General features: G+C 40.1%; 6 protein-coding genes across 7 annotated transcripts; 4 read left to right on the forward strand and 2 right to left on the reverse strand.

Moving 5' to 3' along the window:
- The first annotated feature begins 1,312 nt into the window (after positions 1-1,312).
- On the forward strand, positions 1,313-65,959 carry ppp2r5b (protein phosphatase 2, regulatory subunit B', beta). The gene is made up of 13 exons (XM_021316630.2): positions 1,313-2,734; positions 38,699-38,895; positions 42,720-42,821; positions 43,819-43,911; positions 44,750-44,880; positions 46,136-46,195; positions 51,831-51,939; positions 60,278-60,331; positions 60,692-60,742; positions 60,873-60,992; positions 61,241-61,368; positions 62,290-62,391; positions 64,451-65,959. Exons 1-13 carry the CDS (start codon positions 2,542-2,544, stop codon positions 64,677-64,679), a joined length of 1,569 nt encoding a protein of 522 aa, XP_021172305.2. The 5' UTR covers positions 1,313-2,541; the 3' UTR covers positions 64,680-65,959.
- Positions 65,960-81,252: 15,293 nt separating this feature from the next.
- LOC118565875 (glycoprotein hormone beta-5-like) lies at positions 81,253-83,014 on the forward strand. The gene is made up of 2 exons (XM_036146925.1): positions 81,253-81,546; positions 82,739-83,014. Exons 1-2 carry the CDS (start codon positions 81,346-81,348, stop codon positions 82,925-82,927), a joined length of 390 nt encoding a protein of 129 aa, XP_036002818.1. The 5' UTR covers positions 81,253-81,345; the 3' UTR covers positions 82,928-83,014.
- A 7,017-nt stretch (positions 83,015-90,031) lies between these two features.
- Positions 90,032-99,354, forward strand: gpha2 (glycoprotein hormone subunit alpha 2). The gene is made up of 4 exons (XM_012862465.3): positions 90,032-90,571; positions 93,220-93,331; positions 96,365-96,549; positions 98,785-99,354. Exons 2-4 carry the CDS (start codon positions 93,220-93,222, stop codon positions 98,887-98,889), a joined length of 402 nt encoding a protein of 133 aa, XP_012717919.2. The 5' UTR covers positions 90,032-90,571; the 3' UTR covers positions 98,890-99,354.
- Positions 99,355-100,744: 1,390 nt separating this feature from the next.
- LOC105926202 (membrane-anchored junction protein) lies at positions 100,745-115,035 on the reverse strand. Of its 2 annotated transcripts, none has more exons than XM_036146927.1 (10): positions 114,915-115,035; positions 114,702-114,821; positions 112,705-112,750; positions 112,534-112,609; positions 110,868-110,966; positions 110,756-110,772; positions 110,419-110,558; positions 104,951-105,017; positions 101,703-101,776; positions 100,745-101,047 (listed from the first exon to the last, which is right to left on the reverse strand). In XM_036146927.1, the coding sequence occupies exons 2-10, from the start codon at positions 114,800-114,802 to the stop codon at positions 101,008-101,010; spliced, it is 660 nt and encodes a 219-aa protein (XP_036002820.1). In that variant the 5' UTR covers positions 114,803-114,821; positions 114,915-115,035; the 3' UTR covers positions 100,745-101,007. The 2 variants fall into 2 exon arrangements, with proteins under 2 accessions (XP_036002820.1, XP_021172319.2); XM_021316644.2 differs by having other exon boundaries at positions 114,702-114,825; positions 114,939-115,010.
- A 174-nt stretch (positions 115,036-115,209) lies between these two features.
- Positions 115,210-120,904, forward strand: zgc:101765 (aldo/keto reductase). The gene is made up of 6 exons (XM_021316652.2): positions 115,210-115,380; positions 116,179-116,456; positions 116,558-116,703; positions 117,926-118,065; positions 119,975-120,133; positions 120,235-120,904. Exons 1-6 carry the CDS (start codon positions 115,300-115,302, stop codon positions 120,412-120,414), a joined length of 984 nt encoding a protein of 327 aa, XP_021172327.2. The 5' UTR covers positions 115,210-115,299; the 3' UTR covers positions 120,415-120,904.
- Positions 120,905-124,943: 4,039 nt separating this feature from the next.
- On the reverse strand, positions 124,944-130,222 carry badb (BCL2 associated agonist of cell death b). The gene is made up of 4 exons (XM_036146604.1): positions 130,052-130,222; positions 128,145-128,294; positions 126,108-126,328; positions 124,944-125,454 (listed from the first exon to the last, which is right to left on the reverse strand). Exons 1-4 carry the CDS (start codon positions 130,053-130,055, stop codon positions 125,317-125,319), a joined length of 513 nt encoding a protein of 170 aa, XP_036002497.1. The 5' UTR covers positions 130,056-130,222; the 3' UTR covers positions 124,944-125,316.
- Between the last annotated feature and the right edge of the window lie 13,957 nt (positions 130,223-144,179).

Here is a 144,179-nt window from a genome sequence, read left to right on the forward strand (position 1 = left end):
TTTTGCTTGATACAGGCCTTTAAAATTCATGTTGATGGATGCACTTCATTCAGTCTCTGAGCTTGATCTGTTTTGCAAATTACATGCAGAAATGTTAACCTCTAGATTTACATATTTGATAGAGAGACACCCCAAAAGACCTAAACCTCTCCAATACTTCCTCTATCAACATGCTCCCTCGGGATTAGAGGTTGCTGCCAAGTCCTAGGCTTGATCCAATCATCTCGGCTTCCTTGGATAAATTAAATTTTTACCAATTGACATTAAGTACTTTGTTGAATTTGACTTGGACTGACATGAAGTACTTATGGAACCCGACTGTATGAATGTATTGTGGTTTACATAAATAATACTGATTTAAACCAAAGAGGAGCTTTTAAGCATCAAAAGTGCCCTGATCTTGGTTTGTGGCCAGTCAACTACGGAGGTGGAAAAAAATCAAATCATCTCATTTTTAGACTTCAGTAAAAAAATAATGGGAGCTGATCCTGAAAGCTGTGGAGACTTTCTGTTAGGAGGACGAGTCCAAGGTCCCTCCTGTGAGATTTGTGCAAAAAAGATGAAACTCATGTTGTCGTTTCCGGGAGGTTTTACTTTGAGCTTAATGCCAACCGCTAAATTTTTAAACTTAAAAGCCAGAAAATCTTTTTTTTTTTTTTTAAATGATTTCTATGATTAAATTGTAGGTATTCCTAAGTGAGTTTGTCTTCTGAATAAAATAAAAATGTTCACACCAAACAACCATGGTCCTATAGTAGTGTGTTTGTTCCCTCTGATAACTGTAAACTGACAGGAAAAGCACAATGAAGTATAGATCTGGAAGTGTTTTAAAATTATACTGAATAAAAAAAGATGTTGATTTTTCTTATTTTGTTAATTAATATTGTCTAATAATGATTTCTGGTCACTTTGATGACAACGGTTCTCAGTCAATGCACAGACCACACTTATAAACTTGCTGTCCACCCTGCTTCTTATGATAAGATAGAACACATTCAATGAGTTGCAACAATTATTTATGAATTTAATATATTTAATGTTTGTCCTTTCATTGCATTCCAACGTTGTCATGCATACATACCCATCTGGGCTCTGATCTCCTATAAATGATGACAGCAGAATAACATTTCTTGTCTTGTGAATGGACAGATGTGCCAAGAAATAAACATTTTGTAGTCAGAACAATATATTTTTAATTAAAAATACTTTTAAAAGATTACTAAGTGTTTTTTCCTTTACAAATAAACCCAAAAAGAACAACTACAGATGAACTTGGAGTTTTCATCAGCTGTAGCCAATCTCAGCTAAATTAACTGTGTATGAATTAAATTAATTAGTCATTTAGAATGTATTCTAATTTACTGTGGTGGGCTTGCAGGTCTACATAGTGAGTTTTATAGATTCTTATACAGGAAAGTGAGGGACAAATGTTTGCTGATGAACTGTGATGTAATTTGAAAGGGCACACCGGATGGTTTCCGGTCCTCTGGTGCGCTTTTGACGCAAATCTCCGAGGCGCTGTAATAACCGGATAACGGGAACCGAGGAGGAGGACGGCAGCAAAACGGATCAGTCCGACAGTCTTTTTTTCCTCCATACAGACTTCATGCTGTTGTATAACGCCGGCCTCGGGTTTGTCCTGTAAGCGGAGCGGCTCCTTCTCTCCCCTCTTTGTCTGGTCTCTCCTCCTCGGGAGGTGGAAAACGGAGCGCGGCTCGGGCGGAGGAACCTGCACATGTCGGCTCCGTTTGTCTCTCCGCCCTGATAACGGCCGGAGGACGGCAGCGGGAGGAGGAGGAGGAGGGGGGGAGAACAATCGCCGAGCTGCGAGGAGAGCCGAGCAGAAATCCGCGTATCACCCGAGCGACGCGTTTTGGAGACAAATCGGGAGAGGGATGCGATGAGAAACGAGGGAGGAGGACAACAGTGATGCGGCAGCCAAGGTGGGCCCAGATCGGTGATTTTATGATATCATCACTCACCGCCAGGACCGGACACTGATCATATCCACCAGGATACAAAACGCGCAGACTGATTTTGGGGGAACATTTCTTTCTTTCTCTGGGATAACCAGGACGGGGCTCCGTTGACGCGCTGTTTTATTCACAAGGCTGTGTGATCCTGAATGAACGTCCACCTTTAGAGGCCGATGCCTGAGTCTGTTGTGTGACGCCAGAACAGCAGCAGAGGTGTGTGTGTGTGTGTCTGAGCGTCGCTGGGAATGATCCACGAGCCATTCTGTGCGTAAAACCAACCAGGCGATTCAAGGGATGCTGCCATCCGCCCGGATATCATAGAGGCGCAAACCAGGACTGGACCTCCAGAAATATCCCACTTCCCCCTCCTCTCCTCCTCCCCGCTCCTCTTCATCTGCCTCTGCTCCTCTTACGCCCCCCCCCCACCTCTTCAGCGCCTATTCATCCTAATCAACTGATTATCCATCTGTGATTCACAAAGCCACCCACTTCCATCCGTCCATCCACCTATAGTCGTCCGTCCACGTCTCCTCCAACGCCACTTTTTGACGCGTCCGCAGCCGTCATGGAGACCACCAAGCTGCCCCCCTCCAGCCCCTCCTCGCCGACCACCAGCTTCTCGGTGCCGTCCGCGGAGAAGGTGGACGGCTTTCCGCGCAGGTCCATGCGCAGAGCGCGGCAGAGGAGGTCCCACAGCTCGTCCCAGTTCCGCTACCAGAGCTCCCAGGTGGAGCTCACCCCGCTGCCCCTGCTCAAAGGTGAGAGAGAGAGACGCACACATGCAGCAGACACCCGGTCAATGTCAAAGCACAAAGACTCACAGTCCCGTCTGCGCCGTGTTTTTTCCCCCCGCTGTCCACGCACCTCTCACACAGGTGAAACCCACCTGAAGGGGCCAACACTATCCACCCACTGATAGTCTTCATCTTCTGTTGATAGATCCACGTTTAATCCTTCTTTAAATAAATACATAAATAAATCAGAGCAGGGCCGGATTTAGGAGAATGTGGGGCCCCCACCCCCCGGCAAGAGTTTCAAGTTTCTTTTTCTTCAAGCAAATTATATTACTGGTACATCTCTTTAAAAATATCACCAATCAATTCAGAAGGTGAAGCTCCCATGTTCTGTACATGCATCACACACTGGGGGATGTGTTTAAAGGGTATTTTTTTTCACTTACAGCTAATGAAAAAGCTAATAAATTAGTAAATAATAGTAAATAAAAACTAATGTCAGCCTGCTGGAAACTATCTCCGTGTCCTGTAGATTATACCTTGGTTGGAGCTGTTTTTGCAGGAGTTACCTCAACAACGCAGCGTGGAGTTAATCGGCTGCATTTCACGTCTGCTGACTCCCCACAATCTCTTAAATTGGCTTTCCCTTCTAATCTTCTCAAATGCTTTGCTCCTTTTACCGCCACACCTTTTTCTTCCACTTAACTTTCCATTAGCTGGATACTGAAGAAGCCTCGAACAACCGGCTTCTTCAGCAGGGAGCCTCTTGTGGCTAACATTTGCTGCGAAGGATGCCATTCATCCGGTCAGCACTCTCCGCATGGCCCTAACATAACATTTCTGGATCAAAAATCATTAGATTAGATTAGATTAGATTAGATTAGATTAGATTCAACTTTATTGTCATTACACAGGTACAGGTACAAGGCAACAAAATGCAGTTTAGGTCAAACCAGAAGTGCAATAGCAGCAAGTGCAGGATAAACGATGGTTCCATAAGTACAGGACATTTACTAATATAAATCATATTTATATAATCAAATTTTCCATGTTAGTGAATGTTCGTCTTTGATTAACTATAAGACATAATTAAATTAGCATTTTAAATATGCCACTGTGTGTGTAATGGGTCTATATAATGTATGAGATTCACGTTTCAAATTGAATTACTCCTTCTGTTTGGGAAGAGAACGTCTCTGTTTAAAAAATAAACAACTAATTCGCCCTTCCTCCGTTTCCTACCTTTGCAGTTTAGCTTGTTTTCCTATCCAGACGGTGTCATATGCGAATAGACGTTCAGCAATGAACATGCGTCAATCCATACAACTGATTTTTTTTTTACTATTATTTTTACTATTATTATTTACTCATAGTCTACTGCAAGGAAATGTGGTTATCTGACTCCAGTACATAATATCTACTTGTAGAGAGGACGCTTAGAGGGACTTTTGTACGATCAGAGATTGTAATCCGCCACCTTTGATAGGAATTTAATAACCACCAAACAGGGATAACAACTAAAACAAATCAGAACAGGGCACAATTCAAAGTTTTCACCCGACAATATACATCTGAATTAAATGACATTTAAGATTTCAGCATTTTTTTTCTTTTTTTTACGTCCATAATTCATGCAAATATTTAACTTGAATGAAAATTATATGCATACACATGGATTCCACAGCAGTTTGTCTGCTTTTATGTATGACGGAAGAAAGAAGGGGCGAAGCAACGTATGAAGCAGGCGCACGAAAATTGCCTTTTTTCTAATCATTAACTGTAATTTGTGACACGTGCACTGCAAAAACGGATCTAAAAACAAGTAAAATGTTCTTAAAGTTAGTCTATTCGTCCTTGATTTAAGCCAGTAAATAAGATTATCTGCAAATGGAATGAGTATCTTTGCCCCTAAAATAAGATAATTAGACATCCTGCACTTGAAATAAGATGATGGAGATGAATTGTTCCTATTTTAAGTGGAAAAATCTTATTCCATTGGCAAATCATCTTATTTACCTGCTCAAATCAAGGACAAATACACTAATTTCAAGAAGATTTTACTTATTTTTAGTTCTGCTTTTGCAGTGTGTTGGTAGGCCGGATGTGAAATCACAGCTTTTCACACGTGAAAACGTTTTTCTGCAAACAGAGCTTTGTTTTTTTTTCTTTCAGCCCTAAAAACGTTCCTTACAGACACAGTGCAATGTGCGAAAAAGTCTTTATTCGTGCAAAAAAAATAAAATTCAGATAGCAAGGTGTGGAGCACGTGCTTGAAGGTGGCCGTGGTGACGTCTCAGGTGCTCGAGGGGGTCAAGGGTCAAGAGTTATGCTAGGGCTAAGCAGGTAGGGTTGGGTCATACAGAGAAATGACAAAATCAAGTGTCTTTCTTTAGCATTAGCATGAAGGATGTCCGCTGATGCTGAACCTGTGGAGGTGTATGTCTGTACAGAGCCATGAAGCGTCGTCTGGGCCACCGCTAACCTTCATTAAATCACAACACCATCAGTTTATCCTCCTTGACTGATTGATTTGGGAAATGGGAGAAGCAGGTCCTCCATCAGAACAACCTCGCCCCCCCCTCCCTCCCTCGGCGGTGGACTGGGCACGCTTCCTGGCTGCCTGGTTGACATGAGCTACGTCAACATGAGTCACCCTGGTGCTGAAACTGTGTGAGGACCTCGACATGCGGGGCAGCAGGAAGTGCACCGTGAAGGCAGGTGGAGCCGCCCGCAGACTGCAAAAAGGGAACTCAAAGTAAGTAAAATGTTCTTGAAATATGTGTATTTTTCCTTGTTTGAGCAGGCAAATAAGACTATTTGCCAATGGAATGAGATTTTTTGCACTTAAAATAAGAACAATTCATCTCCATCATCTTATTTCAAGTGCAGGATGTCTAATTATCTTATTCTAGGGGTGAGAATACTCATTCCATTGGCAAATGGTCTTATTTAGCTGCTCAAATCAAAAAAAAAATATACAACTATCAAGAAGATTTTACTTACTCTTAGTTCCTTTTTTGCAGTGCAGATCTGTTGTCGCCACAGTTCTGGTCCCGCAGCTCCTGCAGGTACACAAGGGGCCGCTTTTAATCGACAAAAAAAAAAAAAGGTTGCAAAGGATGTAGTGGGCTTGCAGCGTCAACAACAGCGCATGTTGCATTTCACGTCGTCTCTCTGCGGTTTGATGCGTCGTTTGGAGAGCGGCTCATGTGCATGAAAAAAACAAACAAAACACTGCACCGTTGCTTTAGCAGAAAATATCTGCTTGGCAGAATCAGTGTTTATGCGTCGAGGTACATGTCAGAGCAATCGATAATTTTGTACCTTTTTCTTCTCGGTCACCGAGCCAACCGCGCTCCGTCCTTTCTCTGCACACCTGCCGTCCTGGCCCTCGTGTGGGCCCCCGTCTATTTTTCGCATACACGCAGGCAGATTGTGCGTGTTTTTATTTGCCTATGACCCTTCTCTATAAAGCCGCTGCTCCTTTTTGTGTACTCGGCAATTTCTTCCCATTAACTCTCAATGGAGAGAAAACGTTTCTGCTTTCAGCAAAGGCCCCGTGTGTCTGTGCTCCCTTATGTGTTTTTACACTTCATTTCCCCCGGCTCGGGCTTCCTGTCAGGGAGGGGGTAAAGTGCAGAGCGGCGCTGGGATGGTTTTTATTGCACCTTTTAGTTCGGCTCTGACTCTGCATACGTACATATGCTGCAGCCATCACACAGCAGGCGGGAGTCCTGGTTATTACATGGCTGCTGCACCGCTGCACCGCTGCTTCTGGACCCCCAGGAGAAGCTTTACAGTAAGATCCTGCAGCAGCAGCAGCAGCAGGAGGAGCGTCTGGGCCGGGGAAGTCTCTGATGGCCGGTATGTGGGCCAAGTGTGATCATACCTGTCCATGCGCTCCCTTCCTGCACCGCCCGTTCCTTCTGCTGGTCTCAGCCTCCTGCTGACAGCAGAAACAGGCGACATTCTAAAACGCTTAACGTGAAAACGCTTAACGGGGCTTAAGGTAGGAAAACAACGAGGAATCATCACCAAATTTCTCATGGCCATATCTTGTCATGAAGACTTAAGCCTGTCAAAAAAAAAAAATAAACCGAAATCCAACGATTATAGAAGATATCTCACATTGACGTTTTCTTCTTCATTGGCGCCTATGGCGAGAAAAAGGCTTAACGTGGTTTAATGTACCTAATCAATGATCAATGATCACCAAATTTCTCTCATATATTGCTCCTCATAAGCACATGAAACTGTCAAAAAATCGAAACCAAAGTCCAATTATTATGGACGTTATCTGACATTGCTGCTTCATTGAGGCCTATATTAAAAGAAAAAAGCTTTGAGCTTGTATACATAATTTTGACCCCTTCTGGAATGGAGAAAATCCTCAAAATAATGAAAGTTGTGCACCCAAGTTGTTTTGCTGTGCAATAAAAAAGAAAAACAATTCAGACTTATTATTAAAAGCCTGTCATTTTTATATCTCATTCTTGATGACTGTATGTTAACATCTGAGTGGATTTGTGTAGTAAATGTGTTCTTATTCAACTCTGCCTGAAAATAAAACTGTCCTCTCTGAAAGTAACGAAGGCAGACATTGGACCATAAAGCAGATCTGTTTCTAATTTATTTTTACATGATAAACAGTAAATCCAATCAGGTATAAAATCCCAGTCAACTATGCTTGTAATTTGATTAAAAAAAAATAAAATACAGCCAATAAAGTCTCTTAAAACAAATTCAACGTCAAAAAGAAGAAAATCAAAGCAAGTTGAATTCCTCCAAACACCGTATTCCCTGGAACAATTTGGAAACGGTCGGTGAAAAAGTGTAGGAAGCTGGAACGTAAAGGTCGTTTTTTTTTTCTTTTTTTTCTTTTTTTCATCTTCGCCTTTAAAATGTCATGCTAACTCTAACGCTTGGCTCAGTGGCACTGCAGAAGTCACATGACATAACATCACATGGGCCATTAACATGGTCAAGATCCGAATGGGCGTCAGAGCAAGTACGTTTTGTTTACACGTTTTAAAAATTACATTTCCTTCTTCCAAATGACACGTTGTAATTTCAGTCAGCCTGTTTTAGGCAGGTAGTTTGACGTTTAACGTTGGAAACGAACATCAGAGCAGCAGAGATGGCTACTAAAGGCATGTTTTAGGTAGGAGTAAAAATACTTAATTCGGCTAGCTTTTAAGAGTTATGTGGAGGTAATATTCTAAGTTAATATTTAAAAAACAGAGCAGGCACATACATCAAATATCGCAGCAGTTTAACAGTGGAGCAAATCATATTTAAATACAACAGATTCAAAAAGGCTTTAAAAGTATTCGAGAGAACATGAAAATACAGTATTCTTGGTTTTGAAAATTTTAGAAAATTTCAAAATATTTAATGTTTTAAATGGACACGCCCCACCACCTCTGGGAGAATTTATTAAGCTAAAAATCCAGCACCAGTGGAAAGGTAACGAGAGCGTCTACTGGAGGTGACTGTGTAATAACTCACAGACGCCCAACATTTAGTCGAAAGGTATAAATAATTCAAGGGTAGAGAAATTTGTAACAACATCCCAGCCGAGACTTTACTACATTCAGTTAATTCAAAACCAATTTTAAAAGATGGCTAAGAGGGAAGCAGATCTGTGATCACTAATGTCAGATTATCCTTATCATGTGCAGCGTTGCTAACGTTCAACTGTCTTTTATTCTATTGTTTTGTTATTGATTGATTGATTCATTAATTGATTGATTCATTAATTGATTGGTTGCTTGATTGATTCATTAATTGATTCACCAATTGATTGATTCGTTAATAGGTTGATTGATTCGTTAATTGATTGATTGATTCGTTAATTGATTGATTGGTTCATTAATTGATTGATTCATTAATTGGTTGATTGATTGGTTGATTGGTTGATTCATTAATTGATTGATTGGTTCCTTAATTGATTGATTCATTAATTGGTTGATTCGTTAATTGGTTGATTGATTCGTTAATTGATTGATTCATTCATTAATTGATTGATGTCTTCTGTCTAGTGTCTGATTGTTTGGTGTTTTCTTGCTTTTTTTCTTGTTGACTTGTCAGGGACTACAGATGTAAAGCAGGTTAATTCTGGCATATTTACATTTAAATGTTCATGAATATGCACTGTCCGTTTTAAATAAAGAAGAGGAAAAAAAAGATGCTCACTGTGAGAGAAGTTCAAGTCAATCCAGGTGGTGCTGAGGCATCGGCCGCTGTTTTTAAGCAGTAAAGCGTTTTTGTTTTTTTATTTCAGATGGTTCTTTTTCTGTTTTAGGGCATGTAAACTCAGACAGAGGGCGGAAAGAAAGCAAACGGGTAAAATTAGCAGGGAAGAAGTGGAAGGAGAGCAGGATGAGAAACAGAGAGGGCTGAGTACAGCTTGGTCGTGAAACGTTGCAAAATCTACTTTCCAAATCTGGGTGAAGGACCAAGACACACTGCAGATTAAAATACTTTTTTTTAATTACCTTCACGCTCACTGCTAAAGCTAACAGACTAAACTGTAACTGTATCCCAAATGACCAAACATGCCTTTAAAATGAGCCGCTCTGATGAAGTGGCTAAACTTTAAAGGGGGAGTTTAATGGGAACGTGTCAAATCCTGAAAGCGCTCGGCGTTCATCAGCTCCAGCTCCGGAGCGCACGCTAATGTTTCAGCGAGAAAAACGGCACTTTGAGCTGCAAGACTGGGTTCAGCTTACGTGTTCTTTGCAGAAACGTGATGCAGGCATCGATTACGCCTTCAGTTCCAGCCGTCCCGATCTGTCTGTGAGGCCGGAACGCTGCTGGTTTAGATTTGTGCTTTACTGCGTATATCTGGATAAACTGTGAGTGATTCGCTCTGGTTTCTCTCGCAAAGTGCCGTCAGATGACATTCGTTGTGATCTGGGACTAGGTAAAAAAAAATAAAAAATAAATAAAACTAATAATTGAAACTCTCAGGCATCTAATAAGTTCTGCAAGGCCAACATCGTTGTTGCTTGTTATCAACCCTCTACAGAGAAGATAGACGATCACACTGCGAAAAGGGAACTAAAAGTAAGTCAAATTTTCTTGAAATGAATGTATTTTTCCATGATTTAAGCAGGTAAATAAGACTATTTGCCAGTGGAATAAGATTTTTACACTTAAAATGGGAACATTTCATCTCTATCATCTTATTTCAAGGGCAGGATGTCTAATTATCTTATTGTAGGGGTAAAAATACTCACTCCATAGGCAGATAATCTTATTTACCTGCTTAAATCAAGGGAAAATACATTAATTTCAAGAAAAATTTTACTTACTTTTAGATGCCTTTTTGCAGTGCAGGACGGAGCAGCCATTGACTGTAAGGTGATGATTATTGAAAATAACCAGTGGACGGTGTAAGGTGCGCCGGCTGCTTGGTTACAGGTTTTATTTGGATCTCCTCCTCGGGTTAGATTGCTTTGCGATGCCAAACGTTTTGAGGACAAGAGTGAGTTAGCATTGTGTAAGCCCTGTGGTACGAGTGCTGAGGTGACCTGGGTGTGCTGTGCCTCTTGCACCAAGTCCGCTGGGACGTGCTCCAGTGCCCCCCCCCCCCCCCCCCCCTCATGGGTATGGATAATAGACAGATAATGTGATCTTGAAGAGAGATACTGTCTCTGTGTGAGTCTCCGCTAAACACAGATCCGATCTGGAAGGCCAAACCGGCCGATAAAACGAGCCGCAGGGTTGATCGAAGAGGCCAACTAATCAATAGGTGATGGCTGAGGGATACCAGGTCCATATAATCTGCTTTACGCTGGATTCATGTTTAGCTTACAGCATCTCTACATGAGCATACAGTGCAGACACACATAGACAAAATGTATCTTTCAGTGCATGATGAATATGGGGCATCCATCCATCCATTGTTGTTTTTCATTGCCTCCAGCCTGAGCTCAAGAACTGAAAGGAATTCTGGGAATTTGAGTCTAGAAAACTTTTAATTTGGAAATAGTCAGAGAACATGTTGCTTGAAATGCAGAACTGATGATGAGTCTTTTTGTCCTTTTCTATCCCTAAAGACTAAAAAAAAAAAAAGATGGGCTTCCTACCATTTATCCACAGAACTAAGCCCCAGCGTCGCTATAAGCTTCAAATTATCCAATGAATTCATCTAAAATGGAAACCCTTGCTCCACTTTTTAGAGATTTCACTTCATCTGCCTCAAAGTTTGCGGAAAAACTGGAGGTTTCAAAACAAATACAGAAGGGCCCCAAAATGAGATGGATCTCAAAGTCACGTTGCAGGCGCAGGGCTCGCTGATGGTTTATTACGTAAAAACAAGATGAGTTCTCACATAGAAAAAAAAAAACAATCAGCCTTCACACATGGATATAATCATGTTGTAAATTAGAAAGGCACGGCGAGAGCTCAGTCCTCCACCGTGGGCTGACGATCGTTTTCTCAGCGTCAAAGAAAGCGACACTCTCCATGATATGAAAGGGGTTTCTTCTGTTTTAGCGTAATCCTGCACAGAGCGAAGTAAAGAGGAACGAAAAGCTTCCTCAGATCTAGATGAACATCCAGTAAAGCAAAGGTGCTCTGGGTTAGATATCCAGAAAAGTAGCCAATTGGATCTAAACACCTATAGGCCGTCCATTCTACATAGAGGTCCTAAAATATAAGCCTGTCAGAAATAGAGTCAAGGAACAGGCGATATATTGTAAAATCAAGCTGTTGGTTGCAGATTTTATGAGCCACTCAGTCATACTGCAGCTCGCTGTCATACTGCAGCGTCGTACTCCACCGTGCTCTCGCCCGTTTAGCTTCCTGGTCACGGGGTTCTGGGTTCTGTCTCTGGCACGCTGAACCAGACCTCAGGTCAGATTTGTGCCCATTATGCATTCAGGAGGCGTGCTCACAAACTCCTGAGACCGTTTGTACAAATGTGAACCCCTGAAGGGCTTTAGGAGATTTCCAATCCGTCATCCTAAATGAGATTCCTGCACTTTCTAAGGTTTTAAGATGTTTCTTTCATAGACAGACAGATCTGTAGGTCCAACGGCAGCACAGCAGGTCCTGGACTTTGACTGGACCTTTGCAAGACCTTGATCGTTGTCCTGCTGATGGCGCCGTTTGGGTCAAACCTCAGCTGTCACAAAGATGGCCGCCATCCTAAAATGGATGGTTTCTAGTTCCTCCGCAGTTCTTTTGTAGATTTTTCACCCCCTTTGTTCATCTTGGATTAATTTGTGAAGGCTGCAGTAGATATAAAACCGTTGAGTATCAGACAGGTCTCCTCTTTTCCTGTCTTTAAATCTCTTTTAAAAATGCACTTTAATTTCCTGGCTTTTAATACACCGGGATCTTGTCGTGTAGGGGTGGGTATTGCCAAAGAAGTCACGATCCGATTCTATCATGATGCATCACGATACTTGAATTATCGCAATGCATTGGGATATTTTCACTGAACACTGTTAGAAAGAAATACAGTCATTACCAGTGGCTGACTGGCTGAGCATGATCTGGATAGTGTCTCCAATTGATACATAACTGAAAGAAACTAAATTCATACATAGTTGCATTTATTGAAATGACTTTTGGAGGTATTGCCATGAAAACAAATATTACTGTTATTGGAGTGGACACACTGACAAAAAGTGCTTAGGATTTATAGAACTTAAAATAACAAAATAAGGATAATCAGTGTCGTTTACATGGCCTCACTGGTCCTTTAAACCAATGAAGTTGTATTCCACTTGTGTTTGGTTGATGTTCGCCAACCATTCATGCAATTGTATTTATTAATTTTTTAAAATTAACAATCGATACTTGGCGTCAAGAATCGATGCATTAGATTGCGAAAATTAGAATCGCGATGCATTGCATGACGATTATTTTGCCCACCCCTATTGTCGTATATGGCATTTTAAAAAACTCTAGCTGTGAACATGGTTTTTAGCTTTTGATGTTGTGTGTGTATGTTTTTTTTTAACCTTTTCTTGTTTTAATGTACAGCACTTTGGTCACCGATGCAGTTTTTTTTTTTACAATGCGCTTCAGAAAAAAAAGCTGATTAATTGATAGCAGATCAGCAGCAGGTAATGATTTTATTAACTGGGGTATAAGAGGAAAATATCTTGAATATATTCTGATTTGGGGCGCTTGGTAGCACTGTTGCTTTGAAGCAAGAAGGTCCTGGTTTTAAATCCCAGCCTGGGCTCTTTCTGCATGGAGTTTGCATGTTCTCCCTGTGCATGTGTGGTTTCTCTCCGGGTACTCCGGGTTCCTAACACAGTCCAAAAACATGACTGTAGACTATTTGGCATCTCTAAATTGCTTTGTGATGGACTGGCGACCTGTCCAGGGCGTACGCCGCCTCGTCCCCAATGGCCGCTGAAGACAGGAGCAGGGATAGCAAACCGGCATTGCTGCCATGAGCAAATATGTCGGCACAGTGAGGGTTAAATGAATGTGTCGCAGCAGGTGGACTGCTATTAGTTTGGAGGTCGGGAATATCTTTGACCTTTTTGGATTTCATTATGTATTATTTCAGTAATCATATTCTAAGATGCCCACACTGACTAACACTGTGGCAGCCAAAGAGTTGTTAAAGGCTTTATTGGCTGTTTGCTCTGTTTGCTTTATTGTAAAACGTAATCGTGGGACACTTTTTGGTTGCTCCCAGAGCAACCCGAGACTTCGTCCCACCAGCAGCCGCCTCGTCACAAACCGAGAGATAAAACACACTCAGCATTCACTGATTATCTCTATTACTTATGCTGGGTATAACTTAGGCTCCATCGTAGAGGCGATCTGTTGCTGCCCTTTGGTTGTGGATCCGACTTCTCAGCTCTTAAATCCCGCCTAAAAACCTGGCTTTTCAATCAATTAGAGAGTGAATTACTAATTACATTATATGGTATTTTTACTAGTTGTTTTATTACCTTCTACAGCCTCTGTTGCTGTTTTATATCCAGTAATTTGGTCAACGGCTGTTTTCAAATGTCCATTGCAGATAAAATTTAATGTTTGAAATTTGCACGCACCCCTGTTAAAACAATGGGACCACGATGAAAAAGTTTTGCCTCAAATCTGTGCAGCTCAACTGAAAAATTAGCTGAAAACTTCAAAGAAATATGAAACACTATAAAACACCCAGCTATACACCCGGCGCTGTGCTGGTGTAGAGCCCTAGAAATATGTTAAGAACGTAAAAATGTCATATTGATAAGTATAAATATTATTTGACTAACATTTATTTTATTTTGTGTTTAGTTAGAACAATTCATTTGGTTTATGACAAAAAATGTGATCAAACTACTTTATTTTTTTGTTGTTGTTATTTTATAGATTTATGTCATGATAATACCCCTTTAAGAAAAAACACAATGCATGTTGGGAGAAAAAAAAGTAAAAAAAACAAAAACATATCTGCTGTATGCTCGAACCGTGGATTTTGTTTAATAAAGTTGCACAAAGGCGAAAACCTCTGGTTTATTTTTAGTTCGTTTTAAGGGTGCAACACTCATATTTAACCTTTACATACAAACCCATGTTAGATAGGAGTTGGTACACACCTCCAATCATGTAAAGTGTCTCCTATCAACCACAAATAAAGCTCAGATGTTCGAGGACATATTTGTAGTGGCGTCTCATAGCGCGAGCATCAGAAGATGCTTGATTGTCAGAAAATATCAACCAGGAGAAGGGTACAAATGTATTTCTAAGGTATTGACTATATTATGGAGCGCAGGGAAGACAGCCGTCATCTAGTGGGAAAAACATGGTGCAACCGAGACGTCGCAAAGAGCCGGACGTCTCTCCAAAACCGATGGAAGAGATGAGAAAAAAAAAAAAAAACAGATGAGAGAAGCTGCCAAGAGGCCTAGAGCGACATCACAGGAGCTGCAGCAGTTTCTGGTGTGGTGAGGCCTTTGTTCTACCCGTATCCTTTGTACGTCTGGGCCACGGGGTAGGATGGAGAGACAGAATGAGGACGAGGCTGAATCCTTTCAGAAACGCATTTGACGTCTCCCAATCTGTCTATTAAAGCCGAGGTTGAATTAATTAGCCCAAAATAAAAAGAAGTAGTTGTTCCTCTCCACGGTCGCCACATGCTTACTCAGGAGGAGGGATTGCTGCAACGCCAATGAAAGTCTTTAAAAGCCCTCTATATTAAAGGTGCTGTATCAATAAACCTGCCTTGCCTGGGATTAGATTGTAATGTGTAGCTGAATTTGATTGATTATGTATCTTTGCATACAAATCAGGTCTGTTTAACTCGTAAAGGAATTGGTGTTGCACATATAAACTCAACTGAACAAAACTGAAATCTTAGAGGTACACATCACATCGCTGTTGATGCACTTTTTAAATTGGCTGCGGCACTCATAGTTAGTTTCAGGGCGTGCATATTAAAAAAAAAAAAAAAAAAATCTGTCTGCTTTTTTAATTGAGTTAAATGATTCATCTTGGTCTCATTTCACCACGTCACAAGAACCTGTGATTTTACCAGCGGTGTTTGGACTTTATTTCCACCTGTAAACATATTCCTCACTGCAGATGAGAGCAAAGATGCATGACGACGTGAAAAAATGGCCCAGTGTACGAGGAAATTCCCATTGCTCACAGGCTCCATTAAAAAAAAAGCCCACCAGTAATCTGCCTCTCCCCCCTTTTTTCTATCAGGAAGTAGACCATCTGAACATGCATCTGTTTTTAGAAGTCACAAGACGATCATATGAAAGCCATTTCTGTGTCACCGGAGGCAAAGGTTTCAACAATCCCAGCGAAAGAGCACAATCACTGTAGCAGATGAGGGAAAAAAAATATAAATTTATCGTCCGGCTTCACCGCAGCTGTTGCTTACACCCGGGCGCCGTGTTGGATTTCCGCTCATCAAAAATTTATGCCGGCTCGCTTATTATTGTCCGATAACCAGTGTGAAAGCTGCAGATTATCAGCAGCAGGCTTAGCTGCTGTTTGGAAGAAAGAAAGTAAAAAAAAAAAAAAAGGTTTATCACACTCAGCAAATCGAAGTTTGCGCCATTCCCGTCTATCGACCACCCAAGTTATTTTTCATGCAAACTACCCCGGTGTGTAAAGTTTTATAACGTACACTCTACTGTTCAGAAGAAATGCCCAAATAGCCGTGCATTACGTTCACTCTGTCCTTGACATTTCCATCATCCAGGCAGCCTGCGGCCCGCTGAGTGGCTTCAAATAAATCTCCTTCAGGCCCTAAAGCATGTTGTGTTACCTTAGAGGGCGTTAAACCTCCTGCACCTGCACACAACCCATTCTGTGGCTAAGCATCCCTAAAAGCCCCGAAACAGCCTGCAGATATCAGAGAGCCGCTACAGACGCAGTAAATGGATCGGACTTTTGTCGAACAGAGGAACAGATGGGGAGTGAAAAGCTGAGCGGCGTGGCAGGAAGAATTAATTATTGTTGCGTGCTTTGAGTTAATGTGTTACATAAATGCAAAAAATGTTTGCGCTCAGGTCCCGTTTTATTGAAGAAGTAAGGAAAGTTTTGCAAAGCAATTTGGAGCTGGTAAGGATGGTTTAAATGTGGTTCAGCAGGTCAAAGTGTGCTTTTTGCAAGCGCTCTGCTTCTGGTGGGAAACGCGTTTCAAATGCTCCCACCGCTTTCTGCGTCGCACAAAAATACACCGCTGCTTGTGTTTCATAACAAGCTCAGAACTGGGCCACTTTCACAGCTAACAATGAGGGGATTAGAAGGAAAGCACGCCGCCAGATATCCACGTCGGAGCTGCAGGAGGAGAAAGGAATGCTGTAATCTAGTTCTGTACGGACTCAGAGAGACGTGGAAGAAAGGTGATTAAACGTGAGGTAAACCAAACTGGGAGAAAACAAACATGTCGGGGTCTCAGCTTTGACCACGCTGTCTTGGTTTAGAAACCGTGTAAACGATTTAGAAAAGAAGGCATCACGGTTCAGTGCATGTATTTAGATGAAAGGATGTGCACATGTGCTTGAAAACAGGAAACGAGTGTTTGGAAATGCTGTCTAAAGCACCTCACACCAAATCAATGCAAGACTGGTTGGAAATGACCACGCTCGGGAGCTTGAAGAACCCCACCCCCGCTTGTTTCTAGCTGGTGATTTACTCCAGCAGTGGGGAATTGTTTATTTTACAAAACAAAACAGTCATTTTCACATCTGGTCTCGCCTAAAATGTGTCTGACTTTGGATTATTGTTCTGTGTAAGTTGTATTTTTAAACGGTGTGCGAGATGCTGGACAGACGAGTGTGTATCTACGTCCCAACACGCTGGTCTCTAATTGGTCGCTTAGAGACCCAGCTGTCTGTGCTTGTGGCCAATCGACGCGTTTTTCATCCAATGAGCTTAGATCCGCAGCACTTTGAAGCGTCTCGTTACTGAAAAGTGTTTTAATTTTCATATTGATTTCTTTCTTTAAAAAAAGTGCTTTTTAAATAAACTTGCCTTGCCTTGCTTTGCAGGGGTCCATGTCATTCAAACATACGGACGCAAATGTAAGAGTCAGACAACAACGACAAGATACGAGAGAAAAAAAACATCCGGTTATTTATTTCCCAAGTAATAAAGTCACGAGGCTTTTGATCGAGACAAAAATAGACTTAAGGATCCAGCAGCAGGCGAGCTAAGGAAGCTGTTCAGAGGTCGACTTGCTCGTGTGCTTCGCAGGTATCACTAAAGCGTGTTTGGGTTTCAGGCCACACGTTCTCCTTCAGGATTTTTCTGCTTAACAGCAGGATCCATAGTTTAATAAATGACAGCAGGTCATCCAGGTCCCAAAGCAGCAACAAGCAGAGCCAGACCATCACACCACCACCACCATGTTTGACTGCCAGGAAGATGGCCTTTTCTGTACGCTGTGCTTTAAAAAAATGTTTTTTTTTTGCTGCTCAGAGAGGAAACTACTAGTCAGTGCATAACATAACGCCATATCATTTTTTATTAGAGCAGCCCCCTGCATTTATAGGTTGTTTTGTGATCAGTGTACAGGCGGCACGGCTTTAAAGGCGATGTTTACTGTAAAGCGGTTACCTCCCCACACAGACTGGATGTGGCCGATTGAATGACTCCTAGTGTGTGTGTTAGGGCCAGTCAGATGGGTCTGGTTTAGTGTTACAGTAGGCGTGGAGTAGCTTTTTGCTCTCAGATCAATTAAGAGAAAGGGTTGGGGGGGGAGGGGGAGAAAGTGGCCCAGCGGAGTGGATGAGGAAAGAGGAAACGGCTTAACATCGAGCTGATAGGCGACGGAGGAAGATGGAGGACAAGACAGCGGGAGGAAATAAACAAACGCGCAGGAAATTACGTGGCAGAGGATGTAATAAAAAAGAGCAACAATGCAATAACCTTAATCAGTGCTGCGTCACTAAAGGAAAGGGTTGATTCTTAAAGGGATACAACGATGCTCAGAATCACAAAAACAGAGAGAATCAGAGATCAGACCTGCAGAAAAACGAAAGCTGCTAAAGCTGCTAAACGCGCCGGGATATACCGAAACGCTACGAAGAAAAATCTAATTTTGCTTTTTTTTTTATTAAGAAACACGTCAGCTTCAGAAGAAATGCAGCTGTGCCTCGACCAAATACGGGGAAATGTCATTTATTTCCTCTCCGTTTTATCACACTTTCCTATCTGTGAGCGACAGCGGCGGCAGCAAGGTAGAAAGCTGCTAATCAGATGCCGCAGACGTCTCCAGCTGGGAGCCTCAGCCCATATTTGTTTACTAACTGTCGGCCATTTCTGTTTACATCTTGTGAACAAATATTATTTTCAGAGGAGATTTTTATTATCTTCATAACCTGAAAGACAAGGCGTGTGAGGGTTTTTATAGAGGACGTTCAGAGCACCATTTTTCTACATTTCAACAACGAATCAATTAAGCAATTGCTTTCGATGCAATCGGTTGACTTCCTTTGTGCTAACAAAGAGAAGATTGTGCTACGTTTGAAAACCGAGCATCACAGAGGCGTCGTTGCTTGAGTTTTGCTTCTTTATTCAGCACAAAATTTTACATAAATGCAAAATTTTGGGGCTGGGGTATCTGCAGCTCTTCAGGCTTCCTGAGTTTGTCTTTGGACTTTAGCCACTTCCTGACCCACATCATGTGTTTCATGTGTATCACACTCTTATCCTTGTTTTTATTTATATATATATATATATATATATATATATATATATATATATATATATATATATATATATATATATATATATATATATATATATATATATATATTTATATATATATATAAAGAGAGAGAGAGAGAGAGAGAGAGAGAGATGCAAAAAGAGACATTGAAGCAAATGGTGTAGCTGTAACAATGACCCTCAAGATTATTGTAACCTCCTTTGGGTTATATGTGGGGAAAACATCCTTCAGGTTTAGGGGCTTTTTTTATGTGTGAATGATTCAAAGGTCATGGTCAAGTAGCTTAATAAACGAATATAACACTAGAAATAAGATGGAAAATCAGCTAGAGTCCAAAGAGAGAGGAAAATTGTTAATAAGCCTGAAGATATTGATCAAGAACACTTTGAAAGTCTCCATACAGAGCTGTAAAAAAAGCACTTGCTGCCTGGCAGCTATTTTTTTTCGTTTTATATTTGTGGGTATTACGTCACAGTTAAATGTTTCAGTTTGTCAAATAAGTATCCAGTCAATACAAGAGTTAGTTTTCAAAGAAAGATTAAATTCACAAAGAGAAGAAAGCTGCTCTGGATCGCTGAAGTGTTTTGGGAAATATGAGCAATTTGTTCTTCTTTTATGTCCTTTTTGGTCAACAATGGTTTTTGGCGTCAGTCTCTCCCATGGAGGCCATTTTTCTCCCATGGAGGCTGGATCAATAACACTAACCTTAGGTTAGGTAAGTGAGGTCGGCTGTGCTGTGGACGTGATCCCGTCTGACCTCCTAGATGTGTTGTTGATGCGCTCTTGGAGTCATTTTGGTAGAAAGGGAACTCTTAGGAAGGTCGACCACCTCCATGTTTTCTCCATTGGAGGATAATGACTCTAGCTGTCCTTCATTGGAATCCCAAAGCCTTAGAAATGGCTTTGTGAGCCTTTCTGGACAGAGAGATGTTAGTGACTTTGTTTCTCTACCGTTCTTGAATTTCTTTAGATCTATCAGCCTACTTCATGTTGTCGTACTGGTTCTATTGAGGTGATTTCTTGACACTACAGATCAGACAGTAAATCGGTGCTGGGTGTGGATTAGGAAAATTACCTTGGCCAACCAAAGAAATAACAGTTAATTCATCGATTTTATCCCCTAATAAATTAAATCCACATGTGAATTTTTTTTTTATTTACTTAGATGATCTTTGTCTGATATAAAAAAAATGTTGGTGACAAAACAGCAAAAATAGAAGAACTCTGTCGTTTGTAAACTCTTAGCATCTTTTTATAGCTTTGAAGGTTAATATCTCTACAAAACATGGTTATTTGGGCTGTCATGCAGGCTTGTTTTTAACAGACACAGCTACAGCTTCATAGCTGATTGCAGGAGCTGCCCGCTAGAAGTGTTCATGCTTTTGAGGACAATCTGCTGTGGCGGAAATATCTCACCGCTGAATGCAGCAGTACGAGCGGGGCCAGTGTGCTTATTTATAGAACTAAAAATGCCTTATTTTCTAGAATAGCATGTTTTAAAGCCCAGTTTTCTCTTCTGTTGTTTGTATTGGAACGGTGGAGTGCAGCCTGCTACTGATTAATTGTTTTTAATGAACACAATTACCACTTGAAAGCAATTATGCAAATATAAGATGCATGGTGATGATAATAGCAGACTTATGAAACAATCAGACCGAAGGAAAAAGCAGTAAAACAAGCAAAAATGTATCCAACTATTTTAATAACTTTGCTTTTAAGGATCAAACTTTTCATATTAAAGGCTAGCATTGTTTAAACACATTAAAATCGATTTAGATATATTAAAAAATATATAAATTATAGCAAAGGACAAATTATGGCAAAGCTGCGGCAAGATGTTTGTGTACATATTTAATATTTTAGAAATCAGGTGAGGTTTTTTCTTGTTAGTTTGGAAGATCAGCAGCAAATATCTTTTTGGTTTGCATATGAGCTTGACTTAGGGTGTTTAATTCAAACTGGACACAATGTTTTTAATTTTGAACTTCCACAAAAAACTGCCTTTTACTGGTAGGGATTTTTTTTTTAAAGAAAAGCAGAATATTACATAAGAGCAACATGAAATAAATGTTATGTAAATATGAAAGACGGTTGTCCTGACAGCTGTCCCACAGTTACGGAGAGTCTCCACAATGAGGATAAGCCACAACATATCATTGCCAATAAAGCTTACTGTTCACAGAGGGATGTATCCAGGTGCACTGATGAAAAATTTAGTGGAAGGTAAAAGTGTGGTAGAAAAATGTGAGCAAGCAATAGGGATAAACAGCCTTGGGAAGATTATGCAGCAAAGCCCACTTAAGAGTTGAGGAGAGTTCTGGCTGTGATTCCCAAGCTTTAAGAGTCAACACACAAAGACCAATGCAGGGCTACAGCTCTCACATTTCTTGTTTTAAGCCAGTGCCAAACTAGATGTAACGTCAGAAGCGTCTGGGCTGAGGAGAAAAAAAGACCGAACTGTTGCTTAGTGACACCTTGTAGGCCAGGGGTCACTAATTAAAAATCAGTGGGGTCCGAATAACAAAAATCAACAACCAGTAAAGGTCCGGACACATTTTTAATTACAATCCGTTACTTCAAACAGTATTTAACACTGAAATAAAATGTTTATGCATCCACCTTTTACATTGACTTTTTAAACAAAAAAATAACATAAAAATAGAACGTTTTTCTATTTTAAAATCCAAAGTGCTTTTTGCTTTTGCTTTTTTTTTTTTCTAAAAAGTAGCCAGCAGCAGCAACCCTGACTGACACAGCTCATTGGCTAATTTGCATCACGTGCATCCTCGTGCCTGACGCTCCGGAGGGCTTTGCCATATTAACAAGAGAAGCGGCGCAAGTGAAGTTAGCACAGGGGTTGAAGCAAAAATAATGTTTGACTGAAAACATTTTCTCGCCAGCCCATATATTCCTGGGGCCGTGGACATCATGCCGCATTAGTTGGCTCACTTGCTTAGTGTGCAAAGTCAACTAAATCTGATACTTTTAAAATATCCATTGAAAATTCCTGTATCTCTGCCACCTTTCAGCTTTAGAGCCTTTGCGTCATCCTGGACAGCCTCTCCATCACTTTCCACATCCACATCATCATCTGGGTTACTTTCATCTCTGCAGCATCAAGTTCTTCCTTCACACTGTTGACAAACTGGTCCACAGTCCACTTTACAATCCCAGCTCCCTGTCCTCCAGAAACCCTCCATAAACCACAGCTGATTCAGAGGACAGCAGCTTCATCATTACATCATCTACTTCACACCTGTACATTAACTCCACTCGCTCCCTGTCACATTCAATATAAACCAATTTTATGATCATACAAGGGAAACACAGCCTTGGAAATGCAGACGCATCACCAACACTATGATGACGTCATACATTTTAATTTGACACAGATTGCACATGACAATAATTCAGTCTCTGTTTTGGCCGTTATTGTTCACCAATTAATCATTACAGTTTATAAAAAGGCATGATTTACCTTTTTTGAAGCTTAATAAAATGGTTATATTTTAGCCCAGTGACTGGAGACCTGTCCAGGATGAACCCTGTGTCCGAGCTCCACTTTAACTTCATAAAAAACTCTCTGAGAATTTCCTTTCTCTGGCCTCACCCAGGTAGAACCCGTTCTCCAGTCCATGTTGTAGCTGCAGTTTATTTGTTATCTTTTTGATGTAATTTTCTTAACAATCTGTAAGCATCAAAATCCTTGTCATTTTATTTATTGTCCTGGAGCGCAGCTACTCATCAGGTGATCACTGCTGCATACTGACAGCAGATACAGCTCTGCCTTCTTTGTTTCAGAACAGCGCAGGGTTGTTGTTGTTTTTTTTTTTTTTTTTTTTTTACTTTTTCCGAATCGGAACCAGTCAAATGGGGGACATCGTTTCACTTTCCGACTCTTGTTCTTCAAGGGTCACGCTAGCGCGTTACTCTTCTTTGTGTTTTAAATAAAACATAACAGCGAATCACGAGGAGATCCCTGGTTGGTCGCCGCGTTTATCAGCGAGGGAATACACGCTGACAGACGACTTGGCCACAGGTGGAAATAATTCATTAATTAACTGCCGGAGCAGATTGACGCTTACCGAGGGAAGTTGTTGTCAGCTGCTGAACTTTCTGACCTGCTGGTTTGCATAAATCCAAAGAAAACCTTTGACCACCGCTACTTTCATTCATACCATCTGTGGCCAGTTTAAAATGCTCTCCCAAAAGTTAAAATGATGAACACCGATAAACCTCAGACTGGCCATGTCCGCTTTGGAAAGACCCGCCCTGCTCTCATTCTGATTGGCTAATGTCCCGGCTCGGCCAGGTTTGATTGGTTGAGAGCAGTTTGTGTTTAAAACCTTGAATAAAAAGTCTAGACGGGACTATTTGCGCTCAGTTTCCAAATGACGGAAATCCGTCGCAGCGACGGAGAACTTTAACCCCTGAGTTAGATACTGTCGTCGGACAACATGCAGTAATATATAAATGTTTTAAATCAGGTTGGGTCCGGATTAGGTAGCAGCTGGGTCCGGATCCGGACCGCGGTCCGCTAATCCGTGACCTCTGTTGTAGGCTATTGTTGCAAATTTACCTCACAACCTCTTTCGGTATCCTTGCAGCCTTCCATTCAATTCAATTCAATTTTATTTATATAGCGCCAATTCCTGAAACATGTCATCTCAAAGCACTTTCCAAAGTCAAATTCAATCAGATTATACAGATTGGACAAACATTCCCTATATAAGGAAACCAGTTGATTGCATCAAGTCTTGACAAGCAGCATTCACTCCTGGAGAAGCGTAGAGCCACAGGGAGAGTCATCTGCATTGTACATGGCTTTGCTGCAATCCCTCATACTGAGCAAGCATAAAGCGACAGTGGAAAGAAAAACTCCCCATTAACGGGAAGGAAAACCTCCATCAGAACCAGAACCAGGCTCAGTATGAACGGTCATCTGCCTCGCCCGACTGGGAGCTAGAGAAGGAACCAGGAACCGGCATCCCACTAATGCCGGTTCCTGGTCGGACTGGTAGCACTTTATTAGCAGTCTAGTGGTCGTAAATATGCCCAAGAAAGGCTGGTTTTGCATACTAAATAACTATCTTGAGAAAAACAATGCTATTTATACAGGCTAGCCTCACTGAAAGATCACAATCTCATTTTCAAGAGGACCCTGCTCACACAAACTACAACACAAACATACAGCTGCTACAATTACACCAAAGAGAAGACGAGCAGCAAAAGCACTAGAAGCACAGACAGATGTCTGTTGGACTACCAAGCATCTTTAAAAGCTGTTTAAAATCTCCAAAAAGTGATTACATGGCAAACTTTCAGGATGAGGGGGCAGCATATGAGAAGTTGAGGATAAAGAGGTCCCTGGAGTGCAGGTTGTGACTACACAGCGTACCGAAATTAGCAAAATGCTTAATTATACTTCATACTTCAATGCTGCTTGACACCAAGAACATAATTTATATACGTTGTAATTATTGCAAATATATTCAGACAGTTAGAGGTTAAAACACACTCACGCAAAACAGTCCCAAGCAAGTTGTGAGGAACATATGCTTATTATGGGCAATAATTATTTTATTTATCAATTGCAGGCAAATCATTTCCATCTGCTGCAATAATTACCATAATAATCCAAATTGACCAGAAATAATAAAAAACTTGAAATGTATTTCTTTGTGGGCTATGAATCTTAAAAACTCATTAGTTTATTATTTTTACTTACATAAGCTACAATTTAAATTAGGCCTGCACAATTTATAGCTAAGTTTGTGACACCACAATATTATTAATATAGCAAATAGCTGCTTGGATTGCACCAAAGTTGTGTTAATTATATATCATAGTTTACTAATTATAAATCATATTGTACTAATGACATTTACCAGCAATATGTCACGTTTTCTGATCTTGTGCAGCCCTAATTCTAATCCGTTTCATCCACCTTTGGCTTTAGTCTGTTGTTATTTAAGGTAAATGATGAATCTTTACTTGGTTCTGTTGCCTGCATTTGAACTCAGTCTAAAACTCTTAACAGTAAAATTATTTGTCTGAAATATTTTTTTTGTTCATCTGTGGTCTTCAAGTAAACAGAGGAATACTGTCAGGATTAAATGTTTAAAATGTAAACTAAAATGTAAATTCCATCTGCTGCAATAATTACCATAATAATCCAAATTGACCGGAAATAATAAAAAACTTGAAATGTATTTCTTTGTGTGCAATGAATCTTAAAAACTCATTAGTTTATTATTTTTACTTACATAAGCTACAATTTAAATTAGGCCTGCACAATTTATAGCTAAGTTTGTGACACCACAATATTATTAATATCGCAAATAGCTGCTTGGATTGCACCAATTCTTTGTTAATTATATATCATAGTTTACTAATTATAAATTATATTGTACTAATGACATTCACTAGCAATATGTCACGTTTTCTGATCTTGTGCAGCCCTAATTCTAATCCGTTTCCATATAACCTTGCAGGGGTTAGATTGGAAATGCTACATGATGACATTACCGATATGTTAATTCAGACATGAGTGTTGATACAGTTTTAAAAACTTTATTTGACCAGAAAAAGATGAATAAACAGGAACCATTTAATGTTTTGGGTGAATTTAGTTCAAGATGAGCACAACTGAATTCAGACCCGTGTGAACAGAACTTGGAACCAGATGCTCATGACGTTTGTCATGAGCTGTCTGGTATGGCAAGCCATTTTAACATAAATTCGGTTTTACCGCCCTTATGTTCGAGATATCTCAAATTGTTTTATGACTAGACGTTTTAGCAATTTAAGATATCTCTAATTGTATTTTGACTAGTCAAAATACCTATTCGAGATATCTCTAATTACATTCTGACTAGTCGAAATGACATCAGATTTTCCATTGAGTTGTATGGAGACGTCAATTCAAGATATCTCGAATGAATTACTGACTATCTGAAATACCCATTTCAGATATCTACAATTAAATTACGACTAGTCAAAATTACAATTCAAGATATCTTAAATTGAGTTTTGACAAGTCATAATTCTAATTAAAGATACCTCAAATGCCACCATAATTCAAGATATCTTAAATGTATTTTTGGATAGGCGAAATGCAGTTTTGACTAGTAAAAAATAAATTTAAGATATCTTGAATTGTAATTTTGACTAGTCAAAATTCCTTTTAAGATATCTTGAATTGTAATTTTGACTAGTCAAAATTCATTTTAAGATATCTCTAAATGAATTAGAGATATCTTGAATTATTCAGCTTTTCCATTTAAGATATCTTAAATTGACATTCTGACTAGTCAAAATGACGTTACTGATATCTTGAATTACGAAACGGCTTGCCATATGTCATCACACAGGAACCGGAGGCGTGTGCTTTTGTTTTCAGAGAAGCTAAAGGAGGGTGCTGTAATGCTTTGTGCCGTCTCGCATGTGAAAATCAAGAGCTAGCTGGCTTTACCATAATTCCCAAGAGGCAGATGCTTTACCACAGTATAAAAACTGCATCTGGTTATTAACAGAACTGGTCCGGGCTGAGGAATATTCCTTATTTCCAGCTTGGACATGAGTCGACAGTAGCGCTTTCAGCTAGCCGTTTTTCGGTGCATTGTGTGCGTCGGCAGCAAGTAAATCCGAAATTCTTTGCAAATTTCTTAAGCATTCTTCAAGTATACTATTTTCGCCCTCTCTGCATATCCCATACTTAAAAAGCTCTTTCTATATTGTGGCATTTTCTTACAATTTTGTCGAAAACAGCCAGCGCCATTGAATGTTCAGGCAGCTTTGGGCAGCTTACAGCCAATAAGGGGCTTACACGCAATGTCTTATTTCAGATATCTTAAATTGTAATTCTGACTAGTCATAATTACGTTCGAGATATCTTAAATTACATCTACGGATGTGTGACGCTTTCAATGACGAATCCGGTGACGTAATTTGAGATATCTTGAAAGGAATTTTGACTAGTCAAAATGTAATTGAAGATATCTTGAATTATTATTCTTCCTAGTCAGAATGTAAATAAAGATATCTTAAATTACCATTCCGGATAGTCAAAATGTAGTTTTGTCTAGTCAAAATGCATTTTAAGATATCTGGAATGTAATTACGGATAGTCAGACGAAACCGAATTTATGTTAAAACGGCTTGCCATATGTCTGGACGTTTGTCTACTCAACTACTGCTTCTTAAATATGATAGTAATTTACTGAAATCTGCTTTTGACGGAAGGAGGAGCAAAATTGTGAGGAATGAAAACATCAGATCCTCCTCTGTGAATAGAGAAAACGTCAAACAGTCTCCTCACAAATCTCACTACTGGCAGCTTGTCCATGCAGCCCTATTTGCATAGTAGATGTTAACCCAACTGGACTCGTGATTCGTGTGTGAAGCCCTCTGAGTGTTTCCTGCTGTAACACAGAAAGATGATTTCTTTTGCATGTAAAGTATTCTTCAGTCTTTATGTTTGTAAGCGTCCAATGAGCATCCCAGGATGGCGGTGTGGACATCGCTCCTGTTATCAGGGAGGGATTAGATTATTTAAAGATGGGCTTGAAGTGCGTCACGTAAACCCCTTAAGGTGATATTTATACTGGCCTGACTTTTACACTGCATGGCGTCTCACTGCTAATAGCTGCTTTTCCCCTTCTCCTATTTATAACCACCTCTTCTTTATCTGCCTCATTCCCCCTTTCCTTTACCTCCCCGTCCTCTTTGCGTCACTCTATCTGTGCATTGACAGAGGTGCAGAGGCGGTGTAGCCGAAACCGAAGATGTCCTCCTTTCTCTCTGTCTCTCTCTCTCTCTCTCTGTGTCACACACTCAGCCCCAAACAGAATAACTGTTATTTAAAGACGAGAGCTGCTCATTTAAGAAGAAAAAAAGCCTCAGAGAGATGGAGAACAGGAAGGGAAAGATGGAGGGAGAGAACCAAGGGAGGGACCCAGGGATGGGAAGATGAGAGAGGAGGAGGAAGGGGATGATGTCATCCTTTAACCCTGTACCACTCCCCTCTTCTTCATCCCCAGATTCTTCCTCTCTCTCTCTCTATCTCTCTCTCTCTCTTTCTCTCTCTCTCTCGCTCTCTCTTCAGCAGGACTATATTTAGATTTATGCAGCTGTGAGTGTGTTGCTGGTGCTTGTTCTTATGTATCACTGCTCCTTTTGCTAAACCCTCATATTCCTCTCCTAGCCTTCCTCACTATTTTTTTTTCTGTCACATCCTGTGGGCTCATCGTAGCTACGTTACCTTTTTTGTTTCTGTTTTTAGTCTGTAGATGTTAAATATTTGCCAACAGCCCTTTTTTAAAAAGAAAAGTTTAAATAATGTCCGTGTCATCCAAAAAAGCATCAATTGAAATACGATCTAACACAAACACAGGGACGCTTCCTGGGACGATCGTACAAATAATACAATGTATGAAAAGCATGTGACTCATTGCCAGAGGAACATTTATTATAGTGGTTTATTAAAGGAACAGTTTAGATTATTTTGAAGTGGCTGTCTTTTAAGAGCATGGCTAGATTTTAGCATTACTGTTAAATTAAAAAAAGCAAACAATCTCTTTTTTGTGTCTTCACAACAACAGTTAATTGCACACAAATTGTGAACAGCTACAGATACACACTGTATTTGTTTTCATTGTGGCATAATTAGTCACCCTTTGACTAATTTCTTGCTTGTCCCAATTTTAGGTGATCCTAATGCCTAGAAACATTTAAAACTATTTTTATTCAGATTTCACCTGTAGAATAAGGTTTAAAAAAATCTTAAACTATGTTTTTTGTTTAATGTAAAATTTTTCAGTTCATATTTTTAAGTCTAGATTTTCAATGCAGAATTTCCACTTTAGGGCAAGTTGTGGTATAATTTTCCAATTTGGAACAGAAGCAAAAATACCTAAATAAATAAATAAATAAATAAATAATCCAGCCACTGAGTATAAAGTGACACACCATCTTTTAGTATCTTCACTTTGACACTTTTAGTTTCCCAGCTAATCAAATCCCCCTAGCTTTGAGTTACTGCTTGACTGTTAGCTAACAAACAACCAACGCCTTTGAGTCTTATGTTCACCTACCTGCATGTCACACAAATTACAGTGACAGCAGGGTTTATTTGGTAGCCAAAAATTTTTAACTCGTATGATTTGCGCAAAAGTGTTGCACAATCTGCTTATAAGCAGTCAGTTATTAATAGTTCACAGCAGGTTAGCTAATAGCATGTTAGCTAGCCGTTCAGCTAATGGCTAACAGCTACAGCAGCTAAGACCAAAAGATGTCTTCTGCTATATTAAAAACTCCAATCTCCAAATTTTCATAGCCACTTTTTTACGAATACTTCTGCTGTCTTTGCGTTTTCAACATTAAACTGTATATAACAGCCTCTACTGACAGAAAACTTGGTTAGCAACCATTAGCAATGTATCTTAGCATACATAAATTATATTATTTAAAAACATAATTTTTGTTTTTCTGCTAATAGTTAACAAAAACACATTTATGATAATATTACACCAGACCAACAAAAACATTTTAATTCAGAAGTGTGTGCTTAATAAAATGATTGTCTAATACCTGCTTCATGGTTGCTATTTTCAAAACATAATTTTAATCTAACAAACGAGCCTCACTGGAACACAAGTCCTATTTTATTGAACATAACTGTATTGCAAAATGAAAAGTGTCAGGTGTTTCTTGACACAGAAACTATTAGGTTAAGTTTAAAATAAAATAAAAAAACAGCATTGTTAATTTGGCCAGCTGTTTCTCAGAAGAAGGTCATTACTATTCAATGTACTACCCCACCCTGGTCCTCAGGGGTGTTTTTTTTTCTTCTTAAGACAAATAAAGAAAGACATTGGGTCTCCTGTGTAAGCTGGAATGTCTTTGTCATTATCTTCCACAATGTTGAGCTGCTGTTTTTTTTTAAAGTAATTGTCACACAGTCTGAAATGTTATGACACATTGCCTTGACAAGAATAAAGCTCTTGCGCTGTGGTTTCAATTTAGAGCTAGTAACATGGTCACGGTCATCTTTCATATGAGTTTTATCCTCATCATTCATTCCTTTTTTATTTGGAGTTTTTCATCTACCGTTGGCTTTAGTCTGTTGTTATTTAAGGTAAATTGTGAATCTTTACTTGGTTCTGTTGCGTGCATTTGAACTCAGTCTAAAACTCTTAACAGTAAAACTATTTGTCTGAAATATTTGTTTTGTTCATCTGTGGTCTTCAAGTAAGAAAACACAGCAAACAGAGGAATACTGTCAGGATTGAATGTTTAAAATGTAAATGCAATTATTATTTACTAGAAAATAATGATCACTTTACATCCATCCATGCCTTTATTCTAATAATAACAGATAATACCAGGTTATCAGTTTCTGTCCTACAGATGCTTTTTTGACTGCCACACACTTCAGGGTCTTTTTTGTTGTATTTTTTGATGGGTCTATTTTCCAAAAAACAACAACATACTCATACTTTATAAGGCATTTCTCAACATATAAAATGCCTAAACTGCTGTCAACTAACACAGAGGTCCTGGAGGTTGATGTGGATGTGGAAATGTGAGAGTAAATTATTATGGGCCTGAGTAAATGAGATTTAAATGCCCAGAAAATACATTTCACCTAAAAAAAAAAACCCTAGATATTTACATACAAAACTTACTTTTGCTGTAAAGAAGTAAATAAACACAATAATTTGTAACTACAAAATCTTGGTTACATTTGTAGCAATTTTGGTGTCCATACAACAAGCAAATGAAAAGGTATAAATGTTTAGATTAAAAAAAAAAAAAAAATCCAGACAGACCTCTATTGTTTTTGAGCCAGTTTTGACTCAGTTTTTTAAAATTTGGAATTTATTCTTGAAATTTAAAATGTGGGATGCTATGATATATTTGGTAGACTCTGTTGTCAAGGAGTCGCAGATGAAGATCTGGACATATGATCAGTGTGTGTCGGTCTCGGTTAGTCCACTTACAAGCGTGTTATTGGTGCTAAAGAGCTCAAGCCCCTTTGAAAGGGGGGCTCACGGGCTTAATGGGTTAAAAATCTTCAGGTGGTTTTAACTGTGACAAAACTGCCCTGCACGTTGGTCAATTTAGCACTGTCCGAGAGCGGCATCTTGATGAAGCCAAGTCTCCAGTGCAACAGCTAATTTGAAAGTCTGATTACAAACGTAGGGTTGCCAGTAATTTGGGAAGGCACTGTAAATTTAAAATCGATTACATGCCCAGTTGCTGATTCTGTTTCTCAAGATATTGTAGCTTTATTATGTGGTATTGATGATGAAAAAAAAAACTCTTTAATGTAAGAAAGCAGTGAGCTGCTTTCCATCTTTAAGTTATTTCACTGATTTGTTGCCAACCTTTGTGAAAACTGCTGCTTAGTCATTTTATACCACAGGTTTTCCAAACTTGCTTTACCCTTATTCCAAATTCTTGAAATGTTTTACTGGGTTCCAATTTTAAACTGAGCAGGCATGTTTTTAAATGCATGGATTTGTCTTAGCTTCACCATTTATATATTATAAATGTGTATTGAGTTAAGGATGAGGTTATTGTAAATTATTTGAGAAGCTAAATCTATCTTAATTCATATTTGATAATATGCCAAAACGATTTCCGATAAAAGACTTGTGCATTACAAAACATATTTATTTTATTGTGAATTCCTTTATATCTGAATGTTTTTTTTTTTATTATTTATCCTTTATTTAACCAGGTTATACCCATTGAGATTAAAAATCTCTTTTACAAGGGAGACCTGGAACAAAAACAAACAAACAAACAAACAAAGAAACATAAGAAGAAAAGGTACAAAAGAATCAAAAATTTTCAAGATTACATTGTTTTATGTCCTGATTGGCTGAGATAAATGGAGTCATTTGTTTTCTGAATTGCACTTAATTATTGTACACATCCTCTCGCACTCCATTAGCCTTCAGTTTAACACTTGAGATCAGGTGTCGGTGATTTACCGTTGCTGATGTAGTGACTTTTTAATCTGCAGAGGCATTCTGCGTCAATCTAAATGAAACAAACACAACATAAAACTGCAGCCTTTAAATTGACTTTAAAGTGCCAAGTTTTGTAGTTATTGCGGTAACTAAATGCCAGTTTGTGTATTCAGAAAACACAAGGCTTGCTTGTTTGTGCTTCCTGAGGGAAACGTCAAACCTACAGTGGTTAAAATAACAAGGAATGGATCACAATCAGCAGCAAAAGCCGAGCTTTAAGCTGCCGTATAAATGCTATTTTTCTTTCCCCCCAATATGTGTAGCTGCTTTGTCTTTCGAGTATCATCTCTTCACACCTCTCTCTTTTTGGCTCTTCTTGTCCTTCACCTTTTCCCCACATTTGTTCTCACGTGACCTACAAGTCTCTTTATCCACCTTCATCTTCTTTCACTTCCTCCTCACCTCTCAACACACATTCACAGTTTTCCCTCGCCTTTTTTTACTTGACTTTTTTGTCTCTTTTCTTTCGGTCCCAGCACGGCACATCTTCATACAATTACTCTCCACTAAGAGTGGATTAGATTTCACCTTCCCAGTCTGCAGAGGGAGACGAGAAAAGAGGAAGGAAGAAGAACGATTAAAATAGGAGAGGAGAAAGGCCTGGAGCATGGAGCATGGAGGAGAGTAAACGAGAGAAAAAAAATTAAAGCTCTCAAACCAGCCTAAAGGCATGCAAATGGAGATGTAGGATATACTAACCCTGTGAGTTTGTTTTTTTCTCACAGGCAGTTGGGAAACAGTGCAAACTTTGCTGTCATGCTTGTGTTCAGTCATACAAAACTGGCTGCAGTTCAACAACAAATAGGCTGCTTGGTGAATCTCAGCGACTCATTGAGTGCCAAACAAAAACAAAAAACAAAAACCAATGTGTTGATAACAGGGAAGAAGGTCCCAGGGAAGGTTTATGCATATAAAAGGTTAATCAGAAGCAGCACAGTCATAAGAAATGCAAGAGACCTTATATTCAGACTCTAGCTAGCTGTGCTTTGACAGAAATTATACAGTAATGAGAGAAATTAAAGATTCTATCACTTTGCACTGCAATTATGGGACAAACAAGTACATCCCATTAATGTCTCCTATATGACTTCTATAAAGTGTTTTTTTAAGTCTTCCAAAGTCAAAGCATAAACATGATTAAATATTGGCTTTGGTACTACGAGTACCCATTTGCTATGAAATTTTACTTGTTTTCGGGGGGGATTTTGTGTTTAGGTATACCATCATAAAAGTTAAAAGCTCAAAAAAGTTGATTTTGTTTGATATGGTCCGTTTTTATCAAATTCTAACGTCATTTTGAAGGAGTCTCGGCCCTCTTCTCTTTACAGTTCACTCAGCTATGCAGACATTTGTTTATTCAAAACTCTGTAAAGCTCCCATCACATTTTTAATCAGAGGTCTGGTCTTTGACTAGGCCATTGTGATTCTTTTTCGTTTTCAGCCATCCTGTTGTAGATTTGCTGTTGTTTTTGGGATCATTGTCTTCAAGATCTACTTGGCTTCAACAGTCAGACAGAATGTCTCTTGTTTTTGCCTATGCAATAGTTCATGTTTGGCTCAGTGAGTGTAAAGTGGCCTAGTTAAATCTACTGTAATTTACAAGCTGTATTCATGCACAAATGCCCTAATTCTGCACATACAAATGGTTTTTAAAAATACTCACCTGTACACTGTGACTTCTCCTACATTGTCTACATTTAAATCGTTTACTTTTAAATCACTGCTGCACCTTATACAGTAATTTAATTTTACTGCAATTTACAAACTGTATGCAACGAAATTTCGTTCTGTACGCACTCTGTGCATACAATATGACAAATAAAGTTGTCTAAGTCTAAGTCTAGGTCCTGTGTCTGCAAAACAAGCCCAGATCATCACCCCTACTTCATCGTGCCAATAAAAGTCTTAAATGTTTTTCCCCTCTGGAGAGCTTTCCTATCATGTTGTGGGTGACGGAGGACCCAAATTCTAAGTGTGGTTGTGGCAAAAATTAAGTGCTTTTAATAAGGAAAATGAAAAAAAAAATAATACAAAACCCAGGAAACAGGGTTTGAAACACAGGCACTAAACCAGGGAGTTAATTGGAGACACAGTGAGATCATGAGTCAGAACAACATAAAGATATGTAGCAGTATAACAGGAAGTTTCTGCAAAAAAAAACACCCAAAAAAAACAATGTAGGCCAGCAGGAGGGAAAAATACAGAAAACAATAACCCATAGTGACCAATTAATGGCCACAGATCATACAATTTTCCTCATTGTTACGCTCTAATTGTTTGGAAATTGCCTAATAATCCTTCCCAAATGGATGGACAGTAGCAATTGCGTCTTTAAGGTCATTGTTGTCCGTATGCTCCAGACAAGCAACAACTGCTGCTTTTATAGAGGTTTTATAGTGGTATAATCAATTAACTAAACACAATGCTACTCATTTCTGAATTCTCACAGAAACCGCTCGGGTGGATTTAGTTTTTCCAACAATAAATGCCACCTTCAGTTCTCTGAAACAAGACTTTTAACCTTCTCACACAAGAGGGCAGCTTTTGTCTTTCCCTGTTTGACTGCATAGCAAAGGGAACAGATGGTTTAGGTGAGGCCTGAAGAGATCAGAGGGGTCTAGGAGTGGAAGGGCACCAGGCCACGGTCCCCTTTACACCTGCAGGTTAAGAAGGGTTAAATTTAATCTTCTCCTACTGTGCTTGTGTCTGCCCTTATAGACCTTGGATCTTCCTTCTTCCAATGCATAGTTGATCTACACTGCTACTGGTGAGCTGTATAGTCTTAAAAAAGGAGAAGAAAATAATCTGTTTAGGATGTTCCCTGTTTAAAATAGTGTCTTTCATGGATTTCACTGTTGTGCTCATATGACCTCAGATGGGCTGAAATATCATAAATGAGTAGTCCTCCCTGGTTTCTGGAAAGGGCCTTTCCTTGTTTGTTTTGTGTTTACTTCAGCTATCATATTTTCTACCACTTTGCTTTTTTTTGTTGCTCTGTACTTCAATAAAATCATGCATGTAGCTAAACTATTTGTATCTCATTGTCAACACGTCATTATTTAGCTTTTCTTGTATGCCCCATATCTGAATTAAAAAAAACCGTGGCAAAACAAATTAAATATCATGTCTAACCGGAGACGGACAAGAATTCCTCATAATTCCTTGTTGAATTATGTAAATGCTGCTGCCCCCTGCGGTTATTATTACACTGTTAATAATAAAACGGCTTTTGAAGGAACGACTCTCAAAAGAGAAACTATACCTTAACACTTTTAATCTAAACAAGCTAGAGAAAGCATTATAGATCGAGGCTAAAGCTGTTGACAGGTATAAAAAATAAGGAAGCATGAGCCCCGAATCCTGATTCCATCAACTTTTTGTAGAAACTAAGAACCGCCCTGCATAGAGGTGCACCAACCCCTCCCACACACATTGTCATCACTCTGGTATTATCTGCTAGATTGTGTAATAGCATGGTGTCCTAGGCTGTTTAAAGACATGTCTGTTTCATGTGGAAATAACAGGCGCTGACACAACTTTTGCTGCATTTATAATCCATTTAGTTTTCCCCCAATGTAGCCGACTTTCTGCTAGACTCTAGCGGGCAGTATGGGGATGGCTATGGCAAGCATACGACACCACACTGATGTAGCAGTAGAAAACACAGTTGTTTCCAACATCTTTAATGCCTCCTTATGGCTTTTAAGAGTGACAGCAATTTCTTTACAAGAATTGTTCAGATTCTGTTGATCATGGTGAATTTTATGGGCCGAATGGTGAAAGCATTTGCTCATCCACCATGATTTTGGGTATGGGACTGTCCATGTAGTTTGAAAATTTCTTAGCTGTGTGGTGTAGAAAATTTGACGCCCCTCTATGGGCTTCTGCGCTGAGGGGGGAAATTATGTAATTTCGTCGTGCGGACCTCGCAGATGCGTTAAGCATAAACCATACGGGCCAGAGATAACTGACCGTTCTCTTTATCAATCCCTTTGTCCATATCTATGCGTGTCACATCTGTGAGTACATTGTGTCTGTGTAATCTGTCTGGTATTTTCCCCAGTTTTCAACAGCTGTAACAATATGTAGCTTCATGTAATATTTAGCAATAGTTAACAAGGTGTAACTCTTTTGGTTTCTACTGATTTTGTCTTCAGTTGTGCAAGATTAAAGACTAAAATCTGAAAAACCTAAAAATTGAGGTCTGATCAATTTGATGAAACTTTGATTTAAACAGTCGTCACGTATCCGGTACTGCTATTTGCATGTTAGCAGGCTGACGATACCATTTGTTGGTCTTGCAGACACACTTAATCATTTTCTGATGGAAATGTCCATAATAAAGAATGTTTTTGCTATATTGGGACAATCTGGTTATTTAAGGGGTCTTTAAAAGTCAATCCTTAAATTTGAATAAAGACGGTATTTGAACATCTTGCAATTTTGGGTTGAAAGTTTTAATTAACATTTCTGTGAATGATGAGACTACTAATATGTTTTTATATTAGCATAATGGAATATGCTAATCTGCCAACATTTTTGTCTCTTGAACTTAGTGTCCTGACTAAAACCGCATAAACTCTGAGTTGACTTTTTTACAATTCAGTCTCAATCGCCACCATTTTTCTCCATCTTAGTTTTTCCATAGCTTATGTGTGTAAAAGTAAGGCCATTGAATTTCCTAATTTTCAAACAGTTTTGTTAATTATTTAATATTTGATTAAAATTTTATCCATCTGGCCCATTTCACACCTGATCTGCCTGGAAAGATTCTAAAGATTTAAAATGGGCCAACTTTAATTGCATTCTCACAACACCAAAATGTGTTGATTTTCTCCTGCATACTCCGGATGTCTTGGCTATTCACAGACTTGTTCACAATTTTCTCAAAGAGTACATCTTACATAACATCATATGTAATTATGATATCCTTATGCTAGCTGAGGAGCTAGCATAGTGGTTAACTTTCTCTTTGGAAAAAGTGTAGAGAATGAATCATGTTTGCATCCACCATCCACTTGGGTTGGTTGATTAAGAAAAAGTCACAAAAATCAACTGAAAAGCCATTAGAATTGGAGTTTAGTTAAGATATTTGAAGGCTTTTCACAAGCCTCAACCTCAAAATTCAACATGGCCGACTTGCTTAAAGTAAACGGTGAGAACAAACTATTAATTAGCACCAAATAAACTTCAGGTCAGGAGAGAAGGTTTCTGAGTGTAGTTACTTGGAGACCTGACAAACCTTCACCCCATGGAGAGATGTAGAAGCAAATTACTTTTGATGACATGTTTGTAATTAAAAAAAGGAGATTCCAGTTGTTTAACAACCCAGGACCAAGAGCATCGCCAAAAAAGAGAGCGGGTTTGTTGTGGGTGAGGAGAAATCCATCCTCCCCAACTGTTTACTTCTACCGAGCAAAAGTGCTCTCTATGTCCTTTTTCTGTGAGGCCAAACATTTGTCATTTTCCTGTTAATAAAGTATTCTTCTCAAGAAAACTATTAAGATTAACTATTGAGAGATTTGTGACGAGGTTCCATATATGGTAGTTCCTTTTTGCTTTAGTGAGCATGGCTTTAATTGGTCTTTTTGTTTTAGTAAAATGCGTTTTAAAATTACTTCTCTGTTTCGAACACAAATAGAAATTCTGATTGTGATTTACTTAATTTAAAAAAAAATATTTTCTAGCTTATAAATATACCACTAGACTCACTGTAAAACTTTGGAGAGAGCAGGTCTTGTATTCTTACGGCCTCTTGGTCTCTGCTCTGATTCTCCATTCGAAGGACAAGAACGTCAGTTCTCTCAACGCCCGCCTCTACAGGTTTAGTTGCACTCCTTATCCGCCCTCCGGTTTTCTGTAAACTTTTTTATTCAACTGCTTTTTAGCAAACTAACATCCATCATTACTTCCTTGACCTTGGCTCACACCCTTTTTCCAATAGAGGCGTTTGAACTGAAGTATCTCCAGAATGACTCCTGCTGTGGCTTATCTGAGTTTAGTAGTTTCCACGAGTCAGTTGGCAGAGTTAGAAAGCAAGGCTTCATTAGTACCTTTAAGCATCTCCATATTGGTTTTCTTTGACTCTCCTCTACTGCTCATTTGTGTCAAGCTTAAATGCTGCAGGAATCGTAAATGCAGATCTCCACTGTTCTTTACTGTTGAATTATTATTTGTGTTGCTAATAAAGAGAAAATCAGTCCTGTTTGCTATTGTCATGTCCTGTAATTCTGTCTGTAAATCTGTGTGCAGTTATTCGACTGTGTGTGTGTTGCTTAACAAGCTGAGCTGTTAACTTTCACACTCCCAGGCTCCTGGAATCAACTCAGATTTCATTGTGTGTGATATGTAATCCCTGGGTGTCCGCTATTTTCCTAAACGTCTGTGCGAAATTCAGAGTTACCGAGCGCTTCATTGTGTTGGCAGCCAGCGAGGTTGATTCAGTGCAGCAAACCAGGTGTTTTGACTGTTTGTGACAGATCTTAGGACTCAGATCCAGCACAGAAATCTGGGGAAAGGTGTGTGTTTGTGCACGGATGTGAGGCCTTGCCTGTGTAGGCACATTCAAATGTGCAATATTCTTGCTCTCCTTCCTTCATTACCTTAGAGAGAAGAAGAAAGTTGTGCAATACATGTACTGGGGCTTTCTCCCCCCCACTTCCACTTTGTCAAACAGTTTATTTTCAAACACACACAAAGCTCCTTTTGGGAATGGATTTAGCCGACTTCCGTCACCGTTTCTGTCTTTTTAAACGTTTCTCTCCCTGTCTTCCCTCCCACCTGTCGTCCTTGCAGATGCCCCGGTGGCAGAGCTACACGACCTGTTCTGTAAGAAGCTGCAGCAGTGCTGCGTGCTGTTTGATTTCCTGGACTGTGTGGCCGACCTGAAAGGGAAGGAGATCAAACGCGCGGCTCTTAACGAGCTGGTGGAGAGCGTGGCCACTAGTAGAGGAGTCCTCATCGAGCCTCTCTACCCAGAGGCCATAAAGATGGTAAGACGGAAGGCCTGCTAAGGTCTGCTGAGGGCTGCACAATGGCACAGTTGGTAATAATGTTCCCTTGCAGCAAGAACGTCCTGGGTTCAAATCCCAGTCCGGAGTTTGAATGTTCATTAGGTACATGCTTGGGTTCTCTTTGGGTATTCCAGCTCCCTCCCACAGTCAGAAAACAGCATAACATGAATTGGCTTCTTGAAATTGCTCTTCAGGATGTTATTTTCCAATTTGGTATAAACAATTGCTGGATTTTGTTTTGTTATTTGAAATTTGTTTTCTTACATGTTAAGGCTTCCTTTACCCTTTTGAGCCTAGATAAAATGATCTAAACCTTATAATTGGGAAAACACATATCTCGGCCACCTCTCACTTTGGAAAATTATATCTCACAACAAGACATTGTTTGATTTAGAGGGTTTACAGTCCATAGTCGCAGAAATAAACCCTAAAACTCAACCAGAAGCGCCAACCATTCCTCCAGTTTCTTTCTAAGCCAAGGGACCCAAAGGGGAAAACTCCTTATAGCCATTTGTATCCAGAAGCTCTTCCCTTTGCCTGTTGTTAATGTCAGCAAACAGGATTAATTAATCAAAAAGGATAAATCAAAAACAACCAGACTTTTGTTCAAGTATCAAAATCATGATTGCTGATGAAGCCCTGATCCATCTACAGTTAAAACCAGATGTTTACATAGATGGTGAGAATTCAATTCAATTCAATTCAATTTTATTTATATAGCGCCAAATCATGAAACATGTCATCTCAAGGCACTTTACAAAGTCAAGTTCAATTACATTATACAGATTGGGTCAGATTATACAGATTGGTCAAAAATTTCCTATATAAGGGAAAAAGAAAAGAAAGATAAAAATGTTTCTCACCATCTGACATTAAATCATACAAAATCTTTGCTATTTTAGGTCAGTTGAGATTAAATAAATCATTTCTACTAGCTTAAGTCCAAAACTGATTATTTATTTATTTTTAGAGAATTTGGTATTAGTTTCTTCAAAGTAAAAAGTTTTTCGTACACCAAGGTTGAAAGGCCTGGCTCATCCTTTGGTATAATTTCCAAGATGTCCCGTTCATCTGTTCAGACTAGTGTAGGAATTGTCCAGCCATTATAGTGTTCAGGAAGGAGATTGGTTCTGTGAGCCAGAGATGAACGTGTTTTGGTGTGAAATAAACCTCAGAAGAAAAGCAAAGGACCTTGGGAAGACGCAGCAGCAGAAGCAGAACGTTATTATCCACAGTAAAACAAGTTCTATGTCAACATGAGCTGAAAGGCCACTCCGTAAGGAAGAAGCCATTACTTCAAAAGTGGCATAAAAAGCCAGCATGCGCCCAGTAATAAAGATGTCAATCTTTGGAGGCATGTCCTGTGGTGGAATGAAGCTAAAATTAAAGGGTAAAGCGAACACTGACAGATTTTTAGGGAGGGCCTAAAACACAGTTTGACAAGCTGTACGCTCAAATATAGGCTGTGATGTAAAAAGAAGAAGCGTCTCGCTGTGAGCGTGCCTGACAAAGCCACAGACAGTCGATCAACAACACACCAGGTATCAGGAGTTTATTTGGGTCAGGGAATTTTATATCGACCATTTATAAAAGTGTGGATCAAAACCCTGATATGCAAACTGGGATCACGTCCCCCCCCCCCTTTTAAACGCTTAATTACACTTATTTCCTTTTATATGAAACCCCCCAATAGTGTGATGTTTACCACTTATGTACCTTAAATGTCTACATGTCAGACTTTAAAGAAGCCCCTTCTACAATGGTTTCTAATATAAAAACAAAAATTACAATGAAGATGATTTTTGGAGTTATTTATTCTTTTGAATTTTGTTCTTTAGTTGCTATAATTTATAAGATTTGTTTTGTAGGCTAAAAAAAAAACATAATTTTTGTTTTGTTTCAGATGTTTGCTTTTGTAAGTCAGTTAGGAAGATCTGTGGGTAAGTAGAGGTACAGGTAGAGGACCAGCATGCACTGGGGTGAGCATATAGTTTTTGTTCATTACCAGAGCAGGAATAGCAGCAGAAGAAAACACACACAAAAAAACAAAAAAACAATAGTAAACTAATCTTTGTCTATTGCCTGCCAGACAGGATCAATAAACCTTAAAACCCAATTTTCAAGCTCTAGGACACCCTAACCTCTCTCACCCGTTTACAAAATACGCCACAGTGCAGCGTTGATCATCAGAAGGACTCGATTCCTTTAATGAATGCCAACAATCCTAAAACTACCATTTTTAGCGGTGCAAGAATACTAAGTGGTCAAGCTGATGTGGAAATAGGTCAAAGCTGGACGGAGAACAAATTTAGAAAGACTCCCACACGCTAATCTAACCTACATGGCAACAAAGGAGCACATGGATGAACTGATAAGGGGGAAGGACGGAGAGTGAGAGCTGAGGGTAACAAAGAGCGAAGCAAAAGTCTGCTCATATAATGACAATGAGAGGGATGGAAAGGAGAGATAAAGTGGAGCGCGGTGCAGAGTGTGGACAGCAGAGATCCCACAGGAGCATGAAAAGCCTGCAGCACGTATATAGCTTATGGCATTAAGCAGCTCTACCTATAGGTGTGAAAATGGGGTAGAAGGAAAGCGGAGAATTAATTTAATGTGCCGCTTTCTGCTTAAGCAAAGTCTCAATAATGGTAATAAAATAAAAAAAATAATAAAAAAATCTCCTCTGCAAAAGTTACAGGGATGGGCAGTACCCCAGAATTTGGTGCAGTGCAACAAAACACGGGCTAACCTATAAAAACACGCGTCAAAGAACCAAAACTTATTATTTAGAAGATATTACGGCAGTGTTCGATTTGTTCTGCATGAACTAACGAAGCCTCAACGATAAAAAATAAATAAAAAACAGATTATTTGATGCTCAGAAAGAAAAACTGCAAACAGATGTAAGATCAGCTCGTTCAATGGTTCAATGGACACGAGGAAACTGACTCCACAGAACCTTATTCAGCCGTTAAACACCCAGAGAACCACTGTTTGAAGGGAAAACAATGCAGCTAAACAGACTTTGTCTCTTTTTTTAAAGCAAATTTGAGATTTTCGCAGTGCCTTAAGATGAGCAGTCAAAGCTGGCTGGTGCAGATGCTTTTGCTGAATAAATGATGACTATGAGAACAGTCGTTGCATGACTTATCAGCTGTTCCTTGAAGGCGGGCCGTTACCACACTGCAAAAAGGGAACTAAAAGTAAGCTAAATTTTCTTAAAATCTTTATATTTTTACTTGATTTGAGCAGCTAAATAAGACTATTTGCCAATGGAATGAGTATTTCTACCCCTAAAATAAGATAATTAGACATCCAGCACTTGAAATAAGATGATGGAGATTAATTGTTCTTATTTTAAGTGCAAAAATCTTATTCCATTGGCAAATAGTCTGATTTACCAGCTCAAAGCAATGGAAAATGCACTAATTTCAAGAGGATTTATCTACTTTTAGTTCCCTTTTTGCAGTGCAGCATTAGAGATGGCCAACAATGCCCAGAGTTACTTAGACGCTGAAAAGACAGAAGACAGATGTTTATTCTTACCTGCAATGCAACAGCTTCTTCCTCTGACAGAGCTCATGGACTGCCGCCTATTCAACCCACCTGTTAAGTCAGCTGTACTGCTTAGAGGTAAAATATGGCTTGCCTTAACATTTTGTTGCAGGAACTGAAAAACAAAAGGCTTCATGCAATTATCCAGGGAATAATTACCCTGGCAAGTCAGTTTTCTCTGTGAAAATCCATCCAAACAAAGATGAATTTCCTCATTTTCTCCACTTTCCCGTTTTTTTTCTCTCCAGATCTCAGTAAACATCTTCCGCACGCTTCCTCCCAGCGAGAATCCAGAGTTCGACCCGGAGGAAGACGAGCCGACCCTGGAAGCTTCGTGGCCACATCTGCAGGTAAACATGGCCACAGCTGGGTCTGCTTTTAAGTTTAAGATCATCCTCTTGCAGCTGAAAGAATTTTGTTTCCCTCAGTGGTGAAAGCAAAGTGCATCTGCGTAATATTTAGATTTTCCCCCCACACAATCTTTCCTGTTTAAAAAGTAACATTTACAGCAGAGCATCAAAAACACCCCCTGGATATTGTTTACCAGCCGTATAATCTACTGTTCCTGACATTAAATGCACTTCATGTCAAAACTGATTGAGAACTGGATCCTCTGGAGATGAAATAAGTTTGAGTTTAATTAGCAATAATTTAAAAATAAGTAGCATGAAATTTCACAGCGTACTCCTCTAGTGAAATTTAGGATGTTCTGGCTATTTTAGTCTTTCATGATCCGTTAGCTTCCTGTGAGGCACGTCTTCACTGCAAAAAGGGAACTAAAAGTAAGTCAAATTTTCTTGAAATTAATGTATTTTTCCTTGGTTTAAGCAGGTAAATAGGATTATTTGCCAATGGAATGAGTATTTGTATCCCTAAAATAAGATAATTAGATATCCTGCACTTGAAATAAGATAATAGAGATGACATGTTCCTATTTTAAGTGCAAAAATCTTATTCCATTGGCAAATAGTCTTATTTACCTGCTTAAATCATGGAAAAATACATTCATTTCAAGAAAATTTGACTTACTTTTAGTTCCCTTTTTGCAGTCTTGAACTTCTTAAGTCCTGAGGATTTTAGTCTAAACAGGCTTATTGATGCCTAAAAATGATCGGTTTCTCTTCAAACATATTTTTCTTTCTCCTGGCAGATCTGTAAATGGTTTTTACCGCTGATCAAACATTTATGTTTGAAGAGAAACTATTTTTTGAGCCCTTATTTAGGTGTCTAAATAACCAAAAGGTTACAGTGATTCTAAAGTCTCTCTGTCATGTAACTCTTAAGATGTTGAGGTATTTCTAGATTACGAAAAGCAGAGTCATAATTGTTTGCCTGGGTCTTCCTCAGCTGGTGTACGAGTTCTTTCTGAGATTCCTGGAGAGTCCAGACTTCCAGCCGTCCATGGCCAAACGCTACATCGACCAGAAGTTTGTCCTGCAGGTAATCCCCTCCTGACCTCGCCTCATCCAGATTCACAGGATCCCTTTTCAGTGCCTTGCAAAAAGCATGCTTAGTGCTTCGCTGGGATTTTGGTTCATCACATAAAATCCAGACTTTTGTCACATGAACCCAGATCAGTTGATCCCAGCTTTTCACGACTAGGAAGCTGGTCTGGGTTGATGGAGAAGAAACCCTGTTATAGGCAGTTAAAGGTCTCAAAACGGGGGTAAAGGTTCAACTCCCAGCAGCACAATAAGCCAAATCCAGCCGAGAATATGTGTCAAAACCAGAAAACTCAAGTACACAGCAATATGATGGAGTTTGAGCTGTTTGGCAAAGAAGAATAGGTAGAAATGTCAGTCTCTACGTGTGAAAAGCTGGAGACTTGCTGCAATAATTGTAGTGAAAGGACTGAATCCGCTTCACAACTTTTCACTACTTTGCTTTGGTTTTTCACCTGTAATCTAAAAAAAATAATAAAAAATACATAGAAGTTTGATGTTTGTAATGTAAAAACAAAAAAAAAAAGGTTTGAAGAAGTTCACTGAGTGTAAATACTTTTCAAGGCCCTGTAATTCCTGGATAAATAAACACTTAGAAAGTAACCCTTAAAAATGTCCCAAAGACTACAGTCTATTTTAGCTCTTTGAGCCGTTTAGTGCAATCACAGCTTCGCTGTTTGTGGCTGAAATCTCACAGCGTCATGAAAAAACAAGAACACTTGGCCCCGCTGAAACGCTGGAAATAAGCGGCGGGGAGTTTGGTAGAATTATTGCAGGTCCTTGAAGTCGCAGCGCTGCATATTCTGGGGCTGTAATTACATTGAGTTTGTTTGCAGCTCCTGGAGCTGTTCGACAGCGAGGACCCCAGGGAGAGGGAGTACCTGAAGACCATCCTGCACCGTGTCTATGGAAAATTACTGGGCCTCCGAGCGTACATCCGCAAACAGATCAACAACATCTTCCTCAGGTACGGCCTGCAGTCAGCCGAGAAAAGCACAGGATAAAAAAAACGTGTAAAAAAATAAATGCCAACTAACCTCTGGATTCCAGTTTCTAGATAACAATATGACTTAAAAAGCACAGCAGTTCCCTTATTATGACTCTTGTTTGTTATTAATCTCTGTCTGATCTATAACCAGGACTAATGTTCTTAAACACATTCAAGAAAAGCTGCTCTTCTTTAGCTTAATGGATCAACCCCAAACAAAATAAACTTCATACCGTAGACTCGCTCCGCAAAGGAAAAAGCTGAGCGCTACCTTTAGTTTTCCTGCCTTCTTCCACCTGAACCTGACGGGTCTAAGAATAGAGAAAAGGCTGTGATTGGCCCAGCGTCCAATTCAAAGAAAACCGTTGAAACTGCTGACTCATCAAGCGTGAGTGGGACAAAAGCTGATGTATGAAACCTACGTCTTCTATCCTGAGAGTTAAATCTCTGTGCACAGACCCAAATCTACCCAAAATTGTAACTAATGTGTACTAATACACCTCTGACTGACTCTGTGATGTTTTAACGACATTCAGTTTTTCAATTCAATTCAATTTTATTTATATAGCACCAATTCATGAAACATGTCAAGGGACTTTCCAAAGTCAAATTCACTCAGATTATACAGATTGGTCAGAAATGTTTCCTCTCTAAGGAAACTCAGTTGATTGCTTCAAAGTCCCGACAAGCAGCATTCACTCCTGAAAGAGTGTAGAGCCACCGGGAGAGTCGTCTGCATTGTACGTGGTTTTGCAGCAATCCCTCATACTGAGCATGCATGAAGCAACAGTGGAGAGGAAAACTCCCCATTAACGGGAAGGAAAAACCTCCAGCAGAACCAGAACCAGGCTCAGTGTGAACGGTCATCTGCCTCGACCGACTGGGGGTTACAGAAGACAGAGCAGAGACACAACAAGAGAAACAAAAAAGCACAGAAGCACACATTGATCCAGTAATCTGTTCTACATTAGATGGTAATAGCGGGTGATCTGTCTTCTCTGAATGATGCCACAGTTAACAGAACCTCAGACCAGGTGTACCTACTATGAAGAAAAAAGAGAGAACAAAAAGTTAAAAGCTGAAATGATGACAAGCAATGCAAAACTGGAGAACAGTAGGAGAACTCAGCAGAGTGAGAAAAATAGACCCTGATGTCCTCCATTACATTAAATTAGTCAGTAAAAGTCATCTACTGTTGTGACCGTCTCCCTCTTGTCTTTTTTTACATATTTAGGTTCATTTATGAAACTGAGCACTTCAACGGAGTGGCCGAGCTGCTGGAAATCCTCGGCAGGTGGGTATGAGCAGCAACACGTGCTACACCCCGCCAGGTAGAGGGAATTAGGAGAAGTTGATACGCTGGAACAGGAAGACCTCATCAATGCATGACCAGATGTTTGTGTTCATCAGAGAGCTGGGGACGTTTTTAGTAAAGAGGCTGTGCTTTGCTCGCTGCAAAGCGTAACCACGGGGGCAGTGGTTCTTTAAAGGCACTAATTCATGCTATTTTACCGACTGGGAAACGAGTTCGAAGAGGGCAGGAAGGACAGACATCCACAACAAAACGTGAATCATTTTGGTTGTGTAATATCTTAAATTCGTCTCTAAGGAAACAATATGAGCAAGACAGGGATGGAGCCAAGCTGATAAACAAGACGGCTTTCCTTACACACAAATCAATTAGATGAAGATGCATAAAGAGAGGGAGGAAGCGGAGGAAGTAATGGCATCAAGGCGTTGCTATCTAGTTTGTTTTCTGCCTTCGATCTGTCAGCAAAAACAAGAACGGCAAATTAGAGATTTGTACCATTTCAGAAAAGAAGAACCAACGCTGACTCTGATCAAAAGGCAGAAAATAAGCAAACCCTCTGCAATCTGTGATTTGAGCTATCTGTATAAACATGGTAATAAGATAAAGGGGTAGTTCTGGATTTCTGAAGTGAACTTCTGCAGTATATAACTCCCATTTCAGATAAATCTAGATCAGATGATCCCCGAGGTCGTTAGTCCAAGCCTGTTCCCAATCATCCGTCTACCGTCCCAAAAACACTCTAAAACCTCACTGTAGATTATGCAAAGGCTATTTTATGAACCTAAAAACCATCGTAATGTTTGAATACGATGGGTATTTACATGAAAATATATGACGTGAAAGCATTTCCAGTCAAAGTGTCTAATATAAAAATAAAGCGGTGCAAAGGGATGTCTCAGTGTGACTTTGGGATCAGATTGCGGTCCTGATTAAGGCGTTCTCTAAAGATCTCAGTGTTTCTTATCCTTCATAAAGATGTCCGCTGTGGAAGAGACACAGATTTTTCGGTTTCGGTCATGTGACTTGCTCTTCAGGGCTGTTCTCAGGGAGCTATTGCTGTGAGCAGAACTGCACAGAGAGCAGCTGAAACACCGCTCATTAAATTGTATGACGTTAAAGAGAAGCACTAATTTCTGAAGCTGGGGAATGACTTTTTCTGTAAGTTTTAGTTTGGTCTCTCACAGGTAACCAGAACTGCACTAGAATAGTTTAGGAGCTACATTATTAACAAGTCATATCAAAATGGAGGACAAGCAAGCTAATGTTAGCATAGTACATCAGCAAGCTGCTTTGGATAAAAAAAAATAAAAATCATCAGCAGGAAAAAAGAAAACTTGAATTATTGGATTAGGACTTTGCATCTACAAATATCTAATCTTATAAATTACTTGTATTTGTACCGAATACTAATAATATGTGTTGCAACGTTCTTGTTCAAAGTCAGTTAAGTGGGCCACCAGGCTTTACTCACACCTCCTACCAGGTTAGGCTTTGTTTGTTTATTTTAAATGCTTCTATATTTGACATCAACATAAAACAGTTAGTAAAGTTTCTGTTTGGGAGAAAACTTTCCGGTCAATGTAAGCTAACGCTAGCAGTTGTACGGTTGACGCACACTATGGTACCTGGTAATTGGGCAGAGCTCCTCCCTTGATCTGCGCCACCTAACGCTCTGCCCAACCTCAGCGTTTCCCCCAAGACAACCGTCGCCAGGATTATTCCTCTCTCAGGGGGAAACCCTGCTGCAAAACATCCCAGTATGTTAGCGCTTTACATGGCATGCTCCATTTTCAGTCAGCTTCACTCAGCAACATCACTGGTGGCCCACCTCCAACTCCCTCCATCTCACAGGAAAGTGATCATTGCCTTCTCTGCAGTCAGCTGCTGTATGCAAACATGATGGGAGTTAAAACGGTCTAAGACACTCTTTGCATATTTTAAAATGACGTTTTTTTTTTTAATTTCCTGTTATTTAAGACGGTAGACCTCCACTTTGGAATGAGTCCTGCTCAGAATAGCCGTTAGTTTCATCCTCTGGGACAAACTAATCTTTGTTTTTGCTAAATAGAGCAACTAAGAGTTATTTACTTACCAGTTAGTATAGGTTATATAACTATTAACTGCTTTTAACCTTTCAACAGGACCTGACTGGAGGAATCCTGAATCATCCCTATTAGGAAAAACTTGAAACTTGACTCTTCCATTAAAATGCCTCCCTGATTATCTAGCCTGCTCTGATTACTGTCTACTCACTACTGATAACTACCTGACAAGACCCTGAAAGAAAAATGTAGCTCTGACAATGTTTTTTGTTAGTGTTGTATGATTCTGGGTAGTAACCTTAACCTGCATGTGAGCAGAAATCCTGCCTTTAGACGCGTATTGATGCTAACTCCATAAAACCAAGAGGAAATCCAGCAGAAAGAAGGTCCTCGTTTCCACATTATGTAAATAGATTTGTTTGTTGCGCAAAAACAAGCAAAAAGATACGACATCAGACTTAGGTAACTAGATCTGTTTAAGTGACCGTAACTATCATTATTTTTTAATTATGGTCATTATTTCAGAGGTGCAAAGCTTTTACGTTCAAGTGCCTGTTTTTGTTTAACATAAACGATGACCACCCTTTCAGCCGATGAGCCGATGATCAAAAAGTGACCTTTAAATTGTATAGTGACTTCTGAGGATTGAGAAGGCGTCTATGAAGTGAAGGGGAGGAGGAAGATGAGGATGAGTCCAAGGTGAGAGAATGGATGTTTGGAGAGGAGGATGAGTGAGCGAGGAGTGAGTCAGAGGTGGGAGAAGAAGAGCAGGGACAGGAGAGAGAGAGGCTTGTATTCATGTTGTTGGTAACGGAGGTATTTATAGCTCCTCCCACACACACACAGAAAGGAGTAGTCGACGGGCGAGAGAGGATGCAAAATAAAAGAGAGAGAGAGAGAGAGAGGAAGAAGACGGATAGGCATTCGGAAAAGTGACGAGAGAGAGGCAGCGTTCACATCAGAGGGGCAGCAGGATGCTCTATGCCCTATCGAACAGACAAAGATGCTGTTAGAGATGAAGTCCCAACAGGAAGGTAGACAAACACGTCTTTACAAACAGACACAAACGGCCCAGAGGCTGTCACATTTCCAAGTTTGGTTCCCACTCTCCTGCTGCTCAGACTTTCATTTCAGTCAGAAACTATTACGCATTATTCCGCTCACTGGGAAACACACATGTATAAATACATAGTGGCTCTACGGTCTGGATAAGGGGATGTTAGTGGAGAATTAGGCGATGTTTTAGCTGTTTTTACACGGGTTAAACCACCATTGTCATTGCTGAGCATTACGCTGTTAATCCATTAATGAGGCTGCGGCCTTTCAGAGCTAATGGATGTGAGACTGAATGCTGCATCCGGGGACCATGGTTCAGCCTCATAATTGGGGATTCGTCCATTTTCAGTTGATTTACTAGGTCATCGGCTGAACAAAACTGTATAAAAGTCTGATGTATTGACAGATTTAAAATGTTAAACGGATAACTTAAAAGAAAAGAACCAGGTTTATCCCACTCTGGGAGGAAGTGCTGACCAATATGGCAGCAACAGGCTTCGACTACGATCTTTATTTATTCATTTTATAGTAATAGCTACCTGTATATCATGCTTACAATTCTGCCTATAGTAATAGCCACCTGTACATATATTCATAGTACATGTAAACTCTGTTATAATAATCATCTGTATATTACGCTATTGCACATATCTGTAAAAACTCTATTTATAGTAATATCCACCTGTATATTATATTCGGTACATATCCAGCTGTAAATTTAGTTCACAATACTAGTTATCTATGTGTTATATTCATATGACAAATCTATCAGTAAAATTCTGTCTATAATAGTATCCATCTCTAAATTTATTCAGTAAAAACCCATGTCCTGTACATAGGGAACCATTGTTTATCCTGCACCTGCTGCTATTGCACTTCTGGTTAGACCTAAACTGCATTTCGTTGCCTTGTACCTGTACCTGTTTAATGACAATAAAGTTGAATCTAATCTAATCTAATCTAATCTAATCTAAATATCACATAACATAGGAAAAGATTACATTAAAATACCTCGATACAGTTGCATATTTTTGCAAACAGATAGCCCAGACTCTAGAGTTTTCACCAGGGCTATAAATCTATTCAAACATACAAATTTATGTGGATCAAGGTCAGATTAATTAATCCTGGCTCCAGGTGCAGAAAACCCAAACGCTTTGTTTCCCAGTTCAGGTCTAAATCTCAGAACCGCTGTTTTCAGAACATCCAAAGGAACAAAGGTTGTGATTTCTTTGTTTTCATGTCAAATGAGATTTGAAGAATGGCTTTGTAAAAGAAGACACACCAGTGACTAAGGCGACAAGCTGATTTGCATTAATATACAGCATAAAAGGAGTAAAAAAAACAAAAAAAACAGCTAAATCAAGTAGTATTCATACTCCTGGCAGATTCACCCCTAAAGTCATCTTTATTGTCACCAACATGTTTCCACTGATTAAAGCATCATTAACTATTTTAATGGCCAAGGCAGATTCTGGTTGATAATATGTGGAGGAAGCTTCATCTTAGGATGATGGTAGAGATACATAATCAAAATACCAGCGAAAACATGCAAAAAGCTGTTCAGCAGCTACAAGAGAGATTTGATTGCTTCGGTGCCATAGGAAGGGTATAAATCATTTTAGACATGGAATGGCAGGAGTTATTCTCATGTTAAAATCCTGAAAAGAGCTTCAACTTCTTAATAACATGCTGGTGAAGATTCTCAGTCATCCAGGTCATGGTCATTCCAAAAAAAGGTAAAAAAACAAAGCAACTGGACTTTTTTTCCGTAGTTGAAGACGTTTTGCTTCCTCTCCAGGAAGCTTTCTCAATTCAAAAAGTCTGGAGTAATGTGGAGTACCAAGCTTTATACTACTGCCCTAACAAAGGCCTTGTAATGGCTTAGATAATAACATTATAAACATGCTCATCAATAGCCAGTTATCAAAAATTCTTAATATATATTAAAGTAGGCACCAACTCTATCTTGACCATTTCTTGAATTATTCTCGATCTCTCTGCATTTTAAAAGGAAGTAGAGCTGTTATTGTAACTCCATCAAAGGCCTTTTGGAGATGCTAAAAAAGCCTTTGCTGGAGTGGGAGTGCAGCAGTAAATTACAGTGTCATCAGCAAAGAAGTGAAAATGTAAGTGCTGAATCTTCTGTCCTAGGTTATTTACATATAAAGACAATAACAGGGGTTCAAGTACTCAACCTTGTGGAACTCCGTTATACACTCGCAATCCTATAAAACAAATCACCTGGGCTCTAATTAAGGTTAGGTGTATAATTAAAGGGATAAATAAAACAGAACCTGGTGCTAATATGATGTTCTAATTGAGCTAAAAGGTTAGGAAACAGGATTGGTCTTGATGCAAAGATTTAATTGATTTTAGTTTCTCATCTGTGAGAGGCTTCCAGTTCTCTCTTCAGGTTGTTTATACATTTTGTTTCATGCTCCCATGAGAGCAGCAAATACGTTGGACAAATGGAACACGGCGATGAAGAATAACGATTCTCCTTTTCTGTGTTTTAGCATCATAAACGGCTTCGCGCTGCCACTGAAAGCCGAACACAAGCAGTTCCTGGTGCGGGTCCTCATCCCGCTACACACAGCAAAGTCCCTCTCCATCTTCCATGCACAGGTCAGTGATGCAGTCAACACGGCGTCCATCGTCTATACCAGCGTGTCTGTGCAGGGGCCTGGCGCATCCCTCCAGGGGTCACTGGGCAAGAGGCGGGGGCCACCCTGGACAGGTTGCTAGTCCATCGCAGGGCAACACAGAGACAATCACACACTTACACCTAAATGCAACATGGAGGGACCAATTAACCTAATAGTCACCTGGAGAAAATCCACACAGAAGGACTCCAGGTTGAGACTCTATTGGAATCCAAGACTCATTGCCTCAAGGCAGCAGTGCTACCGGCTGCCCCAGTAGTATATGTATATATTATTAGTTTTAATAGGCCAGTGCTTGTTTCCTTCCTTCATGTTGAGTTTCCAATAATTTCTTTGGAAAAGCCACTGAACCTGTAGTATGAGTGCATCTCATTACACAGAGAAAAAAATCATACCTGAAGATTAAAGCTCAACCACTATTTGCTTTACTGTCATTTTCTCATTTAAATTCCACCTCTTAGACTGTGTAACATTTTACCAAGATAAAAAACAAACAATTTAAAGGATTTTAGTCGGGATTTCATGTGACAGGACAACCAGTGCTGAATTGTGTTGTGGAACAAAAAATTATATATATTAAAGGTATACTATGCAACCGGGGTTGATTTTCCAGCGAGGCTCCCCCCAGAGGGTGAAAGTAAAAGTGCACTGTCATAAAGATGCTCAGCTGTTCTGGTTTCTCCATCAAGCCAGGCACGGTTGTTTTGAGCTTAGCAGACAGGTGAACGCAACGAAAAGTCTAAAAAGACGGCAGTACAAACAATGACTAACACAGTGAAGGTATGAACATGCACACAGAGAGAGAGAAACCATTCCAATGTTACTTACAATCGCATCAGCAGAAACGCGAGGTCCGCGTCAGCCTTGCAGCCTTCTTTTTCTTTTAGTTCTGGCCATTCTGAAAAAGCTTGCCCGATGTTCACCTGTGTACGACTCCTCTCTCTGTCCAGAGCCCTTTTCCTCTTTCTTGCCTGCTCCAACATGGGCTTTCGCTGTTTTCTCGCTGGTTCCGCCATGATAACTGCACAAATATCGCCACTGCGCTAGCAACGAGCATGCCTTTTACTGGGGGCGTGTAGCAGTTCTCGCCGTAAAGCAAGACCGACTCTCGCGATGCACGAGACTACTGAGTCTGTGGGTGCGGGCCGAGGGCTCCTGCAATAGCAAGTACGGTATTTCCCCCACAGACCACAAGGGCGGCCGAGAAAACCTTTGTTCGACCTGAAATGACTCATTTAATCATCCAAAACGGTATGGAACATATTAATTAACTGAAAAATGTTGCATAGTATGCCTTTAAAAAAAAAAATCAGAAAAACGTGGCAAATGTTTGTTTTACTCAGATATGTTTAATAAAATCCAGCCCAATCAAATGCGTTTATTACCCGAGCAATTAATAAAGTTAACCTATTTTACATTTGAGTATACATTTAGGTGACCAGTTAATGCTTCAGTTTGTAGAGGACACGATTTTAGTGAACCAACGGCATCATGGAGACCAAGGAGCAGATCTGGGAGAAAGTGGCATGAAATGTTTAAAACAGAGTTAGTTTATAAAGCAATATCCAAAGCTTTGAATAAGTTGCAGAGCTCTGCTCAATCCGTCATCAGAATGTGGAAAGAGCATAGACCAGGTGCCTCAAACTCCAATTATTGAGCATTCTGCAACTTTTCATTGTGTTTCTGGTCCAACACACCCAAATTAACGTGAGAATGGCTGAATTACCTCCTCCGCATGCAGTCAGGTTCCACAGAGCCGTGCTAATAACCTGAATATGTAATTCAGGTGGATGAAAGTCTAAACTGTTGTGGGACTCTGGCCCTCAAGAGCCCGAGTTTGACATCTTTGATCTTGAGCAAACAGGTCGGGAGAGGAGAGAATTAATTAGAGAAGCAGCCCAGAGCCTCGTGGTAACTCTGGAGGAGCTGCAATGATCCACAGCACAGGTTTCCTGTTTATGTTTTTCTAGTAGCTAAAACTTTGATTCATACTTTTGTGGACTGTTTTTCCCTTCAGCTCCTGGTCATGTAGCTCCTCCCCTCAGCTAATCTGTTCTCACTGGTCTGTCAGCTGTTCCTCATCTCCTCCTGATTACCTTCACCTGTTTCTGCCTCGCCTTTCTCCCGTTTGATCACATGCTCTCTGTTACTGTGTTGTTTTCCTTCTCTCCTACTTTGTATTTTCTGTTTAAATCGTCGTTTTCATAACAAAAAACATGACACGGGGAAGGTGATCAGAGCTAACAGGAAGCTAGGCAGCAAAAACATTGGAAAGCACTGATTTGTGGTTGTAATTTTACAAAATGGGAATAGTTTTGCATCGCAATGTATTCTTGTAGTAATCTAAATACTGCCTTTAGAAAACTTCCATGACTTCTAAAAATAGTGCAATCACACACAGCGATGTTTAACATTCATCAACATCCGATTATCAGTCGCTTTTATTTTGACGGTCTGGAAGTCTTCTGACTAGAGTCATGCAATGTGCCAGGTTGTCCACTAGAAGGCAGGGCTGCACCACAGATCGTGCTGCAGCGAGGCGCTCTCACCTCTTTAGCCTTTTGGTGTGTGTGTGTGTGTGTGTGTGTTCGTGTTTAGGCAGTCATAATATTTGATGACACAGATGGCAGGCTGTCTGTTCGTGCATTTTATTTGTGTCACACATTATTTGCTTGTGCAGAGGGTACAGTTTGTTCTTCACCGACACGTCTTGCGTTTGTGTACTCTGAGTCTCAGCATCCCTGTGCCCTACATTTCTCCCCTCTGCTCTCCCCGTGGCACACACACACACACACACACACACACACACACACACACACACACACACACACACACACACACACACACACACACACACACACACACATGCATTATTAACACACTCACTCAGAAAAAAACACTCACTTTGATGGGGTCAGGGTGGAGACAGGAGCAGGGCTGACCCACTTCTGGGTGCAAATGTCAAACTACACTGCAAAAAGGGAACTCAAAGTAAGAAACTTTTTCTTGAAATTTGTCTATTTTTCCTTGATTTGAGTAGCTAAATGAGACTATTTGCCAATGGAATAAGATTTTTGAACTTAAAATAAGAACAATTCATCTCCATCATCCTTTTTTCAAGTGCAGGATGTCTAATTATCTTATTTTACAGGTAAAAAATACTCATTCCATTGACAAATAGTCTTATTTCGCTGCTCAAATTAAGTAAAAATATACTCATTTCAAGAAAATTTACTTGCTTTGAGTTCCCTTTTTGCGGTGTACGACATTGCCGCAGAAAATTTGAATAAGTTCACTGTTTTTGTTTTTTAAACGGTGTAAAATATATAATCATCACCTTCCAAAAATAATGATATAAGTATTTTTTTTCCCTAAATCAACACAATAACTTGTTTGTGTGTTTTACTGAAAAACCTGGAAAAAAAGACTATTATTATAGGAAAGTGATGATATTCTTCTCTCGTGTGTCAGACTTCAGAACAACAGTAGCAACCAAACAACCAAATCTCAAAGAAATCAGTGAAAAACTCTGCATTGAGGAGCTTTACATGTTTTCCCCTTTGCAACATCTACTCAGCTCAAGTTGCAATGTTGTTGTTTTTTTGCAGAGACAAAAAAACAACTAATAACCATCTAATGCAAAGGAGACACACTGTTGCAGTCCACACAATAACATTTGCAAGAACTTGAGTGAGATTCATAGTGCAGATTGTCGGCGGGGACATTGTGGTGTGATAAGTAGTTTCCTCCTCACAGATTTCTTCTGTTTTTGCTTTCAGAACATCATATAAATTATGTCCGGCAAAGATAAGCGGAGTAAAAACATGCCACAGTATTCAAATTCTGTCATTTATTATTAAGGGGAAGTAGGACATGAAAAAGTCGTCGTTCCACATCAGACAGCATCAGCTGCTGCCAAGCACTTACAATAATCGCCAAAGAACCACGTTGGAGGGTTTCTGAGCATGATCGGGCTACGATGGGACAAAACGTCTACTAGGCCACTTCCAAGACTAAATTTAGTTCGGAAGGTGAAAGCAGGACGTTGTCCTTTGGGATTTGAAGCTGTTCCTCTACTATGGCAAGTCATCCAGGTCCTGAAGTGGCAAAACAGGCCCAAACCACGACACTGCCAGAATCTTTGTGTTCATGTCTGTCAGCAGTGGGTTTTGGCCTTGAGACTCCGCCCCTTTCTGGCCAGTCTGTTTCTCATGAAGTCATGAAGTCATGACCTTAACTTATGCAAGTGAAGCCTGTCAGGTTGTAGATGACCTTCTGGGTTTGTTTGTCATCTCCCGGATCAGTCATCAAAGGGCTCTATGAGTGATTTAGGAAGGCCGGCCACTCCCAGGAAGGTTCAGCGCTGCTTCTTTATCTTCTCCATTGGTGGATAACGGCTTTCGCTGGGATTTGCTGGGGTCCCACCGCCTTGGAAATGGCTTTGTAACATTGTTGAGACTGACACACGTCATGGACTTTGTCAGCTGTTCTTGAATTTATTTAGATCAGGGTATGGTGTTTTGGTTTTTTGAGATCTTTTAGCCTGCGTTATTCTGTCGCACAGGTTCTCTTTAAGCCAGTTCTGGTTTCTACTAACCTGACTCCGCCAGATGGATTAGCTCCGCATATCCATCTGGAAACCTTCTGTTGAAGTAATTTTGGGAAGGGGCGAAAATACTGGTTAGCTGATTGGCCTGTGTTGGTGATAGACGGGCCAAATAAACCAATCAGATCAACAAAGCATATGACGTACTAACAGCGACGACGGAAACACAACCACAAGCTCTTGCCGAAACCAGTTTGGAGAAGAGCAAAAACATGTTTTCCTCTGAGAAAAGCCTCCAGAGCAGTGTTTTGCTCTTCTTTCAGCGAAGAAATACTCTGTAATTCTGATAAAACTTGCTCGATAGCCACGCTAACGCTAGCTTCATCGGCTGAAGCCGCCATGTTCTTTAGACTGAACTGTTGCGCTTCTCGTTGCGTCACACCTCAACCCGCCTCAAAGCCAACGCTGATTGGACGTTCGTTTGGTGAACGGCTCCAAATTTTCTTTAACGGAGAGTAGCCAGACTGATCTGCGAGTGAAACCTTGAAAGCTCGCGAGATCAGGATGGTCTCACGAGGCTAGGTTTCTACAACACTGGCATAAATCAGCCCAGGTGTGGCTGGTGAAATGAACTCAAACAAATGTGACTCATCACACTTGACTGGTGGTTTAACATGGCGAACGATCACGTTTTCAGGTAGAAAACTTCATTTAAAAAAAAATTTTTTTTTAATTTACTTGATGGTGTAAAACATTAAGGTTTGACTAAACGAAGAAGAAATCTGTAAGGGAGCAAAAGCTTTTTCACAGCCCAGTTCTTTACAGCTCATTGAGCCTAACTTGCCTACTTCTTCTTAGAAATAGACTCTTTAGAGGTTAACACCAGAAATGTTTCTACTGTATGGGAGCTCACATTATAACATGTACTAAAAATATGGATAAACCTCACATTTAAACACCTTTAAGGTGGATTGCACAAGTTTTGAAGTTAAATAATATTTGTTTTCTTTCTCATACATGCCCTTACAATTGCCCTACAGGTCAAATGAGTTTTGCTGTATTTACGACAGTTGCTTCTATAGCCTCCATTATTCAGTTCATGAGGGAGTGATTCGGGCTGAATCCTCTGGCCGTGCACGCTCTCGTCCACCTGGCTACTTTGTTGAGTCTCCACCCTAATCGATGCATTAGCAAGTGAACACGGGCTAACTTCAACATTTATACCGTTCCTCAGAAGACATTAAACCTCTAAACAAAAGACGTGTACAGTCGCAGCGGCAGATGCTTTTCCTCTTCTCCCATGCACGTGCGCAACACGGGTGTATTTCCAGCTTGTCGCCAGAGGGGGGCAGTCATCTGCAAAAACTCTGGAACTTGCACTGTGCTCCTTTAAAAGGCCTGAAGGTCGTAATCTGTAGCCAAATAATGGCTCCTGGCCCCACAAATCCCAGCTTGACAACAGACTCCCAGCATATTTAGCCCAACTAGTTCCTCTAAAGCCTTCCTAATGCCTGTGATAGCTTCAGCTCTCAGCACCGTGATTTTGTTTCAGCTCTTTTTCTTTCTCCTTTCTTTGTGCTTCAGCTTAACATATCTGTTTTCACCCAAAGTCTTTTTATAGCCCCTCTGTCTCTTAACTGTACTTTTCTGACGATGACGTGCTGCAGATGGTAGACATGCTACACGCGACACAAAAGGAACCCGTTCTTCGACCACCTTGACGAACGCCATCACGACCTCAGTTGGCAAAACGAATCACAATCACAATCGAAACAAATCATACAAACCCGAAATGCGTTGGCTGAACCTGAAACACAATAGGAGAGAAAGAGAAATGAGGTCTAACCTCTTTCTTTCATCGGTCTAAGGGGACTTTATGTGTGTGACATCACTCGTTCCGAAGTAAACACACGCCCACTCACCACAGCAACCGGCCTGGGTGGAGGGGGCGACCGCAAAACACACACACACACACATGTGCACGTACTGACACACTCTGAATAATAGAGACTGGCCTCTGCACATGAGAGCTGATGTAGTCCCACTCGGCTCAAACAGGATCGGAAAAGCCGTCTTTCCGATATTCAGCGGTGCCTAACCCGCAGGGATGAGAGGCTCGTCTCTATGACAGCCGGAGGGAGTGTGTACCTGAGTTAGCTTCACTTCGTTTTAGCTTTTCTCCAGTAACACATAAAGAGGACATTAATCTACAAATGAATGACATAAAAATGATAATGATATAAAATTATCAAGTGACCAAAGGGGTGCAGATAGAAGCAATAAACTATTTAATGTGTTTTTTTTGGTGATTTTGAAAAGGAAAAAAAAACTTTGATTACTGATTTTTTTTTACTTTAAGGATTATTAAAGCAAGATCAACATTGACCAATCCATGAACTTTAGCGCATATCTGTTAACAGAGCGTGTGCAAAGTGGTATTTTTGTTCCTTAATCTTTTTGTGACATGAAAACTGGACTTTTACGTAATTTCTGTTGGCAAACACTTTGAAATGTTTATTTCACACTGGATTTTTGAATAATTTTTTGTTAAACTAATGTTTCAGTAATTTTGATGCAGATATCAGTTCCCTTATCACACCAGACTGTAAAGGTGGAAGAAAAACTAAAACCACGTCAGTAAAAATCAGCCAGAATGTGGAGGTTGTATCAAGAACATGTTGCACTCTTCATCATGTGTGATGGAGCATGAGAGCATGCCAACTCTTCCAAGGGTCCATAAAACTAGCAGGGTGGGACTACTGTCATCTATGCTGTGGTTTGCTGTGTAGAGGTGGCATATCAGCAGCAGCGGTATCTTATCCGTGATCCAAGTGGCTTGCTGCCATAGGTGTGGATTGGTTCATTAGAGACTGGCCAAAACTGCAACCAAAATGCTTTCATTAGGAAGATGAGCTGAACAATCCAAAATCTTCAATGCAAAAAATACAAACGGTGATTTTACACATGACGAGGGTCCACCAATAGCTCTAAACTGCTCATAAAGGCTGGTTACTCAGAGATTGACAAAAGTTGTCAGTTCTTCAGGCAGCGATTCAAATGAAAAATGTATTTCTCACTTTGTCAAAGAGAAGCAGTGGCACTACATTTAGCAATAAGAAAGGGGTGGGGGAAAAAAAAGTAGAACAGCAAATTAGATAGTGTGAATTTGACAGTAAAGTGCAACCTGCTTCAGGCCGAACTGTGACTTTATTGTCCAATATGACACACTAGGCAGCACAGACCACCATGGAAAGGCATCCCCTCACCTGCATCCTCTTATTCTGCTGCAGCAACCTCCTTTGTTTGTAGAGTAATTCAATAGATTGTGAGGAAACATCCAAGAGCATATGTGGTTTGATGCAAGAAAAGGAAAAAAAAACTCAACTTTTCACTGAGTAATAAGAGAGCACGATCAGATTTACAGATTTTCAGAAATCCAGGGGATTGTTATGAAGGTCCAGGAGATTGTAGCACAGCCTTAATCCTGTTTTAGGGGTCCTCACAGCTCAAAAGCTGGTAGCAATCTTTACACCATCAACAAGACAAATTTTAGCAACCTTTTTAAAAATTAAATAAATCAAAAATCTTGGGCGTAGCACTTATCCTTGTGGGACTCCACGTGTGATGCAACACATTTTTCCTTATTTATTTTGGAAATATGGTCACGTTCCTTTCTATGCCTCTCATCGACAGTCTTCAACGTCTCATATTATCTGTTCGTTATTTCAAACTAGAGTGTTTTCTGTTGTTACAGCTGGCCTACTGTGTGGTGCAGTTCATGGAGAAAGATGCTACAGTGACTGAATACGTAAGAGTCCGACTCAACAAACAAACACAAATAAAGTATTTAACTCTGAGTGATGCCACTTGTAAAAATGGAAGAGTTATCCATGTATGCATGACGAGATATTCTGCTCTTGCGGTGCCTTTTCAATTAATTTTTTGGTTTTAAGGCCTAAGATTAAACTCTAATATTCCAGTAGTCACATTGTTTCCTGCTGTCAGTAATATAATTCATAATATATGTTATATTTTTATCTTCAGATAAGTAAAGGTTGATGATATGATTTTTTTTTACTTTTTTTGCACCAACATTGCAGGATATGGTGCAGATGAGTGTGAGCATGAGTTCATCTGCATTATTATGTTGCATATCCTTGTTCTGCAGATCATCAGGGGGCTGCTCAAGTACTGGCCGAAAACATGCACGCAGAAAGAGGTATAGAAGTGTACCATATTTTTTCTTTTAAATGGCTTCCTCCTCGCCTTTTCCGTGTCATAAAATACGTGTTTTGTTGTTTTGTTGTGTGTGTGTGTGTGTGTGTGCGTGCGGGGGGGGGGTATTTTAGGTGATGTTCCTGGGGGAGATAGAGGAGATTTTGGACGTGATAGAACCATCGCAGTTCATCCGGATCCAGGAACCTCTCTTTAAGCAGATAGCAGCCTGTATCTCCAGCCCTCACTTTCAGGTGATAAACGAGCACCAAAGTGGAGAAAGAAAAGAAAATACACACAATTGTCACACAAAGAGAGAATCAAAACATTTTTTTTTTTTTTTTTTAGAGAATTTAGGAATAGTTTAAACAAAATTACAGTAGTTGTATTATCAGCAGATGTACTATAGAGGCTAAAACACACTAAAGAAGGGGCAGTTCACAGATGAACAGCTGTCTGATAAGAAGGATGCTGTGTTGCTCAGCCCTTCTGTGTGTTACAGGTAGCGGAGCGCGCTCTTTACTTCTGGAACAACGAGTACATCCTCAGTCTGATAGAGGAGAACTGTCAAGTCATCCTGCCGCTGGTGTTCGCCACGCTCTACAGAGTCTCCAAGGAGCACTGGAACCAGTATGGGCCACACAGACACACAAAACCACTTCTTTTATTGCTTTTTGAGCGTTCATTTCCAGGGGCTCAGGTCATAGCTTACTGCCGAAACTAAATATAACAAGGTCGTTTGATTATATCTTTTTTGTCAGACCTGAGGATTAAATAACTAGTAAAAATAAGTCAATTTTAAGTTAACTAATGTGCTAAATACCCTAATATCCTTTGATTTTTGGCTGGAAATACAATTTAAAGGAAAACTAGAGATTTGAAACTTTAAAGATAAGCCGTGACTGCTGCACTCAATATGATATATAAATAATATATCATATTGAGTATCAATATATAAATAAAATATATTTGTAGGAGGTAATTTAACAATTTTTATAGCATTTAAATCTTATGGTGTTGTCCGCAATGCCCACAGGGAACACTTGTGATGATTAAGTTCAGTTTACACGCTTAAAAGTGCATTTATTCAATATATAGTAGTTCAACACTTACAAATTCACCATTCCAACATGAACTAATAACATTTATTCATCATGTTTTTATTAGACAAAGTCTGCTACAAATGCTATTAAATGTTGATAGATAGTGACAGTTGTCAGTTAGCATTTTAGCTACATTATATAGCTTTTGGCGCATTGACATTTTTGTTCCTCTCTTATTTTCTTTGTTCCCATTTTTGGTGATTTAAAGTTGCTCTCATGTATATATTTCTGCTTGCTAAAAAAAAAAAAACAACAACAACAACCAAACAAAAACAAAAAGTCTTAGTTTCTGGCTGATAACATGGGCTTTAACACTTGTGTTGCTATACACTGTGCTTCACAGATAAGTTATAGAACATTTGTAGGTTTCCTTCCCAAAGCTTAAATCTCTTCGTGTGACTTTGGTGTCCCAATTAGCCGGATTCAAAGTCTTCCTGTGCCCCTCTAGAACCATCGTGTCTCTGATCTACAACGTGCTGAAGACCTTCATGGAGATGAACAGCAAACTGTTTGATGACCTCACCGCCTCCTACAAAGTGGAGAAACAGAAGTGAGCATGAGTCACTGTTCTTTTGTGTTTGTGTCGCTGGATACGACGGGGACGACAGCAGAAAGAAACAGCAGACATCTGAAGTCACTTTTGAGGCAGTTTTTCTTCCATTATCTATTCAGTTAGATGGTGGTCCAGAAGTTAAGCTAAGCATGGCCTAGGTCAGCCGGTTACCAAATCCTGCTTCCCGTTAGTTACTAGTCTTAAACTGCAGGTAAGAATTGGTGCAGGTGAGCCACTTCACACCTGTGGCCCCCACCACTTGACCCTACAGGTACATTTTGCTTCTTCTTCTTCCTAAAACGTTGGGAGGGACACATTTTGGAGTAGGAGGAGGACCCAGTAGAAGAGATCTCTGGTTCCTCAGAGATTCTTCATGGGTTTACTTTGAAAGAAAGGTTAAGCAGCCCTCCCAGAACAACTGTTATCTGGGTTTCTTCACATGCAAATTTAAATAAGTTTTAAATAACTTAAATAAGTTTCCTTATTTAATTTTCCCCCACTTGCTTTAAAGCTATAGTTGGTAATCCTGCTCAGAAACACTTTCTGTTATACTGGGTAAAATCATCCTTCCATCCTGAAATTTGTAAATACATTATATATTCACAAAAAGAAGGTTAAAAATAATTTTCTGTGAAAGCTGCAGGTGTGTAAAAACTATTACCAATCCCTGGCATAGATATGTCAGAGTTTTGTTCATACTCTCACTCATAGACATTATATTCTCACCACCCTCTGTCCTACGCATGCGACTTCTAGTGTTTATGTATCCGGTTAGCTTAGCCGCTAGGTTAGCAGTTAGCTTAGCGGTTAGCCATGTATTGTAGCTCCGCTGCTCTCACCGTAGACTTTGATCATGGCATCGCAAGAAGCGAACCGTGTTCATGTTTATGAGAAAAAGAGGAGGGACTTTGAAAGAAATAAGACCAGAGTGGATTTGGGAGATTATTTTCCCCACGCGATCCCCCTGAGGAGTGGAAGAGCAAGGTAAGACGGTCTTGGGGAAACTTCCGGAAGAATCACAGACTCTAGCTTTAGGTCTGTTTTCAAATATGAAATACTAAAGATTACTACAAATTTATGGCAGCTATTTCGACAGTGGTCAGGCTTTAAAATACAGATATCCAACCTGGAAACAGGATAGATAAAAAGAAACAAACCAAGGAAGGACACAAGGGATAAAGGGAGGTAGGACAGAAAGAGGGAAGGACACAACAAAGGAAATAAAGGTAGTAGGATACAGGGAAGAGCATGTTGAATAAAGGAAAGAAAAGAAGGGAAAAGGGCAGAAGTGGAGGAAGATTACAATCAAGAAAGGGAATGGGGAAAGAAATGAAGAACACAAAGTACGTAGGAAAGGAAGGAAGGATGCATGGTAGAAAGGAAAGGAAGGACGTACACAATGTACGAAGGTAGGGTAAAGGACGGGGTGGAAGACATACACAAGGAAGAACAGGAGGAAAGACTGAAAAAACTAAGGAAGGAAAGAAAAATGCAAAAGGAAGAATTAGAGAAAGGACACAAGAAACAAAGGGAGGCATGAAACAAGGGCGGAATGTAAAAAAGCCCATAAGGAAGGATGCAAAAAAAAAGGAAAGGAGTTAGGACAAAGAAGGCAAGAAAAAAGCGATTAATGACGGGTGGAAAGAAAGGAAAAGAATGAAAAGAAGGAAACAAGGATGGAAGAGAATACTGCAAGGAAAGACACATAAAAATAAGAAATGTAGGACACAAGGATGGAGAGACAGGTGTGAAGAAGTAAGGAAACATGGAAGAAAGGGATTTAAAAAAACCTTGCATGAGCGAGAAGGAAGGAAGAAAGGGAGTCAAGAAAAGACTTGTGTAAATCTCCAAATATCACTCATATTTTTTTTAAAAACATTTAAACACAGTTTAAATGTTACTGTTAACTGTTAACACAGTTGTTAACAGACATCCAGAAGGGACATCAGGAGGCATCGGTGTAGCATTAGCAAGTAAAATAACCCGGCTTTGCCTTTTCCTCTCTATTAACCCTGCTGGTGTTATTCTGCCCCTTTCGTTCCGCCTGCCTGGCCAGGGAGATGAAGCGAGAGAGGGAGCGTTCAGACCTCTGGCGAGGCCTGGAGGAGTACCAGGAGCGCCGGATGCAGATGCTAACAGAGGCCGCCAGGAACCAGCGCAACCTCCAGGAGAGGGGCGAGAGAGGAGACCCGCTGAGCCCCTCGTCCCCACAGATGGCTCAGTGCGACCAGCCCGAGCCCAAACCCAGCGGGGCCTCCACCGGGGCCGGGGAGAGCGCCACCTAGGTGCCGCTGCACACAGGAAGGATAATACTGGGGAAAGGGTGGTGGGACTTGAGGCTGGTGGTGAAAGTGTTGGGAGACAGAAAAGGTATAAAATCTGTTCTTTTTAATCTTGTGTCATGGAGGTGGCAGCTTCTTGTATAAAAGGTGCAATCTCTGTGATGCGAAGCTGTACCTTCTTTCTGACAGCGTTGTGTGAAACTGGTTCACTTTTAGCTGTACACACGTCATGTTGCAGCTCATAACTCTAAAAAGGTGCAGCCTGTCATCTTATTTAATATCCAGTTTACTAAACTGCAGGCCGGCTGCAAAACATAAGACCTGGTTGTCTCCTTTGGTGTCTAAGTCATCTCGAACCTTTGACCAACAGAGTCATAGTCTGTACTGTGGCCTCATCTTTATCTTTTTAACGGAAAGATGCTTATCCCTCACGTGCATAGCACAACACATGAACAACAACAAAAACGACAAAAAAAACAAACAACAGGCAAAGAAATTTCACAAAAATGTCCCAAAGCGATCGCTGCACACAAACAACCAACACACACGTAGGTATTTACTGTAAATATCAGAGGAAGGAGGTACCGAGAGTGTATGGCCATTAGACAGATCTCAGACAGATCCATGCAAACACCCGCGCACACACACAGATCTGCTCAGACTCAAACAGCCTGCCGTGGCGCTGGCTCGTCCCAATCTTCTGGGCGCCACCAAAGGACCGCCTACAGTCCCGTTAGACTTCAATTACAGCTGATGATGAAGGCGATGACTCTGATATAAAGTACAATATTGTTCCTTCTTCTTACTTGTTACTCTACTACTACTCCTCTACTCTAACCACTATTGATGATGATGTTTTTATATATATATATATATAAATATAAATATATATAGATATACATACGTCTGGATTTTTCTGTAGCGTATTATGGGAGAAATACTAGTGTAGCAGAAATCATAAATGGGGGAGGCCGACTGGAAATCCTAATTCTTAAGCAGTGAGGCCATAATGTGAGTGCTGAAATTCAGCAGAATACCCCTTTAACAGACCTTAAAGTGGGCGGACAATGAACCGGATTCGCAGCGTCTGTTTTTCTTTTACTTTGAAATGTTTGACACTTCTGGTGTGGTACTGGTATTTTGTGTTTTAAAATGTCCATATGGACCACATTTAGTAACCAGGCAAGACAGATTGATAACATGCAGCGTTCTGCACATTATCAATCTGGGACGGCTCCCATCGAATCCGTTCGCGGAAAGGAGGGACATTCAGCAGAACTCTCCGAGCTGATTGGGTAAAGCGACTCCAGTGCCCGCCTACCAAAGTTTTAACCAATCACGGTATCAAATTAAAATGTTTTAAGCACCAGGCGCCATGAGAAACCACAACAGGTTAAGCTGGTCAAGGCACTTCTTGTTGTTTTTCTTTCAAAAATGAAATTGGGGATTCTTTGGTCACAGCTCTATGTCCCGCCTTAAACCATAAACCTGCAACGTGACTGGCCCAAACTGTTTTGGTTTGATTCTTGAGCGGTTGAGATAGGATCGGCACAAGATGGATTCTCGTGTGTTTGTAAACGCAAAAATACCGTGAGAATCATCATGCAGGCGAGGTTAAAATGTAGACTTTTAATACAAATGTACTGTAGGTATATATGGGAAAAACTAAACCAATTTTTGCTGCTTTTATAAAAAACTAATTTAATTTAAGTAGCAGCAAGGTAATGCTTACAACATACACTTGATGAATTGATCAGTAGCAAATGTGATCATTTCTATAAAGAAGAGAGTTTTATCAGTTTTTTGGTATATAGGTAAATGGTAACCCAACACCAAGTTGGAAAGACATCAGCAGTGAACTTAGAGGAGCTAAATTATTCTAGTTCCTCCTCCACAAAACAAAGCTACATGGAAAGAATAACTACTGATGCCAAGCCAGAAAAACATGACCTGTTAACACCCAAATAAAAAACTTAACAAAACGTTAAGGAAAGCATCCCTAGTGATAAGGTTTCACCCTGCAAGCATCAGTGCAAACATGTTCAGCCGGATATTTACTCGGGAGGGCCAAACAAGCAGAATCTGAAGGAGAGGCCTTAATTTTAAAATCTGATTTTCAGAAAAAAAAAACAAAAAAACTAAAGTTACATTTTCTATAAATAAGGAATTGGATGTAAATGGGCCTGCCCATTGGATGCCAATATATCAGTTTTTGATCCAATAAATTGCAAAAGACATTCCAAAGACACAAGATAGATAGATAATTGAAGATTAAAGAAACAATTGAGATAACATGTAGAACATTATCAAACAGACCAGGACAAGTATAGTAAGCATTAGGGAGTGAGCATTAGGGAACACAACCAGTGTAGTTATAGACGCTGCTGAAGCCGATAGGTGTAATAAATTCAACATATGCAAGAGCCACAGGATTTCTGCTTGTAAATGCATTTGTTTTGCATGTGTTACATTCCAGTCTGGGACCTTACACAGTGCCTCCGGACGAGGTCGTTCTTATTCATGAACTCCTGGTTTTCACATAGAAACTCAGCTGTATGTAAAATTATCCAATCTCCTATAGGCCACAGAATAGTGCCCTTTTCAAAATTGTAATTACAATTACATTACCCACCACACAAACAACAGGCAACCCAAGAGCTCCATCTCAGACTCTACAGGCCTCAGTCGGCAGTTTAAATGTCAAGAGTTCATGAAGGTACAACTACAGCTTGTTTGGAAGGGTTTTCGGCACAGGAAGCTTAATCGCTTTAAAATGACTACTGTAGCAAGACTTGGGTTTGAGATCTATCTAAATGAAAACACAAACCTCTGTAACATTGTCCTTTGCACAGATGTGACCATAGTAGAGCTCTGTGTCCGTAATGGGCTGAACTAGACGCAGCATATCAGCACAATCGGCTTGTACAAACTGTCAAACACAGTGGTGAAGGCTGGTGATATGGGCACCTTGCAGTCATTGAGTTGTACATAAGCTCGTCTTTAACCCATTTTGAAGTCAAATGTGAGCTGAAGCGTGACCCCAACTGGGTCATTACCAGAATAATCATCCCAAACACAGCTAGCCTGGCCAGCCAGACTAACTTTTGCCTCTCTTCGATATGGCTGAAGTTGGTCTGGAACTGCTCCCATAGAGGGCTTTTTCTGGGGCAGGGTTAACCGGCGCAAAGTAAACCAATCAGAGAAACTGCGGATGTGACGTAAAAAAGGCCCAATCAGACTTCTGCTGTCAACATTTCACAATATAATTCAACATGGCAAGCCGCAGTCGAGCGGAGACTAGGGTGATTGATTATTTTTAAAACAGAGGAAAGCGCACTGGCAAACGAACGCTCCGTAGCAGCGGCTATCTTGTTTGTTTCGGATGAGGGATTCTCGGGCGATGCACGTCACTCAACGTATAAAGCCTGCCCACGCCTGTGATTGGTCGGTATCAGGACAGACGGCTCTATTGGAGTAGATCCAGACTCAGTTTGCTGTATAGTGAAGTAAAATCGAAACTGAATCTGGCTGGCCAGGCTACAACACAGCAGCGACTTAACAGAGCAGCTGAAAAAGAAAATAGTCAATGCCGCAATGGCCTAGTCAAAGTAAGGACCTTAAAAGACCATAAAGAAGGCTGGACCAAAATTCCTCCACAATGATGTGAGAAACTTGTAAAAAAAAACACTTGATGACCACTTAAAGCTATTGCAACAGTAGACGGTTCTTCAAGATGTTGAATCATAGGGTGTAATTACAGTAGTTCTTTCCAAAGAGTTCGCTTCTATTTTAAAAACAGCATTACATTTGTATACATGTGTGTTAGCAACTGTCTTCTTCAAGGCATCTGTAGATAAAGTGTAGCCTGCTCTCTCCTGCCTCCAGCTGGTAAAGTGGTGGAAATGCAGCTTTAGGCCAACGTATATAAAACAGCTCCATACGATAACGATAATCGTAACAATGCAGCACAGTGAATTTCTAGTCTACCCACAAAACCGAAATCTTTTTATCAAAAATGAATCGCAGGGCAGGTCTACAGGTGAACAAATCAAGCACACCACAGGGGTTTCAAACTAAAAGAAAAAACGCTGCAATCCGGCTGGATTTCCGAACCCAGAGCGTCTGTAAGTTCGGCCGACCCGAAGCTGCTAGAAGGTGACGGTGAAGATGACAAAGTTTTTCATTGTGAATCAACAAAATCATTGTTCATTCTTGTCTGATCATTAAGATAGAGTAGTGGGATGAAGAGAGTGGAGAAAAACAGAAAAAAAAAGTTATTTTAGCAATATTTTCATTCTTTCAGGATAATCTGTGTGTTTTTAGGGAGTCTGACGGGATTTAAAAGAAACAAACTCCTGTTTTATCTCCTGTTGCATCCGTGATATTCACATTGTCTTAAGGTACATTATTTGTAAAATTGTTTGATGAGAAATGATTTTGCTTTGTAATTATGTTGTTTATTTTATTGTCTTTTTGTATGACCTTGTTCATTTTGTGGGACAACAAAAAACAACAACTCTGATGCTATTTATTTTCTATTTGATCAGGAAATGTAACCTTATTTGGAGGTGATGTTTAGGTTGTGGATGGCAGTGAGTGAGTGTGTGAGTGTGTGTGTGTGTGTGTTTCCACTGAGAGAATCGGTGAGCAGAAGACGAGCGTAGACAGAGTGACAGAAAATGAGAGGAAGCAGTTATCTCTTGGTTTCGTTTTCTCTCTCCTCTCCTTTTTTTTTTTAAATGAGGGACGGGGGTTTGATTCTCGAATGTAACGATGTAACTGATTGTTTCTTTTTTTTTTAATGCTTAAAACGCAGAGCTACCTGTCAGCTGCTTAGTGACAACCATTCAGAAATCCTTATAAACACGCACCAGATCAAGCCTGAATCAACAAAGTTCTGAAATTCATTGTACTCACAGCTTTAGCAGGAAACTTTCCACTTCCATTGGGTGAAGAACTATTTTAATATTGAGTCGTGAATCTAAAGTCGTGAATCTCTGCGCTCTGTTGAGGTTGATTCTTTCGACTTTTCAGCATCACTAGGGTGGTGCAGCCTTTTGTCTTACTCACTGGACCCAAAATGAAGCTCAGTTCAGGGTTATTTATATGATGCCAGTTCACCACGAACGTCATCCTGCAGCCCGCGCTGGTAATTTCGCCTCTAAACTATTTCGTACCATTGCAGTTTTGTTTGTTTCATTCCACACTGTTTTAAATCCCAAGATGGTGAAGTCTACCACAGAACGTTTTGTACCAAACAAGAGTCAAGAGGATGTTTTATTTAACAGCTTTGGCATCTGAGTACCGACTATTTACAAAGACTCCCCATTATCTGCTCATACTCAGCTGTAAGAAGAAGTCTTAATATGACTTTAATAAGTAATATCTGTGAGGAGGAGGTCATTCATATATTACACAAGGGTCAGCAGGCCCAAACATGGGATCAGAACCAAAATATATGAAAATATGTTGTAATACAAAGTTTTCAGGTAGTATGATACATTTAAATAATGTTATTTGTGAGATTTCAGTACTTTTACTTTGACAGTTCCTCTCAATAAATCATGAAAATGCTACGAAGCTGAGCTGATGGTTTAAACCTCCTACTGCTGGAATTTATTTGCTAGCGTATAAAAATCATTATTTGTGATTTGGTGTCAAACTTTATAAATTAGAAATTGTAAATTAGAATATAGCAAATTTACAATAAGTATAAATGTAGGAAAACTGTTTTTCAAATGTACTAAATTACACCTAATTTGGCAAATCTGTGACCAGGAGATTGCGGCGACGGGGTTTCCAATGTTACTGGAAATGTTTTAAATGTTCATTAACAAACTTCATTAGAATATATGTGCCATCCTGGCTGTGTGGTGGTTTGAGGTGAATTTGCAACAACAGTCCAAAAGGGAAATGGGTTCAAAATGGTTAGTTTACAGACAGTGGAAGTAGAAAAGGATGGACTGACAATGCTTCGGTACGAAATGGGAGTAAAAATTGGCAAAGGGGAGATTTGCAGCACTGAACAAATACCCTAAATAATTAAAGCTAATTTAATTCACAATATAGTCAAGCTACATTATATTAGTGGTTAAATGCGAATGTATTACAAAATAACAAATACAATATTTCTCCCTAACCAGCTGTTTTGAATATTTGTGGTAAGGCAGCAATCCTGAACATAATATAGTGAACGACAGAGATATGACAATTCTGGATGCAATCAGCCCACAACCTAAAGAGCAAGTAGGCCATTTATTGACTGGGACAACTAACATTTGTTCTGCATAATTTCTTGGTATAATTGTATGAGGAGTATTATAATACCCTTACTCTGTAACCTCTGCATATCTGGAGGCAGGGAGTAAAAGTTTAGGATGAGTGGAGTCCATTGAACAGAAGAAGTGTAAAATAATGCATGAAACACCTCTTTTTAATATGAAGACATAGCATCATAGTACCTGTTGTCTCTGAGTTGAGTTTCCAGTTTTGTCAAATACAAATTTACAAATTTACTCTTACCTTGTGGGATATCCCTCTGGTAAGATGTCAACAGCTAACGAGACTCTGCAGCTTCAAAATAAAACTAGAAGGATCTTTCTGGATTCAGAAAGTGTAAAAAAAAATAGATCACAATATTTTTCTTTATCTTTCTAAACTGAACAAGGAGAAGTTTAATTATTTGAGTCAAAATAAAGATTAAGACAAAAGTACTGTTTTAATCCTACCATAACTATGAGTAAGTGTTGATAAATCCTTTTTATCTAAATGTTGCCATCTTGATTCATCCACTCTTTTTAATAGTAGGCAAGGTAATGTAACGTTAAAAAGTCAGTAGAACATAAACAGTAATCTAGTCTGTAGGTGCTAATTCTTTCATACAACATCCATCACGATCAGATTTGACCCGTTCTGCCAAATAAGTCTGTCCATATTGCTGGAATAAATAAAATAGCGAAGAATTATCTCTTATCCAGAGCCGGACAACATTTGGAAACATTTCAAACTTTGTCTTGATTCAGGAAAAGCAAAACACGAAAAACACAACTGATATAAGCCAAAAACCAAAGCATCACCTTTCAGGCATGGACTTTTCGTTTTCTAAAGTTTGTTTTGGCTCGCTCGCTGAAAAACAACAACTTCCTGGTCGTTTCTGTCTCCAGGGAAAACCGACCCTCAGCTCTCACTGTTCTCAGACTTTCAGAGCATTCGATTCAGTAAGACCTCGCTTTGTTCTCAAAGTCTTTCACCTTATTCCCTCCCTGGTCCAAAAACAAAAAGCGATTAGAGGAGAGGGGCGTGTTCATGCAACAGACAGGCATCTCATGTCGATTTCACTGACTGTCATGTTTCTACCTTTTGGCCATACTTATTGGGCCAAATTGTTTAAAAAAAAAAATGCTTTAAATCCCAGGGGGTGACGTTACGGGACCGAACGATAACAGGCAGTAAAGAATAGGACGAGAGGAGGAGGTGGTAGAGAGAGAGAGAGAATAGGGAAGAGTTTATACATGAAAGCATGGCAATAAGTCAGAGCAACAGAACGAGAATATAATGTTAATATAAAAAAAACTACAACCGCATTACGTAGCAATGTCACAGAACTTCTAGATTTGCACTGTCTGCCCAATGATCTGTGTTTGTTTTGTTGATGATAAAAACAATAGAGAGGATGACAGAGAGGTTGGAAAAGATGTATATTTTGGGGACCAACACATCAGTGTGGGTGGGGTGGGGTGGGGGGGTGTTTGAATGTAGAGATGCTTACTACTGTACGTAACATAACAACAAGGGGATGTAGACGGGAGGAAAAAAAAAACATCTATGTGCTAAAAAAAAAGACAAAATGAAATTTCACTTTGAGAAAACACTCTGGGAGTCTGTGTTGCTTTCTGTGTCATCACTTTCATCTCTATTACTGCTATGAGAAACATTCTTTAGATATTAGATTTTAAAGGTGGTATAAAAATGTCCCTGTTCTTCAATTTAAAACAACAACAAAGCAAAAGGTTTCTACTTTATATATTACTGGAGCATCGTCTATTATTTTGTGTCAGAGAGCTCAGTTTTCTACCACCAAACTGAAGGAAACAAAATCTGTTAAAATGGTCAATGTATCAGTTCTTTCTATTTCTAAAGCAAAAAGCACCGCAGCTGTTGTGGCACAGAATATGTACAGGTAAAACAACACCTTGATAGGGGGCTGAGGGCCAGCGTCAGGACACCAGCGCTAAACTAAAATGTTGTGTATATATATATATATATATATATATATATATATATATATATATATATATATATATATATATATATATATATGCAGTATATAAGGTGTAACAATGAATCGAACCAACTTCTCTTTTTTAAGATACGTCTTTATTTTACCATTTACAAGGCATGAGGCTACAGTGAACAGGTGATCTGTTATTATTATTATTATTTTAAAATCAGAAGAATAAAATGGTATCACATCATCAATCGCAGACTTTTGAATCAAATTTTATCGAAATATTATTGTAACAGACTTTGTGATATTGGCAAATATCGTATCGTCATCCAAAAGAAACTGATATAACACTGTATCATGATATAGCGGGTGATTTACACCCGTACCCGATACCATACCGATACCATCTGTTTAAAATTTATGTGTGTGTGTACAGGACTGTTTCAGAAAATTAGAATATTGTGATAAAGTTCTTTATTTTCTGTAATGCAATTAAAAAACATGAAATGTCATACATTCTGGATTCATTACAAATCAACTGAAATATCGCAAGCCTTTTATTGTTTTAATATCGCTGATTATGGCTTACAGCTTAAGAAACCCAAATATCCTATCTCAAAATATTAGAATATCGTGAAAAAGTATACTAGTAGGCTATTCAACTAATCACTTGAATCGTCTAATTAACTCGAAACACTGCAGGGTTTCCTGAGCCTTGAAAAACACTCAGCTTGGTTCAGTAAACTAAATCACAAGTATGGTAGTGGTTAAGAGACGACATAAGATTCTCACAGTAACTGGTGTACTGACCATGGCATTACTGTCCTTGATTGGCCTGCCAATTCCCCTGACCTGAACCCCATAGAGAATTTGTGGGGTATTGTGAAGAAGAAGCTGAAAGACACCAGAGCCAACAATGCAAATGAGCTAAAGGCCGCTATTGAAGCATCCTGGGCATCCATAACACCTCAGCAATGCCACAGGCTGATTGCCTCCATGCCACGCCGCATTGATGCAGTAATCTGTGCAAAAGGATTCCCAACCAAGTACTGAGTGCATTAATGGACATTTTCAAATGTTTGATTTTTTTTGCTGTTATAATTTTTGTTTTTTAACTTGGTCTGAGGAAATATTCTAATATTTTGAGATAGGATTTTTGAGTTTTCTTCAGCTGTACGCCATAATCAGCGATATTAAAACAATAAAAGGCTTGCGATATTTCAGTTGATTTGTAATGAATCCAGAATGTATGACATTTCATGTTTTTTAATTGCATTACAGAAAATAAAGAACTTTATCACAATATTCTAATTTTCTGAGACAGTCCTGTATATATATGAAGAACTGCATACTACTTAGGGTAGTAGAAATTTTTATTGCCTACCTGGAATGGGTGACAATAGTTGAATAAACTTTTGGCTCTCAAAGGCCAAAATAGTGCAACATTCGTGAAATTATAACATGTATAATGGTAGTGCAACAGTAAGACAGTAATAACATTAATAATTGAATAATCTCTTTTAAACCCTGAGTTCTGGCTCTCAAATGCCAAAATAGTGCAACTTTCATGAACTTATATAACATGAATAATACTAGTCGGGAGAGAGAAGGGTGCGTTAAGTGACGTACAAACATCAAAATGGTATCGGTGCCCTATTTGTTGGTACTCGCCGATACCGATACCACAATTTTAGAGTTGGATCGGGGCCCCGTCCCATACTGGTATCGCTATCGGTGCAACACTAATTTTAATCTAAGTAGAAATCCAGTTGTTGTTTGAAGGCCTCAGAGGTTTGTTGGAGAACATCAGTCAACAAGCAGCATCATGGAGACCAAGGAACACAGCAGGTCAGGGAGGAAGTTGTGGAGATGTTTAAAGATGGGTTAGGTCATGAAACCCATTTAGGTTGTCTGCAGCTGGTCCAAAACGCTGCTGCTCGTCTGCTGACGGGTAGTAGACGACAAGAGCACACTACCCCTATATTTTCCTCCCTGCACATGATACCTGTATGTTTTAGGGCTGATTTCTAAATATTTTTTTATGTTTAAGCAGTCATCCACTAGGAGAGAAAGCATTAATTACAGAAGCAGCCTACAGGGCTGTAATAACTCTAGAGGAGATGTGGAAATCCCCTGCTCAGGTGGGAGAATCTGCTGACAGGCAAACATTTAGTCATGTGTTTCACAAACCTGGTCGTTATGAAAGAATGACAAAAAGAAACCTAATATACAAAGAAAGCCACAAGAAATCCTGCTGTAGTTTTCCACAAACCATGTCAGGCACGCAAGAAAGACGTAGGACAAGGTGCCTTGGTCAGAGGACAAATACTAACATTTTTTGCCCTCCATTAAAATCACTGTGTGTGCAGGAGAACTGACAATCTAATTATCATTATGAACACACCACCCCCTTCATTCACCAGGGACAGGAAATCAGGTCAGAGTTGATTGGGTGATGGGTGGAGACAAATACTATGAGGCTGAGGTTCACATTGGAGCTGGACACGGACACTAAACATGTAGCCAGAGTTACAGTGCAATGATTTAGATCAAATCAGCTGAAATTACAGCAACACATCATGGCTGAAAACAAATGCAAGAATAAATGAGTCTGGTTTTTGTTTGCAAAAAGCTTTAAAAAATAATTTTTCCTGCTTTTTGCAATGATACACTGCTTTATGTTGGTCCATCACATTAGAAACTGAATAAAATACAATGTTTGTGGTGTTCAGTTTAATTGCCTCAAAGAAGAAACACAACGCACTAAAACTAGAGGCAAAAAAAAGAATATTTTTTATTTAAAAGCTTTAAGCTGCTGTTTGAAAAGAGGCAACAAACTCTTTGCAGTGAATAGTCAAAAGAAGTGCTAACCAAAATCATGATGCTAACATTTGGAAATTAAGAGCATGGGATCATCAGCAATCTCTGACTCAAGGATCTGAGACCAGAGGAACAACAGTGAGGTTTCAGAAGATGACTGATAAAAAGATCATGACAATGTTGTGCAATCAAGCCATGAGGAAAAATCAGACTGTAGTTTAAAGCTACTGAAATGTGAGACTTTTACAGGCCCCCAGGGGACTGCCCATCACAGCAAGGGGGTGCCACCACAGCAACAGAGCTAAGCTGCCTTTCTCACATCTTGCTCTTTGCCTGTGAGCCCTTGTGACGAGGGGTTTGCACCGGGGAGACGAGCAAAGGGCCTGCATGGGGTTTGAATATCCACACACATGCTCAACTGGGAATGGAGCTCAGTCTACAGCCTATCTTCTGCGTAACCAGACGCCGGAGTAAAGAATCTGTCTATACCGAAACCAGACTTGTGATTTTTCTCAGCTGTTGCAGGAAAGCTGAGTACTATGGAGCCTCCAGAGAACGAACACAGCTGCAGTAGGAAGGCCGTGCAGAGAGCCAACGCTGCGACCCCCGTTCACAGGCCGAGCGCACCCCCTCCTCGCCCAGCCAGGCCTGGCTTCCCAAAAGATGGCTGTTTCCCCCTTCGAGCTAGCTACCTGCTGAGACAACCAGCCTTTACCCTGGCTCAACTTTTTCCAACTGGATGTCCAAAGTCAATCGAACTGACACAGAGGCACAGGCAGATTTGCCAGAGTTAGGCAGGGAAATACAGTAAAATGGTTTTTACTGTATTGTTTTAAGCTTTGACCAAAGTAAAAGGTCCTGGAGCTTATATGCTAGCGTCCACTAGCATTCTGGAAACCAGGCTTTGCTGATGTGATTGAGAGTGTTTTTACGGTTATAACTAACTTAATTTCCATAATGGTTTTATACATCGAAGGGATATTAATGTTTGTGTTTTCCGGTCCGCTCATTACCACCAAATAGAGCTTAAAAGTCTTTTTAAATTAGCACCGAAAGTCTGCTAGCATAGCGCTATTAGCCTCCCGAGTAACTTACGGGTACAGCCCTAGTAAACACAACTACGGTTAATTTTCAAACATAATGTTTGTTTTGTTTAGGTCTGCCATCATTAGATAGTGCTAGGAGCATTATTTCAGTGTCAATAGGGAACATTAATGTTGATATAATGGTGTTTGTGTAACGTTAGGATTAAACTCAAGCTAATGTAAACATTGCCCACAGGAAGTGCCCTGACATGTCACTTCCAGTTCATTGTTATTAACTTGGTGAGTTAATCCTAAATTACCAATTGAAACCTTCATCATTTCCTGGAGAAATAATCATCTTTATAAAAATCAAGTGTCTTAAAGGATATTGATTTTTACTGAGCAAATCATTCTTTAAATGTTATTTCCTCAAATAATGTTTTATATAACTCCGATTTCCATTGTTAATGGGTTTAAATACATATCAAATGTTGTTCTAAATTAGTTAAGATAAATTAACCTCATTCCATGTTCTTCAAGATGAACTTTGGTTCTTTAATTTGGATCGGCAGTGAACCAAGATTCATTGAATCATTTTGATAATGGTTTTAAACTATTTTAATTGTCCTTTTGCTTCCTTTATGTGTACATAGTTCTTTGGCTTCTTTTTTATCTTAATTTTGCTCAGTATTTTAGTTAAGTTTCATTTGCCTGTTAATAAATTCTTGAACTTGAAGAGAAGTTGTCACTCTTTTATTCCATATGTGTCCAGAGTTTGCTGTTAAAAGAATACGAGTGCTTGAGTCATTCCTTTCAACTATTGTCGTGATATCAGCTGTTTGGGCTGATTTTCACCAGACAATACCTAACAGACCGAGAGTGATTTATTAAACATTAAATAACAGTGTGTAATGACACAACAACAAGTTAAAGCAACAGCACAGATAAGAGCTGCACTTCAACCTGCGACATCAACCCTCTGAGCTCAGAAATAATCCTTAGATTTCAAAATAAATAGATCAGAGATGTTGAAGTGCTGGTCACCGCTATAAAGAGAGTTCTCAACCACCATCAAAGTTTCTAAATGGACTAGTAACATCTGTTTGCAGACAAAACACCTTGCTACCAGAACATTCAGTTTACCAGAACATTGTCTAAAGTTTGGAAGAATGAGAATTTCATAACACTGAAAGCTTTTTTAAGTGCGCACCCACACAAAGGAATACCAAAACTAATCTGGAAAACCCCTTTTGAGTATTTGGTTTTTGATAATAATAACATTTAGCTTCTCTAAGCTTTTTGAAGCTCACTGGGGTTTTAAAGCATCTTTCCAAGGAACTCTACTTCCATTAAAGGATGCCAGCTGTCCACAATGGTGTCGTGTCTGATTTGGTGCCGTTCTCTAATGCACTGTAATGCCAGTTTGATGAGGTCATGCCTACTAAAACACACAATTCTGAACCCCTACAGGCCCAGACACAGACACAGATGAAATACAACTGAATGTGGTTATTTTCTGATTCACAGAGGAATCAAACATTCATCTTATCCCAGTAGAGTCACCGGGGGAGATGTTTTTTTATTGTCAGCGCCAGGGCTAAAAGAAAGGTAAAATATTTATGTCAAATATTTACTCATTATGATGATATATTATCATCAACAGGGCAGTGTGCTTTAAGACTAATGCTGAATAAGCGTTTGAGAAGGAAATCACATTGTTCTCAGAAAACTTGTGGAAAAACTTAAAGTAATGTTTATTGCTGTAGAATCTTGTCTAAGAACAATGATGGCTGTGGAGATGACGTCCTTTTCTACGGTACAAGCTCAAGGTTCCTTATGTTGTCGACTACCCCCTTTAGGAGTCACCGCTGTGAATAATCTGCTTCGTTGTTCCCCAATAAGGGCTTTCTACAACAAAGAATCTCTGTAGTCTTCCTCTTTTTTTCCTGTCTGGCTCTGTAACAACATTTGTCTCCACAAACCATTCTCTGAACATTTCCAAACCATCTCAGCCTTGCCTCTCTGGCATTATTTCCAGACTGTTCAATCTAAATAGTCGCTCTGATACATCCCTTTCTAATCCTGTCCATGTTGATCCGTCCTGAGGAAGATCTTTCATTCTTCAGCACATCCACCACCATCTCATTGATTCTTGCAAACCTTCCTTTTTTAGTCTTGCAGATGTTCTTGTGTCGCAAATCCCCTCTACAACCTGTTCCCATCCATTCCAACCAATTGATTCACTGCCTGGTGCTTTTGTTGGTTGACCTCAGTTAATTTAACTCAACCTTGAGTGGCTCTTTTTTTTCACGGTTCTGCTTGTCTTTCCTCTTAGACATTTATAACTGTCATGAATGGGACAGGTGGACCCAGTATTCAGCCAGACAAGCAGGTACTATGTTTTAAGAAGGTTTATTGTAAGGGGAGGTAATGATCGGAATCGGGATGACAGTCAGACAGAGATAAGTACAATGAGTGGGGCAAGACAGAGCTTGTAGTAAATAAACAGTGCAAAGTCAAGAACCGGGTAATCAGAAGTGCAAGTTAGTCCAAGACAGAATCCAGGCTCAGAGTTGGAAAACAGAATAAGGGTTGATACATGGGCAGGCTAACAGGTTACGCAAGATCAGGCAGGTTCGGTGGTCAAGGAGCAATCCGGATCGGTACACAAGTTAGCAGTCCGAAACAAGCAGAAAAATCAGGTAAACAGGGATAAGGCTGGCTCAGATATCAGGAGACAATCGGGTCAGTATCGACAGGGCCATCAGAATACAGAACGCTGGATAAGGCTTGAATTGATCTGGCACTGATGACTGGTCTGAAGGCTGGTTATATACTAACTAATGCAGGTGGATCAGATGAGCAGGTAAAGAAACTGGGCGGAGCTAATCAGGTGTGTGAGATGAGTGATCAGACCAGACATCAGTGCCAAGATCCTGCCAGAACTCAAACCAAGACTGAGACAGAACATAAACTGTAACAGAAACAAAACTAGAAAGATACCAAAACAGAATATAAATTAAAACAGAAACGTAAATCGTGACAATTACCTTCTTTTTTTTCTTTTATTAAGCTTTATTAATCTCTCCAGAAATGACTTCAAGGTCTCCAGACTCCAGAGATCACAATGTCATGTGCAAATACCATAACCCAGTGGAATTCCTGTCAGAATCAGCTGTCAACGTCTCCATCATTATTGATGCTTTATAATTACACACACGCTTGCATATATATATATATATATATATATATATATATATATATATATATATATATATATATATATATATATATATATATATATATATATATATATATATATATATATATATATATATATAGATATATATATATATATAATAATGCCCTATTGTCTTCTCGAGTCCATTTCCTTTGTGTTCCAGTAGCCTATTCGTCATGAAAGTGTTCTGGTTCCTCAACATTTGACATAGACCTTGTTTGAGCGACATCTGAGCAGATGTGGTTCTCTATTTATGCCCTCTCATCATATATATGAGGTAGGCAGTTAGCCTCAATAGTCTTGAACCCTCAAGCTCCCAAATATACACTGGAAGTAAAAAACATCCTTTCTGTGGTTTAAAGTGACAGGTATACCAGACTGCATGTAAAACACACACACACACACACACACACACACGCACACACAGATCTTCCTGATGTTAAGAAAATACAGACAAACACGTGTATTTTCCAGGAACTCTATTATTTCTGACTTGGAGTCTCCAGAGGTATTTTACTGGGTATGGCTATGATGTCAGAGTGTCCGTCCACCCTGATGTCCTTCTAAGACCAACAACAGGGACAGACTGGTTCCATTCACCAGACTGTCTGAACTGAGATACACCAGCCCAGCAGCCGAATCAACTTCTCAACTTAAAAGGTGAGGCTTCTTTTTTACTCTGCTAAAAAATAGTAAAACAAATTACAAACATAAATAACATGATCTGTTCAACAAAAAGATAGCTTTTTTTTCTGCCGCACAGGGAATTTGTATCAAGATATTTCTTTGTCAGAGTTTGGTCTGATTATAAACAAAGCTTCATTGTTAAGAAAACAATTGTGTGTCTGTTAAGATAAAAAATAAATAAAGATACCACCTTGTCTACATATTATATTTACACTTTTAAAGGGATTTCAAAGCATAACGATGCACTAGGTGGTTTAAAAAGAAATGTTCAAATTAGCAAACGCTAGAGGGCGTTGTGAGTCATCTCAATGATAGTTGTTCGCCCGTAGGGTGGAAGTATTTCCTTGTGTCCAGCAGTTTTTTGTATTTAGACGACATAAACATAGTTTAATTTAAAGTGCTGTTTTAATTAGGATTTCCTTTTAAGAAATACACTATTGCAATCATATGTATTATTCTTCTTCTTATTATTTATTATTATCATTATTATTAGATTATTATTAGTCTAATAATAACAATAATAATAATAATACCATGACATTATTTTTATTATTATTAATAATAATATTACCATCACATCTTGCCCTAACAATAGGCTGAAAGCAGATAATTAATGGGACAAAGTCAGTCATCTTCAACATCTTTTCGTGTGTTTTTATCATACCCAGCATGCCTCTCGGTGCGCTCTCCCTCTCCGTCCTCTTTCTCCTTGTTGCCGGGTCAACAGTGGTGTGCGTCTCCATGACAACGCCGCTCCACAGCTTCCGAGGCTGCGCAGTGCGCGAGTTCTCCTTCGTGGCCAAGAAGCCTGGCTGCCAGGGGCTACACGTCACCACAGAGGCCTGCTGGGGGCGCTGTCACACCTGGGAGGTAAAACTGACGGCACACACAGCTATCTCTTTTCTTTCTTTCTTTCTTTCTATCTATCTATCTATCTATCTATCTATCTATCTATCTATCTATCTATCTATCTATCTATCTATCTATCTATCTATCTGTCTGTCTGTCTGTCTGTCTGTCTGTCTGTCTGTCTGTCTGTCTGTCTATCTATCTAGACTTTTTTCTACAAAATCTTCTGGTACAATGTACGGATATGTTTTTCAAAGTTCAATTTCACGAATATAAAGATTGAAAGATTGATACTTTCCAAGTAAATACTCGTTTTTAGAACATTAAAAAATACCAACCTATGTAGAGAAAATATTTCCATAGATCCAGTCTAATCAATTTCTAAAAAACTGGATTCAACTGTTAACAATTTTAAATAATAGAAGGTCTCACTGGTCTAACTGAGTAAAGAGAGTTCTTGACTAATTTTATCATTAACAATATTAATGGCGTTTGCATGCCTACAAAAAAAAACAAACATAATTGAGCAAAATCAGACCGTGTTATTTAAGATTTCATGAATTCAAAAATGGAATGTCTTCATTTAATTTATCTTGCACAAACTTACAAACAAACTCCAGTCTTGGTGGCTTTTAATTATGAAAGATCAGATGTTCCATGCTTGAATACGAATAAAAATTCACCAAAATATAATTCTGTTGCACTGAAAAAGAAAGAGGACGAGAACCGAAAATACAATCTACCTTGTACTTATAAAACGTGTAGTTGATGACTTTTCCAGTAAAATAAAGTAAAAGGTATTAAACCTTCCTCATACAGAATTTAATTTTAGATAATTAAATAATAGACAGAAAGAAATCAGGTAAATAATTTGCCTAAATTATTTACAGAAAATGTTAGAACATATTCATTGGAGCATTTCTTACTGTAATATTACTCAGTATTTGTTATCAGACATATGAGCCAATGTGAAGTCAAACTGCTCCCCTTCACCTGGAAGCTTTTCAATCAGCAGAGGAAGGTGGGCCCCGGTCAGATATTGCTGTATCTGCTGTAGATGCTAATCAAACATGAAAGTAAAACATTCAAAGAACCGAGAGGTTGAATGGTGCAGTATTTCAGATTCTGGGCTGACAAAAAGCATGGAAAACATCTCAGCACAGTCAGTTTGCATATATGTTTTTGACGTGCTCGCTGTTTGTGAACCCACCAGAGACCCACCCTCGAGCCCCCGTACATCCACCGACACCACCGCGTCTGCACGTACAGTCGCATCCGACACATGACGGCGCGGCTGCCGGGCTGCCTGCCCAACGTCTCGCCTCTCTACCACTATCCGATGGCCCTGCAGTGCCACTGCACCTTCTGCTCCATGGAGGACACCGAGTGCCAGACCTTCTGATAGAGGACACCTTCTCATCATTAAACAAGATTTCTGTGGAAAAGAGCTGAATAAAAAAAACGATGAAGTAATAAAAACCTGTACTCACATTGCAAAAATGGAACCAAAAATAAGTAAAATTTTCTTGAAATGAGTGTATTTTTCCTTGATTTGAGCAGGTAGATAAGACTATTTGCCAATAGAATGAGATTTCTGCACTTAAAATAGGAACAATTCATCTCTAAAATAACATAATTAGTTATCCTGCACTTGAAATAAGACAATGGAGATGAATTGTTCCTATTTTAAGTGCAAAAATCTTATTCCATTGGCAAATAGTCTTATTTACCTGCTCTAATCAAGGAAAATTACAATGATTTCAAGAAAATTTCCCTTACTTTTAGTTCTGTTTTTGCAGTGCAAGAATAAAAAAACACAATTGTATTGTTGCCTTTGCACACTGAAAATGATGTACATGTACTTAAATGTGATGTTTCGGTAAAAACTGACAATCACAAGTATAATGTTTGTTCTTTATCATGATGTAACCATGATTTAGCTCAGTGGCTTTGGTTAGAACCTACATTTGTTTGTTTAACAATTCACATTAATTAATTGTTTAATTTGTAACGTTGTGTTTATATTATTCACAAATAAACCAGTTTATAAACCCTGCACATAACTAGATGTAAAGACGTAAGTTAAGATCGTAAATGGGACTTTTAAGACTTTTGAGATGGTTATTAAGGACGTTTAAAGGTTATGTATTTTTTGTTTTATAACTCTATTCCTCTCACTGAGCACTTTGAACTTTGCAAAGTCGATCCAGGTAGAAACAAAATTTTTCTCCTTGCAGTCCAAAATATCTTATGCACATCTTCAGATGAACACCCACTGATGCCTCAGAACTGTCTTCTTGGCACAGATTCAACAAGGTGTCAGAAATATTCCTCTGAGGTCCATGTTGACATGATAGACAGTTGCTGCACATTTGTCGGCTGTACAGCCACAGTGAAAATCTCTCTTCCCAACTCACCCTGTAGAAGGACTGAGACGACTGGAAGCCATTACAGTGCTGCAAACTCATTGCCCTGTCAAGAAACCACTTTGAGTTGATTCTGCAAAATGCTGCGTTATCCTGCTTTAGGGAGCCCTGAAAAGACACATAAGTAATAATATTAAGGCAGGGTGTGGTTTTCAATCAATGCTCAATTGGTATTAATGGGCCCAATGTGTCCCAATAAAATATCCCCCATGATAATCCCCACCAAGGTGGGATTGATCCCTGCTTTCAATATCTGAACCCATGATCTGGACGTTGCAGCTGAAATTGAGACTCATTGGACCAGATCAGATTTTCAACATGTCACTGTCCAACCTCGGTGAGGCGGGGGGAATTGTAGCCTGGTTTCTAGGCTGTTCACACTGAGCCTGGTTCTGCTGGAGGTTTTTCCTTCCTGTTAAAGGGAAGTTTTCCTCTCCACTGTCGCTTCATGCATGCTCAGTATGAGGGATTGCTGCAAAGTCATCAACAATGCAGACGACTGTCCACTATGGCTCTACGCTCTTTCAGGAGGAGTGATTACTGCAACCTGCTGGCTTTCCTTAAATGGGAAACTTTTTGACCAATCTGTATGGATGATTTGACTGAATTTGACTTTGGAAAGCACCTTGAGATGACATGTGTTGTGAATTGGCGCTATATAAATAAGATTTAATATACTTTTCCTGTTCGTAGCTGCTAGGATTAGTGCCTAGTGTCGGGTCCAGCTGCTGTAACCAATCAGTATACCTTGGTCGTAACAAATGTCTTTATGGTCATCTCAAACCAGGCTTCTCATTCTCTTCTGACCTCAACGAGACTGGAGAGATGGTTGTGTGTTAAAATTCGAAGTGGATCAGCAGTTTCTATAACACTCAGGCCAGCTCCTCTGATACCAGCAACCATGCCAAGTTCAAAGCCCCTTGAACTTAAAGGTAAATCGTATGATCTGTTTCAGCTTTGAGTTACGTGGGTATTGCCTCATCTATTGGTCGTCCCACATGCCAATCATTGTGACACGCTCCCGTAACACCAGTGTGCTACACGTTCGTCGTTAGTTTCTACTTGCTGGCCGCGCATGGGCACTTCTAGTGTTTATGTATCCGGTTAGCTTAGCGGTTAGCTTCAGTGTTAGCCGTTCATTGTAGATCCACTGCTCTCAGCATATACTTTAAAAATGTCTGTTGCAAGAAACAAACAGAGTAGAAGTTTATGAGAAGAAGAGGAAGGCAACAGTAGAAAGAAATGACCCGAGTGGATTTGGGAGATTTTTTTCACGCGATCCCCCTGAGGAACAGGAGAGCAGGTAAGACGGTCTCGAGCATGCGCAGTTATTAAAAAAGGGACACGAGGCGTTTCTTATCTACATTTCCGGATAAAATCGTCCACTCTACCTTTACTTTTCCTCCACACAGCGATACGCTGGTTGACCTTCAGCAAGACGTCTCCTCGTCTAGATGCCTGAACCCATTGAACTGCTGACACGTGATTGGCCGATTTGCTGTCTGTCTTAACGGGGAATAGACCCCTTGCAACCACGTGACTCCGTTACCCAGAACCCCTTGCGTGGCGGCCATATTGGTTGGCACGCTATTTGACGAAATGACTAGTTCTCCATGTATTTTCCTTCTTTAGATAACGTATCACAAGATCGTTTTAAGAGTAAATTGATGGTTGATGGTATCAGATTGCCAGATCCACACAGCAAAAGCCTGAAGGGACGGAGCGAGTCTGGGAAATGCTGGCCAATGGTTTCGTACCGCGACATACAGCTGCTTTATAAACACGCAGGCCAGTACAGACAAGGGAGCACGAAAGCCCCTGAAACCACTGGACGGCTGCAATTATTTTATATCAGGAAAAAGGCTCCAGCAACGCCCGCGACGCCATGAGGGATTAAGAGGGTCAGAAAATGGATGGATGGATGTTCAGACATGTTTGTGTAACAGCACAAAGCAGAGAGGAAGACCCGCCCGGTAGGTTAAAAAACATCACTCACTACGGATTATTTAGGTGTTTTGTCTTGTTAAAATGGGTGGAGGTGTCGGCGACATTGCAGCGTAAACATAGACGTACTAGCGCCCGTGAACGGGCGGAGGGGAGGTGGCGATCGTTACACTGGCCGGAGAGCCGCCGCTGTCTGAAGCAGCAGGAAGCGGGTGCTGCTTCAGACAGCGGCGGAGACAGCAGACAGCGGCGGCTCTCCGGCGGCGGAGGCAGCAGACAGCGGCGGCTCTCCGGCCCGTGTAACGATCGCTACACTGGCCGGAGAGCCGCCTCCGCCGCCGCGGCTGCTGCCGCCGGAGAGCCGCCGCTGTCTGCTGCTTCAGACAGCGGCGGCTCTCCGCTACACGGGCCGGAGAGCCGCCGCAGCCTCCACCGCCGCGGCTGCTGCCTCCGCCGCCGGAGAGCCGCCGCTGTCTGCTGCTTCAGACAGCGGCGGCTGTCTGAAGCTACACGGGCGGCTCTCCGGCCCGTGTAACGATCGCTACACTGGCCGGAGAGCCGCCTCCGCCGCCGCGGCTGCTGCCGCCGGAGAGCCGCCGCTGTCTGCTGCTTCAGACAGCGGCGGCTCTCCGCTACACGGGCCGGAGAGCCGCCGCAGCCTCCACCGCCGCGGCTGCTGCCTCCGCCGCCGGAGAGCCGCCGCTGTCTGCTGCTTCAGACAGCGGCGGCTGTCTGAAGCTACACGGGCGGCTCTCCGGCCCATGTAGCGATAGCAGCGATAGCAGCAACAGCTACACGGCCGGAGAAGCTGCTGTTGCTGCTTCAGACAGCGGCGGCTCTCCGGCCCGTGTAGCGATAGCTACCTCCCCCCCCGCCGCTATTTAAGTAGAACAATGACTAGAGCAGAATTAAGTTGTATTTACCGGAGATGAAGTGTAGACTGCAAATTCTCTCGTAGTATGATGGCTCCCCCAGTCCATTGGGATTATCTGCCTGCGCTCTTTTCATTGAAAATATCCAATTCTTTCTTCTTTCCTCATCCTTCGGTAAACGACAGAAACGTACATCCAACGATTTGGAATGCCTCTGTGTGCAACCGGGAGCACAACAAGTCGTAGGAATTGCTTAGATTCCAAAAATAAACGAACTAAAAGTACGCTCTAAATCACCCGTTTTGTCATGTAGTAGACGGGCTGTCAGGCTAGCCTGCCCACCAAGATGGAGGCGCGCACCCCCGATCACGTGACTGTGACGTCAGATGCAAGGGGTCTATTGTACAGGTGTACCTAACGAAGCGGCACGGTTTCCCATAAACACGTGGAACTGCAGCAAAAGCAAAACCAAAAACAATTGTCGACTTTTGTCCCGTCCACATGGTTGCATGCATGATTTTATACAAGGAGGTCATTTTGGAGACAGGAAAACTTTGTCTAATCCTCCCTTTACCTTGTCGGTGGGCCCAAAATTACACACACAGGCGCAAGTAACAGATAGCCCACACACCAAACATTCACTGCAATACAAGCAGACGGAGATGATGTAAGCCACACTCACGCACAGGTTATACTAATAATTTAGGAGTGGAAGCGGATGAATTAACGACATCCTTCAGATGCTGTAATTTCCATGCCAACAGAGAGCGGCAGAGACCAGGGACTGACACAAACACCAGTGACCTCGCTGAGTCACCGTGGAGCAAACGCCTGTGTGTGTGTGTGTGTGTGTGTGTGTGTGTGTGTGTCGTCTCCCTGCTGATGAGGTGCCGCAGCTCGCTCAGACCCACCGTCTTGGCTTTTATCCGCCGGTGGGAAAAGTAATCGGAGGAAACCGTAGAATCTGTGACTGTACGCGCAGCTGAGCGTCAGCGAGGCAACAGCTTTGTGTTGGAGTGGGTCAGGAGGGGATGGCGTCACACATTCCTCTCTCCATCAGAGTGGAAACGTTTGGGGCAGTGAGAAGATTGTCTTTCTTCACAGCATGTTTTAGAAGACCCGTGCCCTGAGATAGCAGTGCAACAAACAGGTGCAAAAGATCGGATAGATAAGAAGGCGCCAGACCATTTAGTGCCTCGTAGGCGAGCAGCAAGACCTTAAAATCATCCCAAGCCTGTCAAGGGATGTCAGTACAGGAGTAACATGCTTACATTTCCCAGTTTTGGTTAAGATGCGAGCATCCACCTTTTGAACCAGAGAGGAGAGCATTGCAGTATTCAATGCACAAAGACACAAAAGCACGAATAAGAGCCTCTGCATTTTCAAAAGACAAACATTGTCTGATTTTGGGAATGTTCCTAAGAAGATAAAACACAGCACTGCAAAAACGGATCTAAAAATAAGCAAAATGTTCTTAAACATTGTGATTTTGTCCTTGAATTGAGCTGGTAAATAAGATCATCTGCCAATGGAATAAGTATTTGGACCCCTAAATTAAGATAATTAGACATCCTGCACTTGAAATAAGATGATGGAGATGAATTGTTCCCATTTTAAGTGCCAAAATCTTATTCTATTGGCAGATCACCTTATTAACCTGCTCAAATCAAGGACAGATACACTAATTTTCAGAAAATTTGACTTATTTTTAGTTCAGTTTTTGCAGTGAGTCCTTGCGACCTCTTTAATGTTCTTTAAGTTCTTTACCTTGTCCCTACATTTTATGACACAGTCATCAATTTGCAAGGTAACATTTTGGGACAAGTACAATTTTTGAGGTCCCTTGACCATTAAATATGCTAAATCATTAAGAAGCATGAAATCATCAGACAACCAGCCCTTAATTGCAGGTAGGCAGGTTTCAAGAAGTCAGCCCAGTTACCAGTGGTTTAAGGCACATAAAGCTGCAAGTCGTCAGCATAACAATGAAACGTTACAACAAAAGAATGCAAAAGAACGGCAAGTGGCAGCAGATAAAGAGAATCAAGCCAAGCGCAGACCCCTTAGGGACCCCGTGCCTCACAGCACAGGTCTCAGAGAGATGATTTTAAAGCTAACGTTCTGGGATCTTCCAGACAGATAAATCTCAGCCACATTCCCTTTGACTCCAATAATGATTTTTTTCCCCCCAGTTTCCTGTCTAGCAATGTGGCAATAAGAATTGATATCTTAACGCCAAATAGAGCTCGACAGATTTTGCTTTCACAAGTGGAGCAAACAGCTTTCGCCATAATGCTCCGCTTGATTTGTGCATGTAAATGGTTTTATTGTGATTCCTGCAGGGAGAATTTCAAATTATATGGACACTACAATGGGAAAGTAGGAGAAAAGGAAGAACAAGAAGAGAAAAAAAAGAAAGAGAAGAGGTGAAAGAAAGAAGAGATAAAAGGGAGAGAATGATAAAACCTTCTCCGTCTGCTCCATCACCTGGAAAGAGACACAAAAAGAACAGCACAACCAACAGACATAAAGCAACAGATACAATCGTGTAACACCTTGATACCATTGCTAAATCATATGTATTAATATTTAAGCTGACATGTGTAATGTGATACCTGAAAAAAGAAAGTAAAAGAAAATAAATAAATAAATTATAGCCTTTCTGTATATAAGTGAACATTTAATACCTGGGACCCAGCACCTGTGGGAGTTTGTGAGAGTGCACTAGTTTAGGTGAAAATTATCCAGAAGGAAATAGCTTGATAGTGATTGTGGAGAACCAAAGACCAGCCTTCCCCGAGCACAGAGGCAGGGGTCAGGGGACCCATAACCCAATAATGATTTCTAATCTGTCCAATAAAATGAAAGAAGGGTAGACTGGTGTAATGAAGGGACAGAGATGGTCAGCACAGCACCAATACTGGCAAAAGCTGTGGCCGGGGTAACACTTCCAGAAGCCTCTTCTGTGGGACTTATTGATGCATTTTTACCCGTTCTATCATTGCTTGAAGACTGTTCTGCTTTCAGTAACGCCAACAGCTTAAGTTCCACAAAGGTGCGCTATAAAACTACAGTACGGTCTCTATGCCTTGTAAGTTTCACAGAATTCAAAACTTATCCGGCTCAAAAGATGTGGGGAAAAACAACAGAGTTTTACTGGTCTTCAGCTTAACTTTTAGAGTTACAGTCATTGTTGGTCTATTTTGGTCACTTGTGTCTTTTTTTTTTGTCACTGCAGAAACCATAAGAGTGTTTGTCTTGCTTCTGAATCTATTGGCAGGGTTCATCCCCTGACACCTGAGGCCTCAAACTTTAGCTTCTAGGTGACTCTCTTTACGCATACATGTGTGTGTTTTATATGTGAGTCTCTATCTCCAAACATGGGGTGAGGTAAAACTGGCTGAGTGTGTGTGTGTGTGTGTTCTGCACCGATGGAAAACCTATTTAGTTTTCCTCTGTGTCACCGCAGCAAGCGGCCCCACAAAAGGTTTAAAACCGGCGGACAAGGAGGAGATGCGAGGGAGGTAGCGCGAACGAGAAGCAGAGGTTTAATGAAAGCTGTCAGAGATTTTAACGGCTTTCGAGGTTTAGTTGTGCAGGTAGGAGGATAATCTGCAAAGGAGGAAGAGGAGTCTGTGGGGGGAAAATCCCACACACTCGTCCGTCTAACCGTGGGTGTGTCAAAAGCTATAAGTGCCGTGGCTTCTACCTGTGTGACTTACATCCCTGCATTTGGGCTTAGGAACAGACATTGCCACACCTGTCAGACGACTCACCTGCACTCGACAACTCCCAGCGGCCCAGGTAAGAATCAGCTTCATAACGTCGTCCATGTTACTAGAGACCTTAAATCTTCTTCTTCGGCTGTCCTCACGACATAAAATGAATAATAAAAAAAGAGGATTTCACTAATAAATACTGAAATAAATTCTTGAGGATTTTTTTTGTCAGCTGGAAAATGTTCATATAAAAAGTGCAAAGTTTAAATTATGTTCACACCTTTTGAGATTAGCGCTTTGCAGATTGTGGGTTTTTATTTATTTCCAAAACGCATAAATACCTCATACTTCACCAGTCGTTGCTTTAAAACAATGAACCAAATGAACTGGACTATTAAAGATAAGCTTTTTTAATTGCTCAATTAAATCTAGGCTTGATTGACAGGAAACTTTAAGTTATTTCATTTTGGAGAAAAATAATTTCATGAGAATAAAATTTTCTGCCAGCAGGTTGGGAGGGAAAAAATAAGCAGGGCCTTGCAAAAGTATTCACAGCCCTCGATCGACTTTTTTCTGAATCTACTATTAAAAAACATCTTCTAGCTTCTGTCATAGACCCACACAAATTAATGCATACTTGTAAAGTGATAATGCATTTTTTTTACAAATAAAAAAAAAAATGAAATATGAAAAAAAAAAAAAAAAGAAAAGTGTGGGGTGCTTTTGTATTCATTCCCCCTGAGGTAATACTTTGTAAAACTGTCTTTTGCTGCAGATACGACATCATGCCTTTAGGGGTACCTGTCTATCATCTCTGGGCATCTAAAGACCAAAACGTTTGCTCATTCTTCTTTGTAAATTAGCTCCAACTCAGTCAGATTAAATGAAAACCATGTGTGAGCATCAATTTTCTAGTCTTGCTCTAGATTCTCAGTAATCCAATTTTTAGGGCTAGACCCTGAACTCCCCATTTTAATAATATAAACACATTATTCTAAACCAGGTATGCCCAAGTCCAGTTCAGGAGAGCTACTTTTCATGCAGCTTTCAGATGCATCCCTACTCCAGCAAACTCAAAACAGATCAATAGCTCGTTTAGAGCAATCCAGCCATTTTATTCAGTTGTGTTGAACCTGAGATGCATCAAAAAGTTGCAGGAAATTTGCTCCATCGTAGCTCTGGCTGGCTGTTTAGGCTCGTTGTCCTGCACCCCAGTCTCAGGTCTTTTTCAGGCATAATGTTGCTACCAACATGGTGCAACATGATGGTACTCATATATAAAACCCTGGGCAACTAATTACCTTCAGACGATACCTGTTAAAATTAAGTAGGCAACACAGCAGATTTGTTGGATGAGACCAAACCTGAGCTTTTTTGCCTTCTGCTTTCGTCTTTTCCGAGTCGTTTGGCTCCATTTAACCATATCTTTACATGCAAAACATAGTGTGTGGCAAAAAAAAAATAAACTACAGCCGCATATCTCCCTAAACACACCACCACAGCAAAGGAATCTGTACACGAATAAGCGCGATACTTTTCAGAACTATGAATCATTTTCCTTATTTCTCATTCATGCATCACTTTGAATAAAAACACACCAAAGCTTGTGGTTGTAACATGAATTATTAACTAAAGGCTAAACCTGAATGGCAGTTAAAACATTTTCCCTTTTCCTTGCAAAAAAGGCCAACAACCTTAAAAATCATAAATTTCCATTTGGGAGGGTTTGTGAAAAGCACTTTCTGTTGTTTTATTGTGAAAAATCGGCCACCAGTTCCAGCGTGAAGGTTTATTGCACTAAGTTTTCAGAGCCCTGATAAAAAACGTTTTGTAGGTAATTACTTTTGATAAAGAGAAGCGAAACCGTAATGTTGTAACATTCCTTATGATTGGAGTCTTCCTGAAGCAGAGACCCCTCTAAACCATCACCTGCCAAAGCAAGACAGAAAAAAAAAAACTCTTCAGGAGTGGAAACCCCACATAAGAGGAAAAAACTGAGTATTTCCTCTTCCCCATACAGCTGACACAGAGCTTCACACACAAATACACAACCTCAGTGCTGACCCGGCATCCTTCTGACAGTCCTAATTGGGTCCCGGGGGGGGGGGGGGGGGGGGCTTATTGCTGCAGCCACGGCGCTGATTCACAAATCTGGAAAAAGTAGAGGGCAGAGGTCAGGATCGCCGAATTCCCAGGAAAAGTTTAGCTTTGTTTGCACACGTGTGGGAGTGTGTGAGTCAGGAGAGGGGCCACAAAGCTAGCTTAAACCCTCCACGTACACATCAACACATCACATCTGAGGTTCATGGAGAAAATAAGTTTACATTGGTCGACCTATGAAGGCGAAGCGATGCTCACTGCAGGGAGAGCGAGAGGCTGCTGTAGGTGATGAGGCTGTGAATGTGCGTGTATGAGCAGGCAACTGTTCGATGAGGCAGACTGGAGAGACACAGACAGGACTGTTATTATTCACATCAGGCAGGAGGGGAAATCACCTCAGTTTAACAGGCGAGGGGGGGGGGGGTACTTCATCTCAGGGGAAAATTTACCAGAAGAGGATGAAAATTTTTGTTTTGTTAGCGCCCGCCCCCCATAAAAAACAAAAACACTTGTTAATTATTAAGAAAAGTCTCCACTTGTTCAATCAAAAGCTTAAAGGAAGCAAGGAAAGTGAACTTTTTTGGGATTGTCGGTGAGCAACGGCTAACGTACCCTTCTGTTTGGTCCGTCCAGATGTCGCAGAGCATCTCGCACATCTGCCTGCTGGCCCTGATCTCCCTGCTGCTGCTCCTCTCTCCTCTTGGCTGGAGCAAAGAGGGACAAACCCCAGGATGCCACCTGTACCGTGAGTTTCAATGCAAAATAAAAAAAAGCCCAAAAAGGTTTCATGTCAAGAAATGGCAAAAAAAAAAAAAAAAAAAAAAAAGTTTATTTTCTTTCAATTTTTTGTGTGTGCAATTACTTAATGTTGACAAAACAAATAAACAAACATTGAAGGAAGTTCATTATTTATATGTCAAAAACAAACACATACACATGTCTAATTATGTAAATCAAGTCTGCAGTTCAGGAAAGAGATCTTTTCGACTTGTTAAACTGGCTGATTAACAGGAAATAGGAAAAATTACCACAACCAACAGCATTGCAGCCCAGTTAGTGGTTAAAAGTTAGTGGTTTTACTTTTTTAGCAAAAAAAATAAAATAAACATTTACATTCAGAGATACTCTAAACATGCAAATGTTCTGGCTTTGTGAAAAAAACCTAAACATACAACAGTTACATTTTGTATTATCATTTGTTTTAATTAAGAAGAGGAAAAAGTTGAGGAGAAACTGGGGAATTATTGTGTAATTTTCAAGTCTGAATCACATTTCTGCACGTCTGTTCAACCAACTGGGTTTACAGTTAAATGAGAGTATTTATGGATCCTAATGAGCATCTGATCCCAACTTCAGAGCTGTCGGCTGAAACCAAGGAAAGGATCGTAAAACTCCTTCCATACAGTGAATCAAGACTGATGTGACATGAGATGTTGGTTCTTCCCTGGCAGCTGGCTCTAAATAAGGAAGTTGGTAAAAGTGAAACATCCAAGTAGACCGAGGACAGAAAACTTGAAGCCATATGCTTTGAAACACAGCAAGACATCGACGACACGCCCAGCAAACAGTCTGGATCTGTCAGAAACACCGATGTGCAGCTAAGCACTAAATATGAAAATCTGTGTCCCCTGATTCCAGATTTGATTTAAAAAATAACAACAAAAAACAATCAAACAGATGAGCTAATTAAATACAACAATGTCCTCACATTTCCCTGAAGTCTACAGTACTGAGTATAATCTGTTTTTGTTGTTGTTCACCACTCAGGCCAGTCTTCATCACGTCCGTTAAGTTAGGTTTCTTTGAAGGGAAGCTAAAGGCTACTTACAGCTAACTCAACTCATCTCACAATGTTCTCATAAAGAAAAATAAGAGGATAATTCTGCATTAAATCCCCACACATTTTCAGTTTTTAGTTTTCTTCTACCTCTCATATTCTTTCAACATAAAAAAGTTTTGGCCACACAACAATGTTTTTTGGTTTTTCAATCATTTGCAATACTTTCTCTGTTCCTAAATTTTCCCATATGACTGGGATGTCAATCTTGCTGAGTTTGGGTCATTATTATTGTTAGTTGTGTGCTGAACCTACTCCTTCAGCCGACTCCCAATGGGAAACAATCTCTTGGTCATAATGTACTAAAGCAGGGGTCTGCAACCTGTGGCTCTGGAGCCGTGAGTGACTCTTTGGACCTTCCACAGTGGCTCCTAATAACTTTGGCAACAAATTATATTTTTATTATGGTATTTAAACGTAATAATGATAATAAATGCAGGTTTTAGCAGTTTTTTCTTGGAATAATTGCTTTTAATTTTCACAATAGAATGGTGCTAAAAGTACATCATTCATTATGTTGGAAACTATGATTTTTTTTTACGTCATTATCCACAAATATCAACATGCCGTCCATCCTCTTTTTTTAAAAACCTCATAATAAACATAAAAGAGCGTTTCTTTAAGGATGACAACATGTTTCCTTGAGTAAATCTTGAAATTATAACTTTTTTCAAAAGGCCAGGAAACATTTGCGGCTCTGAACGAGTTTAATTCAAGTGGACTGCAGGTAAAATGGCTCTTTAGACTCACTGTGAACGTTGCAGGCCCCTGTGCTAAAGAGATCAAGTAAAAAGACAATGTCAAAACCTGTCTGAGCCTGATTAATTAAAATTACAGGTCGTCATGATGTGTGTTTTTGTGTGGAGTAGGACCCAAGTGCAGACAGGGTGAGCATAGAGATGGTTTATTAACGACAACAGAAAACAGAAAACAACATGGCGCCCCGGCAGAGACACGGGCAGAACAGCGGAGGGACAGGCAGGCAAACAGGAAGTACGAGAGGAGTAACGGGAAGCGACAGCAGGATCCAAGGGGGAACAATGGTCAACAAAGGACTTAAAGGCAGAGGCAGAGAAAAGACAGGTAAAGCAGAAGAACAATCAGAGGAGATGTGGAACAGCTGCAGAAAAAAGGAGAAGCTGAGGGAGAGAGACTAATGCTGCGTTCCATTTACCTCTGAAGTTGGAACTAGGAGCTGGGAAGGGTATAACACCTGAGTGACCAGTGTTACGGTTAGCACAGTCGGAGAAGTTGGAATTCCAAGAAAAAACAAACAAAAGATCAGGATTCCAATATGGCGGCGACCAGGAAAGCTGTTGTTTTGTTCATAGTACCTCTTAAACTTTGTTTAAAGTACTTTCCACATGCAAACACTATTAGTTTGGTTGAATTTGGACTCAACACTGAGTGCTTTAAATAAACATGTTTTTCAGCATAGTGTACTGTTGTTGATGCGAGGAGTTGCCACGTTGGATCCGACAATAGGCCTTAAAAAGTTTCCCAGTGGGAAGTTTTGACTTTAGGGGACGTCTCCAAGTTACAACTGCAACTGGAACGCAGCATTTTTAACACGGGAAAGGCTGAGCTGGGACATAATAAGAAGCTAAACACAAATGTACTAACTAATACAGCAACACCTAAAGAACATAGATAACAGGAAAATGAGGAAAAACAGAGACAAAAACTAAACACCTAAGGATAAAACACATCCTGAAATATCATTATGTTCACACCTGGACTATGTTAAAACAAAACATAAAACCTAAGAGTACGCATCAAGCTTTAAGTACACCTGCTATTTACACAATAAATGCAACATCAAAATAAAAGACCATGTCATTGGTTGCACATTTAGGAATTAGTCCAAGAAAAATATCAAACCTATCAAGTTGAGCTGCTAATTCCTGAACACTTATGCATGCCATTCGTCCTTTCTACCAGCCATCAACGTGACCATCCGGAGCGACCGCCGTGGCACCTGTAAAGGGACCCATCTGGTGTACGCCTGCGTGGGCTACTGCGAATCCAGCGCTTTTCCGTCCAGATACTCTGTACTGGTGGCTTCAAACTTCACACACAACATCACCTCTGCATCACGCTGCTGCACAATCAGCAAGGACACCAAGGTAAGAACAGTTTTTTTTTTGCCTCTTTAACTACATCAGTGGTTCTCAAACCTTTTAGAACGAGCACCACATCAGTAAATACCAGGTTTCCAAGCTACATCCATGTAGACAGAGATTTTAAAGTTACACTACAATAGGATGTGGATTTTTTTTCTCCCAGGTTATCATAAAAACAAAAAATTAAATAAAATTAGCCTAAATTTTGGATTGGTTGAAGGAAACACTTTTACGTTTGAACTTTTTACACAGGATTTACAAAAAATATTTAGTAAGAAAAAGTTATCAGAAAGTTTAAGGTGGAATTCCAACTAATATGGCCGCCTTGAACCCAAAACTTAGTGTTAAACGTAGTTCAAAAAACAACTTCATTTCTTACATTTTTTTTTTTTTTTTACAATGTATAACTTCAATGTGATTTATATTTTTGACTTTGTATTTGCGAAAGGTGTGTTCAGAATATTTGGGCAGTGTTTCTGAGGTTCCTCAGGGGTCGGTGCTGGGTCCCTAAGTCTTCATTTTCCATGTGAATGACTTATGCTAAATACCAGAAATAATTAAACAGGTATTATTTTTATTAGACCTAGGAAAACTTAGATATACCTGAAAAAAATAAGCAAACCAAAAATGTGGTTTGAAGAAAGCAAACCGTCTTTAAATCTGAAAAAAGAAAACTGTCAAACATGGAACTCTACAGGTAAATGAGGTGAATGTTGAAAGGGTATGAAAAAATCGACTGTAAACTCCACTTTAGACATATTCAAAATAAACTGTCAAAAAGCATTTCAGTGTGACGTAGTCAAACATTTTCTACACCACAAAATGCTCCAAATTCTGTACTGATCTTTAGTTTGACCTTTCTTAAGTTTTTTGTAGTAGCTCTGTTGCCTTGCAGCAAGAAGGTCCTGGATTCAACCAGGGGTCTTTCTGCATAGTTTGTTGTTCTCCTTATGCATGCGTGGGTTCTCTCAGGTTTGACTCCAATTAACCTGTTAAATTAACTGGTCTCTCTAAAATGGCGTTATGACAAAAATTCAGATCGGAAAACTCACCTGTTCCCTGACCGTCTCGTTCTAAATCAAATTTATAAAAAAAAGTAATTGATATTGTTAATCTGCAACCAGCTCTTATAATGTTTAAGGCCACTAATAATAACATTCCCATAATGTTCAAGAAACAGTTAGGTTTGAAACTGACCTGTAGAACCCTTCCCTTGTATTTCAGTGTGTGGGGTGAAACTCTGGAACAGTGGAGCTACAGCAATGACCATAAATCACACAGTTCAAGAGATGCCATTAGAGGATGGTTATAGATGAATATACAATATAAATAATTATTATTATGGTATTATTGTATCACTTAATGCAATTATGACCCATGCTGTATAGTTCAGTATGTTTGTGTATAAATTGGCGTGCTCCGATGACACAGGGGCAGTGAGCATGACCCATGTACGAGGTTTTAGTCCTGGACGTGGCTGACCCGGGTTTGATTCCCGCCTGTGGTCCTTTCCCGCATGTCGTCCCCATCTCCTCAAACCCCCTTTCCTGTCAGCCTAATTTGTAAAAAACAAGCCACTAGTGCTACAAAGCCCCCACAGAAACAATAAACAAACAAAAAACATGGTAAAAATCTGGAAATATGAGTTGCCATGGCTTTATGGGAATTATGTAAAATGGTTAAAATGTTAATGTAAGCAAAAGCAGGTTAAGATGTTTTAGTATAATGCATCTGGAAAAGGAGTGGGACTATATGATTACAATGCTCCCTCCTTGAATATCGATATCATGTATACATTTAAAGTTTGATTTCACTTGTATTAGTTCAATAAATTCAATTAAATTAAAAAGCGTTGTTTTTTTCTAATAAACGTCACTTACTATTGCATGTTTATAATATGGTTGCATATTTAGCTTGTACTGCTAATACCGGTCAGCCAGGTCACAGTGCATATATATCATGTAGGCAATCACACAGGTTTCCAAACTGGTAACTGGAACCCGGTTAAACCCGGTGGGTTTGACGTTATTGTCTGATCCAAGTTCTGACTTTGGAGGTAAATAGAGAAAAGCATCAAAAGCCACAAGTACATGTCCTTAGTTCCCCTTTGTCATTTGTTTGTATTTAATTAGCAAATATTTACCACAAAGACCTTTTCTAGATTCTAATAAAGTCAGCCATGTAACCATAGGATAAAAAAAAAAAATCATATTTATATATATTTTTTGCCTTCTGTAGGTCAAAGTTCGCCTGGACTGCCCGCGAGGTCGGCACTACGACGAAATCGAGATCCTGACGGCGAAGGCGTGCCGCTGCGACATGTGCCGCAAGTCCCGCTACTGACAGGCCGTCACTCCAGGACCCAAAGCGGATTACCGTTTAAACTAAACTACCCCGGCAGGAACCTTTTCACTTCTGTCCCTCTGCTTTGAAATCTCTCACCTGACTGAAAATCTCCTACATTTATGTGTTTCTTGCTTTTAAATCACTGAAAGCAAGACGAGCTGGTAGCAAATCCTGCAACCATCCACGAGGGTCGTTGTCCTGCAGCATTAAAAGTGTAGCCTGACATGTAGTCATACTCAATTCTAGTCAGAATTTGAGTCTGATACTGCTCCATAGATCTGTGATTATGAGGCGTGTTTCGAACGAACCAGGAAAAAAAATTCCTCTGCACTCAATTGGATAGACCTACAACCAATAAGAGCAACGGAGTGTGTGACGTACGTTAAGCGACGCATAGTTGTTGTCAACAGAACTCAACTGTTAGCCTAGAATAAGAAGATGAGCATTAACGATTTTTGCCGGTGTTGCAAAAATAATGTAAGGATACAAGGAGTCAATCAACACACGAACCTCATTTTTCAGAAAAACAATAAAGGTGAAATCCACATACGAACAAGTTCTCCGTTTAGGATTACAACTCTACAAAACGCCATATACATCTCATCGCATTTGTCGGTCCTGTCAGAACGTCATAACACGGTTGGAACGCGACATGCTTGTGTTAAAAAAATGAGCAGACGACGAAGGAGACCAACCTACTATGTTCACAACATGGGATTCATATCACGACATTGCGAGTTATTTACTAAGTCAGACAGTCAGATGATCTCTTACCATTTGTAAGTTAGATGAACTCCGTCCACGACGACACCCATAACGTTGGCTTGAAAAACATCGGAGCCTAGCATGTCCCTCCACTTGTTGTTCAGCAGCCAGGATTCCGGGCGTTTCCGAAAAGGAGCTGGCAGCGACTGCTGGCTATATCCACCTCGTCCTTCACGCTGAGTTGCATCACCGTGATGCCCATTTCAGTTGCTTCTTTCACTTGGTTCCATCGACCAAAGGAGAAACAACAATGACCAATGGGCTTTCATTGTGTCCCATCTTCTTAGCGACCAACGGAGCCAGCTGATAAATTAAACTTTTGCCGAATCCCATAGGAAGGACGCCAAAAACATCTTCCTTTTCAACAAATGCCTTGATCGCGTTTCTCTGTTCCTCTTTTAAAATGAATTTGCTGTCGATATCTTTTAGAACAGACCTAATAGCAGAATCTACACACCTCAACTCTCCAGCGGCAGCCATCGTTGTTGTAAACGAATTCAACCCAAGCGCGCTTTGGTGACGTGGTTGATTACGTTACTGTTGATCATCTGTCCTTCATCGTATAAAGCCCGCCCTGACAATTTGATTTGCCCGCCAGATCAAATTACTAGATATATATCCTACTAACGACCAAACTATTGGCTCCAGAGACTCGTCTAAAACGCTGCAGGACACCGGCCCTCTAGGACTAGAGCTAGAAACTCCTGAAAAGAGTCAATAAAACTGGGCTTGGATGCACCGTAGTTTTTTTAATTTTATTATTATTAATTACTGGATGGAAAACTGTAACAGTGCACTTGTTTTACTTTTATCTTATTTGCCATTCACGTGTAGCTTTTCGTGGTGAGAAAAAGTGACATATGTGCAAAAATCTGAACATTTTCATAGCCTGGAATGACAAGAAGACGCCAAATGCAAATCAAAGAAACAGCATCATCAGTCAGTTTTGTTACTTTGTTAATCACTCACCTCTCTCTGCAGGCTTGGTCAAAGAAATCGGTACGAATCACACAAAATATTCAATTACGGTCAAATACTGGAGGCGTTTCATGTTGCAATAACAGTTATACACACCAGGAGACCAAGAGAATGTACAAAATGTATTTATTATCATGGATCTGAACTGAAATGACCACTTGTAAATAATATCTGTAAATTAAACAGAACGATGGAATTAAAAGGAAAACAATGCACTACTTCCTATGAATAAATCTTTGCCTGTTCTCGAACTTTTATGCATTCTTGTGGTTTTATTCTCTAAATAACTATAAGGCTTCGGTGGTGCATAACCTTATCTGAACCCAGCATTCTGACAAACACCGTCGTTGTAGCAATGCACCCCTGGAAGCTTTAGTTTTCAGGCGGTCCGAAGATGAAAGGGAAGATGTTTCTGCAAAAAGGAAGAAAGACAGAGAAGAATTCAAAATGAACACACAATCCTGCCACGTAAAGTTCAATTCACACTGCAGCTACTGTGCATCCCTCTGAGCACGGACTGCACGTTACACTGGGGCCTGTCAATCCTCGGTGTGCCTGAGGACATCTGGCTTCTGCCTCACCGGCCTTGTCAGAGGAATATTAAAAAGTCTGCGCAGATAATCGCTGGATTTCCCCCGACACTGTGTAATCTCTGACAACTTCTTTCTCTCGTTGGACACGTTCGGTACAGCTCAGCTCTTGTTTCGGCTTTGGGCCTGAAAGTCGGTGAAGCTCGGTGACATCACCCTTCGTCTTTGAGAGTCTGAGAGTGCAGAACAGGCCTGTATGTAATATATGGTTGCGGGTAAAAAAAGAAAAAGAAACTCTGATTGGGAGCGCTGTGGTGTGTCCCATCGTCGGATGAGTAACCTTCAACACACGCTGAATACCAAAGAGGTTACCGGACCTGAGCCACGGACGGCGTCAGGAGCGTCGGCCGCCAAACAGGCGCCGCTGATGTTGGTAGGTTTAATAAAAGAATAACAGAGGCACATCTTTTGACGTGCGTCTTCATCTGCTGATGTGTGTTTTCCTTTATTGGCAGCTTCTTGTCCTGCCTGACCAACCTGACAAGTCGCCGGAGAATCCCTGCTTTCTCAGGCCGCCTCTCCGTCTCTGGTGTGAAGTGTGTCGTCTGGAGCTGCGGGAGAAACCGAACGCATTGAGAAGTGGAAGAAGGTCCTGGTGGTGTTCAGTCAGCATAGAGATGCATAAATAAAAGAAACATTAACGTGAAACAAAGGCGAAAGCGGTACACAACTTTTCTTTGTCACAAAATATCAGAGAAATGTTTAGCTGGTACATTTATTTATGTAAACATCTTTTTAATGTATTTCACTCATGGGCGAAAATCAAAGGGAAGAACTTCTAATATATATATATATAATATAAATGCTGATGATTAATTGCCAGATTGGGCGGATATAAACCGAATTGAGCTTCTTTTGAACACGTTTCACTGTGGGCGGGTTGTACAAATTTGGGCGACCTTTCAAAACATCTGGCAGGTTTTTAGGAAGTATCAACATAGTTGTCATTGTGTGGCTCAAAGCAAAGAACTTGGGTGTTCTAATAAAATGGGAAATCCTTGCACTCATTTTATCAGTTCATTTATTTTAATATGTCTAGAATCTGTCGAACCTGACATCAGTAGTGACTAATAGTCATTGGTTAATAAAGTGTCCCTAGGAAATGGTATTGACTAATGTCAATTGATAATTACTTCAACTGATTAATATCTATCTATCTATCTATCTATCTATCTATCTATCTATCTATCTATCTATCTATCTATCTATCTATCTATCTATCTATCTATCTATCTATCTATCTATCTATCTATCTATCTATCTATCTATCTATCTATCTATCTATCATAGCTATTTCATGGTCTCTGTGTGAAAGAAATGTTAGATTGATTTAAAGAGAAAGACATTTTGTATTTAGTTAGATTTACAATTTATATTGCTAGGCTGCATCATAACTTTTTATGCACTTACTATGACATGATTGGGAAAGTGATTTTTGTGTGTAGGTTGTTTGGTTGCCTTAATTGCACATTTTGTGGGGAGTCTGTATGTGCAGCGTTTTTTTCTTTGCTTTAGAGCAGTTGTGGGCTAATAGCGTGTTTTTTATTATGCGTTTAGTAGTTCTACGCTGTTAACGTGATTTCAAGAAAGGTTGAGATTCAGGCTGAGTGTGTTTTTTTTAAGTTAGACGGGTTTTACACTGTCAGTCAGATCTGGCAACTCTGGCTATCTGATCTGAGGAGCAGTGTCTAAAAAGCACAATTAAGTGACCTCCAGTAAGTAGCTACTTAAACATAAAGACAAGTCACACATTTTATTTGCTTATCATTAGAAAGAAACACAACATTTGGAATCAGACTGAATTTTGTTCCCCTCATTATTTTGTTTGAATCTGGTGACTGGATGCCGTGTAAAGCCCTGCAAATCAAAACTAGCTAAATTTGCTAAATCTGTGACAGATTTGAGCTTTTTTGTTGATGGTAACAAATGTTTTTTCAGTATTCAACACTTATTCTAAAGCATAAGTGTTAAATTGTGACATACTAATGTATGGAAGTGTCAACTAAATTAGCAATAAACAAAACAATAAGCAATGGAATATTGCTCATTTATTACAGCAAATTAACTTTAATGGCCAGAAACCTACTGTAGTTTTCCTCTTCCGAGTGCAATAATTTTTCAAAGACAAAATTGTTTTCTTTTTAATTAACCTTTTTCTGTCCAGATTATGTTAAGTGCCAGATATGATTTAGGCTGTTTTATTTTATTACAATTATTCTGCCACATTTCAGTGAAAAAAATAAATAACGTAGAAAAACTAGCTACATAATAAAACATGACACAGTTCCTATAATTTTTTTCACACTAACTAACGGATGTATGGACAGACCGACGGATGACAAACAAATAGATTGTTGGACAAAAGGGCCCCCCCGATGATGTAGGTTAACATTGCGGTGAGAATATCAGTGGCCATGTTTGCCTTTTTTATTTCCTGTCTGGCTAATCTGCGCTTCCGTCTCTCTGTGACCTTTAGCGTTTTGCTAAATGCTATTTATGTCGGGTATGAGCATCTCTTACCGTGAGTCCAACAGGAGAGAAATGTGAAAAATGTGGTCCAAAAAGCCATTTGCGACATGAATACTGAACAGTGATATTGTAATGACAATATATTTGTGATACATTGCGCCGTCTTCATGGAAAGATGAACAGAAGGATGAACCGAGGGACCATCAGATTGATGGAAGAACAGAGGGATGGAAACAAATGTTAAACACTCGGATGAGGAATAAAGTTTACAACTATTTTTTGGTTCTTATCCACGCCTGGAAACCAGCTATATTCAACGTCACAGCTTTTCCAGACTTCGCAGAAGCCCTAACAAACGAGATGCTCCATGAAAAGGTTCCCTATCACTGCAAAAACTTAACTAAAAATAAGTCAAATTTTCTGGAAATTAGCGTATTTGTTCTTGATTTGAGCAGGTAAATAAGATGATTTGCCAATGGAATGAGATTTTTTGCACTTAAAATAGGAACAACTCATCTTTATCATCTTATTTCATGTGCAGTATATCTAATTATCTTAGTTTAAGGGTCAAAATACTCACTCCATTGGCAGATAATCTTATTTAACTGCTCAAATCAAGGATAAATGCACTGATTTCAAGAAAATGTGACTTATTTTTAGCTCCGTTTTTGCAGTGTATACACGTGTCATGAGCCGGTTTGCGAGAGAAAGGCTCACTTTGTACAGAACATACCGTCCAAACTGAATCCTGTTGGTAGATTTGTGTCGGCACTTTAAAGGCTGACAGAGTCTGAAATAATGTGAATAAGAACAAACTAAGAGAAGGAAGAGGGGGGAAGAAGGAAGTGGACGAGGGTACGAACAAAGGATCGGGTGGGATGAAAGGCCGAGGGTATGACGGGAGCGGAGGAGGGTAATTTTGGGACTTGGTTGCTAATCAAACTGAAGCACAAGCAGCAGCAACGCTCACTTGCTCACTCACCCGCTCACACATCTACCCATACAACCTGATGTAATGCCATTATTAACCATAATGGCCCTCGTTATCCCACCTGTCAGCGCTGCTAGCCCGAGGGCTGCAGCAAAGACGGCCACGCTCACATGTGCTTCTATTTTTACATATATATACGTAGATCAGAGAGGAAACGGAAAGGGGGCATGTGAATGAAACTGGCAGCTGAATAATTGGAAGCATATGCCTTAAAAATAACTTTAATTCGGGCAGAAGAATGAGAAGGAGCAAGTGAAAGCTTCACCTCATCAGTGGGTGCTGAGTCGTCCACCGCCTCCTGCGCTGTGCGATGACGCTCCGACTCTGCCACGCTGCAAGGCAAACGTGGCATTCGCTTTAGGAAGGTACCTTACGTTTCACTTCACTGTCGGTAAATCAGTTATTACATCGTGTTTATATGCAGTGATCACAGAAGCGAGGCAGAGGAGCAGAGCCACTGAGAGGTTGGAAAACACCAGGAAGGCTGCTTCTAACTGCAAGTACACTGCAAAAACGGAACTAAAATTAAGTACATTTTTCTTGATTTGAGCAGGTAAATAAGACTATTTGCCAATGGGAATAAGATTTTTGCACTTAAAGTAGGAACAATTCATCTCCATCATCATTTTTCAAGTGCAGAATATCTAATTATCTTATTTTAGGGGTAGAACTACTAATCCCATTGGCAAATAGTCTTATTTACCAGCTCATATAAATAAAAAATTGACTAATTTCTAGAAAATGTTACTTACTTTTAGTTCCCTTTTTGCAGTGTAGACCAATGAAGCTGTCAGTGCCAGGCTGTTTCTGCACAAATCACTGAGGCGTCTGTTTTTCTTGTCCAGATAAGCTGTTGATTTTCACCAACTGCTGTGACTTTTTTTGTTGTTGTTGCATAAATTAAGCAAATTAATAAATAAACACTAGTTTTCGAATTTATCACAAACTTTGTTCTCTTTTTGATTTTCTTTCTTTTCTTTACCCTTCACGACACCATTTATTAAGTTTAGCTAGAACTGTTTTCAGCCTATTGATGACGTTGTTTGGTTTGTTTTTTTTTAACTGGTTTTATAAATCAACATGGATCCTTTGTCCTTTTTATCCAAACAAAGCTCAGCTTTAAGGGGAACAGTGTGATGAAAAGACAGAAGTGATGAAGGTAAGCGAGATTAAATAGATGGCTGCTGTCCATCCAGTCCAGCCAGGATTCATTGGTCCCTGTGTTGTTCAAAACATGCAAAAACTGGCTGCATGGCCTTTATTACATTCACTCTGGACTTACTGACCACGGATAGATGTGTTAAGTTATTACAGGGATGTCCAGGCTAAATTTGACCGCAAAAACTCCCAATACAAAATTGCAGTTTCACTATAAAATAGTGTAAAGCACACTTTAAATTTGTGCTCTTTTAGAAACATTTCAGTCAGTCAAATCTAAAATGAATTCAGACATAAAGACAGGCAGATTATTTTGGTCTATGTTTTTTTTTTTTGTCAGGAGAGACAGGCGAGCTAGTGAATACAGAGGTAAGAAGACGGCAGAAGAAAGAGGAACGGAAAGAGAGGAAGACGACAAACAGTGAGGAATAGAGGGAAGAGAAAAAAAGGAAGACGAGAGAATAGATGAGAGAACAAGAAGACATGAGAGACATGACAGAGGAGAGGCTTGTGAAGAACATGAAAACACAGAATAAGAGCCTGCCGCTCACCATGGATTCACGCATGAGTACATGTCATATACACATTCAAGTCACCTCTATATTAAATAAATCATTGCATTTTAACTAAGTTTTGGACTTCACTGTAATTGATGTGCAGGGGGGGGGGGGGTAGTGAGTGGTGGTCCGCACTATTTTTTAAAGTCTGGCTAGCAAGCATCTGCTGTCTTAAGATTCAATTCTATTTTATTTATACAGCGCCAATTCACGACACATGTCATCTCAAGGCGCTTTAGAAAGTAAAATTCAATCAAATCAGACAGATTGGTCAAAAAGTTTCCCTTCTAAGGAAAGCCAGTAGATTGCAGTATTCACTCCTCCTGAAAGAGTGTAGAGCCACAGGGACAGTCATCTGCATTGTTGATGGCTTTGCAGCAATCCCTCATACTGAGCATTCATGAAGCGACAGTATAGAGGAAAACTCCCCTTTAACGGGAAGGAGAACCTCCAGCAGAACCAGAACCAGGCTCAGTGTGAACAGTCATCTGCCTCGACCCACTGGGGGTTAAAATGAATGAATCTTCATCGGTGCACACAGAGCCTTTGCACAGTGTTGAATGAGATTGTGTAAGGTCATTAATGGCTCATTGCTGTGATATCCGATTAGCAGTTGCGTTGATTGTGGTCCAAAATACATGAAACCATGCGAGCTGCAGGGTAAATCCACAGGAAAATTATGCTGGAGTTTTATTTACCTAAGGCAGTATATCTTCCTGCTCTATTGAAATGCATTGTGGGATGAGGATATCAGGGAGCTCAAATGCTTCTGGAGGCTCCCTGCAACAATTTTCTGTCTAAAGCAACAACAACATATTACAACCGTTTCTACTGCACTCAATTAAGTATTGCCTTTGCTTTGAGGACGGTAAAGGTCGACGCATATGAAACTAATCCATGAGCCGTTCACTGATAGATTTGTTTGTTTGCTGATGGACACCGTCCTGTTGAAAGGTCATGTCGTGGCCCAACTTCAACTTTACATAGAATCAGTGTTGTAGTCAAGTCGCTAATGCCTCGAGTCCGAGTCCAGGTTCGAGTCTCCAGTATTCAAGTCCGAGTCACGTCCAAGTCATTTAAAAAAATCCGAGTCGAGTCCGAGTCGAGTCCACTATTGATCAAGTCGAGTCCAAGTTCCGCACTAAAGTAAGCATAGCCTACATGTTTTTAAACTAAAAAAAAATCCACACTCCACCACATTGCACTAATAATTTAGATATTAAAATCATACACCAAATAATATTCTAATGACATATTAAAATTATAACCTAATGATATAAAAAAAAAAGTCGAGTCTTTTTCTCAATTTCCGAGTCAGAATGATCTGAATGTAGGAGTCCAAGTCCAAGTTCGAGTCATTAGTGCTCAAGTCCAAGTCACGAGTCTCTAAATTTAGCAAATGACTCGGATTTGAGTTCGAGTCTCGGACTCGAGTACTACAACACTGCCTAGAATGACTTTCAAGAACTATCTGATATGATTCAGAATATACTGATAAAATCTACAACCGTTAGCTAAACGTAAACTGGCCCAAACCTCCAAATATGCCGTTTCCATATTATGCCTTCCAGATGGCATGGGACCGTTTTCTTGAAAAGCTGCGCCAAATCTGAGCTTGACTTTATGTTGCCAATATTTCGTTATGTGTCCATCTTGATCTCAGTTGGAGACGCACAACAAAAGTTGGATCTAATCGGTCTATGGGATTGTATTGCACCATTTACTGTGTATATATGTACACCTGGAATTTAATTGACCTGCACTTTCTGTAAAGAAACTATACAAATTAGAGAAAAGGAGAACCCTGGTGTGTGTGCAGAAAAATGTAAAATTGGTAGACTTTATGTCTATTATTTGCTTAATTTAAATCTTTATTTTTAGATCTCATCCTTCCAGCAGGTTAAACACCAAAACAAATCCTCGCTGCGGGCCATCCTGTAGACACACACTCAGACTATAAAGACAAAGCAGTGAGGGATGAAGCAGTATAACTGAAGACAGAAGAATGACAGCTGCAGATGCTGCACTCGTTCGCAGTAATTGTAGTCGGAACTCAAACCCCTCGCTTTTAATCCGCGAGAACAGCTCAAAGACTACCAAAGAAGTGCTGCTGACGCTCACGGCCCTGGTGTTTTTAGGATGTTTACACGGTTTGTGCATCTAAGCTTGGGCTCATCAAGTTAAAACAGGAGAAGATTTTGTTTATATAAGTGAAACACAAACTATAGGCAGGAAATAACCGGTTTTATTTGTGCGTGCACCACCGCAACAATCGTTTACGCCCCACTGATCGGGCTGTCAGGGTGATTGATGTGGCGCCCGCTCGCCTCTAGTCTCTTTCATTTGTGCAGGAACCGCTGAAGCGTGTTTTGTGTGCGAGTAAAACTGCAACCATCCCAATGACTGAGTATACTGGTGCCTTTGAGACGCTGCTTGGCGATATAAGCTTAACCAGCATGGTTTTGTTGCCACAGCCAGTTCTGTTTTTACTAAACTAGTGTCAGGGAAATAGATAACTTTTTAAATCAATGCATGCACTCAACATTTCTGTTTTTGTGCATTTATACCACTACACTGCAAAAACGGAGCTAAAAGTAAGTCAAATTTTCTTGAAATTAGTGCATTTATCCTTGATTTGAGCAGCTAAATAAGATTATCTGCCAATGGAGTGAGTATTTTGACCCCTAAACTAAGATAATTAGATATACTGCACATGAAATAAGATTAGAAGATGAGTTGTTCCTGTTTTAAGTGCAAAAAATCTCATTCCATTGGCAAACCATCTTATTTACCTGCTCAAATCAAGGACAAATACGCTAATTTCAAGAAAATTTGACTTATTTTTAGTTTAGTTTTTGCAGTGTAGATGACGTTCAGTCTCTGACATTGTACAAAGTGAAAGTCCAACGTTGATTCTTTATATCTAAATGATTTAAAAGGAGGACAAAAAAATGTCTTTGTGTCTGTTGTTGGTTTTAATTCACGCTGAAACATTCCTAAATAAAGCCACCGGCATTAACTTTTAGTGTTTTTTTTGTTGTTGTGTTTTACTAAAGAAAGCTGCCCTTCTCCAGTGCTCGTGTCAAGCTTTCTGTTTCCCGGGTATAGCCACTGATTGAACTATTGTAGCATTAATCAGGACTGCGGCACAGAGATCTGTCCTGAGGAAACTCCATATTTGAAAGCTGTGAACTGCAATTTACGCCCCTTTGATTCAGCAATCACAGCCCAACTGAGCTGTGAGGTATGATGTGAAAAGACAAACGTTTCTGTATCTTGGGTTATGTAGTTGGCCCTTTTATTAATTGATATAAGTTCTGTTCCTTTTCTTTCCCATAGAAAGTACTCAAGGCTCAGGGCTTCGTTATTTTTTCTGTTCTTTGTCTCCTTCCTACTGTATAAACATGCGGTTGATCACGGCAGGCGGCAGCTCACATTGAACCCGGTTCAGCTGGAGGTTCTTCTTGTAAAACAGGGTAATTTGTTTCCCCTTGAGAAAGGATTGCTGCAGACATGTGACTCAGGACAATCAACCAGGTTCTGCCATGACAGTCATTTGGTTCCCAAAGTTGTGGCCACACAACTCAATTTTAAAGGTGGAAATGGGACAATGTGAAATGAATAACATGTACTGACAAAGTTTTTGTCTTTTCTTAAAGAGAAATCGTTACACTTAAACTCTAGTTTTAATGGTAAAATCTGCTGTAGGGACGTACAGGACCTGAGCTGTCATGTTTAACAAAGCGCAGCATTGATGTAGCTGCGACTTTAAGTGCAATAGAAGCAGAAATAGCTGGTTGAACAACATCTGCTTTTAGAAATATGCCAGTGGAAGGCTCCCAGCGCTACACCAGGAGATACCATGTCAGTATGATGAATATCAAGAGCAAAATAAACTTAACAAGGAGTATCTGGTTAATTAATAATCCAAGCTCCTCCTTGTGTCTCTAAGGCTGCATGAAACATTTTCGGTTTAAGTAATTTTAATCTTAAATGTATCCTATCTTCAAGTACTCACCCCGGCACTGAGATGTGGCGTTCATACTCCATTTCTGTCCACATTTCTTTAATGATGGCCTCCTCTAGTGGCGAGTCGCTGCGACGGCGCTTTGGCCTTGGCTCCTCGGAAACATCAGGGATGAGCTGCGTTTCCTTTGACTTTAGTAAAAAAAATGCCCAGATCATTAATTTAACAGCTCATTTTGTACAGAAACGTATCTCACAGCACATAGTTTTAGTGCTGGCTAAAGCCCCTTCCCACAAAGAGATTCTTAAATTAGGCAAACGTCGTATCACAGGAAACAGGCAACCATACTCTACAAATTGTTTTAAGGAAATGTTGAAAAAGAACTCACATTCTCCGTTGGCTTCCCTGAAACAAGATAAGTAAAGATGACTCTAAACTTTAAAGTTTAAAGCAGACCAATGCGATACTGTGTGCTGAATAGACGCTGCACCCACCCTCACCTTTGCACATGTTCTTCTCCAGGTAAAGGATGATAACAAAGGGGTAAAATAACAGCTTCTTTTCATTGCGTTTGCTCACTTTCCTCCAGCTCTTCTTGTCTTGAGGGAAAAACTTAAGAAAACATTTAGGTGAGTGGATGGCCATATGAATGGACAGACTGAGGGAATGGAGGGATGGACGGTGAAACGAATGGTTGGGTGTTCAGATTGACAGATAGTGAGTATGAAGGATAAATGGTAGGGCTGCACTAGATATTGCAAATATATACTCCTCAGGATATCAGTTTGTGCAATATTCATATCGCAAAGGGTTTTTTGGAGTGCAATGGCTGTTGGCTAATATATGGCAAGTGTTATGAACTTGCATTTAATATAATACTTAGCCAGTTGGACAGCTTTACACAAATGGCCTTGCCAAAAAATACTAAAGATTGCAGAGTGTATGTATGGAGGACCAACTCTGACACAATTTCCGACTCCTGCAGAAATACTCAGATGACTGCAGTCGTCGGGTGCATCAGAGATGGACGAGAAGTAAAGTACAGAGAGCTGGTGGACTGCTTCGTGGCATGGTGTGGAAACAATCATCTCATTGTGAATGTGAACAAAACAAAGGAGATGATTGTAAATTTCAGGAGAAACAGGATTGAATCAAATCCAATTTCCATCATGGGAGAAGAAGTGTAGGTGGCTGAGGGATATAAATAGCTCTGTGTTCATCTGGACAACAGACTGGACTGGAGACGCAACAGTGAAGCCGTCTACAAGAACGGACAGTGTAGACGGTATTTTGTGAGGAAGCTAAGATCATTCAAGGTTTGCAGTAAGATGCTGAAGATCTTCTATAAATCTGTTGTTGAGAGCGTCATTTCCTCTGACATCATCAGAGCCAGGGACCTAAAAAGGCTCAACAACCTGATAAAGATGGCTACCTCTGTTCTGGGGACGATTGTGGAACCTCTGGAGACGATGACGCAAAGAAGGATTTTGCATAAAATCAAGAAAATTATAGACAATCCTGACCATCCTCTTCATGAGAAAACAGTCTCTTCAGTCAAAGGCTTCTTCAGGTTGGTTGTAAACACAGACCGCTATAGGAGATCTTTCCTACCCACAGCCATCACCATCTATAATACCTTCCTTGACAAAATGAGTTACATTAACATTTATATTCTCTGCTGGGATAAATAAAGTATTTTGTATTGTATTAAAAGTATACAAAATCAGGACTGCTCCAAACTCAATGATGGCGACATTGTGATATTACCAACACTATCACCATTGCAAGACTTTCTACTGTCGTGCTGCCCTGGTCAGATTGATGGATGGATGGTTGGTTCCCAATTGGACAGATGAACTTACATTATGAACACAACACATCTATGCGCACATTTTAATAACAAAATAGCGTATCACTTGTAGGAGAACGTTCTCATATGTATCATGTTGACCTTATAACAAGGAAAAAAGGTTGGAAATAGAATATTTCACTAGATTTTCTTTTTTAATTATTGGAAATGGCTTTATAAACTCCATAATTTAAAGCAATTTTGAGACTGTGTGGGAACCCTGTGCACAGTTTTTAGTTAATTTCCTATAGTAAACACAAAAATGCGACTATAATCATGAAGCAAGACAAGGGTGAGTGAATAACCATAAAGGATACAAGGAAATACAGTATAATGAGGGGTGGTGAAGGGCTGAAGGCCGTCCAAGTCGCCAAGAACCGCTCTAACAATTTCCTAAAAGCGTAAAAAAAGACCGGGTCGGAAATAGAAACATACAGTGACCAATAACAAAAAAATAATAATAATTGTAACTGCCAATGAGTAATTACCTCCATTTCCTGATCGACGCTATCTTCCTCTAAAACATCATCTTCACTGTGTATAGATTAACAAAAATAGTTTAATTACAGACTCAGGTCAAGAAATCCGCAAGAAAACCTAAAGAACAAAATGTGATCACATATTTGAGACATTGGCATAAAATGTAGAAGGAATTAGTAAAGATCTAAAAGAAGAATCTGAATTGTGAGGAATGAATAACCAAATTTTAACCAGTGTTTCAGGAACAAACTATAATGTACATTGATTACATTGTGTTACATTGATGCTCAACAGAATTGCTGAACCTTTTTTACACTCCCATTAGGCTCCATATCCCAGACTCAAGTACCACACCTCCAATTAAAAATGAAAAAAATCAAACTTGTGTATACGGGTTGGGAGGAAAAAAAAGTTGCAAATTTTTCAGAAAGTGTTTATGCAACGGTTCTTCCGAAATTGCTGTCGTTGTTACACGTTTCAGTAAAATGTGGTGCCCTTGCACTCGTATCATAGGGTCATTTATTTTGACATGTAAAGAATCTGTTGAACCGAGTACGCAGCCTGTTGAATGTGACGTGTAGCCAATCAGACAGTAAGGTGAGGGAAACTCTGAGGAACATCATAGTGCAGTAAATGTAAAGCCCCCATTCTCGTTGTCCATTAAAATCAGTCCACAAACTATCACCCTCATTCTTCCTGATGTTTTTTTACTCTGAACTCACATTTAATCGCGACACGTTTCGCAAGATTTCACGTCTGACATCTGAATGATCCTGAGTGGAATCTGTTCATGTATGACATGTATTTTATTTTTTCATGTATGAGCAAAACTGTTTTATCTACGATCCTTCGGACCGTGCCAATGCGCCACCGAGCAGCATTATGCACGAGTGTATTTGACCGTTTACAGCAGTTAAAGCGAGATAAAAACCCTGATAAAATGTTGTGCGGACTTTTATTTATGTCCTTTTGTATGCTTTGAATGCTTATGACGAAGTCGATCTATGATTAAAGTCTAACATAGAGTGAAATTGAAGTTTTGAAAGGAATCATGATGCAGTTTGGCTACGATTCACCACTTCACCATCTGTGTCGCCAATTTCCCCTGTCTCCTTTTTTTTGTGCTAGATCCCAACTTTTGTGTGGAAAGTGACATACCCATGTTTCAGGCCCTATTTCCTGCATACGCAAGCTTTATAATTGAGACCCAAGATCAAGTACTTTATATTTCTTAATTTAAGTTGACTTTGCAATTATGTTTGCAATTTTAATGTGGGCGGTGCCCTAGCGGCCCCTATTGACAAGCTGCTACTGTTTTTTAAAAATTTACTTTCTTATGCTACAGTTCTGTGCTTATGACCTGTTGTTTATTATGTAATTGTTTTAAAAGTTCAAGGTTGGGATTTGGGCTGGTTGTTATTGAGATGGGTGGGTTTTATGCAGGACTGAAGCTGACAGAATAATAAATAAAAGCAGAAATATAAAAAAGGCCCAATGAATAAAAACAAATACACTCAAACGTACAAACCAATTAAAAAAATAAAGATAATTTTATATGTATTAATATCTTAGCTTAAAATATTCAATTTACTTTACCATGTTTTATAATTTCACTGACCTTCATTTTCTTCTCAATTTATTTCAACACAATATTTATTTTATTTGATGAAAAAATGTGGTGAAGTAATAAGATATTTTAAATGAAATACATATTAATAAATTAATTATTTCTCATTGGGACATTTTTAGTGTGTTGTTTAATTGTTTAATTTTCATCCATCCATCTCTGCTTTTATTTTTAATTCTGTCATTTTTGGTCCTACAAAGGTTTTATTTAGCTGACTTTGATAGCATCTTTAAAACTTTTTTTTTTTTTTTTTTGGATCACAAAAGATCACAGAAGAAAAAGACCTCCAGGGGTTGTTTCTCTCCAGTTAAATCACTGTAATTTCCCCTCAAGCCTGAATGTAAGAATACTACAAAGATGTGAAAATCTCTGCCTTGCCTGAAGCTGTTTCCTCCTTTTATCTTGAACTTGTAGATTAAGCTACCAGCTTTGAAGAAACGGGTTTCTGGGGATGGGAAGGAGAAAGGCTGCAGCGCCATGTCTGACCTGTCTTTAAATGAAACTACAGTATGGAAACAGTTCAGAAACATGTTAAAACATTCAACAATACTTTTGTTCAACTTGTTAATATTGAGATTTGAGTGTAAAAACTAACTCTGGCTCTCCTCTAACTACCGTAATACCAGCAGAAATGAAATTGCGTCGTCACTCTGCGGCGACTTCGACCCCTGGCGGTTGGACGTAAACGGTTAATCAAGCAGCGCTCGCCTTCCATTCCCGCCTCGCAGTCAGTTGCGCTGCTCTGATTGGCTTCGGTGTCGTCCAATCGGCGGCTCTAGGGCAGATGTCACTATGGTGACGGCAAAAACCGCCCAAATCAGTGTGTCACGTGACTGCCAGCTGATAACAGGAAGTGTAGCACGCTGTCAGTCGGTGCGGGGTAGGTTTCTGCTGCTTTGTTGACATTATTTGTTCAATAGGAATAGTTTGTTGGGTTAATCGTTTTTATTTTCAACGGCGATTATTTAAATATGTGATGTTTGTTGGCAACTTCACGCATATGCCTTTAAGATGCGGTAATTCAAATGAGATTATTGAATGGAGCCTACATGCAGCTGTAAGTTCAACTATTTGATTGTCCCATACCTAATTACCTAATACTTAATTTATTGAATAGAAATCTGTGGATCGACATATAAAACTTATATAAAGCCATTCTTTATTTAGCAAAAAGACCTCTAAAAATTTTTAGCAATAGTCATTTTAGAAATCCATCCTTCCAATCCATTATTCTTACGATATAAAATACTAAATATTCAAGACTTAGTTGATTTAAAAGTGTCACAAATAATGTATCAAATAAACAGAAATATTTTAACTATAAATATTCAAAATATGTTTGAAAAGAGAGCAAGTAGTTAGAACTTCAAAGGAACAGAAGTCTTTAAAAAAACAGATTTAGAACCACAGCAAAAGGTGTACAATTATGGAATAGCCTCAACAAAGAAACAAGGTCACTTAAAGTATTTTAAAAAAATTATAAAATTAAGTGTATTGAGTAAGTATGAAATTATGAAATAATTCATTGTTTTTTGACCAAGTTGATAATCAAATCAAAAGCCATTCAGTTAAGTGCAGTTACTGTATTTGAGTTGAATTATGACAACTTATGTTATTTATTACTGTTTTGCAAAAAGGGGCAGAAAACATAAGAATTGTTCTTCTCTCTGCTCCTTTTCATTGAGACCGTGTTGGGATGTATTATTTTCAGCTTTTTTCCTTTTCTACTTTTCTATTTTTTTAATGAATGAAATAAACCCCTAAAAAAACGTTACTAAAGCGCCCACGTCTGTATTTTTTGCTGCATTTTATTCCAACGCATGACTGCTTTGCCCCTCGTGTTTCTTCCTCATAGACAGAACTGGGTTTTCCGCATCAAATGTCCCCCACGCCCTTCTCGTCTTGGCCCTCTGTTGCCCTGAACACGGGGCTTCAGATGCCCCTCCTGGGTCTGGGGACCTACAAGCTGTGTGGCCCTGAAGATGTGCGTCGGGCTGTGGACGCTGCTCTGGCTGCCGGATACAGAGCCTTTGACAGTGCAGCCGTCTACCGCAATGAAGCTGACTTAGGCAAAGCTCTGAGAGAGCTCCTTCCCAAATATGGCTTGACTAGAGAAGATGTGTTCATAACCAGGTGGTTATATTTCTTTTGCTTCTGTAACTGATTGTTTACATCAGTGAAGCCGACCTTTCTTTCAATATTGTTTTTTTTTCCCCCTCTATATCTTGTCACAGTAAGTTGGGACCTAAGGACCAGGGTGAAAAGGCCATGGAGGGTGCCCTCCACAGTTTGGCCCAGCTGGACCTGGGGTACATTGATCTCTACCTGATCCACTGGCCCGGCACTCAGGGATTGCCGGTGGCTGACGAGCGCAACCCAGGTGAAGGGCAGATGATGCTACTGCTTTCCTTGGGAACTTATTCTTGTGTATACCCTAACAGAAAATAGGCTCCTAGTGTTCCTTTTGTCACAATGCGACCACAAAATCCAGCACACTCAAATCTGTCGTGTGTTTGTGAGCATTTGGGGTAAAACCTAAATGACTTTAGAGCCTAGTGAAGACCAGAATATAAAAAAACAGCTATGTTAAAAACCAAGAGCTAAAAGAGTTTGTACTTTCTTTGTATTATTATTTTTATTAAGCCTTTATTTAAAACCCATTGACATTGAGACCTCTGTTACGAGGGTGACCCTATGTACACATTGGGGTGCGCTTATGTGCTGACGGTTGCTGATCGTTCCACTCACTTATGCCCTCTGGGGGGGCTTTTCTAGACGTCTCACCTTGCAGTTTGAATCAACTCCCTTATCTGCACGTCTACCAAATTACATCTGAATTGGAACATCTCCTCCGGGTGCTCTACATATAGTTCTGCGGTCTATGGTGTTTGGCTACCTAATAAACCCAGCAGCCCTGCAGCTGACAATCTGCTGCGTTGTGTTTCCTGTCTCAGTTAGAGCTGCGAAGAGGACGGAGCTTTGAAACATCAATGAAAGGTTATGCTTCTAGTTATTTATGCAAAACATTTTCTGATGCAAAATGCACCAATGAAGCCTCGCTGAACTACGCATTTTTAATTACAAAGGTCCAGTTAGCAAAACCATTAGGTCTCCTAAAAGAACTTAATAACAATAATAATAATAATTTGTGGCTCTTGTCTTGTTTGCATGCAGATATTCTAACATTTTTACTTTAAGGTATTTGTTTTAGCTTCTCACTGACACGTCAGCCTATAGAGGTACAATTTCCTGTTTTAAAAGATGAATTATTTAGCTGTGGTGACATCATTGAGGCAAGTTTGACTCACCCGCATTTAAATCGTTGCAACACTGAGGAATTCTCGTTTTTCCTAAATAAATAAAAAATGTCAACTTTATTCATTAAGACTTTCCTCCCTGTGATTCCCAGCTTCCCTAAAAATGACAGGAGTTCTAGTTTGGGGGTTAAATTAGGTGTTTTTGTCATCCGGTTTATCGCTGAACGGCGTACTGTGTTGGTTGAACGACAACATCTGAGCTGACTGCTCATGTTCCCTCCCTGAAGTATAGATGCCGCCCGTGCGTAACGGCGTGATGTCACTGAAGGCCTGGTTTGGTTCTAGGTAACCGAGCTCAGAGCTGGGCCAGCCTGGAGGAGCTGCACGGTCAGGGGAAGCTGAAGGCCATCGGCGTCTCCAACTACACAGCGGCACACATGACAGCCCTGATGCAAAGCTGTAAAGTCCCTCCCGCAGTCTTACAGGTAAAACACAACAGAGAGGAACGCCTGACATGTACGGCCACGGTAAAAAGTAAGGACACCCCCGCTACTCGGCAGGCTGTAGGAATCAAGAGTCGGTTTCTATACGACCGTCGGCCCCCGGCGTTGTTATGGAGGATTTGAGTCCAATTCGTCTTTATCCCATTCAGGTTTGTTTCTGGACAGCTCCCCTCGGGTCTTTCCGCAGCATTTCAACCAGGTTGAGGTTCGGACTTTGACTAGGCCACTGATTCTTTCAAAGTTTGGTCCAAGCTTTTAACCTGACCCTAGCCAGATTGATATCGCTCCGCCTAGCTTCACTCACATACATCTCCCATAGAAAGTGATTTCTTCAACCAATTTTATTGTCCAGCCAATCAGGACGCAGGGCTGGAGTTTCATAGATGTGACGTAGTGGAGAAGCGACCGTGAGACTGTTTTGATTCAGACAACAATGGCGTCTCGCATCGAGGAAGCAAGCGTTAGCATTGATGCTGCTATTTCTTCCGTGTTGTCCAATCTACCTAATATTGTTTCATTAAAAGAACATCAGAGAACGCCTCTGAAGGCTTTCGTTGGCTGTTCTGTTTTGTTTTTTCCTGCGTCGTTGTGAGTGGTTGAAATAGCACGTCGATAAAGATGACAGACAAGTGGCTTATCCAATCATATGCAAGGATTTTTGATGAGGCCCAGCCTTCAAAAAAGGACATTCCTATGGATCTGTTTCAGATGGATGTGAGTGATAGCCTCGTGAGACCATCCTGATCTCGCGAGCTTTCAAGGTTTCACTCGCAGATCAGTCTGGCTACTTTCTGTTAAAGAAAATTTGGAGCCGTTCACCAAACGAACGTCCAATCAGCGTTGGCTTTGAGGCGGGCTGAAGTGTGACGCAACGAGAAGCGCTACAGTTCAGTCTAAAGAACATGGCGGCTTCAGCCGATGAAACTAGCGTTAGCGTGGCTATCGAGCAAGTTTTATCGGAATTACAGAGTATTTCTTTGCTGAGCTAACGAGCCTTTACCTGCAGCAGCAAGAGTAGCTTGGCTTGTGGTTGTGTTTTCGTCGTCGCTCTGTTACGAGCGACGACGAATCTGATTGGTTTATTTGGCCCGTCTATCAACAACATAGGCCAATCAGCTAACCAGTATTTTCGCCCCTTCCCAAAATTACTTCAACGGAAGGTTTCCAGATGGATATGCGGAGCAAATCTATCTGGCGGAGTCAGGTAATGTGAGTGAAGCTAGGCGGAGCAAAATCAATCTAGCTAGCCTTCAAAAAAGGCCATTCCTATGGAGGTGTTTCAGATGGATGTGAGTGAAGCTAGGCGGAGCGAAATCAATCTGGCTAGTGTCAGGTGACCAAGCTTTAGCTGTTTGATAGACTTTGTGACATTGTTGGTGTTTTTCCGCTCTGGCGTCGTGTTAATAGACACTTTAGTGCTCCCTCAGCAGACTAAGACAACTCCTGCCTTTATAGAGATGGTCACACACGGTGAATGCCACTGCAAAAAGGGAACTAAAAATAAGTAAAATTTTCTTGAAATTAGAGTATTTTTCTTTGATTTGAGCAGCTAAATAAGACTATTTGCCAATGGAATAAGATTTTTGCACTTAAAATAATAACAATTCATCTCCACCACATTATTTCAAGTGCAGAATAGCTAATAACCTTATTTTAGGGGTAAGAATACTCATTTCATTGGCAAATAGTCTTATTTAGCTGCTCAAATCAAGGAAGAATACACTGATTTTAAGAAAACCTTACTTACTTTTAGTTCCCTTTTTGCAGCAGCAGGGGTGTACTTAGTTTTCCCCATGATGGTACGGGTAGCTATGGAAGCTTAATGTCTCCCGTGGCTGTAGCACACGATGCCGTTATGTCAGCTTTATGTCTGAGCGCTTGCGTCCTCCAGGCGGAGTTCCACCCACGGCTGTGCCAGCCTGAGCTAAGGAGTCTGTGTGCGCAGTACGGCGTCTGTTTCCAAGCATACTCCTCTTTAGGAAAAGGAGAGCTGCTCGCTGACCCGGTGATCCTGGAGGTGGCCAAGAACTGCGAACGCACACCCGCACAGGCACGCCTACTCTCTCTCTACTGAAATACACGTCGTTTATTCTCTGTGCAAATATTTGATGAACGCTTTATTTGTTATTTGTTTGTCTGGCCACTTACCAGGTTTTGTTACGCTGGGCGGTGCAGCAGGGCGTCCCGGCGCTCCCCAAATCCTCCAACCCAGAGCGGATAATGCGGAACGCCGAGGTGTTTGACTTCACCCTGAGCGACGCGGACATGGACAGGCTGTCGGCTCTGGACTGCGGTCACAGGTTCTGCTGGGATCCCTCTGAGGTGGCCTGAGACGGCAGCCGTGCGAACAGGAGATCCTCCCTGATGCGCCGGGTTTTAAAAACTTCAACAGGAGTAGAAACTGAGACGTGGGGCGTAAAAATGAAGCCTTTAAAGCAGCGATCAAGTTGTTTTCTTTATATTTTTCCCTGATGCCATAATGTATCGAGCCTATTCGGTCAGTGCTGTTTTTATTTTTGCTTTATCGTTTCTTATATCTCATATCTCCGTTTGTTCAAGTATCAACAGGGTTCCTACACGTTTTCAGCCTTCATAGGTCCAGAGTTTATCAAAACGTCACATTTTTTGGTGAGATTCTGCTCTTTGCACCTCTCATCCAGACAGAAACGCAGCTTTCACAGAGATTTTCACCAACTAATTTTTCTACTGTCACTTCCTGAGCTACAACACAATAGAACCTTCATGGGTTCACGTGGATCTCGCTTGTTGAAAACATTATTGTGGGCTGAAAATAAACCACTGGAACGCCAACAGGCATTTATGTGGGAGTTTCTGAGCTTTTGTGAAATGCAGCTTTTTATTTTCAACAAACCTCACACTAATATCTGTTTTGGAAAAAAATTAGATAGCCAAGGTGAGGCTTTACAAGTTTGTGATTTGAGTCATTTTCAGGCCATCTTGGATATGAAAGTTATGACATTTAATGTATTTAGCTTTTATTAAATGTTTTATCTCTGCATAACTTGGGTTTTGGTGCCATGGTACTTTTCAAAAGTATTTATAGTCTTTGAAATCTGATATTACAGCCATAAATTCCACTGCACATCAACTAATGAACCAAATGCAACAGGAAAATCATACTTTTTCTTTACAGATGCACGTTGAGCCACACCGCCGTGCATGTTTTGGATGTTTCTCTGCTTTAACGGGCCCCGTTCAGGTGATGGTAATCAGCTGTGCTAAGGCAGAGAAACCTGCAAAACACGCAGGTCCAGCTAAACTGACAGGCTGTGCTATTAATCTGTGACTCTGGAGGAGCTGCAGGGATCCACAGCTCAGGTGGGAGAATCTGGAGGAAACTCACAAGGAGTCCAGTGCGCATCCTGTAACGACCCTCATAGGCGACGACAAACTGGAAAGCAAGAGTAAACCCATGCTTCTTAAAACGCTCCATGGGAAGTTATGCAATCAGCTTTGGATTCATCTCCTCAGCCCATAAAACGGCTTTTTACTAAAACAACCGAGAGACGACTTCCATCTTAAAATCATTTATTCATGACAGCATATATCAGTTTTCACAGCTGTAGAGAAAATACATTTACAAAAGTCATTAAAAAGTGAAAAAGAATAGAAAAAAAAAAATCATAATAAAATTCGATTTTCTTTACACTCATCTTTAGATTCAAGTAATACTAACATTGTATGCAAAAACTCCTGGTGCCCAGGCAGGTTTTTTTTTCTTTTTTTTTTTTAAAATGCGAGGATGTGTTCAGTCAAAGTCTGAAATGGCTTTTCACATCCGCTTAAATCTACCGCGCTGCCTGCGGAGCGTAACGTGGGGACAGCGAGCGTTGTGGTTTAAGGCTCCGATGGGGCAAAGAGTTGAAGGCTGGCTCTGCGCCGTCCGTTCACAGGTAGCAATAAAATGTTCAAGGCAGCTCCCTTTAATAACCCAAGCCCTTAAAATCCCAGCCCAGCTTCGGTTCGGATCTCGCCCCGCCTCCGTCTCAGGAGTTCAAGTAAAATCTCTGCAAGCTCCACTTATGGACATATAAAGCTCATAAGTGGCGACATAAAAAATAAAAAAGGTAGCCGTCAATTGTTTTTAAAAACGAACAGCCACTGAGTGATTGGTTCAGTCTGGTTGAACAAGGCGGCACCGTTCAGATTGTCAGGAGTTCTCTGATTAAAATGCATACTAAGCAAAAAAAGAAGCTATAAAAGACCGAAGCAGAGCCATAAAACGTTATTATAGACAAACCCGAGCACTTCACAACTCAAGCCTACAAGCCGAGAGGAAGACGATAAGACACAAGCAGAACGAACTTATCACCATTGTTAATAACCACATTTTAGACAAGCCTTGCTTTATTATTATTATTATTTTTTTTTAAACCAAGCTTTATAAAAATGCTGATTTTGCATGAAGGAACAATAATGTCCAAAAAAAAAAAAAAACCTTTTTTTAAAATATGTGCCAAGAAATGCTCATAAATCCGAGTACAACACACAGAGTCCAGCACCGGGTTACTTATTCCAAGTTTTATCCACGTCGATGCTGATGAAATCTAACAACCCGCATTTTTAACACTTTTTTTTTTTTTTTTAAATAAAAACAGTAGAAACCGACTTTTCTGAACAAACTCTCTGGAAAGTTTGGATACAAAAAGCATCTTGTGTTTAAATAAGACAGGACTCTGAGAACTAAATGTAAACTCGATCCGTTTACATTTATCACAACAGCCGTGGATTGTGCAAAGCCTATTGCTTACCGGACAGCTGGGAAACCTCGTAAATAAACCTCTGGTTATTTCACTTTTATTTAAAACCTCCACCAAAAAGTCCATTTGATGAAATATTTACAACATATTCACACTTATTTTTTGCCCGTTCCGAGACTTTAAAAAGATAGACTTGTTTTGCTTGTGCTTTTATATTTTAGGCTTTAACGTCATCTGCTACCATCTAAACCCTGAAGTTTTTGTTTCAAAGATAATATTTGTGCACCGATTGTCCAACTAACGAGATTGCTGTCAGTTTGATAAATTTGATCTAATAAAGCAGTTTTTTTTTGATAGTCAAGTACGATTGTTTGACACAGAAAAAGGCTTGCAAGCAGAGGAACGAGAAGTTTGTATATAAAAAAACCCAAAAAAAAACAGAACATTAACTACTTAATGGAGATTTATCAAATTTTACAAGAAAACCTACAAATCTGGAACAATAAATAAATCAGTCTTTGTTTTTTTTAAAAAGTTTTGAAACTCACTTTTCTGAAAGAAAGAAAAAAAGCCTCGAGTCCAGCCCACAGAAACAGGAAGGCACTACCATATATAGACATGCCTGATTGATTTGTCTAGAAATCTCTAAATCGATTGCTTTCTTGACAAGAAAAAGACATTTTAAGACATTTTACCTCACCGTCATGTAGTTAAACCCTTACGAATGAAACTTCTGTGCGAAAAGTTAAATTTTTTACAACCACTGCATGGTTCCCTAATATAAAGTATTGTGTGGTTGACAGTATTTTTGTTGCTCCACATTACAGCTTTATTTTGTCCCCAGTGTGCTCAGTTACAAGCAGACTGGGTCTGAGCCACGCTGAGCTCTTAAATCCACGGGTAGGGGGCCGGTTTGTTAAGTCTCACACCCGGTCCTCTAAGACAACTTTTTATCCCCCCCCTGATTTCGTTCTTACTGTTTAAAGCTTGAGTTCATTCACTTAAATTCGAGCTGGAGACTTTCCCACTGCTGTTTGTGTCGTGGGTGGACCTTGTTATGCCTTTATGCACCAGTCCAGCCTTCCAGACGTAAAGTCGTCACTCTTCTGTAGATTTTAGCTCTGTTCTCTGCAGCCTTCAGGCCGTTTTTCTCAACTTTGGCTACTATGAACAACAGTAGAATAAAACTATCGTGAGCTACAAGCCTGAACGCAGCTGAAAAAGGAATAGTTATAAAAAATTGTTATATATATATATATATATATATATATATATATATATATATATATATAAACCCTTCAACCACGTACTTTGGCAGTTTTGGTTTTTTTTCCCCTCACAGACTTTTTCAGATACGGAAAAGGCAGTTTCTGTAAACGTCTTTGGGTTCCTTTGTCCCGTTTTTGACATCAGTTCAGGTTTTCTTTACTGTTATTGTGAGGAGACGTCTAATTACGTGACTACAATGAATAAGATCGACCGGTAGAAGCGGGATCGGAGATATTCTAGTTGGATCGGGGTCCTATTTTGTGTGAGTCGCGTGTTCAAACGGCGCTAAATGGAAGATAATACCCCATTAACCCAAATTCTAAAGATAGTTGGAAACATTTATCTCCGTATATTCATCAAAGTGTAATACTATTAATGGAAATTAACTGATATGTAATAGCAAAGTACATAGGCAGAGGACAGATGTATTACAAATAGTAACGAATGGGTCAGGCTGCACACATCCCAGCTGACAGCCCAATTTCTAAAGCAGTATTTGGTGGTGCATGATGGGAAATTTCAGACTCTGAATGGGGATGTTTGATCACTCTGATGGACCTTCCCTTGTTCTTGACGCCCGCACTAGATCTACATTTTAGTGAGCAAGACGCTAAAGTTATGTGGGAGAATGGTGTGGACAAGATGTTGATGAAAAAAAAAAGAAAGAAAGAAAAGTGAAGATTGCGCGAGTTAATTGCAATAAAAGAAAATCACAATATTCTCCAATATTATTGCAACTTTTTTTTTCCCTTCCTGATATCAAGCAACCCAATGCTATACCACTGGGTACAACATTGGACCGTTCGGAGTGAAGGAGGAGAAAATGGATCCATTCTCCACGCAGGATGGGGCAGAAACAGAAAACCGCGGTTCAAATTGGTGCATTTATAGCCACAGAGGCGATAAAATTAAATCCAAAACACTAACTTCTCCTTTCCACTAATTGCAAGTCTATTTATATATATATATACCTATATATATATTTCAGGATATCATCTCATTTTGACTTCCTTTTCCCTATAACACAATGGACAGCCAAACATTTTTTAAATCACAACTAACACCTAATAAAAAAATTTAATGTATAGACATAAAAACAAAACTTATAAAAGTCCTATTTAACCAAGTCCTTGAACCTGGAAGCCTTTTCCCCCCCCCCAGTCACAGGTCATATTTTCCAGTGGTTGTTCTCCCTACCATAAAAACCTTATTTAATGCTCCCCCCCCCCCCCCTAGCAGGGGTCTACTCGGTGCGGGGGGCGTGGTTTTCATGGTGGCTGTTCTCTCCCTCCGTCTCCTGGTGGCTGAAGAGGTAGTTCCACCAGCTCCTGGAGTGGTGAATGGGTCTGTTCGTCCCAGCGCTGCTCACCTTCCTCAGCTCCTGGGCGACGCACAACCAGAGCAGAAACAGAGTCACACAATCACATTTGACCCGCCAAGCAGTGGCGCCACCAGGGGGTGGCCAGGGGTGGCCATGGCCCCCCTGTGCCATGTCCTGGACACCCCACTGGCCAGTGTAAATTGTAGGCAGCCGCTCTTCCTGAGCTTCTATCACACTATTATTTGTATCTGCCAGTATCGACTTTCCCATAGTAACTGTTTTGTTTTAAAATAAATGTACACCTTATTCTAAATATAATTACACAATAAAAAGGAATTGTTGTTCAACTCAAAATGTTAATCGTACTGTTATTGGTCTATGCACATTAGATCATTAGGAACATTAAAAATCCCCCAAAAAAACATTAAAAACCAAATGATTTGCAAGCGTTTACTTAAGTCTTTCTGATAGTTTTCTACAGGCAGCCTTACTACAACAGTAGAATAAAATTCTGAAATCATGGCTTTTAGTTTCAGTGCCATCCCAAGAGTTTAAGTTTAAGTGGTTCCATCTGGCCACCCCCATGAAATATTCCTGGAGGCGCCACTGCCGCCAAGCATTTTTGTTTTTTGAATTCGCAAAGTTAAGAGATTACAAAAACAACTAAAACATGATTTTGTAGCTGTAACACAATCCACATCCTCCTCGTTTACCCCTTTATCGAGCAGGCTGCCGAACTCGTCGCTCATCCTGCGAAGCTGCCGCCCGTACTTCTTGGCTGCCCACAGGGCCGGAGGAGCCGAATTGGAGCGGTTCCTGAATGGGAGCCCCTCGGTGGGGGTCCCGGCCTCCTCCTCCCCCCTGCCCTGCAGCTCCTCCTCTCTGGAGATGGTGGAGGCGTGGGACTCCGAGTTCAGTCTGATCCGGCCATGCCCTTTGAGTGAGAGTGTTAAAGCAGAAAAGAGATGTGGGATTTGTTCTCTCTCCGAAAAAAAAAACAAAAAAAAAAAAAACAGCAGGAAGTGCTTAGAACGTCGCTTTTTACTGCTCGGCTGCTGCTAACGTCCGCAGAGATATCAGCAAAGACGACGTAGCAAAGGGAACCTGGCAGATAAGAGGTCTGAGCAGCCCTGAGCAGCCCAGAGGTTTTTTTTTTTTTAAATGGAATGGTGGAAAAACAGGTTTCGCAGCATTTGTGACTGAAAACAATCAGATGTTTCTCTTATCGTCTACATTGCATAAAGTCAGAATGTCACAGGAGAGCGCCAGAAGCTAAACATTTAAATCAAACGTCTTCTTCCTCCAATAAATCAGTAGATTTAGAGCTGCTGGGTGTGGAGCTGCATCTAAATATCAGGACTATGATACAATTAAATGTAGATTTCTTTAAAAATAATAAGTGTTCAAATATAAATAAAAAACAAACAGAGCAAATGCTTGTAGTTACAACTGCAATAGTAAACATTTTGTATGCGGCGTTTCCCTTCCTCTATTTCTTCTCAACATTAAGCTGGTGAAGATTCTCAGTCGTCCAGGTTATGATCATTAAAAAAAATAAGTTAAAAAAACAAAACAACTGGACTTTTTTTTCCCCGAAGTTTGAAGACGTTTCGCTTTCCCGTCCAGAAAACGTTCTCAATTCAAAATGTCTGGAGTAGAGTGGAGTTCCCAGAGCCGGCCCAAGGCACAAGCGAACTAAGCGCTCACTTAGGGTCCCAAGGCCACTATGGGGCCCCCAAGAGCAATAAAAAAAAAAAAAAAAAAAGTTATTTTTTCCATGTATAAATGGTGATATCTGTATGATCAAAGATCTCGTGTAAAAAACACAATTTTAACAGAGTGCTGCCTAGTTATTCTTACTGCCTCTGTAACTCTGTAACTAAAGCTTTGTTGCACCGGTGCCTCCTGCCCAGAAAAAAAGAAAAAGTGTACGCCGGCTCACACCTCCAGACATGCGTACACACTGCACATCTAAAACACAGGTGGTTAGACGACACAATGTCTATCGGGGACAGAAAAGAAAAAAAAAGGAAGGAAGAGGAAGCAGAGTAAAAATGTTGAGATAAAAGGTGGGTTTCAATCTTGGCCTGCTTGGAAGGCTAATGTTTAGAAAAGAGATTTGGTGTAGCCAAGCTATTAATGGCAAGTTAGATAGTTTAAAAACAAGAGAAGTTTATTTTTTAAAAAGTAACAAACCATACTAACAGGTTTGTATTTGTGTAGCTTTACCTTTGATTTGCTTCTCAGAGTTGGCCCTATATAATGACCAAAATAGTGGGCCCCAAAATAAAATGTTGCTTAGGGCCTCATGGAGGCTTGGGCCGGCCCTGGGAGTTCCAAGCTTTATTTTATTATTATTATTATTATTATTATTATTATTATTATTATTATTATTATTATTATTATTATTATTATTATTATTATTATTATTAAGTGTGGAGTTCCAAGCTTTGTATAATAATATAAAGCTTGGAACTCCACTCTACTCCAGACATTTGAATTGAGAAAGCTTTCTGGATGGGAAGCGAAACGTCTTCAAACTTCGGAAAAAAGGTCCAGTTGTTTTTGGTTTTTTAACCTTTTTTCGGAATTCTTAACATTAAAAAGGAGACAAACGCAAAATCCACTTTTATAGCTGTTCTAAATGTGAAAAGGAAGGATTTAAAAGCACGATACGTCCCCTTTAAATCCATTTAATGGCCTCAACTCCCCTCGGCACCTTTGCCCTAAGACGCTCTCCGTCGGCCTACCTGATCTGAGCTCAGGAAGGGTGAGGGCGTGGCGCTGGCGGAGCGGCTCCACTTTTCCGTCCGCTGGCTGATCGTTTCCTTCTTCCTCGACCTCTTCTGGTGGCTCCGAGTCGCTGTCCGAAATAGTAAACTTGGCCGCCATCGTATCATCTGGAAGACACGAATTCGGAAAATTCAAACCAGAAATGAAAGTGCAACTTGGACTCGAATCGATCCGATTTCTCAGTTGGTAAGGAAAGCATCCAATATGGCTGCTGCTACTTGGCGACATAATTATCGGTAGACACGGTGCTATAAAATATCTATTTGTCAACACACTGCAAAAAGGGAACAAAAAGTAAGCAAAATTTCCCTGAAATTCTTATATTTTCCTTGATTTGAGCAGGTAAATAAGACTATTTGCCAATGAAATAAGATTTTTGCACTTAAAATAGGAACAACTCATCTCCATTGTCTTATTTCAAGTGCAGGATGTCTAATTATGTTATTTTAGGAGTAAAAACACTCATTCCATTGGCAGATAGTCTTATTTAGCGGCTCAAATCAAGGAAAATACACTAATTTCAAGAAAGGTTTCCTTACTTTTTGTTCCCTTTTTGCAGTGTGCGCCTCTAGTTCTTGAATGCATAAAAAAAGGATTATAAATATATTGTTATTGGCTTGTAGCAGCAAAAATTACAGGAAATCACAGTTTTTCAGACGTTTAACTAGAACCCTCCCCACTTGGCCACACTCCCGGCTCGGAGCGCCAACGTCTGAGAGGAAAATGAAACGCTGGATTATCGACCACTTTTTTTTTTTTTTTTTTTTTTTTTTTTTTTTTATCTCTCTGCTGTCATTAAAGTCTCCACTGATAACCATAATAATTCAATCGAAAGCACTTTTCAGGTCACTTAAGGAAACTGCACAAGAAGGCAACAGTGCAACTTAGGACGTGTCCTCTTTTTCCTCCTTTCCATAGAAAGTACCACTGACCCAGGCCCGGGTTTAGCCTGCTGCCACTATGGGTCCACGCTTGGTTTTTGCCTCCCACAGAAAGCGGCTTTGCCAGAGAGCCTTTCTGTTCAGCGGGGTTTCTTTCCAGGATCAAGCTACCCCACTGATTGTGCGTGTTCTGATTTACATCCTTTTCATTCTAATTAAAAGGGTTACTGCTAGTTAATTGTTTCTTTCCTGACTCTGGCCAGAGACAGACAATTCTCATAGAAAGTACCCCTGGCTCAGCACTCTCCACTTCAGGGCAAATGATAAAAAAAAAATGGGCCGCATGCGGTGGGATCTGACTCGGACATTATAATTAGGATTAAACCTAAAGGTGGAAATTGAATCTCTATTTAACTTTGGATGAATTTTCGTTTGGACTTCTCTGTATAAACCAACCCAACTTAGTTGACATTTGTTTTTTTTTTTTTTGTTCACCTGCGGGGGGTGAACTACTCAACAAACAAGCCTGAATCAGCAGCTTTGGCTCCAAATGCACATCCGTGTGGAAGGCGAGCGTCCCATCCCGGTTACAGCCCAGAATAAAGACCGGATACCGGACATTAGATGGCAGAGCGGCGGTGGCTGCTTCTGAGGAGGAACCACCTGTGTTAAACACGCCCAGCTGCCTATCACACTCCCATAAACTGGTCCAAAGGTATTTTTCCAACAACCGGTCGCACAGAAACGAACCCATTTCTATCCCCCCGGCACGCTTCAAATAAGCGGTACGGCGGAGAAGTCGCCGTACCGCGGTGGTTACCGGGGCCAGCGGAGCGCGCGCGGCGCTCTGAACGCTTGCCCGTCTTGTTTTGTTGTTGTTGTCGGAGGGAGACAAAAGAAACTTCGTGCAGGGCGGAAGCGGCTGCGGTTCGTCTCGGCTAACTGCGGCCGTGAAAAGGCGGTTCATAGGCATGTCTCCTTACCCATAGTCGCTACAACACGAGCCCGAGGAGCGAGACTGCGACTTTAGCTGGCTTCATGCGGCGGCGGCGGCTGTTGTCCTCGCCCGGGTCTCCGTTTTCTCTTCTCACTCCGTAGCGCACTTTAGCTCCGGGCTCGCCCAATCGCCGCGCGTCGCAGCCACTCCGCGGCGTGATGACGTCACTGTTGCGAACCGGGACTTGTTTGTCTCTTCGCTCTAGCGTAATGTGTTGAGTAGGCGCGCAGCCACATTTCGTTCAGCGGGAGCCAGCGGGAAGCTTCTGTCCAAGTTGTTTTAAGGGCAGAAGTGTACGGAGCCCGGGAGAGCTCACTTTAGGTGATATTTTTTTTTCGGGTCGTGATAATTTGTGAGCACGTTTCCTTTAATTGAGCCCTCGAATTAATAAAACGTGAGCACGTTTTCTTTTAATTGAGTCCTCGAATTAATAAAACGTGAGCACGTTTTCTTTTAATTGAGTCCTCGAATTAGTAAAACGTGAGCACGTTTTCTTTTAATTGAGTCCTCGAATTAATAAAACGTGCACACAATTTATTCGAGCACACGTTTTAATTATTCGTGGGTGCGTTTTGGTAGATGGAGATCTCGAATATACTATAACGTGCTCATGTTTACATGTGTCAAGACAATATTGAGTGCATGTTTTACATATTGTGGCCACGTTTAAGTAGATTGTGAACACAATGTTCTATGTTCACTAAATTGTGCTCTCGTTTTAATAAATTGTGCCCTCGTTTTAGTAAATCGTGCGCTCGTTTGAGTAAATAGTGCACTCGTTTAATAAATTGTGCCCTCGTGTTACTATGCTTAAAAGGAGAGCTCAATTTTGCAAAATGAGCTCACACTATAGTAAAACGAGAGCACAATATAGTAAATTGTGCACACGATTTAGTAAAGCGAGCATAAGATTTAGTAAAACGAGTGCACAATATAGTTACACGAGCGCACAATGTAGTAAAACGAACGCACATTCTCTCAACATGCAAAACATTTTTGCGATGACCCCTCTAGGGCTCCGTAGAAGTGGGTAGAGGAGCCAGACATTTTTTTTTTACCACTTCAACATATTTTTTAACTCAAGTAAAAGTGAATATTAATTACACAAGTAAGAGTAAAAAAAAAAGTATTTGGTAAGAAGGCTACTCAAGTAAATATGTATAACAACTGATTTAATATTTAAAAATTGTGTAATTGGTCAGGCAGAGATTTAAAATGATGCACAAATTCTGGAATTTTAATGACTAACATAAATTGTACAAAAAATTACAATTACAATAGAAGAAACACTTTTATAAACAACATTGTTCAATATTAAGGGTATGCAACCAAGCAGGTAATGTGCATGCAGTAAGTTAGGACACTGAAAAGTGTTTCCAATAATAATATCTACTATTTACTGTTACTTGACCTGTAAATGGCTTAATGAGCCCAGCAGATAGAAGATACCATTAAAACAACAAAGCTGGTGTACAAACAAGAAGTCTCACTTTAATATAAGCTGTAGATGTGTGTCTCGCTGGTGCATTTTTGGTTGAAACAAGTTTGATCTTTATTCAGAAGTTACTCACAGTGGATAGGGTAATTTTAAGTAAGAGTAGTGATACTTCTTCATAATATTGAGTAAAGTAAGAAGTACAGTGCAGTAAAACTACTCCTGGAAGTACATTTTGTTCAAAAAGTTACTAAGCTACTAAGTAAATGTAACTAGTTACTACCTACCTTTGTTTAAGGGTGAATTATTTAGTATTTTTTAAGTTATTTATGTCATTTGATTTATTTGTCTAGACTTTTAGTTAACCAGATTATCAAACAAATGAAAAAGTACAGTTTTTCGACACATTTAAATATTGAAATTACACACTAAAAACAAAAGACCAAACAACCAAATACAGTCATATTCAATAAATTAGAAAAGCCTTACTATTGAAAAGTTTTTTTATTTTAGTAAATCAGTTAAAAGGGAATCAATTTGATGTAAATGTTAAGGGCTTCATGATAAGATAAGAAATTCCCGTCACATGGGCTCAATAATCAAAAGAAGGTGCCAAAAGGAGGAAAATGTCCATAAGGTATATACAGTGTGTCCACATGTATACAGTGGATAGAAAAAAAAAAGAAATAAAGCAGAGATTTAAGATGAACTTATCTACATTCAACGTGATTGTATACATATGGATTTGACATTGTCTTTGTTCCACAAAGATTTGATGCAGAGATGAATCATAATTAGGATTTATCCATTCAGTCCCTTTATTCATTTATCTTCTGCCACTTAACATCTTAAGTAGAACTCCCAGACCTCCTTGGTTGTAAAACGGACCGCTACAGGAGATCTTTCCTGGCCACAGCCATCACCATCTATAAAAACTCTTTGACCAAATGAGTTACATCGACATTTAATTTCCCTCTGGGATAAATAAAGTATTTTTGAATTTGAATTCTGTTAGCTGTGACAAAAAGAGCAGATCATCTGCCATTACCATATTACGAAAGGATTCCTGGATCAATGTTTGCTTCTGTGCTTTTATTGTGACTCTGCTTATTGTGTCTTCTCTAACCCCCAGTGGGTCGAGGCAGATACTGTTCACGCTGAGCCTGGTTCTGCTGGAGGTTTTCCTTAATGTTAAAGGGGAGTTTTTCTTTCCACTGTCGCTTTATGCATGCTCAGCATGAGGGATTGCTGCAAAGCCATGGACAATGCAGACGACTGTGGCTCTACGCTCTTTCAGGAGGAGTGAAATCTGCTGGGTTTCCTTAGATAGGAAACTTTCTGACCAATCTGTCTGTGTGATTTGATTGAATTTAACTTTGTAAACCACCTTGAGATGACATGTGTTGTGAATTTTGCTATATGAATAAAATTTAGTGGAAATTGAAAAATGACTGGTCCACATGGCATATCTAGCCATGCAGGATAATAATTTATCTAGCACAGGTTATGTAGAAACTACACCATGTTTTCATGTATCAGAATGACCGTGATCTGTTCTCTTACCATCATATCCGCAACACCTTGCTTGAAGCCTGGTGCAAGGTGATATTACCAGTTTCAGTAATCCATTTCCTCAAGCAAACACACAATATAAATTAATTAGACACAGAATTATGTTTTCTAGCTTTTATTTCTGTTAAATAGGAATATTTTCTGCTTACAGCTAGTGAAAATACAACATTTTAAGATTTTAATATTACACCAGGCCGATCAAAAAAACTTTTTTTATGCAGAAATGTGGGCTCAAGGAAAAGTGTGTTTGATACATGCTTAAAGGTTGTTATTTTCAAAGGTACTTTTAATCTGACAAACAAGATTCATTTTAATATAAGCTGTAGATGTGTGTCTCGCTGGTGCATTTTATAGCTGTGTATCTAATGTATTGAATCTTACTGTGCATTTTTAAATAATACTGAGCCTACAGCACAGTACTAAATTCTAGCTTTATCTTATCAAAAATAGAGCAATTTAAGCCTTGGAGAGACACATAGTAAAGTGGCTTGAATAATTTAGAAAGCCTGTGTTATTTTACTAGACATATTGATATTCAGCACTAATTTTAGCAATACAAAACAACTCAAGTCATAAGACTATTAAAATACACTTTCTACTGAGAAATTGATTGACATCCACACAATGCTTCCCACCTAAAATCAATAAATTTACATCAGAGTATCACGTCTGCCGTATATAACGAGAACGTCATTATTGGGCTTTTAAAGTAGGTTTGTCTTGTTTAAAACCTCAAACTTTAGCTTACTGTGCTTTTTTTTTTTCTCAGCAAGAGTGAACACCAGGAACCGTTGGGGTAAGATTGGCTGTTGGGGGAAATGGTTTTCTAACCTTTTTGCTTGGTTATAAAATGGATTTTACTTGATAACATTTGTTAAATGTATTAAATTACAGCACATAGTCTCTGAGATCGTCAAGATATTTTGGGCAAATGTGATTTCATCCCAACCTATTCTTGCTGAATCATTAACACTGCCCTTAACTGAGACAAGTGAGGCCTGCCTTGCTTTGGATGTTGTTCTTGGTTCTTTGGTGACCTCCTGGAATGTGTTGTCGATGTGCTTCTGGAGTAGATTTGGTCCACCGACCGCTCCGGGAAAGGTTCCCTGTGCTTTCTCTATTTGTGGATTATGGCCCTCCCTGTGGTTCTCTGGAGTCTCAAAGCTATGCAACCCTTTCCAACTCGTAGAAATCAATCACCAATTTTTTTATTTTTTTTTAAATCTGTTCCTGAATTTCTTTACATCAGGACATGTTAGATTGCTTCTTTTCCCCTGTTTTATTTATTTATTTATTTATTTATTTATTTATTTATTTATTTTACAATCTTTTAGCCTTCTTGAAGTTGTAAAGGCATGTTCTATTTAAGGAAATTTTCGTGATTCTGATATTTCAGACAGTAATCATGGGTTTGAATCGTGTTTTTCCTATGAAACCCTCAAATCAAACTTTTTTTAAAAAGTGCTGGATGTGTCAACATTTGTCTGATGATTCAGTCATTCAAGGCACTTAACCCCAAGTTGCCTACCGAGCTGCGTCTCGATGTGTGGAGAGTGTTGGCCTAGTGGTTAGAGCAGTGTGCACTTGCACTCAGAGAAGGATGCAAGTACCTGGTTTGATCCCCAGCGCCTGCACTCTGTGTCCCTGAGCAAGACCCTTAACTCCAGATTGCTTCCTGGGCGCCGCACATGGCAGCTCACTGCTCCCCTAGAGGATGGGTTAAAAGCAGAGGACAAATTTCGTTGTAATGTGTTTCAATGACAATAACGATGATATTACTACTATGGGTTTTATATTGAGTAAACTCTTTTAGGCAAATTAAACTCTTTTCAAGTAACTTGCATTCATCCAGTCGCTCTACCTTATGAACTCACAATAACGTTGTGAAAAAAAAAAAAAAAAAAGCTGAGCATTTGTGTTGCTAATGTGGCAAAAACTACAGACAGGGCAAGAGGAGCTGAATGATGAACCGTAGTTCCCTAAATGACCAGCAGGTGGAGACGTTTGACTAGAAACTGAGCTGCTTTGACTCTTCCTGCAACTTTGCGTCTTCCTTCCAAACACCCTGGAGAGGACAGCAGTTTATCACTAAGACAAACAACCATACACACACACACACACACACACACACACACACACACACACACACACACACACACACACACACACACACACACACACACACACACCTAAGGGGAATTTAGCGATACCTAATAACAGTGGCGGTTCTAGACCAAATTTACCAGGGGGGCCAAGGTGGGGCCAGTATTTTTTTCACAGGGGCACATAAAAGAATGAAATCATAAAACAGGGCAATATTTATTCGCTTAATAATATGAAGTGAGACACTTGTGGCTCTGGTACTGCAGGTTTCAGATCCCTGATCTAGCGGATGAAAACTGTGATCCCAGCTCAATACAGCTGAAGCTAAAAGTAAAACACCTTGATTTTTAAACCCTTGTTAGGGTGAAATTGTAATGGTAAAAAAAAAAAAAAATTGGTAAAAGTGACTAATTAGGTGTGGTTTCTTCACCAAAACATATAATCGTAAGAAGTTTATTTAATTTATGTCTTTTGTACAGGGGCCAGGACCATTTCTACAGGGGCACTGGCCCCTGTGGGCCCCTGTCTAGAGCCGCCCCAAACAGAAAGAACCCGTCCATCCACGGACTTTGAACCTCCTTGCTGGAAGGCCACAGTGCTAACATCCGCGCCGCTGTGCAGCCCTCCCTTCACAACAGAGTCTAACTATATTTTTGGATTGTGCATTGGATTAAGGAATCTTCAGCTGAAGAAACAGAGTTTTTTTTCTTTTAGCTTTCTTCACATCAAAAAGGTACAAATCCAAGCATGCAATTATCTACATTTAGAGCCTCTTCTGCTGCTCTTCTAACCCTCTAAGCATTAGCAGCGTCCTGGGCGGTTTGTTGGTCTATTTTTTCCCCCTCCAAGTCTTTAATTGACACTTGAAGAGGAGAGAAAAGCCAGCAGTGTTTGCGTAAAGCTGTGCCACAGCGATGCAGCGTCCTCCGACTGGATGCATCCAAACAGAACTAATGTGAGTCTCTGAGCCCAGACAAACACGGGGAAAGTCTGCACAGTCATCTTAAACTCTGATGGGCGAAGCTTTAGGAAATCACAGTCCCCCCGTTTCTTCTTCTGTGCTCTATTCTTAGAAGGATTAAAGGAAAATGCAACATGGGAGTTCTAGTTTGATTTCAACTTCCTTCCAGAGCCGTAAAATTATTATCCGTGTTAATCTGATGAGAGTGCGCGCGCTTGGCTTTAAAGCTGTCACCCATGATGGGCGCGCAAGAGAGGGAGAGAAATATCTTAAAACTTAGAGGGTATGGTTGCTTATGAGTCTGCCGGCCGAGTCGGAGAGCAATCTGAGCGAGCCATACAATTAACATCCATTTATATCTCCCTGCACCAACCTCACCCGGCCTCCCTGCCCCTCATCTGGGGGTTATTTCGGGAAGCGGAGGCGTATGCACTCCCACACTGTCTCCAAACCACCACTCAGTGTGTGTGTGTGTGTGTGTGTGTGTGTGTGTGTGTGGTTGTTTGAGTACAAGTGCAGCCGTGTTCCTAAGCTTCCCCTCAAAATGTTCCTTTCAATTTGATGCCAGGATGCTGACTATGTGGCCCCGCTGCAGCTACTCTCTCTTTGTCCTTTCCAGTGTTTTCTCTTCTTCCTCTTTGCACACCGAGGTTTTAACAGGGGAAGATGCAGAATCGTTCAAATATTCATACCCACATCGTGTCACCTAACGACCACAACCTGTGGCGGACCAACAGGGAGCTCTGCGTAATTATGAAGCGGAAGCAAAAAAAATAATGGGTTACAAAGTTGATGTTAACAGAGCGGCATGTATTTCTCTTCCATCCTGTTTACTTTGATGTCACTGGATATAATCCCCTGTGACCATTTGTACTTGCTTAGCATAGTAAGATTTGTTTTTTGCTTCACCAATCCATAACCTGACTCTAGCCAGATGGATGTCGCTCCGCCTAGCTTCACTCATCCATCTGGGATCTCTCCATAGGAATGGCGTTTCAGAAGGCTGGGCCTTATCAAAAATCCTTGCATATGATTGGATAAGCCACTTGTCTGTCATCTTTATTGACGTGCTATTTCAACCACTCACACCGAAGCTAACCCGTGACGCTGTGAGAGCGACGCAGGAAAAAACAAAACTTTTTTTTTTTTTTTTTAAATGTGTTTGTGGCTCTAGTGGCGTTTTATTGACAGTGAGCTGACAGGAAGAGGGTGGAAGACAGGCGGCAAAGCGCCGCGGGTCGGAGTCGATACAGGCCGACCGCGTTGAGGACTAAAGGCCTCCTAGCATGGTTCATGCTAACCGCTAACCAACAAGATGTCCGCTGCAGACGCGCCCCGGAAAACAAAACTTGCCAAATCCTGTCGGGAGAAGGGCGAAAACATTGTTTCCACCAACAAAAGCCTTCAGAGCCGTTCTCTGATGTTCTTTTAATGAAACAATATTAGGTAGATTGGACAACACGGAAGAAATAGCAGCATCAATGTTAACGCTTGTTTCCTCAACGAGCCGCCATTGCTATCAAAACAGTCTCACGTCACGGTCGCTTCTCCACTACGTCACATCTATGAAACTCCAGCCCTGCGTCCTGATTGGCTGGACAATAAAATTGGTTGGAGAAATCACTCTCTATGGGAGATGTCCCAGATGGATGTGAGTGAAGCTAGGCGGAGCGACATCATTCTGACTAGAGTCAGGTTACCAATCTAGTCTTTATGGATAAAGAAAAATGGCCGTTGTTGAAAGAAAGTTAGCAAAAGTTAGTTTTGCAGTTCGCAACAAGGCATCTGAAAAGGCACAGGAAACATGTGGAAGGAACTCTGGTTAGACGAAACTAAAGTTGAACTTTGCACATTGTGTGAAGCAGAAAAACGCCCACCTGCATGGTCCCTGTCATCAAACATAGTGATGGCAGCATCATGCTGTGGGGAGGCTTTCCTTTAGCAGGCGTAGATGGATGGACCTGAATTCTGGACAATCTTTGTTCTGTAAGTTGGTTCGGGTTCTGTTTTGAGATGTTCCTGTTTTATTTTTGAAAATAAAATCATCACTTCCTGTTTGTTAGTTGCTGTTTTGTAATATCTGCTCTTGAGTAGCTTTAATGTGTTTGACATTGTTTTTCTTGTTGATTTAGTATTTAGTATCTCTAGTACTGTATCTAACTCCTCCTATTCTCATTTTGTCTTGCCATCTCCTGCATCAGGTTCCTTGATTTTTGCTCCCTCACAGCTGTTTCTTCATTAACTCAACTGTTTCTACTTCAACCCCCCATAGTGTTTAGGCTCCATGTTTTCAACAACTCCTTCTTGCTGTAGTTACGTTTTTACCCAGATGCCTCAGTTTTCCCCAACTAATGTGTTAGTATGGCCCAGTTACATGTCAAACCTAAATCCAATAGAGAACATGTGACAAGACTCAAAAACTGATGTTCACAGACATTGTAAGTTCAGTCTTGACCAGCAAATTTTTCCAACTCTTATTTGTAAATTTTTTTTTTGAAAACCAAGCATCTGTTAGATTTCGGGTTGACAAGAACCAGGAGTACGACACAGATCAGATCCGAACAGAGTATTAAGAAGGAGGACATGAGAACTGGAAATGGCTGAGTGTGATTCCTCCTGGACTCTTATGGAATTCCCAGTCACTCCTTAAAACGGTCCGGCAGAAGACCGCCATGTTGAGCCTGGTTCTGCCAGAGGTTTCTTCCCAAAGGGGAGTTTTTCCTCTCTACAGTCGCTTCATGCTTGCTCATCATGGACAGTTCATGCAAACCTGTGTTTATCCAAGTTGGACATCAGGCTCAAACAGTTCATCATATGGACTGAACAAACTTTATTTATCTCCACTCCACCATCAGTTTCAGACCTGGGGGGAAATATCCCTATTCTCATACGCCTGCTTATGCATATTGAAGTATAATTCAGCGTGAATTTTTCCTGCCGAGGTCTGAGCGCCAAACTCTTAAAATATTGTGTCAATAAAATTCTTCTAATTGCCTTTTCTTTCTGTGTGAGTTTTTCAGATTGAATTAAGCGGATGGAAAAGGAGATCGGCGAGCTGGCAGGATAGGGGGAGGAGTGAATCTAACAGGGAAACATGAGAATGGCCAGACATGAAAAAAAAAACTAACTAAACTAAAGAAGAGCAAGCAGAAAATGAAGATGTAACAGAACTCCTGAATTAATAAAGAACAGAAGCTAACAAAAACAGGAACAGATACCAGAATATACTATTAACGTAAATACTGAACAGAAAACTAAACTAATGACAGAAACAAGGATCTAAGGACAAACAATATTAAAGATGTAAAACATAAAGAGACTGCAGGATTCTCCAGGGAGCTACAATAAGTAATCCAACCCCTGGAGATCCTGCCAACATCGTTTTCCTCCCACTTTACAATCACACACTCCTGTTTGTTGGTCTTTCATGTAGCATTACGAGAGGCACATAAACTGACTTTAAACATGCAAATGGCGGCACATGTACAGCATCATATCTGAGATAGCTAAAGTGCAATATTTATGGCTATGATGTCGTGATAAGCTGTGTAACTTAGATGCGTGTCAAATTGTAGTTTTTTAAAATAATGATCTAAGTTTAACTAAGGTCACATTTTAGTCATGTGATGATAATCTCAACGCTTCTTAACGTTTGTTTGTTGTTGTTTTTTTTTACTTAATCAGTGAGATGTTCATCTGATTCCAGTTAATTTTGTGATTTTAGGAATAAATATGTTCTCCTAATTCATTCCTCTCACTATTTTCCTAAAGTGTGCAATAATGACTCCCTTGTAAAGATAATTTACCCAAAAGACAGATAGGTTTGAGGCAGATAAACGTAAGAGTGTTTTGTTTCATGAGACTGATTTGATTTAAATAATAAGTAATACACCATCATCAATAGATAGTCAATGAGTTGCTACAGTTAATGATTCCCCGTTTATAAGCACTGCAACATACAACTAAAAGTAAGTAAACATTTTCTTGAAATTAGTGTATTTGCCCTTGATTAGAGCAGGTGAATAAGATTATTTGCCAATGGAGTAAGATTGTTGCACTTAAAATAGGAACAACTGATCTCCATCATCTTATTTCAAGTACAGTATATCTAATAATTTTATTTTAAGGGTAAAAATATTCATTCCATTGGCAGATCATCTTATTTACTGGCTCAAATCAAGGACAAGTCATTTCAAGAAAATGTACATACTTTAGTTCCCTTTTTGCAGTGTGGCTAATTCTTTCTCTACATGTTGCCCTTTCATTGAATGTAAGCTTTCTTTAGATATTATCCGCATTTTTCCACAACATTCACATTAAAACCCGACCAAATATAACAAATTTTGAGGTTGTGATGGGACAAGATGTGGAAAAGTTCAAGGGCCTTTTGTTAGGCCCCATGTTAAGCAAATCATATGCGAATATAAATGCGGGTTTCCTGACATTGTTGAAAGAACAAAGGATTTATAACTTATTTCCAGATTCTAAAAAAGTTCAAAGCACATCTAAACCCCGGCAAGCTGGATAAGATATGGATGAGATAGAAAGAGAGAGCCAACAGGGGGAACGAAAAGAGCAAAAAATGAATGATCAGGAGTAAAAACAGACTGGAGTTGGTAAAGGCAACAGAATGAAAATTATAAATATCTTCTCATGACAGAAACAGAAAGAGTAACCTGTAGAGAGTAAGAGACGAACTGAGACCAACCATAACCAGTGTAAATATACACTCCTCCAGCCCGGATATTTGACTCTCTTTCATCGTGCCTCTCAGAACATGCTCATTAAATAAAAACCACTCCCTCACTGTGCAACTAAGTCGCTCTCTGATCACAGGGCTGACATATGGCAACTCACTAATTTATTCTACCCCACCCATGGGCAACTAGCTGTTCCTCTGACCCAGCTTCTCTTAAAGTAATTTGTGGGGGAAAAGTGCTTCTGACTTGTCTTTTTTTTCCTCTGAAAGTTTCATAAAAAAAAAACATCTAACCAGTTTGCAAGGATTGGTTTTAGCTGAAAACTGTCTGAGCCAAAAAGTCACAGGTTCAGTGTCTGGATCAGACACTCTGATACAGAGAGCCAAGAAAGACAGTTTATTTCACTGACTGCATGGATATATTTAATGTTGGATGGATGGATGAAGGATGGATGATTTAATGGACTGGTGGGTGATTAGATGGATGGAAGACTGAATGGAGGGATGGATGGATGGATGGATGGATGGATGGATGGATGGATGGATGGATGGATGGATGGATGGATGGATGGATGGATGGATGGATGGACAAGTGGATAGATGGATGGATGGAGGGACAGACGGATGGACGATAGGATGGATGATGGATGGATAGAGAGGTGTATGGACAGACGAATGATGGATGGATGGATGGATGGATAGACAGATGGATGGATGGATGGATGGACGGATGGATTATTGAATGGTTGGATGATTGGACGTACGGATGGATGGATGGATGGATGGATGGATGGATGGATGGATGGATGGATGGATGGATAGATGGATGGATGATTTAATGGACTGGTGGGGGATTAGATGGATTAAGACTGAATGGTTGGATGATTGGATGGATGGATAGATGGATGGATGGAGGGACAAGTGGATAGATGGATGGATGAAGGGAGGGAGGGTTGTTAGATGGACGGACAAGTTGATGCATGGATGGATTGAGGGACAGACGGATGGACGGTAAGATGGATGATGGATGGATAGAGAGGTGGATGGACAGACAAATGAATGATGGATGGATGGATGTACAGATAGGTGGATGGATGGAAGGATGGATGAATGATGGATGAACAGACAAACGGATGATGGATGGATGGATGGATAGACAGATGGATGGATGGATGGATGGATGGACAGATAGCTGGATGGATGGATGGATGATGAATGGATAGATGGATGGATAGACAGATGGATGCACAGACGGAGGATGGATGGATAGACAGATGGAGGATGGATGGACAGACAGATGGATGGTGGATGGACAGACAGATGGATGGTGGATGGACAGACAGATGGATGATGGATGGATGGACAGGCGGAGGATGGATGGATAGACAGATGGAGGATGGATGGACAGACAGATGGATGGTGGATGGACAGACAGATGGATGGTGGATGGACAGACAGATGGATGATGGATGGATGGACAGGCGGAGGATGGATGGATAGACAGATGGAGGATGGATGATAGACAGATGATGGATGGACAGACAGATGGATGATGGATGGATAGACGGATGGACAGATGGATGATGGATGGATAGATGATGGATAGATGGATAGATGGATGGATGGATGGATGGATAGTACAGAGGTGTAACTGCTGTTAATCATATTTCATGTTCAACATGAAGCAAATCAGCAAAGTTCCCCAAACCAACATCAGGACACCAGTGGACACACGTCCCGTCGCTCTCATCCTCTTCCTGCTCTCTCCATCCTGTCCACCCTCTCCCTCTTTCATCCCTCTCAGATAATCACTCCATGGTGTGTCTACACGGCGGTGCATGTCAGAGATGCCGTCACAGAAACCCATACATGTCTGTAATTATAGCTGCTTTATGGTCCCACAGCGAGACGCTTTGATCGGTTCAGGACGTGAGAACCGGACCCTGATTTAGATGTGATGATGTTAAATAGACAGACATACAGCTACAATAGTTCAGAATTTAAAGTTTGTAGCTTTGGAATAAAACAGCATCTAATGAGCACCAACTTTGATGCAGGATGGCAATAAGCAGCATTAGGCTGCAAGGCTGTGGAAAACAAACAAACTGAAAAGAATGAATCCCAATGACATTTAGATCTTGTGGTCGTATGAAGATGTTATTCCTCCTTTTTTTTCTCCAGAACGATATTTTTACATTTAAACAAACGATCTTTGCACAGAGCAAATATGAATAAAATTACGTGGGAGCCTCAGCGTTTTAACTTCACGCTGGATAATCAGCAAAAAAAACCAGAAAACTACCAAAACCCCAAACTCACACGTCTAAAAACCACGAAAACAAATGCACGGGAAAATAATTCCCTGTTTATGTCAACCAGTAAATCCAGGACATGAACTCTGTTAATTTATGTCGCGTCAACTGATAGCAAAATGTAATCTAAAAGCGCTTAACCAAACAAACAGGTCAAAGTTTCATCCAGAAATGCACGGCCAATTTAATCCGTTCATAGTCAAAGGTTTTTCTATGGATGTCAAAATAAACGCTAGTTTGTAAAAAGGTTTTCTGTCTAAGCAAACCCAGGAAATTGCACCAAGTCACAGCAATCCCTCCTCCGCTGAACGAGCCTGTAGCCACGGTGTGTGTTTGATTGCCTCAAGCCATCAGGTTTGTAGCAATCCTCCATACTGAACATGCTAAAATGTGTGCAAAGGCCTTGTTCATGACATTAGAGGCAAGCTGCAGTACATCTTTTTCCTCCAGCAGATGATGTTCCTGAGAACCATAGATTAATTTTATAACCATTAAGCTATTAGACAAACCTTTTTTTTTATTGAGATTGATACATTGCTATATTAAAAGGCTTTTGAAATGATCCATACACATTTCTTAACCAGTTTTAACTTTGAATAGGACTCTGAATGCAAACGTTTCTTTGCACGAATTTCAGACCTGAATTAAACGTCTCATCTCTCCAGTGGCATTATGTGTTTTGGATTTGTCCCTCACTGAAAACATTAACAGAACCGGTTGAACTACTAGTAGATTGTATAGTTACTTTCTACTTCACAATAGTTCTTTTTGTGTAACAGGAAGTCTAATACATCAAACTTAATTCACATTGTTAATGCTCATTCTTGCAGATTGCTGATTGGCAATGTCAGACCATATCCTAGTTTTAACAAATTAATTCCTTTAATCATGGAAAATGCTAGTTTTTTTCTGAACTATTTATGTTTCTTAACATCAGAGAACATTACATTTTTTTGGGGTAAAATGGGAAATTAATCATACAATTTCTGGGTTTCTTTGTGGAAATGTATTCCTTCATGAGCAGCAATGTAT

This window comes from Fundulus heteroclitus, chromosome 14 (genome assembly GCF_011125445.2).
Source record: "Fundulus heteroclitus isolate FHET01 chromosome 14, MU-UCD_Fhet_4.1, whole genome shotgun sequence".
Lineage (NCBI taxonomy): Eukaryota > Metazoa > Chordata > Actinopteri > Cyprinodontiformes > Fundulidae > Fundulus > Fundulus heteroclitus.

Coding starts and splice junctions, on each gene's coding strand:
- ppp2r5b (XM_021316630.2), top strand. CDS start 2,542: ATGGAGACCACCAAGCTGCCCCCCTCCAGCCCCTCCTCGCCGACCACC. Junction 51,940..60,277: donor TCTCCATCTTCCATGCACAG/GTCAGTGATGCA, acceptor CTGTTGTTACAG/CTGGCCTACTGTGTGGTGCA. Junction 62,392..64,450: donor TACAAAGTGGAGAAACAGAA/GTGAGCATGAGT, acceptor CTGCCTGGCCAG/GGAGATGAAGCGAGAGAGGG.
- LOC118565875 (XM_036146925.1), top strand. CDS start 81,346: ATGCCTCTCGGTGCGCTCTCCCTCTCCGTCCTCTTTCTCCTTGTTGCC. Junction 81,547..82,738: donor GGCGCTGTCACACCTGGGAG/GTAAAACTGACG, acceptor TGAACCCACCAG/AGACCCACCCTCGAGCCCCC.
- gpha2 (XM_012862465.3), top strand. CDS start 93,220: ATGTCGCAGAGCATCTCGCACATCTGCCTGCTGGCCCTGATCTCCCTG. Junction 93,332..96,364: donor CCCAGGATGCCACCTGTACC/GTGAGTTTCAAT, acceptor CCTTTCTACCAG/CCATCAACGTGACCATCCGG. Junction 96,550..98,784: donor CAATCAGCAAGGACACCAAG/GTAAGAACAGTT, acceptor TGCCTTCTGTAG/GTCAAAGTTCGCCTGGACTG.
- LOC105926202 (XM_036146927.1), bottom strand. CDS start 114,802: ATGGCGCTGCAGCCTTTCTCCTTCCCATCCCCAGAAACCCGTTTCTTC. Junction 112,751..114,701: donor AAAGGAGGAAACAGCTTCAG/GCAAGGCAGAGA, acceptor ATCTATACACAG/TGAAGATGATGTTTTAGAGG. Junction 112,610..112,704: donor GCGTCGATCAGGAAATGGAG/GTAATTACTCAT, acceptor TTACGCTTTTAG/GAAATTGTTAGAGCGGTTCT.
- zgc:101765 (XM_021316652.2), top strand. CDS start 115,300: ATGTTTGTTGGCAACTTCACGCATATGCCTTTAAGATGCGGTAATTCA. Junction 115,381..116,178: donor AATGGAGCCTACATGCAGCT/GTAAGTTCAACT, acceptor TCTTCCTCATAG/ACAGAACTGGGTTTTCCGCA. Junction 116,704..117,925: donor GGCTGACGAGCGCAACCCAG/GTGAAGGGCAGA, acceptor GTTTGGTTCTAG/GTAACCGAGCTCAGAGCTGG.
- badb (XM_036146604.1), bottom strand. Junction 126,329..128,144: donor CCTTCCTGAGCTCAGATCAG/GTAGGCCGACGG, acceptor TCTCACTCAAAG/GGCATGGCCGGATCAGACTG. Junction 125,455..126,107: donor GCAGCCTGCTCGATAAAGGG/GTAAACGAGGAG, acceptor TGCGTCGCCCAG/GAGCTGAGGAAGGTGAGCAG.